The sequence below is a fragment of the Oncorhynchus clarkii genome, chromosome 25 (genome assembly GCF_045791955.1).
Source record: "Oncorhynchus clarkii lewisi isolate Uvic-CL-2024 chromosome 25, UVic_Ocla_1.0, whole genome shotgun sequence".
Taxonomy (NCBI): domain Eukaryota; kingdom Metazoa; phylum Chordata; class Actinopteri; order Salmoniformes; family Salmonidae; genus Oncorhynchus; species Oncorhynchus clarkii.
Window position 1 is genome coordinate 39,175,950 of NC_092171.1, and position 137,500 is coordinate 39,313,449.

Sequence of the window (137,500 nt, forward strand, 5' to 3'; positions counted from 1 at the left end):
AATAAACAAGCTCAACGGGAAAAATCTACATTGCAATTATTTTCCCAGATGTGTTCTATTTATGTTATATCTACCATGGTAACTGCTGCTCACTACTATGGTCACTGCTGCTCACTACCATGGTAACTGCTGCTCACTACCATGGTAACTGCTGCTCACTACTATGGTCACTGCTGCTCACTACTATGGTCACTGCTGCTCACTACCATGGTAACTGCTGCTCACTACCATGGTAACTGCTGCTCACTACCATGGTAACTGCTGCTCACTACCATGGTAACTGCTGCTCACTACTATGGTCACTGCTGCTCACTACCATGGTAACTGCTGCTCACTACCATGGTAACTGCTGCTCACTACTATGGTCACTGCTGCTCACTACTATGGTCACTGCTGCTCACTACCATGGTAACTGCTGCTCACTACCATGGTAACTGCTGCTCACTACCATGGTAACTGCTGCTCACTACCATGGTAACTGCTGCTCACTACCATGGTAACTGCTGCTCACTACTATGGTCACTGCTGCTCACTACTATGGTCACTGCTGCTCACTACTATGGTCACTGCTGCTCACTACTATGATAACTGCTGCTCACTACTATGGTCACTGCTGCTCACTACCATGGTAACTGCTGCTCACTACCATGGTCACTGCTGCTCACTACCATGGTAACTGCTGCTCACTACCATGGTAACTACTGCTCACTGTTATGGTAACTGCTGCTCACTACCGTGGACACTGCTGCTCACTACTATGGTCACTGCTGCTCAATACTATGGTAACTGCTGCTCACTACCATGGTAACTGCTGCTCACTACTATGGTCAATGCTGCTCAATACAATGGTCACTGCTGCTCACTACCATGGTAACTGCTGCTCGCGACCATGGTAACTACTGCTCACTACCATGGTAACTACTGCTCACTACCATGGTAGATGCTGCTCGCTACCATGGTAACTGCTACTCACTTATCCTTCTTCTTTCATCTGCTAGAGGGGAGCCTTGTAATGTGTTATAAATCAGCCCTGGAGGGGAGCCTTGTAAAGTGTTATAAGAAAGAGATTAGAGAGAGAGAGAGAGAGATTAGAGAGAGAGAGAGAGAGTGAGAGAAAGAGAGAGAGATTAGAGAGAGAAGTGATCCACCTTGTGATTTTTCCACCCTGTGGTTTCACTGATTCTTTCCTTCGCTGCTCACATCTGCAGGTTATCAGCAGGACGCACTCGTCCCTTCTCTCTTTCTCTCCTTCCCCTCCCCCTTCACCCTCTTTCTCTCCTTCTCCTCCCCCTTCACCCTCTCTTTCTCTCCTTCCCCTCCCCCTTCACCCTCTCTTTCTCTCCTTCCCCTCCCCCTTCACCCTCTTTCTCTCCTTCCCCTCCCCCTTCACCCTCTTTCTCTCCTTCCCCTCCCCCTTCACCCTCTCTTTCTCTCCTTCTCCTCCCCCTTCACCCTCTCTTTCTCTCCTTCTCCTCCCCCTTCACCCTCTCTTTCTCTCCTTCCCCTCCCCCTTCACCTTCTCTTTCTCTCCTTCTCCTCCCCCTTCACCCTCTCTTTCTCTCCTTCCCCTCCCCCTTCACCCTCTCTTTCTCTCCTTCCCCTCCCCCTTCACCCTCTTTCTCTCCTTCCCCTCCCCCTTCACCCTCTTTCTCTCCTTCCCCTCCCCCTTCACCCTCTCTTTCTCTCCTTCTCCTCCCCCTTCACCCTCTCTTTCTCTCCTTCTCCTCCCCCTTCACCCTCTCTTTCTCTCCTTCTCCTCCCCCTTCACCCTCTCTTTCTCTCCTTCCCCTCCCCCTTCACCTTCTCTTTCTCTCCTTCTCCTCCCCCTTCACCCTCTCTTTCTCTCCTTCCCCTCCCCCTTCACCCTCTATTTCTCTCCTTCTCCTCCCCCTTCACCCTCTCTTTCTCTCCTTCCCCTCCCCCTTCACCTTCTCTTTCTCTCCTTCCCCTCCCACTTCACCCTCTCTTTCTCTCCTTCCCTTCCCCCTTCACCCTCTCTTTCTCTCCTTTCTCCCCCATCCTTCACCCTCTCTTTCTCTCCTTTCTCCTCCATTCTTCACCCTCTCTTTCTCTCCTTCCCTTCCCCCTTCACCCTCTCTTTCTCTCCTTCCCCTCCCCCTTCACCCTCTCTTTCTCTCCTTTCTCCTCCATCCTTCACCCTCTCTTTTTATCCTTCTCCTCCCTCCTTCACCCTCTCTTTCTCTCCTTCCCCTCCCTCCTTCACCCTCTCTTTCTCTCCTTCCCCTCCCCCTTCACCCTCTCTCTTTCTCTCCTTTCTCCTCCCTAGTTCACCATCTCTCTTTATTTTTACTGTGATACTTACACCTCAATGAATGTTAGAGGTGTAGTCATAACATGGGGTTGGGTGGCGGGTGGAGGTGTTTTGGTGGTCACAGGGCCTGGTGCTCTACGGCTACAGTCGAAAACCCCTTCCCATAATCTTGCTTTTCTCCATGTTTCTCTCCCTCTGTCGAAGAGAGAGGTGCATTTCTCCAAAAGCTCTGCTTCACTCAGAGGGATATGCAATTTGTAAAATATTAGTGAACAGAAAAGGTCTACAATGACTGAGGCAAAAAGGTCCACTCTGAGCATCACCTGAGAAGGACATAATAAATGAATTCAGATCTAGGGTAATGGGATGTCTCTCTGGCTGGGAATCGAACAGACCGGGATTCAAACAAAAGGCCATTTGTCTGACGTTGGTGCAGGTCACACTCACAATAAATTATGCAGCTGTCGAACATCAAACATGAATTACCTTTAAAAGTCTGTTGGTGCATTGTGGTTTGCTTGAAGCCTGGCCTCTATCTTTTATTTACATAATAATTATTACATAATAATAATAATAATAATAATAATAATAATAATAATACAAATCAATATAAAAATATGAGAATAACTGAACACAACACTGTTCTACTTTTAACTTGTAGCCTGTGACCTCTCTCTCTCTCTCTCTCTCTCTCTCTCTCTCAGGTAAGGATCTCTGACCTCTGACCCCTGACTAGGTGGTGTCAGGGCAGATTTCCTCCTCTTCGTCTGAAGAGGAGTAAGGATCGGACCAAGATGCGGCGTGGTAAGTGTTCGTCATTTTAATGGAAAAACTGAACACAAAGTGACAACCGTGACGCTAATGAAACACTGTGCTAACAAGCAACGTAACATAGACAATCACCCACAACCCACAATGACAAAACAGGCTACCTAAATATGGTTCCCAATCAGAGACAATGACTAACACCTACCTCTGATTGAGAACCATATCATGCCAAACACAGAAACATCCAAACTAGACATCCAACATAGAATGCCCACTCAGATCACACCCTGACCAAACAAAACATAGAAACATACAAAGCAAACTATGGTCAGGGCGTGACAGTTGGGGTCGTGAGGTCAGGTGAGGGCCTCTATGGGGCGTTAGGGTCCTTGACCCCCCTTTTAAACATTCCACAAGGTAAAGGACAGTAAAAGAAAAGAAAACACTTCCTAGAAATGTTTCATTTGAAATGGTTTGGCATTTGATTAGTGATAGAGAACAATACGTTCCTCTCTATGTTCTCTACTCCTCTCTCTGTTTTCTACTCTAAGTCTTTATCTTTAGTTCTCATCAAATCAGTTACCATCAGATCAATTACTATCAGATCAGTTACTATCAGATCAGTTACCATCAGATCAGTTACCATCAGATCAGTTACTATCAGATCAGTTACCATCAGATCAGTTACCATCAGATCAGTTACTATCAGATCAGTTACTATCAGATCAGTTACCATCAGATCAGTTACCATCAGATCAGTTACCATCAGATCAGTTACTATCAGATCAGTTACCATCAGATCAGTTACCATCAGATCAGTTACTATCAGATCAGTTACCATCAGATCAGTTACCATCAGATCAATTACTATCAGATCAGTTACCATCAGATCAGTTACTATCAGACCAGTTACCACCAGATCAGTTACCATCAGATCAGTTACCATCAGATCAGTTACTATCAGATCAGTTACCATCAGATCAGTTACCATCAGATCAGTTACCATCAGATCAGTTACCATCAGATCAGTTCAAATAAAATAAAATAAACTTTTATTGGTTGTGTACACAGATTTGCAGAAACTATCGCAGGCTCAGCGAAATGCTTGCGTTTCTAGCACCAACAGTACAGTAATCCCCTAGCTAAATGCTTGTGTCTCTGTCTCCAACAGTAATACCTAGCTAAATGCTTGTGTCTCTATCTCCAACAGTAATACCTAGTTAAATGCTTGTGTTTCTAGCTCCAACAGTAATACTTAGTTAAATACTTGTGTTTCTATCTCCAACGGTAATACCTAGCTAAATGCTTGTGTCTCTAGCTCCAACAGTGCAGTAACACCTAGCTAAATGCTTGTGTTTCTAGCTCCAACAGTAATACCTAGCTAAATGCTTGTGTCTCTAGCTCCAACAGTAATACCTAGCTAAATGCTTGTGTCTCTATCTCCAACAGTAATACCTAGCTAAATGCTTGTGTCTCTAGCTCCAACTGTAACGGTTTTCTTGATGCGAAGGAGAGTCGGACCAAAATGCGGCGTGTAGATTGCGATCCATGTTTATTAAACAAACGTAAAACACGAATCAAAATACAAACACTACAAAATAATAAACGTAATGAAAACCGAAACAGCCTAAACTGGTGCAAACTAACACTAAGGACAATCACCCACGACAAACTCAAAGAATATGGCTGCCTAAATATGGTTCCCAATCAGAGACAACGATAAACACCTGCCTCTGATTGAGAACCACTTCAGACAGCCATAGACTTAACTAGAACACCCCACTAGCTACAATCCCCATACATACACACCACATACAAAAACCCATGCCACACCCTGGCCTGACCAAATAAATAAAGATAAACACAAAATACTTTGACCAGGGTGTGACAGAACCCCCCCCCTAAGGTGCGGACTCCCGAACGCACCTCAAAACAATAGGGAGGGTCCGGGTGGGCGTCTGTCCATGGTGGCGGCTCCGGCGCGGGACGTGGACCCCACTCAATCAATGTCTTAGCCCCTTCTCCTCGCGTCCCTGGATAGTCCACCCTCGCCGCCGACCATGGCCTAGTAGTCCTCACCCAGAACCCCACTGGACTGAGGAGCAGATTGGGACTGAGGGGCAGCTCGGGACTGAGGCAGCTCGGGACTGAGGGGAAGCTCAGGAGTGAGAGGAAGCTCAGGAGTGAGAGGAAGCTCAGGAGTGAGAGGAAGCTCAGGCAGGTTGATGAATCTACCAGATCCTGGCTGACTGGCAGATCCTGGTCGACTGGCAGATCTGGAAGATCCTGGTCGACTGGCAGATCTGGAAGATCCTGGTCGACTGGCAGATCTGGAAGAGTCTGGTCGACTGGCAGATCTGGAAGAGTCTGGTCGACTGGCAGATCTGGAAGAGTCTGGTCGACTGGCAGATCTGGAAGAGTCTGGTCGACTGGCAGATCTGGAAGAGTCTGGTCGACTGGCAGATCTGGAAGAGTCTGGTCGACTGGCAGATCTGGAAGAGTCTGGTCGACTGGCAGATCTGGAAGAGTCTGGTCGACTGGCAGATCTGGAAGAGTCTGGTCGACTGGCAGCTCTGGCTGCTCCATGCTGACTGGCTGCTCCATGCTGACTGGCTGCTCTGGCTGCTCCATGCTGACTGGCAGCTCTGGCTGCTCCATGCTGACTGGATGCTCCATGCTGACTGGCAGCTCTGGCTGCTCCATGCTGACTGGCTGCTCCATGCTGACTGGCAGCTCTGGCTGCTCCATGCTGACTGGCTGCTCTGGCTGCTCCATGCTGACTGGCTGCTCCATGCTGACTGGCTGCTCCATGCTGACTGGCGGCCCTGGCTGCTCCATGCTGACTGGCGGCCCTGGCTGCTCCATGCTGACTGGCGGCCCTGGCTGCTCCATGCTAACTGGCGGCTCTGGCGGCTCCTTGCAGACTGGCAGCTCTGGCGGCTCCTTGCAGACTGGCAGCTCTGGCGGCTCCTTGCAGACTGGCAGCTCTGGCGGCTCCTTGCAGACTGGCAGCTTTGGCGGCATCCTGCAGACAGGCAGCTCTGGCGGCTCCTTGCAGACTGGCAGCTCCTTGCAGACTGGCAGCTCCTTGCAGACTGGCAGCTCTATGCTAACTGGCAGCTCTATGCAGACTGGCAGCTCTATGCTAACTGGCAGCTCTATGCTAACTGGCAGCTCTATGCTAACTGGCAGCTCTATGCTAACTGGCAGCTCTATGCTAACTGGCAGTTCTGAACAGGCGGGAGACTCCGGCAGCGCTGTAGAGAAGGAAGGCTCTAACAGCGCTAAACAGGCGGGAGACTCCGACAGCGCTGGAGAGGAGGAGGGCTCCGACAGCGCTGGACAGGCGAGGCGCACTGTAGGCCTGATGCGTGGTGCTGGCACTGGTGGTACTGGGCCGAGGACACGCACAGGAAGCCTGGTGCGGGGAGCTGCTACCGGAGGGCTGGGGTGTGGAGGTGGCACAGGATGGGTTAGACCGTGAAGGCGTACTGGAGATCTTGAGAGCGGTGCTGGCACAGGACGTGCAAGGCTAGGGAGGTGCACAGGAGGCCTGGTACGTGAGACTGGCACCATCTTCACCAGCCGACTAACACGCACCTCAGGACGAGTATGGAGCGCTGACCCAGGTGCCATCAAATCCCCGACACGCTCCGTCGGGCGAATTCCATGTTTAAAACACCAACACAGCAACTCCCTCATTTCTCTCTCCTCCAATTTCCCCATTAACTCCTTCACAGTCTCTGTTTCGCTCACCTCCAATTTCCCCATTAACTCCTTCACAGTCTCTGTTTCGCTCACCTCCAATTTCCCCATTAACTCCTTCACAGTCTCTGTTTCGCTCACCTCCAACACCGGCTCTGGTCTCCTCCTTGGCTCCTCACGATAAACAGGGAGAGTTGGCTCAGGTCTGGCTCCTGACTCTGCCACACTCTCCCTGAGCCCCCCCCCAAGAAATTTTTGGGGCTGACTATGGGGCCTCCGTCCGCGCCGCCTTGCTTGCTTCGCAAACTCCATTCTCCTATATCCTTCCGCGCACTGCTCCATCGAATCCCAGGCGGGCTCCGGCACTCTCCCTGGGTCGACCGCCCACCTGTCTATCTCCTCCCAAGAAGTATAGTCCATACTGTACTCCACTTTGGGCTGTTCTTGCCTGTTGACACGCTGCTTGGTCCGTTGGTGGTGGGTGATTCTGTAACGGTTTTCTTGATGCGAAGGAGAGTCGGACCAAAATGCGGCGTGTAGATTGCGATCCATGTTTATTAAACAAACGTAAAACACGAATCAAAATACAAACACTACAAAATAATAAACGTAATGAAAACCGAAACAGCCTAAACTGGTGCAAACTAACACTAAGGACAATCACCCACGACAAACTCAAAGAATATGGCTGCCTAAATATGGTTCCCAATCAGAGACAACGATAAACACCTGCCTCTGATTGAGAACCACTTCAGACAGCCATAGACTTAACTAGAACACCCCACTAGCTACAATCCCCATACATACACACCACATACAAAAACCCATGCCACACCCTGGCCTGACCAAATAAATAAAGATAAACACAAAATACTTTGACCAGGGTGTGACACCAACAGAAATACCTAGCTAAATGCTTGTGTCTCTAGCTCCAACAGTAATACCTAGCTAAATGCTTGTGTAAGCGTACATGTTCTTTTAATGGAAGAACGAACACTGAACAAAACTAATACAAAACAACAAAATGAACCATGAAGCTGTATGACTAGTGCAAACAGGCAACTAAACATAGAATAACAACCCACAAAATACCCAAGGAATATGGTCCCCAATCAGAGACAACGATAAACAGCTGCCTCTGATTGAGAACCAATCTAGGCAACCATAGACATATAAACCCAAAGACATACACAACCCCTAGACATACAAAAAACCCTAGACAATACCTCGTCACACCCTGACCTAACCAAAATAATAAAGAAAACAAATATAACTAAGGCCAGGGCGTGACAAAATGCTTGTGTTTCTACCTCCCACATCAATACCTAGCTAAATGCTGGTGTTTCTAGCTCCAACAGTGCAGTAATACCAAGCTAAATGCTTGTGTTTCTACCTCCAACATCAATACGTAGCTAAATGCTGGTGTTTCCAGCTCCCTGGAGGATATGCAGTGTTCCCCCGATGATACGTTGGGCTGACCGCACCACCCTCTGGAAAGCCCTGTGGTTGAGGATGGTGCAATTGCCATACCCGGCGGTGATATAGCCCAACAGGATGCTCTCCATGGTGCATCTGTAGAAGTTGGTTAGGGTCTTAAGGGGCCAAGCCAAGTTTCTTCAGCCTCCTGAGGTTACAGAGGTATTGTGGCGCATTCTTCACCATGGTGTCCGAGTGAAGGAACCATTTCAGGTTGTCAACGATGTGCACGCCGAGGAACTTGAAGCTTTTGACCCCCTCCACTGCTGTGTCTTGCAGTCCACGATCAGTTCCTTCGTTTTGTTGATGTTGAGGGAGAGGTTATTTACCTTGCACCACTCCGCCAAGGCTCTCACCTCCTCCCTGTAGGCTTCCTAATCGTTGTTGGTATTTCTGTCTACCGCTGCCATGTCGTCTGCAAACTTGATGATTGAATTGGAGATGTGCGTGGCCATGTAATCATGAGTGAAGGGGGCTGAGCACTTACCCCTGTGAGGGCCCCATGTTGAGGATCAGCGTAGTATAGGTGGTGTTGCCTAACCTCACCACTTCATCAGACCATTGATTAGTGAAAGGGGCGGCAGGTTAGCCTAGTGGTTAGAGCGTTGGACTAGTAACCGGAAGGTTGCAAGTTCAAACCCCTGAGCTGACAAGGTACTTGTCTGTCGTTCTGATCCCTGAACAGGCAATTAACCCACTGTTCCTAGGCCGCCACTGAAAATAAGAATTTGTTCTTAACTGACTTGCCTAGTTAAATAAAGGTAAAATAAAAAGAGAAGTCATTATTTACCATCAGTTCTCATCAGATCATTTACCATCAAATCAGTTACCATCAAATCAGTTCTCATCAAATCTGTTACCATCAGATCAGTTCTCATCAAATCTGTTATCATCAGATCAGTTCTCATCAAATCTGTTACCATCAGATCAGTTCTCATCAAATCTGTTACCATCAGATCATTTACCATCAAATCAGTTACCATCAGATCAGTTCTCATCAAATCTGTTACCATCAGATCAGTTCTCATCAGATCAGTTACCATCAGATCAGTTTTCATCAAATCTGTTACCATCAGATCAGTTCTCATCAAATCTGTTACCATCATATCAGTTCTCATCAGATCAGTTCTCATCAGATCAGTTCTCATCAAATCTGTTACCATCAGATCAGTTATCATCAAATCTGTTACCATCAGATCAGTTATCATCAAATATGTTACCATCAGATCAGTTCTCATCAAATCTGTTACCATCAGATCAGTTATCATCAGATCTGTTACCATCAGATCAGTTATCATCAGATCTGTTACCATCAGATCAGTTATCATGAAATCTGTTACCGTCAGATCATTGCGGTTATGTTTTGCTGACTGTAATATGTGACTAGCATTGTGTATCCCACTCTGCATATGACCTAGGGCTCAACCCAGTGTATATGACCTAGGGCTCAACCCACTCTGTATATGACCTAGGGCTCAACCCAGTGTATATGACCTAGGGCCCAATCCACTCTGTATATGACCTAGGGCTCAACCCACTCTGTATATGACCAAGGGCCCAACCCAGTATATATGACCTAGGGCTCAACCCAGTGTATATGACCTAGGGCTCAACCCACTCTGTATATGACCTAGGACCCAACCCAGTGTATTTGACCTAGGGCCCAACCCAGTATATGACCTAGGGCTCAACCCAGTATATATGACCTAGGGCCCAACCCAGTATATATGACCTAGGGCTCAACCCAGTGTATATGACCAAGGGCCCAACCCAGTGTATATGACCAAGGGCCCAACCCAGTATATATGACCAAGGGCCCAACCCAGTGTATATGACCAAGGGCCCAACCCAGTGGAATGTGAGATGGAGAGAAGTGACACACGTTTAACCGTGTAGCCAGTGTTTAAGAGCCAGATTATAAAACAACGGTTATTCTTCATTACGATTTGTGGGTGGTCTCAGCTCGCGTTTCCGTTCATAACAACTCAACAACAACTAAAACAGAGGGAGGGGGAAATTATGCTGCACAGGAGAGAAGCCTCATGTGTACTAAAATTACCACAGCCCCTTGGCTTTCCCTTTACACACAACCACACACACACACACACACGCACATGCATAAGCACACGCACACACACACACAATGTCCAGTTGATTGCTATCGTCAGCTCTGAAGGAAGAGGCCAGGGACAGTGTTCTAGGGAGGGACAGTGTTCAAGGGAGGGACAGTGTTCAAGGGAGGGACAGTGTTCTAGGGAGGGACAGTGTTCAAGGGAGGGACAGTGTTCAAGGGAGGGACAGTGTTCAAGGGAGGGACAGTGTTCAAGGGAGGGACAGTGTTCCAGGGAGGGACAGTGTTCCAGGGAGGGACAGTGTTCCAGGGAGCGACAGTGTTCCAGGGAGCGACAGTGTTCCAGGGAGCGACAGTGTTCCAGGGAGCAACAGTGTTCCAGGCAGGGACAGTGTTCCAGGGAGGGACAGTATTTCAGGTCCAGTCAGGATTCCGGGGAATGTTTGGCTGCAGCTGCCGGGCGAAGGTCAACTGAGGTCAACGTTATCCCTGGACGTCTGTGTGTGTCCCTGTCCCATCTCTGTAATGGACAACTTGACATATTTGTTTTGGGAATCAGTAATTTGGCACTTCCTTCACTCTCAGCTTTTCATTGAAATCATGTGGGATCATTCCATGAGTATCTTCCTGTTGTTTCCATAGAAATCCATCTCTAGTGTCACTGCGTGTTGTGTGAGTTAGGTTAGGCTAGATTAGGATAGATTAGATTAGGTTAGTTTAGGTTAGGCTACATTAGGTTAGATTAGGTTAGATTAGGCTAGGTTAGTTTAGTTTAGGCTAGATTAGATTAGGTTCAAATAGGTTAGGTTAGGCTAGTATGCTAGATTAGGTTAGGATAGATTATGTTAGGTTAGATTAGGTTAGATTAGGCTAGGTTAGTTTAATTTAGGCTAGATTAGGTCCGGGGTTAGGTTAGGTTAGGCTAGTATACTAGATTAGGTTAGGCTTGATTATGTTAGGTTAGATTAGGTACATTTAGGTTAGTCAGTCTTCTTGAACAGCTGCTGAGTCCATAGTGGTACAATATACTGTGAACATGTTTGGTAAGGTTCTAGTGTTCTATTCAGTCACAGGGAGGTTCTAGTGTTCTATTCAGTCACAGGGAGGTTCTAGTGTTCTAGTCAGTCACAGGGAGGTTCTAGTGTTCTATTCAGTCAAAGGGAGGTTCTAGTGTTCTATTCAGTCACAGGGAGGTTCTAGTGTTCTATTCAGTCACAGGGAGGTTCTAGTGTTCTATTCAGTCACAGGGAGGTTCTAGTGTTCTATTCAGTCACAGGGAGGTTGTAGTGTTGTAGTCAGTCACAGGGATGTTGTAGTGTTCTAGTCAGTCACAGGGAGGTTGTAGTGTTCTAGTCAGTCACAGGGAGGATGTAGTGTTCTAGTCAGTCACAGGGAGGTTGTAGTGTTCTAGTCAGTCACAGGGAGGTTGTAGTGTTCTAGTCAGTCACAGGGAGGTTAATGTGTTCTAGTCAGTCACAGGGAGGTTAATGTGTTCTAGTCAGTCACAGGGAGGTTGTAGTGTTCTAGTCAGTCACAGGGAGGATGTAGTGTTCTAATCAGTCACATTGAGGTTAATGTGTTCTTCTAGTCAGTCACAGGGAGGTTAATGTGTTCTAGTCAGTCACAGGGAGGATGTAGTGTTCTAGTCAGTCACAGGGATGTTGTAGTGTTCTAGTCAGTCACAGGGATGTTGTAGTGTTCTAGTCAGTCACAGGGAGGATGTAGTGTTCTATTCAGTCACAGGGAGGATAATGTGTTCTAGTCAGTCACAGGGAGGATAATGTGTTCTAGTCAGTCACAGGGAGGTTGTAGTGTTCTAGTCAGTCACAGGGAAAATCTAGTGTTCTAGTCAGTCACATTGAGGTTAATGTGTTCTTCTAGTCAGTCACAGGGAGGTTTTAGTGTTCTAGTCAGTCACAGGGATGTTGTAGTGTTCTAGTCAGTCACAGGGAGGTTGTAGTGTTCTAGTCAGTCACAGGGAGGTTGTAGTGTTCTAGTCAGTCACAGGGAGGATGTAGTGTTCTAGTCAGTCACAGGGAGGTTGTAGTGTTCTAGTCAGTCACAGGGAGGATAATGTGTTCTAGTCAGTCACAGGGAGGTTGTAGTGTTCTAGTCAGTCACAGGGAAAATCTAGTGTTCTAGTCAGTCACATTGAGGTTAATGTGTTCTTCTAGTCAGTCACAGGGAGGTTTTAGTGTTCTTGTCAGTCACAGGGATGTTGTAGTGTTCTAGTCAGTCACAGGGAGGTTGTAGTGTTCTAGTCAGTCACAGGGAGGTTGTAGTGTTCTAGTCAGTCACAGGGAGGATGTAGTGTTCTAGTCAGTCACAGGGAGGTTGTAGTGTTCTAGTCAGTCACAGGGAGGTTGTAGTGTTCTAGTCAGTCACAGGGAGAATTTGGTGTTCTAGTCAGTCACAGGGAGGTTAATGTGTTCTAGTCAGTCACAGGGAGGTTAATGTGTTCTAGTCAGTCACAGGGATGTTGTAGTGTTCTAGTCAGTCACAGGGAGGTTGTAGTGTTCTAGTCAGTCACAGGGAGGTTGTAGTGTTCTAGTCAGTCACAGGGAGGATGTAGTGTTCTAGTCAGTCACAGGGATGTTGTAGTGTTCTAGTCAGTCACAGGGAGGTTGTAGTGTTCTAGTCAGTCACAGGGAGGTTGTAGTGTTCTAGTCAGTCACAGGGAGGATGTAGTGTTCTAGTCAGTCACAGGGAGGTTAATGTGTTCTAGTCAGTCACAGGGAGGTTGTAGTGTTCTAGTCAGTCACAGGGAGGATGTAGTGTTCTAGTCAGTCACAGGGAGGTTGTAGTGTTCTAGTCAGTCACAGGGAGGATGTAGTGTTCTAGTCAGTCTCAGGGAGGATGTAGTGTTCTAGTCAGTCACAGGGAGGTTAACTTTTACCTTGATGCTAACTCTGCAAATAGCACTGATTTGAAAAGTCATAGTCAAATCGACCAATAATTGAATAATACTGTTAGCAAAAAAAAAATCATCATTCATTTCCCATCCGTAGAAACTACGAGAACAAAACGGTTCAGAACGTTGGTGAAACATCACGGGAGGGTTGAAAAAAACATTTGGCAATTAGAAATCAAAAAACTGGATGGTTTTCAGAGATAGATATTAAGGGCTGAGGGGAGCTGAAGGATGGGACCAACAACAAAAAACAAATAAAAACAAAATAAATAAAAAAGATATCTAATGTCAAATATACTGTGTCTGTAAAGAAATATATAGTATGTATAAGCAGGAAGTAGAAGTGTTGTTGTCCATTAGTTTAGTCCAATTAGGGGAGGGGTGGGAGGGTTAATGGAAGATTATAAAGCAGGAAGTAGAAGTTTTGTTGTCCATTAGTTTAGTCCAATTAGGGGAGGGGTGGGAGGGTTAAAGGAAGATTATAAAGCAGGAAGTAGAAGTGTTGTTGTCCATTAGTTTAGTCCAATTAGGGGAGGGGTGGGAGGGTTAAAGGAAGATTATAAAGCAGGAAGTAGAAGTGTTGTTGTCCATTAGTTTAGTCCAATTAGGGGAGGGGTGGGAGGGTTAAAGGAAGATTATAAAGCAGGAAGTAGAAGTTTTGTTGTCCATTAGTTTAGTCCAATTAGGGGAGGGGTGGGAGGGTTAAAGGAAGATTATAAAGCAGGAAGTAGAAGTTTTGTTGTCCATTAGTTTAGTCCAATTAGGGGAGGGTGGGAGGGTTAAAGGAAGATTATGAAGCAGGAAGTAGAAGTGTTGTTGTCTATTAGTTTAGTCCAATTAGGGGAGGGTGGGGGGGTTAAAGGAAGATTATAAAGCAGGAAGTAGAAGTGTTGTTGTCCATTAGTTTAGTCCAATTAGGGGAGGGGTGGGAGGGTTAAAGGAAGATTATGAAGCAGGAAGTAGAAGTGTTGTTGTCTATTAGTTTAGTCCAATTAGGGGAGGGGTGGGAGGGTTAAAGGAAGATTATAAAGCAGGAAGTAGAAGTGTTGTTGTCCATTAGTTTAGTCCAATTAGGGGAGGGGTGGGAGGGTTAAAGGAAGATTATAAAGCAGGAAGTAGAAGTGTTGTTGTCCATTAGTTTAGTCCAATTAGGGGAGGGGTGGGAGGGTTAAAGGAAGATTATAAAGCAGGAAGTAGAAGTGTTGTTGTCCATTAGTTTAGTCCAATTAGGGGAGGGGTGGGAGGGTTAAAGGAAGATTATAAAGCAGGAAGTAGAAGTGTTGTTGTCCATTAGTTTAGTCCAATTAGGGGAGGGGTGGGAGGGTTAAAGGAAGATTATAAAGCAGGAAGTAGAAGTGTTGTTGTCCATTAGTTTAGTCCAATTAGGGGAGGGGTGGGAGGGTTAAAGGAAGATTATAAAGCAGGAAGTAGAAGTTTTGTTGTCCATTAGTTTAGTCCAATTAGGGGAGGGGTGGGAGGGTTAAAGGAAGATTATAAAGCAGGAAGTAGAAGTTTTGTTGTCCATTAGTTTAGTCCAATTAGGGGAGGGTGGGAGGGTTAAAGGAAGATTATGAAGCAGGAAGTAGAAGTGTTGTTGTCTATTAGTTTAGTCCAATTAGGGGAGGGTGGGGGGGTTAAAGGAAGATTATAAAGCAGGAAGTAGAAGTGTTGTTGTCCATTAGTTTAGTCCAATTAGGGGAGGGGTGGGAGGGTTAAAGGAAGATTATGAAGCAGGAAGTAGAAGTGTTGTTGTCTATTAGTTTAGTCCAATTAGGGGAGGGGTGGGAGGGTTAAAGGAAGATTATAAAGCAGGAAGTAGAAGTGTTGTTGTCCATTAGTTTAGTCCAATTAGGGGAGGGGTGGGAGGGTTAAAGGAAGATTATAAAGCAGGAAGTAGAAGTGTTGTTGTCCATTAGTTTAGTCCAATTAGGGGAGGGGTGGGAGGGTTAAAGGAAGATTATAAAGCAGGAAGTAGAAGTGTTGTTGTCCATTAGTTTAGTCCAATTAGGGGAGGGGTGGGAGGGTTAAAGGAAGATTATAAAGCAGGAAGTAGAAGTGTTGTTGTCCATTAGTTTAGTCCAATTAGGGGAGGGGTGGGAGGGTTAAAGGAAGATTATAAAGCAGGAAGTAGAAGTGTTGTTGTCCATTAGTTTAGTCCAATTAGGGGAGGGGTGGGAGGGTTAAAGGAAGATTATAAAGCAGGAAGTAGAAGTGTTGTTGTCCATTAGTTTAGTCCAATTAGGGGAGGGGTGGGAGGGTTAAAGGAAGATTATAAAGCAGGAAGTAGAAGTGTTGTTGTCCATTAGTTTAGTCCAATTAGGGGAGGGGTGGGAGGGTTAAAGGAAGATTATAAAGCAGGAAGTAGAAGTGTTGTTGTCCATTAGTTTAGTCCAATTAGGGGAGGGGTGGGAGGGTTAAAGGAAGATTATAAAGCAGGAAGTAGAAGTGTTGTTGTCTATTAGTTTAGTCCAATTAGGGGAGGGGTGGGAGGGTTAAAGGAAGATTATAAAGCAGGAAGTAGAAGTGTTGTTGTCTATTAGTTTAGTCCAATTAGGGGAGGGGTGGGAGGGTTAAAGGAAGATTATAAAGCAGGAAGTAGAAGTGTTGTTGTCCATTAGTTTAGTCCAATTAGGGGAGGGGTGGGAGGGTTAAAGGAAGATTATAAAGCAGGAAGTAGAAGTGTTGTTGTCCATTAGTTTAGTCCAATTAGGGGAGGGGTGGGAGGGTTAAAGGAAGATTATAAAGCAGGAAGTAGAAGTGTTGTTGTCCATTAGTTTAGTCCAATTAGGGGAGGGGTGGGAGGGTTAAAGGAAGATTATAAAGCAGGAAGTAGAAGTGTTGTTGTCCATTAGTTTAGTCCAATTAGGGGAGGGGTGGGAGGGTTAAAGGAAGATTATAAAGCAGGAAGTAGAAGTGTTGTTGTCCATTAGTTTAGTCCAATTAGGGGAGGGGTGGGAGGGTTAAAGGAAGATTATAAAGCAGGAAGTAGAAGTGTTGTTGTCCATTAGTTTAGTCCAATTAGGGGAGGGGTGGGAGGGTTAAAGGAAGATTATAAAGCAGGAAGTAGAAGTGTTGTTGTCCATTAGTTTAGTCCAATTAGGGGAGGGGTGGGAGGGTTAAAGGAAGATTATAAAGCAGGAAGTAGAAGTGTTGTTGTCTATTAGTTTAGTCCAATTAGGGGAGGGGTGGGAGGGTTAAAGGAAGATTATAAAGCAGGAAGTAGAAGTGTTGTTGTCTATTAGTTTAGTCCAATTAGGGGAGGGGTGGGAGGGTTAAAGGAAGATTATAAAGCAGGAAGTAGAAGTGTTGTTGTCCATTAGTTTAGTCCAATTAGGGGAGGGGTGGGAGGGTTAAAGGAAGATTATAAAGCAGGAAGTAGAAGTGTTGTTGTCCATTAGTTTAGTCCAATTAGGGGAGGGGTGGGAGGGTTAAAGGAAGATTATAAAGCAGGAAGTAGAAGTGTTGTTGTCCATTAGTTTAGTCCAATTAGGGGAGGGGTGGGAGGGTTAAAGGAAGATTATAAAGCAGGAAGTAGAAGTGTTGTTGTCCATTAGTTTAGTCCAATTAGGGGAGGGGTGGGAGGGTTAAAGGAAGATTATAAAGCAGGAAGTAGAAGTGTTGTTGTCCATTAGTTTAGTCCAATTAGGGGAGGGGTGGGAGGGTTAAAGGAAGATTATAAAGCAGGAAGTAGAAGTGTTGTTGTCCATTAGTTTAGTCCAATTAGGGGAGGGGTGGGAGGGTTAAAGGAAGATTATAAAGCAGGAAGTAGAAGTGTTGTTGTCCATTAGTTTAGTCCAATTAGGGGAGGGGTGGGAGGGTTAAAGGAAGATTATAAAGCAGGAAGTAGAAGTGTTGTTGTCTATTAGTTTAGTCCAATTAGGGGAGGGGTGGGAGGGTTAAAGGAAGATTATAAAGCAGGAAGTAGAAGTGTTGTTGTCTATTAGTTTAGTCCAATTAGGGGAGGGGTGGGAGGGTTAAAGGAAGATTATAAAGCAGGAAGTAGAAGTGTTGTTGTCCATTAGTTTAGTCCAATTAGGGGAGGGGTGGGAGGGTTAAAGGAAGATTATAAAGCAGGAAGTAGAAGTGTTGTTGTCCATTAGTTTAGTCCAATTAGGGGAGGGGTGGGAGGGTTAAAGGAAGATTATAAAGCAGGAAGTAGAAGTGTTGTTGTCCATTAGTTTAGTCCAATTAGGGGAGGGGTGGGAGGGTTAAAGGAAGATTATAAAGCAGGAAGAAATATTTAAACAAATGAATACATGATGCAGATAATTACATTGATAGAACCCACAAACTATCTGCAAATATTAAAGCTGCTGGTGGTCATGACGATGGCTTTAGTGATGACGATGATGACGATGGTGAACATTTAGAACATTTATAAAATGATGAAAATGAAAGTGCTCTGATGAACTGCATTGAAAACCAGCCAGGAATACTGTGATACTGCACAATGAACTACAGAAATGTATGCTGTGTGTAATGTACTGCTCTAATGTAGTTTTGACCTACTAGACATGTAGGTCACTGCAATCAAAGTTTTTTGCTTAATGTAACCTATGACCTTCCCTGAACCGAACAAGAACACTATTAGTCCTGTCAACCTAAGATGAGTCATCTGGTGTCTGAGGAGGTCATGGCTGAGGAAAGGGGATTTCTGCTGCCTGACCACTTCTCCTAAAGTGGAGGAAGTAGATTTGATAGACTTGAGAATGGTGGGCTTGTTAAAGCGCTGACGTGATGTTGAAATCTATTATTTACAAATATCCTTGGTGATTGTTCCCATGGTACCAAATCAAACAAACACCCTTAACTAGAACCCTGAGACATGCATTGGATTCATGCCGAAACAGAGCTCCCATACGAACCATTTTAGATGGGGAGCATAGTACCTTAGTAAAGCTAGCTGTCACAGGCCATGGCCACTCCATAGTCCCCTGTATAAAACCGTTCAGATGACTTTCACTTGTATCTGTTCCTATGGTAACGATTTGAGTTGGGGTCATGGTGTCCAACTGTGTGGAGAACCACAGGAATACGGTCTAACCGTAAACAACGAATACAAACTCACACGGCCAAGCGAAGGCCTTGGTTATGTAGTATAGAGTACTTAGTAGTAATCTGGTGACCCAACGATCTGGTTATGTTTCCCTGCTCAACAATCAAACTGGTGTCTCCACAGACTTGGCATCCCATCGCACCTTCGTAGAAATAGTTTGAGAATGTGTTTTCCCAGAACTATTCATTTCAGTGTTGGAGAGTACACGCACGCACGCACGCAAGCACGCACGCACGCACACACAGACACACACACACACACACACACACACACAAACACACACACACACACACAAACACACACACACACACACACACACACCAATTACCGCTGGTTGTGGTCGGGTGTGAACTGTGTTTCTGGTGTGAGGCCTGGTTCCAAAATGATGATGTAGTGGATGTATAAAAGAAGGATTGTTCAGATGTGGGCACACCCCTCTGTCCCTCTCTCTCTCTCTCTGCCGGCCTCCCTCTTTTCCTTCTCCCTGTCTCTCTCGCCATCTCTCTCTCTCTACCTGCCTCCCTCTTTTCCCTCTCTCTCTGTCTCTGTTTCTCTACATCGCTCTCTCCCTCCGTCTCTCTCTGTCTACATCGCTCTCTCTCTCTCTCTATTTCTCTCTGCATCGCTCTCTCGCTCTCTCTCTGCCCGCCTCCCTCTTTTCCTTTTCTCTCCATATCTCTCTGCCTCGCTCTCTCACTGTCTCTCCATCTCTCTCTCCCTGCCTCCCTCTCTCTCTTTCTGTCTCTCTCCATCTCTCTACCTCTCTCTCTCTCACTCTCTCTGTCCCTCCATTTCTCTAAATACATCTCTCTCTGCCTCTCTCTTTCATCTCTCTCTCTGCCTCTCTCTCATCTCTCTCTCTCTCTCTTTCCCCTCCCACTCCTGGCTCTCTGGTGCAGATCTTCAGGGAGTAGGGAAACCCAGATGTCAGCAGCCCATGAAAGGGTCTCCTCTCTGGGCAGAGAGAGAGAGAGGAATCAGGGGGTGGGTGGTTTGTGCCTGGTGTTCGTTGGTGGTAGTGGGGATCTGAGGTGGTCACCCTAATTGTATCGTAAACACAGCTATTGTTTTGAGACTTACAAAGTGGGGCAGTGATCGTGCTCCATGTGTGTCTTGTCCCCCCTCGCAGCTGGTGCACGTAAGGGTTGAGGAGAGTGGGTGGGGTGTGGCGGGGGTATTTCCAAAATGGCCTTGGTGAGATTACTAAGGCAACAAACAGCTGAGTGACTGGCAGAAGCCACGTAGGGCTGGTCTCTCACCTTTGATTCTTCATACACAAGACTCAGTGTGTGGTGTGTTTTAGCATTTGTAACTGCTATCAATGTTACAACTTTCTTGTAAATGTATCTCTATATCAATAAGGATAACGCTACATGTGGGTAGCTGTACATCAATTTAAAGTTTCACACGTTACAGAACAGAATAAAAAATAAAGATGGAAACTAGTTAACATTTGGTAGCACTTTATATGTTTATGTTAATAACAACATCAATCTATAAAATACAATAGAGATGTTTCTAATGTATTGCCCTATCCAGTGTGTTCTGTTAGTTTGACATGTTCAGTCATTTAGAAGACTCTCTTATCCCAGAGAGATTTACAGTTAAGTACATTACTCTTAAGATTGCTAGGTGGGATAACCACATATCACAGTCATAGTAAATACCCCCTTTCCTCCATAAAGCAGCTATCAACAGTCAGAGCTAGTCAGGTGGGAAACAAAGTCAAGTGTGAGTGTTAGTTCACAAAAACACTTTTGTTTTAAATGGGGTGGTGGGGGCTGTGGGATTACTTAAGAGGTAGGGTTTCAGATGTTTCGGGAAGATGGGCAGGGACTCTGAGGGAGAAGCTGGTTCTACCTTTGTGATGCCAGGACAGAGAAGCCCTTTGACTGGGCTGAGCGGGAGCTGCCTTTGCGTAGGGGTGGGAGGGCCAAGAGACCAGAGGTGGCAGAAAGCAGTGCTCGGGTTGGGGTGTAGGTTTTGAACATAGCCTTAAGGTAGGGAGGGTCAGTTCCTCTTGCTGATCCGTAGGCAAGCACCATGGTCTTGTAGTGGATGTAAGCGTCGACTGAAAGCCAGTGGAGTGTGCTACGGAGCAGGGTGACATGGGAGAACATGAGAAGGTTGAACACCATGTGGGCTGCAGGGATAAGTTGCAGGGGTTTGATGGCTCAAAGTGGGCTAGCCCAGACAACAGTGAGTTGCAGTAGTCCAGATGGGAGATGACAAGGTATGTAGTCTGTAGTCCTGTCGTTGAGCTGTTCTTGTTTGTTAATGTTCTGTATTAGGTCATTTTTTATGTTCTGTGTGAACCCCAGGAACAGTAGCTACTGCTTTCTCAACAGCAAATGGGGATCCTAATAAATGACCAAAATGTCAAGTGCCTGGATTAGGACAGGTACCACTTCCTGTCTGAGTCGTTCTCTACGGATGTTGTAGAGCATGAACCTGCAGGAGCGAGGCACTGCTTTGATGTTTGCAGAGCACGACAGAGTGTTGTGCAGGGTCATTGCATTCCGTGAGGGGGACACAGTGGAGTTGTCAAATTGTGATGGAGAGGTCTTTGAGTGGGTAAGTCTTCCCCGGGAGGAAGAGCAGCTCCGTTTTGACGAGGTTGAGCTTGAGGTGGTGGGCCAACCTCCAAGCTCAGATATCTGCCAGGCAAGCAAAGATGCGTGTCGCCACCTGCGTGTCAGAAGGGGGTAAGAAGCAAAGTAGTTGCATGTAATTCGTACAGCAATGATAGGAGAGACCATGTGAGGACATGACAAACCTTAGTGACTTGGTGTATAGAGAGAAGAGGAGAGGGCCTAAAACCGAGCCCTGTGGGACACCAGTAGTGAGAGTACGTGATGCAGACACAGATCCTCTCCACGTCACCTGGTAGGAGCGTCCTGCCAGGTAGGATGCAATCCAGGAGATCCAGATAGACAGCTGCCTCTGATTGGGAACCACATCCTGGGAGTTAGTTGGGGAGCTCTGAATGGAGAGGAGATTAGTGAAGAGGAGGACATCCTGTGAGTTAGTTAGGGAGCTCTGAATGGAGAGGAGATTAGTGAAGAGGAAGACATCCTGGGAGTTAGTTAGGGAGCTCTGAATGGAGAGGAGATTAGTGAAGAGGAAGACATCCTGGGAGTTAGTTAGGGTAATCTAAATGGAGAGGAGAGGAGTGAAGAGGAGGACATCCTGGGAGTTAGTTAGGGAGCTCTGAATGGAGAGGAGAGGAGGACATCCTGGGAGTTAGTTAAGTAGCTTTGAATGGAGAGGAGAGGAGGACATCCTGAGAGTTAGTTAAGTAGCTTTGAATGGAGAGGAGAGGAGGACATCCTGGGAGTTAGTTAAGTAGCTTTGAATGGAGAGGAGAGGAGGACATCCTGAGAGTTAGTTAAGTAGCTTTGAATGGAGAGGAGAGGAGGACATCCTGGGAGTTAGTTAAGTAGCTTTGAATGGAGAGGAGAGGAGGACATCCTGGGGAAGTGTTCTGATGACAGGCACAGCTACACAGACAAGAGTACGGAGCAACACTACTTATTACCACATTCCCTCATGAATCGTTATTCAAACGGAAACACACACCATAATCTACAGATTGCAACACACTCCGTAATTAAAAGGGCAACACACTCCGTAATTTATGTTGCCTGCAGTTATGGCAACTGTCTCAATTTGCCTTGGAGGTTGCATTGAGTCGTGCAATTAAACTCCACAAAATGAATGATTGTGGAATTATCTGGATTACACTAATCAGTGGCAACCCGTCAGTTTGTTTTGCATTAATACGTGTCACATATCAGTTTGCAAACAATGTAAAAACTTTTTTTTTTTATAAATAAAGCTGCATACAAACAGGGTCTGTTTTTTGCTTTCTTGAGTAAGGCAGCTCCAAAACGCAGGTGTTTCAGCCTAGCTCAGTGCTTTCTGTGGTGGTGGAGGGAAGAGGAGGATACCAACGGAAAATACAGAGCGTAGGGATTGGTAATGTTCTCTAGTTTTGTGTTCTTTCACTCATGGGGACAGTACATCACTGCCAAATCTAAGGGTAGAGCTCGAAAATTGAAGCCCCTTGGGTGCTGCCATAGAGTTACATTAGAAGTGCCCATCCAAGAAGGTTCAAGGTCATTGACCACAGAAAAAATTACATCAAATCATGTTATATCTATAGTAGCTTTGATTGGACTGTCAACATACACTACCGTTCAAAAGTTTGTTGTCACTTAGAAATGCCCTGGTGTTTGAAAGAAAAGCAAATGTTTTGTCCATTAAAATAACATCAAATTGATCAGAAATACAGTGTAGACATTGTTAATGTTGTAAATGACTATTGTAGCTGGAAATGGCAGATGTTTTATGGAATATTTACATAGGCGTACAGAGGCCCATTATCAGCAACCATCATTCCTGAGGTCCAATGGCATGTTGTGTTAGCTACTACCAGTTCATCATTATAAAAGGCTAAGTGATCATTAGAAAACCATTTTGCAATTGTGTTAGCACAGCTGAAAACTGTTGTTCTGATTAAAGAAGCAATAAAATAGACCTTTTTTTTTAGACTAGTTGGGTATCTGGAGCATCAACATTTGTGGGTTTGATTACAGGCTCAAAATGGCCAGAAACAAAGCACTTTCTTCTAAAACTCGTCAGTCTATTCTTGTTCTGAGAAATGAAGGCTATTCCATGTGAGAATAAAATTTTTTAAAAAATAAGATATTGTACAACGCTGTGTACTACTGTCAATCCAGCATGCCTTCTGCCGCTTCAAAATAAATGGACACTCAGAACTGGGAAATCTCAGACTTCAGTGAGTTCAAGACAACTGGGAACTACAAAAATAACGAGCTCTGACTGGGAAAACAAGATTTGAACTGTCATCCAACTCAGAATTCCAAGTCGGGAACTCGGGCCTCCTTCAAGAGCTCCGACCTGAAGATCACTAACGTCATGATTCAAACTTGTTTTTTTTCCCGAGTTCCCAGTTGTCTTGAAAGCACCATAAATCCAAAGAATGGCAGACTTTGATCACAAAGTTTGATGACAAAATTTGCCCACGAAGGACTGCCACGCCACCTTCCTGTTCAAGTGAGCACAGAACAAGTGGCCCATGTGCCTCACCCTAATAATTGTGTATATAATTTAGCCTACTGTTCTGACTTGGTGCAGCCTATAGCCTGTTTTAGAGAAATGGCATCATTGAATATTGTAAGAGCTTTCATTGTCTGCTTATTTGCCCCCTGTAATGATCCTACGGTTCTGACTTGGTGTACAGGGAGAACGCTGTAAGAACGGCCCATGTTCTGAATTCTGTCGCTGTACATTTCAGAAGTACTGAACAAATAGTTATATTGACTACGTCCGTCCTAGCTCGGCTCATTAATGTCTTAATATAAATTATGGATTGCCTCTTATCCGCTTGTCGTCCCCTTATCGTCCCCACATTTCTAAGCAAGTCAGCCATATCTGCTTTTTTTTTTAGGTAGTAAATGAGGCTGAATTAACTGTTGCGCTGCCAGACAAGGCTCCCCTGATAGCCAGGTGTAACAGAGATAAGGTGTTGGAACAGCTGTTGAATTAACTGTTATGCTGCCAGACAAGGCTCCTCTGATAGCCAGGTGTAACAGTGGTAAGGTGTTGGAACAGCTGTTGAATTAACTGTTATGCTGCCAGACAAGGCTCCTCTGATAGCCAGGTGTAACAGAGGTAAGGTGTTGGAACTGTTGTTGGGACTCTGATGTTTTTTTGTTGAGTTGTGTAGTGGCTTTGTTGGCATGCATCACTCTTTTTTTTTTGGGGGGGGGGGGGGGGGGGTATATTGCTTGCTTCATATTTGTCAGCCCAAAGGTTCTAACCAGACTTGTGGAGGTCTCCATTTTTTTCCCCTGAGGTCTTGGCTGATTTCTTCAGATTTTCCCATGATGTCAAGCAAAGAGGCACTGAGTTTGAAGGTAGGCCTTCAAATACATCCACAGGTACACCTCCAATTGACTCAAATGATGTCAATCAGGCAATCAGAAGCTTCCAAAGCCATGACATACTTCTCTAGAATTTTCCAAGCTGTTTAAAGGCACAGTCAATTTAGTGTTTGTAAACTTCTGACCCACTGGAATTGTCATATAGGGAATTTCATAAGTGAAATAATCTGTCTATAAACAATTGTTGGAAAAATGACTTGTGTCATACACAAAGTAGATGTCCTAACCGACTTGCCAAAAACTATATTTTTGTTAACAAGAGATTTGTGGAGCGGTTGAAAAACAAGTTTTAATGACTCCATCCTAAGTGCATGTAAACCCCAGACTTCAACTGTACATTATGTCCAGAAAGTAGGATTGCAACTTGAAAGTAAGTGTATCTAATCAACTTCCCAGTCTCTTATCCACAGAGACGTTTTCAAAGACATCCCTAGTTAAACACACCTAACTCCTCAGTTATTTTTCAAGAACACTCATCCGTTTGTCCAAGAGCAGATACTGTATACCGGTGCTGCGGTCAGATAAGTGACAGTAAATATAGACGATGTTCTCATTCGGGAGTTGAATTAGCCCAAGTTGTTCCCAGGCACTGATCTAATGTCAATGTAGAGTTTCCGCTGACCTGAATTTGGGGAGTTTAAGCTGGTCCTAGATCTGTGCAAAATGTGCGTAAGTGCTGGATATGTAGCCTAGGGAGGGGTCGGGCAACGCACTAAAGGAGGGAGGGAAGAAGGAGAGAGAAGGGGAACTTGGGCAGGGGGAGCATAGTCATTCCAATCCTGCTGCGCTTGAAACTCCAGCTACCTTCTTTGCTTCGCAATAACTTTACTAAATTACTAAAAGCGTAAACCTTTTCTCGGAAACTGTAGCTTATTTGAACGTCGGGAAAAACAACAGCAGGCTCACAGATCCGCCTCGGAGTGTCTTGGCACATTTACAAGAATTATAGTGAATAGCAGCTGCTTTTGGACATCGTTGAAATCAATATAAGTGCTATCATTCAGAGGACTATAGTATCGATGTTGAGGTGAAGACAGGTTGGAGATACTGTCTCACATCCCGCTATAGCCTAACTATGGGTCGATAGTATGGACTTACCCGACTCTGGAGAGGGACAGTGCATCACGGCTGATCGGAATTTACTTCTCCGCTATTCGTGTGGAATAAAAGTTAATTAACAAACGGGAGGATTATTTACGAGTTTTCACTTAAAAGTTAGTTTTTGTTGTTTCGTGTGGAGGGATGGCGGGACCAGTTATGTTTCTTTTCCTGTGGGTGTTGACTTGGTTCGGGGAAATTCGGGGTGCTTCGTACCCGCAGCGGTATAATCTCTACTCCGGACAGACCCAGGCGCTGCCACAGAACGGCGTCCGGGCGGCAAGCAGACACAGGTATTAAACAAGCACTCACCTCACTCACTCTGATGTCAAACGGTATACCAAACAGCTGGGAGAAGCTGATGCATTGAATATGTCAAAGCTGATTACTCAGGGAAGGATCCCAACTTGGTGAAAGGAGCAGGCGTGGGTCTCATTTGGAGTGCAGGTGTAACACGATGAAGGAAATCAGTGTTAAAAAAAACAATAGTTTGTGTTTAAATGACCCCAAACCCTTATTTCTCTAAGAAACTGGGCTATTATATGTTTTACTGCTAAGGTGTTCCTTTCTTTTCTCTCCCATGTTGTCTACACTATAAACACCAAAGAGAGTCCGCTGGAGTAGTCTCTGTCCCTCTGTCTTTCTCTCTCAATTCAAGGGGCTTTATTGTCATGGGAGACATGTTTACATTGCCAATGCAAGTTACATTTATAATAAAACAAAAGTGAAAGAAACAATGAAAAATTAACAGTGAACATTACACTCTCAAAAGTTCCAAAAGACTAAAGACATTTCAAATGTCATATTATGTCTATATACATTGTTGTAATGATGTGCAAATAGTTAAAGTACAAAAGGGAAATTAAATAAATGTAAAAATAGGTTTTTATTTACAATGGTGTGTGTTCTTCACTGGTTGCCCTTTTCTTGTGGCAACAGGTCACAAATCTTGCTACTGTGATGTCACACTGGTATTTCACACTATATATATATATATATATATCTCTCATTTGGATTTGTTTTCAAATTCTTTGTGGGTCTGTGGAATCTAATGCAAATATGTCTCTCTATGGTCATACATTTGTCAGGAGGTTAGGACGTGCAGTTCAGTTTCCACCTAATTTTGTGTGCATTGTGCACATTGCCTGTCTTCTCTTGAGAGACAGATCTGTCTACGGCAGCCTTTCTCAATAGCAAGGCTTTGCTCACTGAGTCAGTACATAGTCAAAGTTCTCTTAATTTTGTGTCAGTCTCAGCTTGGCAACTGTGTTATTACCTACCCTTACCACCAGGGGATGGCCCGTCAGGAAGTCCAGGATCCAGTTGCAGAGGGAGGTGTTGAGTCCCAAGGTCCTTAGCTTAGTGATGATCTTTGAGGGCACTATGGTGTTGAGCTGTAGTCAATGAATAGCATTCTCACTTAGGTGTTCCTTTTGTCCAGGTGGGAAAGGGTAGTGTGGAGTTCATTAGAGATTGCATCATCTGTTGGGACGGTATGCAAATTGGAGTGGGTCTAGGGTTTCTGGGATAATGGTGGTGTTGTGAGCTATGACCAGCCTTTCAAAGCACTTCATGACTACAGACGTGAGTGCTATGGGTCAGTAGTCTTTTAGGAAGCTTACCTTGGTGTTCTTGGGTACATGGACTATAGTGGTATGCTTGAAAGTTGTTGGTATTACATACTTGGTCAGGGACAGGTTAAAAATGTCAGTGAAGACACTTGCCAGTTGGTCTGCACATGTTTGGAGCACACGTCCTGGTAATCCATCTGGCCCTGTGGCCTTGTGAATGTTGACCTGCTTAAAGGTCTTACTCACATCGGCTACGGAGAGCTTGCATGCTTCAGTGTTTGCCTCAAAGTGCGCATAGAAGTTAATTAGCTCGTCTGGTAGGCTCGTGTCACTGGGCTTCCAGTTTGCAAGCCCAGTGTTGTAGCATTCAATCTTAGTCCCTTATTGGGGCGGCAGGGTAGCCTAGTGGTTAGAGCGTTGGACTAGTAACCGGAAGGTTGCAAGTTCAAACCCCCGAGCTGACAAGGTACAAATCTTGTGAGGGAGAGCTTTGTAATCATCTCTGTGTGTGGAGTAAAGTTTTTTTTGTGGTTTTTTTTCCACCTCTGGTTGGACATCAAATCAAATCAAATCAAATGTATTTATATAGCCCTTCGTACATCAGCTGATATCTCAAAGTGCTGTACAGAAACCCAGCCTAAAACCCCAAACAGCAAGCAATGCAGGTGTAGAAGCACGGTGGCTAGGAAAAACTCCCTAGAAAGGCCAAAACCTAGGAAGAAACCTAGAAAGGAACCAGGCTATGTGGGGTGGCCAGTCCTCTTCTGGCTGTGCCGGGTGGAGATTATAACAAAACATGGTCAAGATGTTCAAATGTTCATAAATGACCAGCATGGTCGAATAATAATAAGGCAGAATAGTTGAAACTGGAGCAGCAGCACAGTCAGGTGGACTGGGGACAGCAAGGAGTGATCATGTCAGGTATTCCTGGGGCATGGTCCTATTTCTCCAAGCAGGACATGTAACCTGCTTGGAGAAATTGGGTAAAACGGATTAAAGTCCCCGGCCACTAGGAGCGCCGCCTCTGGATGAGCATTTTCCTGTTTGCTAATGGCCCTATACAGCTTGTTGAAGGCTATTCTCACTGAGTCTGTACATACTCAAAGTTTTCCTTAAGTTTGGGTCAGTCAGAGTGGTCAGGTATTCTGCCACGGTGTACTCTCTGTTTAGGGCCAAATAGCATTCTAGTTTAAGCTGTTTTTTGTGTGTTTTTTTTCCAACGTGTCTAGTAATTTTCTTTCTGTTCTCATGATCATGATCATCATCTCAATCTCTTCACTCAAAGACTCAATCATGGACACTCTTACTGACAGTTGTGGCTGCTTTGCGTGATGTGTTGTCTCTACCTTCTTGCCCTTTGTGCTGTTGTCTGTGCCCAATAATGTTTGTACCATGTTGTGTCGCTACCATGCTGTGTTGCTGCCTTGCTATGTTGTTGTCTTAGGTCTCTCTTTATGTAGTGGTGTGTTGTATCTCTTGTCGTGATGTGTTTTGTCCTATGTTTACATTTTTTTTTTTGTATTTAATTTAATAAAAATAAATACCTTGATTAGGGGACTCTTCTCCAGGTTCATCTCTCTGTAGGTGATGGCTTTGGTATGGACTGTCTGTGTGTCTGTCTGTCTGTCTGTCTGTCTAACTTGCAGAGAGTGAGACTAAATGTAACACAGATGAGCGGTCCTTCCCTCATCCAAATGTTCCATGAAAACAGCGTCTCCCCTCCCACTCACTGAGGGGGCTTACAGGAGCTCTAGGGAGGAATCATAGTGTCTAGTAACACCAGTGAATCACACACTCACGCACACAAAGACACTCTCACACACACACGCACGCACGCACGCACACACACACACACACACACACACACACACAAATACGTCCTCTCCTTTGCTGTCCCCACTCCCTCTCCTGCTCTCTTTATCCCTTTCTCTCTCCCTCTCTATCCCTTTCAATTCAATTCAAGGGCTTTATTGGCATGGGAAACATATGTTAACATTGCCAAAGCAAGTAAACTATATAATTAACAAAAGGGATGGAGAGGGAGAGCGAAAGGGGTCTCACTAGCACGCACACACACCCACGTACGCACCCACACACACACCCACGTACGCACCCACACACACACACACCCACGTACGCATCCACGCACACACACATCCACGCATGCACACACACACACCGACACACAGATATGTCTAGGTTATTGCCAGTTTAGTGTTGGGTGTGGTGAAGCGTAAGGACGAGAAGGGAGTTCCTCCCAGCCATGACGTACTGTAGGAGTTCCTCCCAGCCATGACGTACTGTAGGAGTTCCTCCCAGCCATGACGTACTGTAGGAGTTCCTCCCAGCCATGACGTACTGTAGGAGTTCCTCCCAGCCATGACGTACAGTAGGAGTTCCTCCCAGCCATGACGTACTGTAGGGGTTCCTCCTAGCCATGACGTACAGTAGGAGTTCCTCCCAGCCATGACGTACTGTAGGAGTTCCTCCCAGCCATGACGTACAGTAGGAGTTCCTCCCAGCCATGACGTACTGTAGGAGTTCCTCCCAGCCATGACGTACTGTAGGAGTTCCTCCCAGCCATGACGTACTTTAGGAGTTCCTCCCAGCCATGACGTACTGTAGGAGTTCCTCCCAGCCATGACGTACAGTAGGAGTTCCTCCCAGCCATGACGTACTGTAGGAGTTCCTCCCAGCCATGACGTACAGTAGGAGTTCCTCCCAGCCATGACGTACTGTAGGAGTTCCTCCCAGCCATGACGTACTGAATGAGTTCCTCCCAGCCATGAAGTACTTTAGGAGTTCCTCCCAGCCATGACGTACTGTAGGAGTTCCTCCCAGCCATGACGTACTGTAGGAGTTCCTCCCAGCCATGACGTACTGTAGGAGTTCCTCCCAGCCATGACGTACTGTAGGAGTTCCTCCCAGCCATGACGTACAGTAGGAGTTCCTCCCAGCCATGACGTACTGTAGGGGTTCCTCCTAGCCATGACGTACAGTAGGAGTTCCTCCCAGCCATGACGTACTGTAGGAGTTCCTCCCAGCCATGACGTACAGTAGGAGTTCCTCCCAGCCATGACGTACTGTAGGAGTTCCTCCCAGCCATGACGTACTGTAGGAGTTCCTCCCAGCCATGACGTACTTTAGGAGTTCCTCCCAGCCATGACGTACTGTAGGAGTTCCTCCCAGCCATGACGTACAGTAGGAGTTCCTCCCAGCCATGACGTACTGTAGGAGTTCCTCCCAGCCATGACGTACAGTAGGAGTTCCTCCCAGCCATGACGTACTGTAGGAGTTCCTCCCAGCCATGACGTACTGAATGAGTTCCTCCCAGCCATGAAGTACTTTAGGAGTTCCTCCCAGCCATGACGTACTGTAGGAGTTCCTCCCAGCCATGACGTACTGTAGGAGTTCCTCCCAGCCATGACGTACTGTAGGAGTTCCTCCCAGCCATGACGTACAGTAGGAGTTCCTCCCAGCCATGACGTATTGTAGGAGTTCCTCCCATCCATGACGTACAGTAGGAGTTCCTCCCAGCCATGACGTACTGTAGGAGTTCCTCCCAGCCATGACGTACTGAATGAGTTCCTCCCAGCCATGAAGTACTTTAGGAGTTCCTCCCAGCCATGACGTACTGTAGGAGTTCCTCCCAGCCATGACGTACTGTAGGAGTTCCTCCCAGCCATGACGTACTGTAGGAGTTCCTCCCAGCCATGACGTACTGTAGGAGTTCCTCCCAGCCATGACGTACTGTAGGAGTTCCTCCCAGCCATGACGTACTGTAGGAGTTCCTCCCAGCCATGACGTACTGTAGGGGTTCCTCCCAGCCATGACGTACAGTAGGGGTTCCTCCCAGCCATGACGTACTGTAGGGGTTCCTCCCAGCCATGACGTACTGTAGGAGTTCCTCCCAGCCATGACGTACTGTAGGAGTTCCTCCCAACCATGACGTACTGTAGGAGTTCCTCCCAGCCATGACGTACAGTAGGAGTTCCTCCCAGCCATGACGTACTGTAGGAGTTCCTCCCAGCCATGACGTACTGTAGGAGTTCCTCCCAGCCATGACGTACTGTAGGAGTTCCTCCCAGCCATGACGTACTGTAGGAGTTCCTCCCAGCCATGACGTACTGTAGGAGTTCCTCCCAGCCATGACGTACTGTAGGAGTTCCTCCCAGCCATGACGTACTGTAGGAGTTCATCCCAGCCATGACGTACTGTAGGAGTTCCTCCCAGCCATGACGTACTGTAGGGGTTCCTCCCAGCCATGACGTACTGTAGGAGTTCCTCCCAGCCATGACGTACAGTAGGAGTTCCTCCCAGCCATGACGTACTGTAGGAGTTCCTCCCAGCCATGACGTACTGTAGGAGTTCCCCCGTCATCAGTAGGAGTTCCTCCCAGCCATGACGTACAGTAGGAGTTCCTCCCAGCCATGACGTACTGTAGGAGTTCCTCCCAGCCATGACGTACTGTAGGAGTTCCTCCCAGCCATGACGTACTGTAGGAGTTCCTCCCAGCCATGACGTACTGTAGGAGTTCCTCCCAGCCATGACGTACTGTAGGAGTTCCTCCCAGCCATGACGTACTGTAGGAGTTCCTCCCAGCCATGACGTACTGTAGGAGTTCCTCCCAGCCATGACGTACTGTAGGAGTTCCTCCCAGCCATGACGTACTGTAGGAGTTCATCCCAGCCATGACGTACTGTAGGAGTTCCTCCCAGCCATGACGTACTGTAGGGGTTCCTCCCAGCCATGACGTACTGTAGGGGTTCCTCCCAGCCATGACGTACAGTAGGAGTTCCTCCCAGCCATGACGTACTGTAGGAGTTCCTCCCAGCCATGACGTACTGTAGGAGTTCCCCCGTCATCAGTAGGAGTTCCTCCCAGCCATGACGTACAGTAGGAGTTCCTCCCAGCCATGACGTACTGTAGGAGTTCCTCCCAGCCATGACGTACTGTAGGAGTTCCTCCCAGCCATGACGTACTGTAGGAGTTCCTCCCAGCCATGACGTACTGTAGGAGTTCCTCCCAGCCATGACGTACTGTAGGAGTTCCTCCCAGCCATGACGTACTGTAGGAGTTCATCCCAGCCATGACGTACTGTAGGAGTTCCTCCCAGCCATGACGTACTGTAGGGGTTCCTCCCAGCCATGACGTACTGTAGGGGTTCCTCCCAGCCATGACGTACAGTAGGAGTTCCTCCCAGCCATGACGTACTGTAGGAGTTCCTCCCAGCCATGACGTACTGTAGGAGTTCCCCCGTCATCAGTAGGAGTTCCTCCCAGCCATGACGTACAGTAGGAGTTCCTCCCAGCCATGACGTACTGTAGGAGTTCCTCCCAGCCATGACGTACTGTAGGAGTTCCTCCCAGCCATGACGTACTGTAGGAGTTCCTCCCAGCCATGACGTACTGTAGGAGTTCCTCCCAGCCATGACGTACAGTAGGAGTTCCCCCGTCATCAGTAGGAGTTCCTCCCAGCCATGACGTACTGTAGGAGTTCCTCCCAGCCATGACGTACTGTAGGAATTCCTCCCAGCCATGACGTACTGTAGGAGTTCCTCCCAGGCATGACGTACTGTAGGAGTTCCTCCCAGCCATGACGTACTGTAGGAGTTCCCCCGTCATCAGTAGGAGTTCCTCCCAGCCATGACGTACAGTAGGAGTTCCTCCCAGCCATGACGTACTGTAGGAGTTCCTCCCAGCCATGACGTACTGTAGGAGTTCCTCCCAGCCATGACGTACTGTAGGAGTTCCTCCCAGCCATGACGTACTGTAGGAGTTCATCCCAGCCATGACGTACTGTAGGAGTTCCTCCCAGCCATGACGTACTGTAGGGGTTCCTCCCAGCCATGACGTACTGTAGGGGTTCCTCCCAGCCATGACGTACAGTAGGAGTTCCTCCCAGCCATGACGTACTGTAGGAGTTCCTCCCAGCCATGACGTACTGTAGGAGTTCCCCCGTCATCAGTAGGAGTTCCTCCCAGCCATGACGTATAGTAGGAGTTCCTCCCAGCCATGACGTACTGTAGGAGTTCCTCCCAGCCATGACGTACTGTAGGAGTTCCTCCCAGCCATGACGTACTGTAGGAGTTCCTCCCAGCCATGACGTACTGTAGGAGTTCCTCCCAGCCATGACGTACAGTAGGAGTTCCCCCGTCATCAGTAGGAGTTCCTCCCAGCCATGACGTACTGTAGGAGTTCCTCCCAGCCATGACGTACTGTAGGAATTCCTCCCAGCCATGACGTACTGTAGGAGTTCCTCCCAGGCATGACGTACTGTAGGAGTTCCTCCCAGCCATGACGTACTGTAGGAGTTCCCCCGTCATCAGTAGGAGTTCCTCCCAGCCATGACGTACAGTAGGAGTTCCTCCCAGCCATGACGTACTGTAGGAGTTCCTCCCAGCCATGACGTACTGTAGGAGTTCCTCCCAGCCATGACGTACTGTAGGAGTTCCTCCCAGCCATGACGTACAGTAGGAGTTCCCCCGTCATCAGTAGGATTTCCTCCCAGCCATGACGTACTGTAGGAGTTCCTCCCAGCCATGACGTACTGTAGGAATTCCTCCCAGCCATGACGTACTGTAGGAGTTCCTCCCAGGCATGACGTACTGTAGGAGTTCCTCCCAGCCATGACGTACTGTAGGAGTTCCCCCGTCATCAGTAGGAGTTCCTCCCAGTCATGACGTACAGTAGGAGTTCCTCCCAGCCATGACGTACTGTAGGAGTTCCTCCCAGCCATGACGTACTGTAGGAGTTCCTCCCAGCCATGACGTACTGTAGGGGTTCCGACGTCATCAGTAGGGGTTCCCCCGTCATCAGTAGGGGTTCCCGTCATCTGTAGGGGTTCCCACGTCATCTGTAGGGGTTCCCCCGTCATCTGTAGGGTTTCCCCCGTCATCTGTAGGGGTTCCCCCGTCATCTGTAGGAGTTCCCCCCGTCATCAGTAGGAGTTCCCCCCGTCATCAGTAGGGGTTCCCCCGTCATCAGTAGGAGTTCCCCCCCGTCATCAGTAGGAGTTCCCCCCCCCCCCCGTCATCAGTAGGAGTTCCCCCCCCCCCCGTCATCAGTAGGGGTTCCCCCCGTCATCAGTAGGGGTTCGAGAGCTTCAAGCTCCTTGGCATCCACATCACTAAGGACTTAACATGGTCCACACACTATACACCAGCACCCCCCCCCCCCCCCCCCCCACAGGAGGCTGAAAATAATTAACATGGGTCCCCAGATCCTCATTAAGTTCTACAGCTGCACCATCGAGAGCATCTTGACTGGCTGCATCACCGCTTGGTATGGCAATTGCACCGCCCTTGAATGCAAAGCGCTATAAAGGGTGATGCAGACAGCCCAGTACATCACTGGGACTAAGCTCCCTGCCATCCAGGATCTCTATGTCAGGGAAGAGCCTGGAAAAAGACTCCAGCCACGCAAGCTATATACTGGTCACTCGGCTACTGTCCGGCAAAAGCTACTGAAGCATTGGCTCTCGGATCAACAGGCACCGAGACACTTCTACCCCCGAGCCAGACTTCTATATGGTCAATTAAATCCTCTTAAGGATCGGCCCTTTAAAAACAAAATTGCCTAAAATTACATACCCAAATCTAACTGCCTGTAGCTCAGGCCCTGAAGCCTGTATTTTCTTGATACCATTTGAAAGGAAACACTTTGAAGTTTATGGACATGTGAAAGGAATGTAGGAGAATATAACACAATAGATCTGGTAAAAGATAATACAAAGAAAAAAAACTGTTTTTTCAATTGTTTTTGTACCATCTTTGAAATGCAAGAGAGAGGTCATAATGTATTATTCGAGCCCAGGTGCAATTTAGATTTTGGCCACCAAATGGCAGAAGTGTATGTGCGAAGTTTTAGACTGATCCAACGAATGATTGCATTTCTGTTCAAAATGAATAGGCGACACTCTTAGATTTGTTTTTATCTGGATATAACCAAAAAGAGTTATATTGCTTGCTTCATATATGGCAGCCAAAAGGTTCTATATAGAACCTTTTTGTCAGGTTCTTTGATCAGAACCCCCAGGGGTTCGTCTTCACTGAACCAAAATTGGTTCCATATAGAACTCTTCAGGTCCGATTATAGAGTTCTATGTTGAACCAATTTTGGTTCTGTTATAGAACCTTTAGGGCTGCCATATATGAAGCAAGCATTTAACCCTGTTTGGTTCTATCCAGAACCTTTTTTTCTAAGAGTGTATCAGGAACTTAATAGAGGTATATAAATGGAAATATTTGGAAGTCAGTATTATTGTGTCCTCTATAATGATTTAGGCCTAGTGGTCTATGCTACTTGTTTATGGATTATTTTATTTCTTTAGGAATTTGATTTTAACCTCTTATCATGGAACCCAATGGTCCTTCAGATGAGGACATACAGTTGTAGTCGAAACGTTACATACACCTTAGCCAAGTACATTTAAACTCAGTTTTTCACAATTCCTGACATTTAATCCTAGTAAATAATCCCTGTTTTAGGTCAGTTAGGATCACCACTTTATTTTAAGAATGTGAAATGTCAGAATAATAGTAGAGAGAATGATTTATTTCAGCTTTTATTTCTTTCATCACATTCCCAGTGCGTCAGAAGTTTACATGCACTCAATTAGTATTTGGTAGCATTGCCTTTAAATTGTTTAACTTGGGTCAAACGCTACAGGAACCCTTCAACAAGCTTTCCACAACAAGTTGGGTTAATCTTGGCCCGTTCCTACTGACAGAGCTGGTGTAACTGTATCAGGTTTGTAGGCCTCCTTGCTCACACGCTTTTTCAGTTCTGCCCACACATTTTCTATAGGAATAGTGACCGGGTGGCCACTTTTACAATAATATAAAATGAATAATAGTAATAATAATCGCCATTTAGCAGATGCTTTCATCCAAAGCAACTTACTGTCATGCGTGCATATACATTTTACAAAAGGGTGGTCCCAATAATCAAGCCAAAAACTCTGGGGGGAACCCCTACAGACGATGGGGGAACCCCTACAGACGATGGGGGAACCGCTACAGACGATGGGGGAACTCCCTACAGACGACGAGGGAGCTCCTACAGTACGTCATGGCTGGAAGGAACCCCTGCAGACGACGGGGGAACCCCTACAGACGACGGGGGAACTCCTACAGACGACGGGGGAACCCCTACAGACGACGGTGGAACTCCTACAGACGGTGGAACTCCTACAGACGACGGGGGAACCCCTACAGACGACGGTGGAACTCCTACAGACGGGGGAGCTCCTACAGACGACGGTGGAACTCCTACAGACGACGGTGGAACCCCTGCAGACGACGGGGGAACCCCTACAGACGACGGGGGAACCCCTACAGACGACGGTGGAACTCCTACAGACGACGGTGGAACTCCTACAGACGACGGTGGAACCCCTACAGACGGAGGAACCCCTACAGACGGTGGAACTCCTACAGACAACAGAGGAACTACTACAGACTTTTTAAGGAGATTTATTTATCCCGCTGTGCTACATGTTGTTTTTCTGTCTTCTGAATGACTGACTAGTCGATGGGGTTTGACACGTGATGCATGCATCAAATATGTATTTTAAAGGAAAGCCAGAAACCATAATCACATTTATCAAAGAATGCAGCACTCGCATGGAATGGGGATTTTTATACTCGGGGCCTCTGAAAGAAGAACTTCTCAATGCCCTCTGCTCAACTCTCATGCTCTGCTCTGCCAAAATATTTTTGCTATCAAAACAGCTTTCTTCTCAACTGTGTGCATTCATCTCTTGATAATGATGAAGTTAAAGTCTTGTAACTCTCACAGAAGGTTTTATTTTCCGTCCACTTTACAAACTGTAAATGAACACTTAACATTTCCCAAGAACTGAAGTGTTTTTCCAAAAATATCAATCAATGCACTAAGATTACGTACTTTGAAGAAATAACAAAATAATTAATTGAAAATGCTGTGAACTGGGATTAGGTATGAACAACACCAGTCCAGATCCTACCCTGCTGCTGACAGGGTTCTAAATGTTACGAATGGTCAGACACAGTGGCTTGAGGGCATGGTTACTAATGGTCAGACACAGTGAGCCGAGGGCCTGGTTACTAATGGTCACACACAGTGAGCCGAGGGCATGCCTGGTCCAGAGCTTTATACGGGGTTGCCAGTCGTGGTGGGATACAGGTCAGAGGTCAAGGGACAAGGGTCTAAACACCCCTGTGTCCTGTAAAATGATGACCTTCACTTGGACCCAGTACTTGGAGGACAGGATCAGCTAACCCTTCCCTAATACTAACCTTAACCACTAGTGGGAGAAAGACAAACCTTAACCACTAGGGCTAGAAAGACTAACCTTAACCACTAGGGCTAGAAAGACTAACCTTAACCACCAGTGGGAGAGACTAACCTTAACCACTAGTGGAAGAAATACTAACCTGACTATAGAAGTGCGTCTAGGTTCATTTGGTTTGGAGCAAAGGGTGCCTACCACCGTGAAGGTTGTAGTGTCTGCTGGTTTTCATCTTTTATTTCTAATCTGAAACTGATTAGCGAATACCTGGACAACATGTTGAGTCTCAAGTAGATCAATAACATTCTCTGGAGACAGGGTTACCAAACAAGACTGTGACTCATGAGGGCTGAAGTTGGCCACCCCTGATTTACCAACATAATACCAACCGTATTGAGACCTGGCAAAATAAATGGGTGTGAAAAGGCAAGAGGTCACCAAAAACAACAATTTAGACAGTTATTGGACTTATTTGATCTTAGGCCAAGATAAACATAACAATGTCTTTGTTTGGGTTGTGTGTTCTTATAGGAGTTGGCAAAAGGTTTATCTCCCCCCTGGCCGTTGTCTAATGTCAGATGGAGTCACACCTACACAACACTCATCCTTCAATCTATCTGTTTTGTCGGATGTGGAATAACATTTTAATATTCCAGAGCATCCACCGTTCAAAAATGAAAACATAGTTCTGTACTTTTTATATCCCTGCGCTGTCGCATGACTCTGCTTGAAAAAGGCAGAATAACTAGCTAAATTGTTACAAACATTGTGACAGGGATTTAATTGTTTTTAATTGTGAGAAAATACAAACAAAGGTGGTGGCTTTCTCTGCAAAAATGATGTGCAAGGATGTCGGTTGCTACTGCCAGCTTACTGTTGTAGCTATCTTACTGACATAGCTAGCTCTACCTTTACTAATCATTCCGTAGATCAGCATGTTTCTCCACGATCGCTAAACTTACTTTGTATCATTGTGTCAGCTGATCAGTCAGCTGACTTGGGAGGCTACTGTAATGACTCTGGCAGAACAGCTGCTTCATTAAAACTCATAATAATGTAAGCAACAACTACAGTTGCTTCCTAGCTAGCTTTTGTGTTGGAAACCATCAACATTATGTGTGTGCAGCACTAAGTAGGTGGCTGATTGGTTAGCAGCATCATTTCAGTGACTAGCTCAGAAGCAAGCTAATGTTTTTATGCTAGCATTCGTGTCCATTGTCAAACTTCAGAAACACCGCTCATTGAAGCACACACTCCTTAGCGAAATGTGAGGTGGTGCTACAAAGACTTCTCAAACCAAAACACATCAACATTACGTAAAGATGTATTGTTTTAACGTTGATTTAATTCAGCCTGTTTTGAGAATGAAATGGGGTTCATTAGGCGACGGCACCTAGATAATATTTTCAAACGTTAGACAGCACAATGTAGCCAAATTACTTTCAAAGCTATCCCATTACTCTTTTGTGAGATCATTGCAGGGGGAATCGACACGTTGTCTGACATAAGACAATGACCCCCCAGCTAGACTTACACCATCTAAGCTGCTTCGCTAACACCTTTCAACACTGGCACTGATGAATGGTTCAATACGTCAGTGTCTCTCAGGCTTCTCATGCCCCTTCTGTCTCGGGTTCTCCGAGTTCTCTTCGGAATGTTTTGCTCTGTCATGGAAGAGGCCTGTGTAATTCTGGTCAGTCTCATTCCAGATGATGTGGTTGTTGGACAGCTCAGTTTCCCTGTGTGTGTTTGTGTGTATTTCCCTCAGTAGACCACAGACTAAGCCATTATCTCTCTCTCTCTCTCTCTCTCTCTCTCTCTTGCAGTGCATGCTGGGAGTTTGAGTGAGTGACTTGATTATTTTCTTTCAATTTTATTTTCTATGGTGGAGGGTTAATACACTTTGTTTTAGCTGTATCCACAGGTTTTTTTTTTCAAAGTTAGGGTGGAAGAGGACAGAGTAAGTTTCCTGGGGTTTGGAAGGTGTGGTGTGTGCGATGGCTTCTCAGCCTAGCGCGAAGGAGAAGCTGTCGATACGACATGGATTCAGGTGTGTTCCTGAGAATGGAGTTGAGGAGGTAGGAGCTGAATTTATATATTCTGCTTCTAGAATGAACAAAGCTGTGGTTGTGTTTATGAAAAGAGCAAATTTGTTTGGTAGGCTAATTGCTAGTGGAATATTTGTAAGGAGTGTGTTGGTGCCAATTTCACCTCTCTCTATCCCTTCGACCATGGTGGTAGTCACAAATTTGCCTCAGTTTATTACGGATGATCAAATCAGGAAAGAGCCGAGTTGTTTTGGTAAGTTTGCTAGCGGTTTTCGTGTACTGTCAGCAGGCTTTCAGGCAGATGCCGTTAATCCTGTTGTTTCGTTCCGGAGGCAAGTGTTTGTTTCTGAATAACAATGAGCAACAGCTAAATGTGCATTTTAAAGTGAGGCATGGGGAGGGGCTCTATGCCGGGTTTGCCAGCACAAATAGTCTACGATGTTTTGCGTGTGGGATTTGGGGCATAAGAGTTTTGCACGTCCACAAAGGCCGTAGACAACGTGAGGGCACAAGCACCAGTGGGGGTAATCGAAGTCTACGTGCATGGGGCAATGAGATGCAGAGGCTGGGCCTAGTCATGCCAGGGATGGTGGTGTAGTTGAGGCTGGGCCTAGTCAGGTTATGGAGGGTGGTGTAGATGAGGCTGGGTCTAGTCATGCTATGGATGGTGGTGTAGATGAGGCTGGGCCTAGTCATGCTATGGATGGTGGTGTAGATGAGGCTGGGTCTAGTCAGTTTATGCTAGTGGATGAGGAGAGTATAGTGGGGAAGTGTAAGAGACTGAAGGGGAGGAGGAGGGTGTCAAGCAGAAATGGAAAAAGGGGGAGAAGAAAGGAGGTGGGAGGGGAGAGGCTGGGGTGGGCAAAGGCACCATGGAACCTTTGCCTGGTGCTGGGGGGGGGGTGGCCTGACCAGAGTGGAAGGGCAGGTGGTCAAGATGGGAGATAGAGATGAGGAGGAAAGGGAGTCTGAGGAAGAGGATGATGAGGGTTTTTTTTCAGACTCCTCTTCATTGAGTCCGGAGCTGACAGCCAGTCAAGCAGAGGGGTCAAAGTACACGTTCAGGGAACTGACAAGGTTCTTGAATGACACCAAGGGGAAAATGTTTTATCTTGAGGGCTTTATTTCTGATCTGAGAAAGTTTGTAAGACTAGTACAACATGCTATAAAAAATGAGGGGCATGGTGTCCTCACCCAGGAAATGGTTTAGTTTGAGGAAGTGGGTCACAACAGTGCTTAAGGGTCGATCTCTAGACACTGTTTAGATGTATAGTTTATTTCTGGCACTGGGGCTTTTTGAGCTTTGCTATTGGTCTCTTCCTTTGCTGGCTTTTCTCCCACTTCTTATGGAGACTCTTCGGGTAGGCTCGCTCAATATAAATGGCGCCAGAGATGCGGGAAAGAGGAGTGAGTTGGGTGAATATGTAAAACAAAAATGTACAGGTGTTGTTTCTGCAGGAGACGCATAGTGATGTGGTGAATTAAGTCGATTGGGGGCTCTGGTGGAAAGGGGCAATTGTTTTGAGCCATGGGACACATTTTAGGTCAAGGGTGGTTGTCCTTTTTGTACTGGGTCTGTCTGTAAAAATGTGTTCCTCAAAGGAGGTGTGAAGGAGTAGGCTGCTTGCAGAAATTAACAACATGGGCTTTATCTTTTAGAAATGTGTGTGCACCTAACACAGGGAGAGAGAGGGGGGGTTATATTTGGGTGTCTTAGACAGGAACTTTCACAGGTAGCGCCTGAGGAGACGCTGGTGGTCGGCAGGAACTGGAACTGTACAATGGATTTTTACGAAAGACAGAAATGGGGAAGAGCCTCATTCAGTGTCAGTGGGAGTGTTAAGGGACATCATTAATCAGTTCGACCTAGTGACTGTTTGGAGAACTAAAGATACCAACACAATACAGTATACATGGGTGAAGGTTTTTGGGCTAGGGTGAGTGCAGCCCGACTTGATAGTTTTTGCATGTCCAGGAATCGGAGCGATAGGCTGTTGGGCGCTACCGTTCTCCTGGTGAAGTTTTCGGATCACAACAACCATGACTCGGCTATCTATTTCACCAGGGCCCCGGCAGGCATCCTATTGTAATTTTAATGTGAAATTACAAGATGCCACTTTTTGCTCAGGTTTCCAGACCTTTTGGGAAAGGTGGTGGCAGGGAAGAGAGGAGTATGAGTCTCTGAGTCAATGGTGGGATGTGGGAAAAGTCCAAATCCGGCTTTTCTGTCAACAGTATACAGCTCTCTCATCCTCAGAGGCTAGTAGAATATTGGGGGATCTAGAGTGTAGTATTAGTGAGATGGAGGTAGAGATGGTGGGGCAAGGCAATGTAGGCCTCCAGGCTAATTTAGCTGAATTACATAGGGACCTGGGTAGTTTTTTCCAGGTTAAAGCAAATGGAGCACATGTAAGAGCTAGGTTCTCCATGCTCAGGGAGATGGACGCTCCCAGCTCTTTCTTCTTTGGTTTGGATAGACAGAGTGGGGAAGCCAAGGGTATGCAATGTCTACGGCTGTCTGATAGGCAGGTGACCTCTGTGGGAGAGATGCGGGAGCGGACTGTGGAGTTTTATACTGTGTTGTATAGGGCAGAAATGTGTGATCCTATGTGTGCTCAGGTCTTGTTCGCAGAACTCCCTAAGGTCTCTCTGGCACAGAGGGATGAAATGGACATTCCTCTGTTGTCCCATGAACTGGCAGAGGCCGTAACACAGATGTCCCCCAGTCGTGCACCGGGGGTCGATGGACTCCCAGTGGAGTTTTGAAAGATATTCTGGGGAATAATTGGACTGGACTTCTTTTGCATGTTGCGTGAATGCGTTGGGGTAGGAGTTGCCAATGAGTTGCCGTCGGGTGGCTCTGACTCTCCTGCCCAAAAAAGGGGACTTTTGTGAACTTAAGAACTGGAGGCCTGTGGCATTTCTCTGTGCGGACTACAAGATATTTGCCAAGGTCCTCTCTAACAGACTGAAGTCCCATCTGGACTCGATACTACATAATGACCAAACATATTGTGTTCCAGGATGCTCAATCACGGACAACTTGTTATTAATCAGGGACATGTTGGACTTGTCGAGAGGTTCTAATGTGAACTTTGGACTGGTCTCTTTAGATCAAGAGAAGGTGTTTGATAGAGTGGACCATGAGTATCTGTTTAATGTGATGTTTGGGAAGAGTTTTTTTTTTTACCTGTGTGAAGCTGTTGTATGCTGGGGCGTCATGTATGGTCAAGGTGGGAGGGGGGCTCAGTAAGCCAGTCCGGGTGAGATCGGGCATTAGACAAGGATGCCCTCTATCGGGGCAGTTATATACACTAGCCATTGAGCCTTTTTTGGGCCTGTTACGCAGGAGACTGTAGGGAGTGTGCTGGACAGGCATGGGTGTGGTGACAGGCATTGCAATGTCAGCATATGCAGATGACATTTCTGTGATGGGCAGGATATGCAGGCAGTAGAGACCAGTCTGAAGGTGTATGAGGGAGCTTCGTAAACTAAGGTAAACTGGGGCAAGAGTAAAGCTCTGTTATGTGGGGCATCGGGGGATAGTACCCCTCTGCTTCCAGGGGGTTTGCAGTGGGGTTGTGAAGGGCTTAAAGTGTTGGGCGTGTCATATAGAGGGAGGGTGCTGATCATCAACAACCTGGTGGAATCTTCTCTGTGGCATAAACTGGCTGTCCTCAAACCCCCCTGCTCGCAGACCTGCAATGCAAGCTGGTGGACTTTTTCTGGCCGGGCCAATACTGGCTGAGGGCGGCAGTGTTGTAAATGACCGTTCACAAAGGAGGATAGGGCCTGGTGGAACTGGAGAGCAGGGTGGCTGCGTTCCGACTAAAGGCTGCACAGAACTGGTGTGTTGGGGGGCTGTCTGTATAAGTGGGGAAGATGTTTCAGGATATCTGGTGTGTTGGGGGGCTGTCTGTATAGCTGGGGAAGATGTTTCAGGAGATCTGGTGTGGTGGGGGGTTGTCTGTATAGCTGGGGAAGATGTTTCAGGAGATCTGGTGTGGTGGGGGGGTTGTCTGTATAGCTGGGGAAGATGTTTCAGGAGATCTGGTGTGTTGGGGGGTTGTCTGTATAGCTGGGGAAGATGTTTCAGGAGATCTGGTGTGTTGGGGGGCTGTCTGTATAGCTGGGGAAGATGTTTCAGGAGATCTGGTGTGGTGGGGGGGTTGTCTGTATAGCTGGGGAAGATGTTTCAGGAGATCTGGTGTGGTGGGGGGGTTGTCTGTATAGCTGGGGAAGATGTTTCAGGAGATCTGGTGTGGTGGGGGGTTGTCTGTATAGCTGGGGGAGATGTTTCAGGAGATCTGGTGTGGTGGGGGGGTTGTCTGTATAGCTGGGGGAGATGTTTCAGGAGATCTGGTGTGTTGGGGGGGTTGTCTGTATAGCTGGGGAAGATGTTTCAGGAGATCTGGTGTGTTGGGGGGTTGTCTGTATAGCTGGGGAAGATGTTTCAGGAGATCTGGTGTGTTGGGGGGTTGTCTGTATAGCTGGGGAAGATGTTTCAGGAGATCTGGTGTGTTGGGGGGGGTTGTCTGTATAGCTGGGGAAGATGTTTCAGGATATCTGGTGTGTTGGGGGGCTGTCTGTATAGCCGGGGAAGATGTTTCAGGAGATCTGGTGTGGTGGGGGGGGGGGTTGTCTGTATAGCTGGGGAAGATGTTTCAGGAGATCTGGTGTGGTGGGGGGGGGTTGTCTGTATAGCTGGGGAAGATGTTTCAGGAGATCTGGTGTGGTGGGGGGGGTTGTCTGTATAGCTGGGGAAGATGTTTCAGGAGATCTGGTGTGGTGGGGGGGTTGTCTGTATAGCTGGGGAAGATGTTTCAGGAGATCTGGTGTGGTGGGGGGGTTGTCTGTATAGCTGGGGAAGATGTTTCAGGAGATCTGGTGTAGTGGGGGGTTTGTCTGTATAGCTGGGGAAGATGTTTCAGGAGATCTGGTGTGGTGGGGGGGGGGGGTTGTCTGTATAGCTGGGGAAGATGTTTCAGGAGATCTGGTGTGGTGGGGGGGGGGGGGGGTTGTCTGTATAGCTGGGGAAGATGTTTCAGGAGATCTGGTGTGGTGGGGGGGGGTTGTCTGTATAGCTGGGGAAGATGTTTCAGGATATCTGGTGTGGTGTGGTGGGGGGTTGTCTGTATAGCTGGGGAAGATGTTTCAGGATATCTGGTGTGGTGTGGTGGGGGTTGTCTTTATAGCTGGGGAAGATGTTTAAGGAGATCTGGTGTGTTGGGGGGCTGTCTGTATAGCTGGGGAAGATGTTTCAGGAGATCTGGTGTGGTGGGGGGGTTGTCTGTATAGCTGGGGAAGATGTTTCAGGAGATCTGGTGTGGTGGGGGGGTTGTCTGTATAGCTGGGGAAGATGTTTCAGGAGATCTGGTGTGTTGGGGGGTTGTCTGTATAGCTGGGGAAGATGTTTCAGGAGATCTGGTGTGTTGGGGGGCTGTCTGTATAGCTGGGGAAGATGTTTCAGGAGATCTGGTGTGGTGGGGGGTTGTCTGTATAGCTGGGGAAGATGTTTCAGGAGATCTGGTGTGGTGGGGGGGTTGTCTGTATAGCTGGGGGAGATATTTCAGGAGATCTGGTGTGTTGGGGGGTTGTCTGTATAGCTGGGGAAGATGTTTCAGGAGATCTGGTGTGGTGGGGGGGTTGTCTGTATAGCTGGGGAATATGTTTCAGGAGATCTGGTGTTGTGTGGGGGTTGTCTGTATAGCTGGGGAAGATGTTTCAGGAGATCTGGTGTGGTGGGGGGGTTGTCTGTATAGCTGGGGAAGATGTTTCAGGAGATCTGGCGTGGTGGGGGGGTTGTCTGTATAGCTGGGGAAGATGTTTCAGGAGATCTGGTGTGGTCGGGGGGTTGTCTGTATAGCTGGGGAAGATGTTTCAGGAGATCTGGTGTGTTGGGGGGTTGTCTGTATAGCTGGGGAAGATGTTTCAGGAGATCTGGTGTGTTGGGGGGTTGTCTGTATAGCTGGGGAAAATGTTTCAGGAGATCTGGTGTGGTGGGTTGTCTGTATAGTTTGGGAAGATGTTTCAGGAGATCTGGTGTGGTGGGGGGGGGGGTTGTCTGTATAGCTGGGGAAGATGTTTCAGGAGATCTGGTGTGGTGGGGGGGTTGTCTGTATAGCTGGGGAAGATGTTTCAGGAGATCTGGTGTGGTGGGGGGGTTGTCTGTATAGCTGGGGAAGATGTTTCAGGAGATCTGGTGTTGTGGGGGGTTGTCTGTATAGCTGGGGAAGATGTTTCAGGAGATCTGGTGTGGTGGGGGGCTTGTCTGTATAGCTGGGGAAGATGTTTCAAGAGATCTGGTGTGTTGGGGGGTTGTCTGTATAGCTGGGGAAGATGTTTCAGGTGATCTGGTGTGGTGGGGGGGTTGTCTGTATAGCTGGGGAAGATGTTTCAGGAGATCTGGTGTGGTGGGGGGGTTGTCTGTATAGCTGGGGGAGATATTTCAGGAGATCTGGTGTGTTTGGGGGTTGTCTGTATAGCTGGGGAAGTTATTTCAGGAGATCTGGTGTGTTGGGGTGCTGTCTGTATAGCTGGGGAAGATGTTTCAGGAGATCTGGTGTGGTGGGGGGGTTGTCTGTATAGCTGGGGAATATGTTTCAGGAGATCTGGTGTTGTGTGGGGGTTGTCTGTATAGCTGGGGAAGATGTTTCAGGAGATCTGGTGTGGTGGGGGGGTTGTCTGTATAGCTGGGGAAGATGTTTCAGGAGATCTGGCGTGGTGGGGGGGTTGTCTGTATAGCTGGGGAAGATGTTTCAGGAGATCTGGTGTGGTCGGGGGGTTGTCTGTATAGCTGGGGAAGATGTTTCAGGAGATCTGGTGTGTTGGGGGGTTGTCTGTATAGCTGGGGAAGATGTTTCAGGAGATCTGGTGTGTTGGGGGGTTGTCTGTATAGCTGGGGAAAATGTTTCAGGAGATCTGGTGTGGTGGGGGGGGGGTTGTCTGTATAGTTTGGGAAGATGTTTCAGGAGATCTGGTGTGGTGGGGGGGGGGTTGTCTGTATAGCTGGGGAAGATGTTTCAGGAGATCTGGTGTGGTGGGGGGGTTGTCTGTATAGCTGGGGAAGATGTTTCAGGAGATCTGGTGTGGTGGGGGGGTTGTCTGTATAGCTGGGGAAGATGTTTCAGGAGATCTGGTGTGGTGGGGGGTTGTCTGTATAGCTGGGGAAGATGTTTCAGGAGATCTGGTGTGGTGGGGGGCTTGTCTGTATAGCTGGGGAAGATGTTTCAAGAGATCTGGTGTGGTGGGGGGTTGTCTGTATAGCTGGGGAAGATGTTTCAGGAGATCTGGTGTGGTGGGGGGGTTGTCTGTATAGCTGGGGAAGATGTTTCAGGAGATCTGGTGTGGTGGGGGGGGTTGTCTGTATAGCTGGGGAAGATGTTTCAGGAGATCTGGTGTGGTGGGGGGTTGTCTGTATAGCTGGGGAAGATGTTTCAGGAGATCTGGTGTGGTGGGGGGGTTGTCTGTATAGCTGGGGAAGATGTTTCAGGAGATCTGGTGTGTTGGGGGGTTGTCTGTATAGCTGGGGAAGATGTTTCAGGAGATCTGGTTTGTTGGGGGGGGTTGTCTGTATAGCTGGGGAATATGTTTCAGGAGATCTGGTGTGTTGGGGGGTTGTCTGTATAGCTGGGGAAGATGTTTCAGGAGATCTGGTGTGTTGGGGTGCTGTCTGTATAGCTGGGGAAGATGTTTCAGGAGATCTGGTGTGGTGTGGGGGTTGTCTGTATAGCTGGGGAAGATGTTTCAGGAGATCTGGTGTGGTGGGGGGGTTGTCTGTATAGTTGGGGAAGATGTTTCAGGAGATCTGGTGTGGTGGGGGGGGGGGGTTGTCTGTATAGCTGGGGAAGATGTTTCAGGAGATCTGGTGTGGTGTGTTGGGGGGTTGTCTGTATAGCTGGGGAAGATGTTTCAGGATATCTGGTGTGGTGTGGTGGGGGGGTTGTCTGTATAGCTGGGGAAGATGTTTCAGGAGATCTGGTGTGGTGTGGTGGGGGGGTTGTCTGTATAGCTGGGGAAGATGTTTCAGGAGATCTGGTGTGGTGTGGTGGGGGGGTTGTCTGTATAGCTGGGGAAGATGTTTCAGGAGATCTGGTGTGGTGTGGTGTTGGGGTTGTCTGTATAGCTGGGGAAGATGTTTCAGGAGATCTGGTGTGGTAGGGGGGTTGTCTGTATAGCTGGGGAAGATGTTTCAGGAGATCTGGTGTGGTGGGGGGGTTGTCTGTATAGCTGGGGAAGATGTTTCAGGAGATCTGGTGTGGTGGGGGGTTGTCTGTATAGCTGGGGAAGATGTTTCAGGAGATCTGGTGTGGTGGGGGGGTTGTCTGTATAGCTGGGGAAGATGTTTCAGGAGATCTGGTGTGTTGGGGGGTTGTCTGTATAGCTGGGGAAGATGTTTCAGGAGATCTGGTGTGTTTGGGGGGTTGTCTGTATAGCTGGTGAATATGTTTTAGGAGATCTGGTGTGTTGGGGGGTTGTCTGTATAGCTGGGGAAGATGTTTCAGGAGATCTGGTGTGTTGGGGTGCTGTCTGTATAGCTGGGGAAGATGTTTCAGGAGATCTGGTGTGGTGGGGGGTTGTCTGTATATCTGGGGAAGATGTTTCAGGAGATCTGGTGTGGTGTGGGGGTTGTCTGTATAGCTGGGGAAGATGTTTCAGGAGATCTGGTGTGGTGGGGGGGTTGTCTGTATAGCTGGGGAAGATGTTTCAGGAGATCTGGTGTGGTGGGGGGGGGTTGTCTGTATAGTTGGGGAAGATGTTTCAGGAGATCTGGTGTGGTGGGGGGGGGGTGTCTGTATAGCTGGGGAAGATGTTTTAGGAGATCTGGTGTGGTGTGTTGGGGGGTTGTCTGTATAGCTGGGGAAGATGTTTCAGGATATCTGGTGTGGTGTGGTGGGGGGGTTGTCTGTATAGCTGGGGAAGATGTTTCAGGAGATCTGGTGTGGTGTGGTGGGGGGGTTGTCTGTATAGCTGGGGAAGATGTTTCAGGAGATGTGGTGTCGTGGGGGGGTTGTCTGTATAGCTGGGGAAGATGTTTCAGGAGATCTGGTGTGGTGTGGTGGGGGGGTTGTCTGTATAGCTGGTTGAAGATGTTTCAGGAGATCTGGTGTGGTGTGGTGGGGGGGTTGTCTGTATAGCTGGGGAAGATGTTTCAGGAGAACTGGTGTGTTGGGGGGTTGTCTGTATAGCTGGGGAAGATGTTTCAGGAGATCTGGTGTGGTGGGGGAGGGGGTTGTCTGTATAGCTGGGGATGATGTTTCAGGAGATCTGGTGTGGTGGGGGGGTTGTCTGTATAGCTGGGGAAGATGTTTCAGGATAGCTGGTGTGGTGTGGTGGGGGTTGTCTGTATAGCTGGGGAAGATGTTTCAGGAGATCTGGTGTGGTGGGGGGGTTGTCTGTATAGCTGGGGAAGATGTTTCAGGATATCTGGTGTGGTGTGGTGGGGGTTGTCTGTATAGCTGGGGAAGATGTTTCAGAAGATCTGGTGTGGTGGGGGGTTGTCTGTATAGCTGGGGAAGATGTTTCAGGAGATCTGGTGTGGTGGGGGGTTGTCTGTATAGCTGGGGAAGATGTTTCAGGATATCTGGTGTGGTGTGGTGGGGGGGTTGTCTGTATAGCTGGGGAAGATGTTTCAGGAGATCTGGTGTGGTGGGGGGTTGTCTGTATAGCTGGGGAAGATGTTTCAGGAGATCTGGTGTGGTGGGGGGTTGTCTGTATAGCTGGGGAAGATGTTTCAGGAGATCTGGTGTGTTGGGGAGGGGGGTTGTCTGTATAGCTGGGGAAGATGTTTCAGGAGATCTGGTGTGTTGGGGAGGGGGGTTGTCTGTATAGCTGGGGAAGATGTTTTGGATATACAGTTTTTGAAGTGGTGAGTTTTTTTTTGTGGTTATTGTGATGTTTGTGGTGTTTTGTATTGTGTGACGGAGGGAAAGGTGAGTATGGTACATGTATGGTACAGGGAAAGGTGAGTATGGTACATGTATGGTACTGGGAAAGGTGAGTATGGTACATGTATGCAGGACAGGATATATTTTGGTGTTTTATTTTAAGGGGGTAGTGAGGTTTTAATGAAATGAGAATGTTTCATTAAAGAAAGACAAAGTCTCACTCACTCACACACACACACTGACTGTCTTAATGTGCTGGACCCCAGGAAGAGTAGCTGCTGCTTTGGCAGGAACTAATGGGTATCCTTAATAAACACACAAACACAGCGGGAGAGGGAGCTCACTGTCTTTGTCAGTGTGTTTTGTATTGTGCTATCAGTCGTGTTTATGTACTGATTCCATGGTACAGGGTGTATGAGTTGATATATAAAACGACGCAAGAGTCAAGACTTTGTGCTTTTCAGCTAAAATTATTGTACGGAATTATTGTCACCAACAAAATGTTGAATATTGGGGCATACAGTCATCGCAGCTCTGCAGATTTTGTTGTGAGGATACAGAATCAATACACCGTTTGTTTTGGTATTGCCCTCCGGTAGCTTGTTTCTGGTTTCAGGAATGGCTGAAAATGCATAACATACATCTAAAATTGACCCTCGAAATAACATTGTTGAAATACCAGGTCAGTCAATTACTAATACTCTTAGTAAAGGTATTTATCATCAACTCGCTGTCTGTGGATTCTATTCGAAAGGAAATAAATAAGTAATATTTGTGTTGCATTTTGTTAGTTTAGTGTGTATTCAGGCCCTGATGGCAGGGGTAGGAGCTTCCGAAAGACCCAAGGTTATTACAGTCCATCAGTGTTAGGGTACTGCTTATTGTGTTCCCACTATGTGTTGTATCCTCTTTATTATATAGCAGATTTTTTAGTGCATTTAGTATCGTTCAGTGACTTTTAGTGCATAGAAGAAGTTATTCTCAGTTAAGTATCCATATTGATAGCATTGTTTTCATGACTGTCTTCCTTCTCTCGCTCTCTCTCTCTCCCCCTATCACCTCACTCTGAGTTGTTTCCTCAGAGAGGAATTATTACACCCGCAAGGCACCAATGATGTATATAAAACATGCTGCTACCTCTCATCTCACACGGTGATAAGGCAGCAGGACAACGACTTCACATTCCTCTGTGGAGAACAGGCTTTGGTGGACCACCCAGGGAACTCTGACACATGCTTCACATGGGCTATTTAGGCATTTATCGCCACCGTATTGGGAAAGGTCTACCAAAATCGCTCTCTCAAATTCACTCCAAGTCTCTCTCAATCTCTCTGTCTTTAATATAATCTCCCTCTCTCTTGAATGTGGCAGTTATCTTGGTGCCATGCTGAAGACTTGGCTGCTACTCTAAAGTGGTTTCAGCTGTAATGATCGTTAGTGGGTCCAGCTGTAATGATAGTTAGTGGTTTCAGCTGTAGTGAAAGCTAGTGGTTTCAGCTGTAGTAATAGTTAGTGGTTTCAGCTGTAGTGATAGTTAGTGGGTCCAGCTGTAGTGATAGTTAGTGGGTCCAGCTGTAATGATAGTTAGTGGTTTCAGCTGTAGTGAAAGCTAGTGTTTTCAGCTGTAGTGATAGCTAGTGGTTTCAGCTGTAGTGATAGCTAGTGGTTTCAGCTGTAGTGATAGCTAGTGGTTTCAGCTGTAATGATAATTAGTGGTTCCAGCTGTAATGATAGTTAGTGGTTCAAGCTGTAGTGATAGTTAGTGGTTTAAGCTGTAGTGATAGTTAGTGGTTCAAGCTGTAGTGATAGTTAGTGGTTCCAGCTGTAATGAGAGTTAGTGGTTCAAGCTGTAGTGAGAGTTAGTGGTTTAAGCTGTAATGAGAGTTAGTGGTTCCAGCTGTACTGATAGTTAGTGGTTCCAGCTGTACTGATAGTTAGTGGTTCCAGCTGTAGTGATAGTTAGTGGTTCAAACTGTAGTGATAGTTAGTGGTTCAAGCTGTAGTGATAGTTAGTGGTTCAAGCTGTAATGAGAGTTAGTGGTTCCAGCTGTAATGATAGTTAGTGGTTCCAGCTGTAGTGAGAGTTAGTGGTTCCAACTGTAGTGGTAGTTAGTGGTTCAAGCATAGCCACGGGAAGTAGTGTGATAATTTGTATGCTTCCAATAAAAACAAAGACAATTATGTTCCATTATTGATAGAAAATGAGGTCGGGCAGAAAGAAAAACATGTTCCAATAATTATAAATGGGCCCTGTTCTGCATGGAGAGCATTCTGCTCTGTTTTATAAGCAGTGTGCTCATGATATGCTCTTACAGTGCCTTGCAAAAATATTCACTCCCCTTGGCGTGTTTCCTATTTTGTTACATTATAACCTGTATTTTAAATGGATTTTTGGATTTCATGTAATGGACAGACACAAAATAGTCCAAATTGGTGAAGTGAAATTAAAAAAAATAACTTTTTTCAAAAAAAGAAAAGGAAAAGTTGTGCGTGAGTATGTATTCATCCCCTTTGCTATGAAGCCCCTCCCCGTTGCTATGAAGCCCCTCCCCTTTACTATGAAGCCCCTCCCCTTTGCTATGAAGCCCCTCCCCTTTGCTATGAAGCCTCTCCCCTTTGCTATGAAGCCCCTAAAATAAAATCTGGTGCAACCAATTACCTTCAGAAGTCACATAATTAATTAAATAAACTCCACCTGTGAGCAAGTAATCTGTCAAATAATCTGTCACATTTTCTCAGTATATATACACCTGTTCTGAAAGGCCCCAGAGTCTGCAACACCACTAAGCACGGGGCACCACCAAGCAAGCGGCATCATGAAGACCAAGGAGCTCTCCAAATAGGTCAGGGGCAAAGTTGTGGAGCAGTACAGATCAGGGTTGGGTTGTAAAAAAATATCCAGAACTTTGAACATCCCACAGAGCACCATTAAATCCATGATTAAAAAAATGGAACGAAAGTGGCACCACAACAAACCTGCCAAGAGAGGGACGCCCACCAAACTCATGGACCAGGCAAGGAGGGCATTAATCAGAGAGATCCACAGCGGAGGTTGGAGTATCTGTCCATAGGACCACTTTAAGCCGTACACTCCACAGAGCTGGGCTTTACGGAAGAGTGGCCAGAAAAAAGCTATTGCTTAAAGAAAAAATAAGCAAAAACATTTGGTGTTTGCCAAAAGGCATGTGGGAGACTCCCTAAACATATGGAGAAGGTACTCTGGTCAGATGAGACAAAAATGTAGTTTTTTGGCCATCAAGAAAAACGCTGTGTTTGGTACAAACCGAACACCTCTCATCACACAGAGAAAACCATCCCCACAACAAAGCATGGTGGTGGCAGCATCATGCTGTGGGGATGTTTTTCGTCAGCAGGGACTGGGAAACTGGTAAGAATTGAAGGAATGATGGATGGCGCTAAATACAGGGAAATTCTTGAGGGAAACCTGTTTCAGTCTTCCAGAGATTTGGGACGGAGGTTCACCTTCCAGCAGGACAATGACCCTAAGCATACTGCTAAAGCAACACTCAAGTGGTTTAAGGGGAACATTTTAAATGTCTTGGAATGGCCTAGTCAAAGCCCAGACCTCAATTCAATTGAGAATCTGTGGTATGACTTAAATATTGTTGTACACCAGCAGGAACCCATCCAAGCTTATAGAGACATACACCAAGAGATTTGCAGCTGTATTTGCTTCAAAAGGTGTCTCTACAAAGTATTGACATTGGGGGGGGGGGGGGGGGGGGGGGGGGGGTGAATAGTTCTGCACGCTCAAGTTTTTATTTCTTGTTTCTTTCACAAGGAAACATATTTTGGATCTTCAAAGTGGTAGGCATGTTGTGTAAATCAAATGATACAAAGCCCCAAAAATCTATTTAAATTCTAGGTTGTAGACCACGTGTAAGCACGCGCACACTAACCTCCCAGTGCATTTGAGATGCTGCAGAAGTTTGGCCTCATCAGCCACCATCGACTTTCCTGTTCATGGATTAACAAGCTTTCCGTTTGCAGTTAGACTCACATTCCGGTACATTCCGTATCGTAAAAGACTGCCTCTGGACACCCTGAGGTATATCCTCTACCAGCTGACACTGTTTAAGTGTTACGGTCCAGAAAGTCTGTGTCACAAACAACCGTGTTTACCTAAAGGGACCGGAGATGGAATTGTTTAAGGTAGGGCTTCCCAAACCTCTAAGAGGTGACCCACCTAAAACATAAACACATTAAAGCTAATGTTTCTATCCACAGAACCATGATACAGTAGTACTTGACCGTGCCCCACCAGTATGTCCTGACCCAGTATGTCCTGAACCAGTATTTCCTGACCTAGTATGATCCAATATCTCCTGACCCAGTATCTCCTGACCCAGTATCTCCTGACCCAGTATGCCCTGACCCAGTATGACCCAGTATGTCCTGACCTAGTATGTCCTGACCTAGTATGTCCTAACCTATTCTGACCCAGTATGTCCTGACCTAGTATGACCCAGTATGCCCTGACCCAGTATTTCCTAGTATTTCCTGACCCAGTATGTCCTGACCTAGTATTTCCTAGTATATCCTAACCCCCGTATGTCCTGACCCAGTATGCCCTGAACCAGTATGCCCTGAACCAGTATTTCCTGACCCAGTATGTCCTGACCTATTATGTCCTGACCCAGTATGCCCTGACCCAGTATGTCCTGAACCAGTATTTCCTGACCTAGTATGACCCAGTATGCCCTGACCCAGTATGCCCTGACCCAGTATGCCCTGACCTAGTGTGACCCATTATGCCCTAACCCAGTATGCCCTGACCTAGTGTGACCCAGTATGTCCTGACCCAGTATGTCCTGACCCAGTATCCCCTGATCCAGTATGTCCTGACCCAGTATGCCCAGACCTAGTATGACCCAGTATGCCCTGACCTAGTATGACCCAGTATGCCCTGACCCAGTATGAACCAGTATGTCCTGACCTAGTATGACCCAGTTTTTCCTGACCCAGTATGCCCTGACCCAGTATGTCCTGACCCAGTATGTCCTGACCCAGTATGTCCTGACCTAGTATGTCCTAACCCAGTATGTCCTGATCTAGTATGACCCAGAATGTCCTGACCCAGTATGCCCTGACCCAGTATGTCCTGACCTAGTATGACCTAGTATTTCCTGACCCAGTATGTCCTGACCTAGTATTTCCTGACCCAGTATGTCCTGACCTAGTTTTTCCTAACCCAGTATGTCCTGACCTAATATTTCCTGACCTTGTTTGACCCAGTATGTCCTGACCCGGTATGTCCTGATCTAGTATGACCCAGTATGCCCTGACCTAGTATTTCCTGACCCAGTATGTCCTGACCTAGTATTTCCTGACCCAGTATGTCCTGACCTAGTATTTCCTAACCTAGTATGTCCTGACCTAATATTTCCTTACCTAGTTTGACCCAGTATGTCCTGACCCGGTATGTCCTGATCTAGTATGACCCAGTATGCCCTGACCCAGTATGTCCTGATCTAGTATGAGCCAGTATGCCCTGACCCAGTATGCCCTGACCCAGTATGCCCTGACCCAGTATGCCCTGATCTATTATGACCCAGTATGTCCTGACCCAGTATGACCCAGTATGCCCTGACCCAGTATGTCCTGATCTAGTATGACCAACTATGCCCTGACCCAGTATGTCCTGACCCAGTATGTCCTGACCTAATATTTCCTGACCTAGTTTGACCCAGTATGCCCTGACCCAGTATGTCCTGATCTAGTATGACCCAGTATGCCCTGACCCAGTATGTCCTGATCTAGTATGCCCTGACCCAGTATGCCCTGACCCAGTATGCCCTGACCCAGTATGCCCTGACCCAGTATGTCCTGATCTAGTATGACCCAGTATGCCCTGACCCAGTATGTCCTGATCTAGTATGACCCAGTATGCCCTGACCCTGTATGCCCTGACCCTGTATTTCCTGACCCAGTATGCCCTGACCCAGTATGCCCTGACCCAGTATGCCCTGACCCAGTATGCCCAAACCCCTGGTTTGGGGTCTAGAGTTTGGGGTTGGTTGTGACCAGAGAACTGAAGATTTGTGTCCCTGGCACGAGTTAGATACATCTGTCCTGTTTCTCCTCAAATCTCTCTCTTACTCCCCTTCTCTCTTCCCCCTCTCTCCCCCTCTCTCTTCCCCCCTTCTCTCTTCCCCCCTCTCTCTTCCCCCCTCTCTCTTCCCCCCTCTCTCTTCTCCCCCTCTCTCCCCCTCTCTCTTCTACCCCCCCCCCTCTTCCCCCCCTCTCCCCCGCTCTCTTTCTCCCCCTCTCTCTTCCCCCTCTCCCCCTCTCCTTAGTGTAGTGTTTGTCCTCAGCCGATCTCTTCCCCTAGCTGACAGAGGTCCTGTTTAGAGAAGAAACAGATGCCACAGAAGGAGAATGTGACAGGCCCTCTCCCTTCCCCCTTCTCTCCCTTATCTCTCACTCTCTCTCTCCCCCCTTCTCTCCCGCTATCTTTCACTCTCTCTCTGCAATATTTCGCTCTGTCTCTCTCATCAGTCTGTCTCCCTTACCCTCTCACTTGGAGATGTCCCCCCTGGATCTGCTGTTGTGGAATTATTTCCCATGCATCTGTCCCTCCCTCCCTCTCTTTTCTCCCGCTTTCTTTCTCTTTTCTCTCGCTTTCTTTCTCTCGCTTTCTTTCTTTCTTTCTCTCTCTCTCTCTCTCTCTCTCTCTCTCTCTCTCTCTCTCTCTCTCATTTCTCTCTTTCTCCTTTTGCTCTCATTTCTCTCTTTCTCCTGTCTCTGGCATACATTTGGGGACAGCTGATAAGAGAACAACAACAGTCTTATCTATAGATCAGCATGTGAAATCAAATTGGACGAACACGCCCCAACGTGTCCCAATATTGTTGTGCTGATAAGAGCGTGGGGTCCTGTGCCCAGCTGGTAATGATGTTTGTCCGTGCCGGGACGGTTCAGAGCCCTCTGTGTGTATTGGCCAGAGCTCAGTTGTGCCAAATTCTGCAACTGGAAGTCTGTCCCCTTTTTGCCTGTTTATTTATTTTTCACGTTTGGCATTTATTTGTTTTTCAGATAGCCACATGGTCAACTGTTCATTGTTTAGCAGCACTTTTAGCACTGATTAATAAAGGATTGTCTTTTCACTGCTGACAGTACAATTATATTATTGTCCTCCATTCTCTCTCCATTTTACATTTCTTTAATAAATGAACTGAATCCACATCAGCATTGTAGTGTTGGAAGGTGTGCCAGATGTGTTGTGTGGCTGTGGATGGTGCAGAGAGAATTACAGAGCAACCAGGCAGTAAAGTTGTTCTGCCCTGGGGCTGCTTTTCTTTACTAGCCTAGACTACCTCCCAGTACGTAACGTAGGCTAGCAGATGACTGCCTGGAGAACAGACTTCCCACGTCTGTCTGTCTGTCTGTCTGTCTGTCTGTCTGTCTGTCTGTCTGTCTGTCTGTCTGTCTGTCTGTCTGTCTGTCTGTCTGTCTGTCTGTCTGTCTGTCTGTCTGTCTGTCTGTCTGTCTGTCTGTCTGTCTGTCTGTCTGTCTGTCTGTCTGTCTGTCTGTCTGTCTGTCTGTCTGTCTGTCTGTCTGTCTGTCTGTCTGTCTGTCTGTCTGTCTGTCTGTCTGTCTGTCTGTCTGTCTGTCTGTCTGTCTGTCTGTCTGTCTGTCTGTCTGTCTGTCTGTCTGTCTGTCTGTCTGTCTGTCTGTCTGTCTGTCTGTCTGTCTGTCTGTCTGTCTGTCTGTCTGTCTGTCTGTCTGTCTGTCTGTCTGTCTGTCTGTCTGTCTGTCTGTCTGTCTGTCTGTCTGTCTGTCTGTCTGTCTGTCTGTCTGTCTGTCTGTCTGTCTGTCTGTCTGTCTGTCTGTCTGTCTGTCTGTCTGTCTGTCTGTCTGTCTGTCTGTCTGTCTGTCTGTCTGTCTGTCTGTCTGTCTGTCTGTCTGTCTGTCTGTCTGTCTGTCTGTCTGTCTGTCTGTCTGTCTGTCTGTCTGTCTGTCTGTCTGTCTGTCTGTCTGTCTGTCTGTCTGTCTGTCTGTCTGTCTGTCTGTCTGTCTGTCTGTCTGTCTGTCTGTCTGTCTGTCTTTCTTTCTTTCTTATAATACACAGAACTTTCATGTCAAGAATACCCTACCCAATCACACAAAGAGCTTAATGTCAAGAATACCCTACCCAATCACATAAAGAGCTTAATGTCAAGAATACCCTACCCAATCACATAAAGAGCTTAATGTCAAGAATACCCTACCCAATCACATAAAGAGCTTAATGTCAATAATACCCTACCCAATCACATGCAGAGCCCAATGTCAAGAATACCCTACCCAATCACATGCAGAGCCCAATGTCAAGAATACCCTACCCAATCACATGCGGAGATTAATGTCAAGAATATACCCTATCCAATCACATGCAGAGCTTCCATATGAATCATGTGATGGTGACCATGGGGGACTGATGTAAAGAGGACTTTTGTTCCTTGGTTAGGATTCTGCTCGCAGTTTAAAACATTAAACAGGGATTTCACCAAACTATTTAAGGCTTAGATTCTCCACAACATGCACTAAACATGTTGCCCTTGTTGAGACACTGCCAGAGATGTTGATATAGGCATTCAGTCTGCTTCCTTACAAGTAGTGCACTATAGTAGGGTATCATGTGAGATGGGCCCCTAGGTCTTCCTCCAGGGTGGATGACTCAGGATTACCAGGACAAATTGGAAGATAACCTGGCTGGCTAACGGCTGTGTAATCAGGGAGGAGTTAAAGGCACATTACGTTTATTCTGTGGTGTGTGTGTGTGTGTCTGGTAATGGCACATTATGGTTAGTCTGTGGTATACTGATTTCCCTCCCTCCCTGACTTAATTGTACCCTTCTCCTCTAAGCACTGCTCCGATACAGAGGGAACAAGCCTGCTGTAAATGGTGTGTGTGTGTGTGCATCTGTGTCACAGACAAGTTGGCCAGACATTTAACCACTTGAACTGGAAGTAAGATTACCTGTGAAAGATTAACTCCCTATTTCATGACTGTGTTTATAATGACCTCCCTAGTCCATAACAGTGTTTATAATGACCTCCCTAGTCCATGACTGTGTTTATAATGACCTCCCTAGTCCATAACTGTGTTTATAATGACCTCCCTAGTCCATAACTGTGTTTATAATGACCTCCCTAGTCCATAACTGTGTTTATAATGACCTCCCTAGTCCATAACTGTGTTTATAATGACCTCCCTAGTCCATAACGGTGTTTATAATGACCTCCCTAGTCCATAACGGTGTTTATAATGACCTCCCTAGTCCATAACGGTGTTTATAATGACCTCCCTAGTCCATAACAGTGTTTATAACTGAAAGATGACCTCCCTAGTCCATAACTGTGTTTATAATGACCTCCCTAGTCCATAACGGTGTTTATAATGACCTCCCTAGTCCATGACTGTGTTTATAATGACCTCCCTAGTCCATGACTGTGTTTATAATGACCTCCCTAGTCCATAACGGTGTTTATAATGACCTCCCTAGTCCATAACTGTGTTTATAATGACCTCCCTAGTCCATAACAGTGTTTATAACTGAAATATGTCCTCCCTATTCCATGACTCTGTCTGTAACATCTGGTTATTTTACAACAACGTACTGTATTGTGAAGAGGCTGCACATTATACTACGTTTTTACTTGAGGTGCGGTCGTACAATTACATCAAATTGTATTGGTCACATACACATGGTTAGCATATGTTAATGCGAAATGCTTGTGCTTCTAGTTCCGATTAGTGCAGTAATATCAAACAAGTAATCTAACGATTCCACAACAACTATCTAATACACAAGTGTAAAGGAATGAATGATAATATATAAATACACTGCTCAAAAAAATAAAGGGAACAACACAGTGTAACTCCAAGTCAATCACACTTCTGTGAAATCCAACTGTCCACTTAGGAAGCAAAACTGATTGAGAACAAATGTCACATGCTGTTGTGCAAATGGAATAGACAACAGGTGGAAATTATAGGCAATTAGCAATAAAGGAGTGGTTCTGCAGGTGGTGACCACAGACCACTTCTCAGTTCCTATGCTTCCTGGCTAATGTTTTGGTCACTTTTGAAAGCTGGCGGTGCTTTCACTCTAGTGGTAGCATGAGACGGAGTCTACAACCCACACAAGTGGCTCAGGTAGTTCAGCTCATCCAGGATGGCACATCAATGCGAGCTGTGGCAAGAAGGTTTGCTGTGTCTGTCAGCGTAGTGTCCAGAGCATGGAGGCGCTACCAGGAGACAGGCCAGTACATCAGGAGACGTGGAGGAGGCCGTAGGAAGGCAACAACCCAGCAGCAGGACCGCTACCTCGGCCTTTGTGCGAGGAGCAGCAGGAAGAGCACTGCCAGATCCCTGCAAAATGACCTACAGCAGGTCACAAATGTGCATGTGTCTGCTCAAACGGTCAGAAACAGACTCCACGAGGGTGGTATGAGGGCCCGACGTCCACAGGTGGGGGTTGTGCTTACAGCCCAACACCGTGCAGGACGTTTGGCATTTGCCAGAGAACACCAAGATTGGCAAATTCGCCACTGGCGCCCTGTGCTCTTCACAGATGAAAGCAGGTTCACACTGAGCACATGTGACAGACGTGACAGTCTGGAGACGCCGTGGAGAACGTTCTGCTGCCTGCAACATCCTCCAGCATGACCGGTTTGGCGGTGGGTCAGTCATGGTGTAGGGTGGCATTTCTTTGGGGGGACGCACAGCCCTCCATGTGCTCACCAGAGGTAGCCTGACTGCCATTAGGTACCAAGATGATATCCTCAGACCCCTTGTGAGACCATATGCTGGTGCGGTTGGCCCTGGGTTCCTCCTAATGCAAGACAATGCTAGACCTCATGTGGCTGGAGTGTGTCAGCAGTTCCTGCAAGAGGAAGGAATTGATGCTATGGACTGGCCTGCCTGTTCTCCAGACCTGAATCCAATTGAGCACATCTGGGACATCATGTCTCGCTCCATCCACCACCGCCACGTTGCACCACAGACTGTCCAGGAGTTGGCGGATGCTTTAGTCCAGGTCTGGGAGGAGATCCCTCAGGAGACCATCCGCCACCTCATCAGGAGCATGCCCAGGCATTGTAGGGAGGTCATACAGGCACGTGGAGGCCACACACACTACTGTGCCTCATTTTGACTGGTTTTAAGGACATTACATCAAAGTTGGATCAGCCTGTAGTGTGGTTTTCCACTTTAATTTTGAGTGTGACTCCAAATCCAGACCTCCATGGGTTGATACATTTGATTTCCATTGATCATTTTTGTGTGATTTTGTTGTCAGCACGTTCAACTATGTAAAGAAAAAAGTATTTAATAAGAATATTTCATTCATTCAGATCTAGGATGTGTTATTTTAGTGTTCCCTTTATTTTTCTGAACAGTGTATATGGATGAGCAATGACAGAGCGACATAGGCAAATGTAATATATGTCTGTGTGGTGGTAGTCTCTCTGTGCTAGTGATGGCTGTTTAACAATCTGATGGCCTTGATATGGAAGCTATTTTTTAGTCTCTCTGTCCCTGCTTTGATGCACCTGTACTGACCTCGCCTTCTGGATGGTAGTGGGTTTTGAACAGGCAGTGCCTCGGGTGGTTGTTGTCTTTGATGATCTTTTTGCCTTCCTGTGACATCGGGTGCTGTACGTGTCCTGAAGGGAAAGTAGTTTCACACCGGTGATACGTTGTGCAGATCGTACCACTCTCTGGAGAGCCCTGCGGTTGTGGGCGGTACAATTGCCGTACCAGGCAGTGATACAGTCCGACAGGATGCTCTCAATTGTGCATCTGTTGATGTTTCTGGGGGTTTTAGGTGACAAGCTACATTTCTTCATGTAGCGCCGCCTTCACCACACTGTCTGTGTGGATGGACTATTTCAATTTGTCTGTGATGTGTACGCCGAGGAACTTGAAACTTTCCACCTTCTCCACTGCTGTCCCATCGATATGGATAGGTGGGTGCTCCCTCTGCTGTTTCCTGAAGTCCACGATCATCTCCTTTGTTTTATTGCCGTTGAGTAAGAGGTTGTTGGGCACACTCCGAGTGCCCTCACCTCCTCCCTATAAGCTGTCTCATCATTGTTGGTGATCAAGCCTACTACTGTTGTGACATCTGCAAACTTGATGATTGAGTTGGAGGCGTGCATGGCCACGCAGTCAGTGAACAGGGATTACAAGAGGGGGAGGAGCACGCACCCTTGTGGATCCCTAGTGTTGAGGATCAGCGAAGTGGAGATGTAGTTTCCTGTCTTCACCACCTGGGGGTGGCCCGTCAGGAAGTCCAGGACCCAATTGCACAGGGCAGGGTTGAGACCCAGGGCCTCAAGCTTACTGATGAGCTTGGAGGGTATCATGGTGTTGGATGCTGAGCTATAGTCAATGAACAGCATTCTTACATAGGTATTCCTCTTGTCCAGATGAGATAGGGTAGTGTGCCGTGTTATGGCGATTGCGCACCATCTGTGGACCTATTGGGGTGGTATGCAAATTGCAGGATGACCGGTAAGGTGGAGGTGATATGATCCTTGACTAGTCTCTGAAAGCACTTCATGATGACAGAAGTGAGGGCTATGGGGCGATTGTCACTCAGTTCAGTTACCTTTGCATTCTGCGGTACAGGAACAATGGTGGCCATCTTGAAGCATGTGGGGACAGCAGACTGGGATAGGGAGAGATTGAATATGTCCGTAAACACACAAGCCAGCTGGTCTGCGCATGCTTTAAGGACGCGGATAGGGATGCCTTGCAAGGGTTAACACGTTTTAATGTCGTACTCGCGTCGGCCATGGGAGGGGAGGGGGCAGTCCTTGGTAGCGGGCCGTGTCAGTGGCACTGTATTATCAATGCGAGCAAAGAAGGTGTTTAGTTTGTCTGGAAGCGTGACGTTGGTGTCCATGACGTGGCTGGTTTTCTTTTTGTAGTCCGTGATTGTCTGTAGACCCTGCCACATACATGTCGTGTCTGAGCCATTGAATTGCGTCTCAACTTTGTCCCTTTACCGGCATTTCACTTGTTTAATTGCCTTGCAGAGGAAATATCTACACTATTTGTGATTTTTATATATATTTTTTTTCTCCCCAATTTCATGGTATCAAATTATTAGTAGTTACTGTCTTGTCTCGTCACTACAATTCCCGTACGGGAGAGACAAAGGTCAAAAGCCATGCGTCCTCCGAAACACAACCCAACCAAGCCGCACTACTTCTTAACACAGCGCGCATCCAACCCGGAAGCGAGCCGCACCAATGTGTCGGAGGAAACACAGTGCACCTGACGACCTTGGTTAGCATGCACTGCACCCGTCCCGCCACAGGAGTCGCTGGTGCGCGATGAGACAAACCCTCCCTTACACGGACAACGCTAGGCCAATTGTGCATCGCCCCACGGACCTCCTGGTCGCGGCCAGCTGCGACAGAGCCTGGGCGCGAACCCAGAGTCTCTGGTGGCACAGCTAGCGCTTCGATGCAGTGCCCTAGATCACTGCGCCACCCAGAAGGCCTACACTGTTTGTATTTGACCAAACTCCTAATCATCTTTCCGTGTTTAAATGTGGTGGTTCGCGTTTTCAGTTTTGCACGAATGCCGCTATCTATCCACAGTTTCTGGTTAGGGTACCTTTTAATAGTCACAGTGGGAACAACATTTCCTATGCACTTCCTTATAAACTCACTAACTGAATCAGCATATAAACCTATATTATTCTCTGAGGCTACCCGGAACACATCATCAATCATAATGTATTACAATGCCACAAAATGAGGGGTGGACAATTTGGTGACTGGCTACATCTGCAAAAGAAGAACCCTACACTGGTCACTTGTGATGTTGAAGAATATCTTGGACATCTTGGCATACAACGCTTATGTCATCTGGATGGCGTTGAACCCAGACTGGAACAGAGCGAAGCGCCAAAGGAGACGGCTCTTTCTCGAGGAGCTGGGCAAGGCATTGGTAAGACCTCAAATCCAGAGAAGGAAGGACCCCAGCTTCTACAGCCATCATGCAGAGGATTTAGGAGGATGATAGTTCCCCATCTGCCCGACCCACAGAACCAACAACTCAAATACCAGAAGTAAGTGTGAGTGATGTTGCATGTGTGTGTGTGTCTGACTCTCCTACCTTGGCCTGCTGTAACTATCTATGTGAGTGAGTGAGTGAGATGTTAGTAAAATTCCTGAACTAAGTGTTTTAATCATTCTAGATCACAGCCAGTAACAACAAGAAGAAGAGCTGCGATGTGTGTGGACCCAAGAAGGACAGGAAGACACAGAAAACATGCATCAAGTGCAAGAAATACATTTGCAACACACACACACACACACAGTAAAACTCTGTCCCTCATGTTGTGTGCAGACCAGCCTTAATTTGTGTTCAATGGGGCTCATTTATAACTTCCATAAAATACTGTATGACAAATTTGTCCTTCCAATTTGTTCAGTTCAAAGCAATAAACATCAATAGTGATAAACTTTTTTTTCATTTATATTTGTTCAAGATAAATACTCATGGCATTGTATTCCATTTTAGTTGACAAAAATCACATTTTATCCCCAAAAATGAATAGAGCTTTTATTGATAAATGTGATCTAGCAGAGGTAAATGGCAAATATTAAACATGTAAACTGTCTGTGTCAACCATGTAAACTGTCTATATTAACCATGTATACTGTCTATATTAACCATGCATGCTGTCTATATTGCTTGTAATTGATATAAGCCATCATCTAAGTATTACGTTTGTTTTTTACCTAGGTTTTTATGGCTGTATCATTTTAAAAACCCAGTAATGTTGTGGGTTCATCAGACATGCGAACATTGAGCGAATAACAAAAACATGAACACCACACAAGGGTTAAGAAAGTGGGAGGATGAATGGTCAGACCATGTGTGTGGATGTGCGTGTGGCTGGTTAACCACATGAAAGACCGCAGGCTAACCACATGAAAACCCCCAGACCAATTAAAGTCCTTGTTAAGGCATTCCTCCTTATGAAAGATCCTATAGAAGGAGAGTTGTTCTAATGAAACTGTATTACTGCAGGGGAATCTGACAACTGAATGGCTTCTGTTGTTCTCAGCCTCTCTGTGACCGTGTGGGAGTGTCAAGAGTGTGAATTTACAAAGAGAATGATGGAAAAGAAGTGAGAGGAAGGACTCACATCATTGACCAACTCTGAATCAGTTTCTTTTAACAGACGATCAGAGAGTTTTACATGTGATGTATAGGTTCAAGGCAACAAGTGGCGAGAGGGAGGAGAAACGGTTTGTAGGAAGGCGTGTGTGTGAGGTTCTTTATCGCTGGCGGCGAGAGAGATGAACAGTTTGGAAAAATAAAAAGTCAAACACAAGGATAATTGCTGCTACAAAAGCATATATAAACACTCTTAGAATTTATTTTTAGGTTAATAAATGCTTTGGCCAAAGCAATGGAAATGAATTTGAGATCTTGGATCAACATTTCTGAATAGTCCAAATATATTCCAGTGTTTGTCAATATGATCCCATTTCCTGTAAGGGTTTCCCAGATCTTTGGGCAACTTGTATTTTTAAAATAGTTTTATTTATACAGGTTTTTCTCATTGAGATAAAATCTATGTTTCAAGAGAGATCTGGTCCAATAGCAGCATGTGGAACAAAGTTTCAGACAAAACAACTTACATACACTAACACGACATTAAACAAAACTAGGGGGGGGGTTAATATGGAACACAGTGTGTAGTTCTCTGTATTCTAGTTCTAGAAGCTATGGTTGCACCATCTAGGCTAAAGGTTGCAGCTGCTCTTAAGATTTCAATCTTAAGATGTCACAACTTTCTGTACCAAACAATGCATTCTGGTATTGTTCAGTGGTTCTGTAATTTTTTTATTTTACTAGGCAAGTCAGTTAATAAGAACAAATTCTTATTTACAATGACGGCCTAGGTTAACTGATTTTGTACCTTGTCAGCTCGGGGATTTGAACTTGCAACCTCTCGGTTACTAGTCCAATGCTCTAACCACTAGGCTACCCTGCCTCCCCAGGGTAATAGATGGTGGATCAGTTTTGTTTGAAATCCTAACCTTCTCCAGTATCGGCTGGTTCCCTGCAGCCATTTGACCAATTAGTTGGTACAGTAGACGCTGTTGGCTTTCCTCTGTGTGTAAAGAACAGGACCGTAGAACAGATTAGTTTCCTGGTGAAATTTGGGAGTGGCAGCCTTTATTATTTATTTATTTAACCTTTATTTAACCTTTATTTAACCTTTATTTAACTAGGCAAGTCAGTTAAGAACAAATTCTTATTTTCAATGACGGCTTACCAAAAGGCAAAAGGCCTCTTGAGGGGATGGGGGGGGGGCGTGGATTAAAAATAAAAAAATATACATCAATTTAGATGGATGCACACATGCAAAAGCTGTCCAGCAACGACGAGAAGACTGGTCTCGACGAGAAGACTGGTCTCGGCGAGAAGACTGGTCTCGGCGAGAAGACTGGTCTCGACGAGAAGACTGGTCTCGACGAGAAGACTGGTCTCGACGAGAAGACTGGTCTCGGCGAGAAGACTGGTCTCGGCGAGAAGACTGGTCTTGGCACTAGTTTAAAAATTGGGATCGTACTTCGTAACTCTCTTGCGTTGTCTGTTTTTAAAGAAAGGACTATCCAGCCAGCGAACCCAGTTGATTGGTGTTTATTCTGACGATAGACACAAGGAAGCACATTAGATGTGCAGGACAACAGCTTGTTGATGGCTGTAGATTCCTGATTCGTCTGTTAGCATGGAAACAACTGTGGATTAGCAGGGGGAGGTAATGTGAACATTATAAATAGAGCCTGCTAGCTAACTCACTCTTACAGCGAGAACATACAAAAGCACATCCCAGAATGCCCCCCAACATTTAACAGGCAACATACAGTGTATATATACATCAGGACATGTACTTAGTGAACTTCAAAACGCGACCTACCGCTTGCATGTCAATATCTTATTGACATCTGACTTAAACCAACCAATTAGAAAACATAAACATCAAATACACATTTCTGCAGTGTCTAGTGGAAACATAACCAATCCTGTTACACACATACATCACAAGCATGTAGAAAGATGCTTGTGATTGACACACACACACACAAACGCGCACACACACTCAACCCCCACACACACACCACCACACACATGCACATGTAACACAGTCTCCATATTGTTTAGCGTTGTCTGTCTGATAGGTTGCGTGTGAGGAGCAGACAGAGGAAGCTGTTTTCACTGAGAGCCCATTAGAGAACACAGCCTGCAGGCAGCATGCAGCAAGTTAAGATGGCGAGACTATGACTAGATGGAGAGATGAGATCAGATAACAGGGACTTTGTCCAGTTCTTTACATTAGGATGGTGAATGTACTCTAGATGAGCTATAGCCATCATATGATGCTGCGGTTAACATGTTTTAGCTACATTAGTAAATTAGTGTTGGGGCCATGTTGACATGCTGTGCGTGTGATGACAGCTTTATTGCAGGGTTTTGATTAGGTGATCCCCTAATCAACTCGAAGGAACGCACGCACGCACGGGCACACACACACACACACACACACTGGGAACGTCCATAAACCTAGCCATTGAGTATCACTATGCCTGAACCACAGCAGATAGCTCAGAGCCACACAGATTAGTGGAATTACAGTCCCCAGGGTTGGCCTTAAATCAAGACATCATATATCGTTGCCTGCAGTTTCGTCTGAAGTTGGATGAGTTGGAGCTGGGACACGTTGGTCCGCTCTCATTCAATAAACTATTTTCTATTCTATTCAGTTCTATTCCATTCTATTCCATTCAGTTATATTCTATTGTATTATATTCAGTTCTATTCTATTCAGTTCTATTATATTCAGTTCTATTCTATTGTATTATATTCAGTTCTATTCTATTCAGTTCTATTATATTCAGTTCTATTCTATTCAGTTCTATTATATTCAGTTATATTCTATTGTATTATATTCAGTTCTATTCTATTCAGTTCTATTATATTCAGTTATATATTAAATTCTATTCAGTTCTATTCTATAATATTCAGTTATATTCTATTCAGTTCTATTATATTCATTTATATTCTATTTAATTCAGTTATATGCTATTCAGTAATATTCTATTCAGTTATATTCTATTCTATTCAGTTATATTCTATTATATTCAGTTATATTCTATTCTATTCAGTTATATTATATATTATTCAGTTCTATTCTTTTCAGTTATAGTCTATTCAGTTATATTAAATTAAGTTATATTCTATTCTATTCTATTCTATTCCGTTCTATTCTATTCCGTTCTATTCTATTTAGTTATATTCTATTTTATTCAGTTCTATTCTATTCAGTTCTATTCTATTTTATTATGTCATATTCTATTCTATTCAGTTCTATTCGTTTTTATTCAGTTCTATTATATTCTATTCAGTTCTATTCTATTCAGTTCTATTATTTTCAGTTCTATTCTTTTCAGTTATAGTCTATTTAGTTATATTCTATTCAGTTATATTCAGTTATATTATATTATATTCTATTCAGTTCTATTCTATTTTATTCAGTTCTATTATATTCTATTCAGTTATATTCTATTCAGTTCTATTCTCTTCAGTTATAGTCTATTCAGTTATATTCTGTTGTATTCTATTCAGTTCTATTCTATTCAGTTCTATTCTATTTCGTTCTAGTCTATTCAGTTATATTCGATTTAGTTATATTCAGTTCTATTATATTCTATTCTATTCAGTTCTATTCTATTCAGTTATATTCTATTTTATTCAGTTCTATTCTATTCAGTTCTATTCTATTCAGTTATAGTATTTTCAGTTATATTCTATTGTATTCTATTCAGTTATATTCTATTCAGTTATTTTCTATTTCGTCTAGTCCATTCAGTTATATTCTATTCAGTTCTATTTTATTCTATTCAGTTCTATTCTTTTCTATTCAGTTCTATTCTATTCCATTCTAGTCTATTCAGTTATATTCTATTCAGTTCTATTATATTCAGTTCTATTCCATTCTATTCAGTTCTATTCTATTCAGTTCTAATCCATTCTATTCAGTTCTATTCTATTCAGTTCTAATCCATTCTATTCTATTCCGTGAATTATATTCCGTTATATTCTATTCAGTTCTATTCTATTTTATTGTGTTATATTATATTCTATTCAGTTCTATTCTTTTCAGTTATAGTCTATGTAGTTATATTCTATTGTATTCTATTCAGTTATATTCTATTCAGTTATATTCTATTTTAATTCAGTTCTATTCTGTTCAGTTATATTCTATTGTATTCTATTCAGTTCTATTATATTCTATTTTATTCAGTTCTAGTCTATTCAGTTCTATTCTATTCAGTTCTATTTTATTCAGTTCTATTCTATTTCATCCTAGTCTATTCAGTTCTATTCTATTATATTCAGTTCTATTATTTTCTATTCAGTTCTATTCTATTCAGTTCTATTCAATTCTATTCTTTTCAGTTATATTCCATTCTATTCAGTTCTATTCTATTTTATTATATTCAGTTCTATTCAGTTCTATTATATTATATTCGGTTCTATTCCATTCTATTCAGTTATATTCTATTCCGTTCTATTCTATTGTTTTATATTCAGTTATATTCTATTCAGTTATATTCAGTTCTATTCAGTTATTTTCTATTCTATTCAGTTCTATTATATTCAGTTCTATTCAGTTCTATTATATTATATTAGGTTCTATTCCATTCTATTCAGTTCTATTCTATTCCGTTCTATTCTATTGTTTTATATTTAGTTATATTCTATTCAGTTATATTCTATAGTGTTATATTCAGTTTTATTCAGTTATTTTCTATTTTATTCAGTTCTATTTTATTCAGTTCTGTTCTATTGATTTAATTTCTCTTGTATTTGGTTCCTTTCTATAAGTCCATATAGCTGATATATGATGTACTGAGTGAGACTTGTGGGATGTGCATACAGCACTGCTTTCCAATCTGATCCTCTCTCCTCTATCCTCTCCTCTTCCTGAGGACTAAGGGTCTCTCCAGAGCAGAGTTAGGCTGGGGAGGATGGGACAGATGTTTGGGAAGGAGAAGGCACAAACAGGAAGGATAGAACTCGGTGGCCAGGAAGTGGATGGTGCCAATGGTCACGGAGAAACAAAAAACAAACACAGCAAATCTGGTTGTTATTTGAGATCCCTTGTGTGTGCTGCACTGCAAAGCTCATTGTTTGAATAACGATATGTAATGTACTATAGACGGTCATTTTCAGGATCCTGGTGTGGTTAATGGGGGATATCTCCAGTGTTTTACATGTCTAGCTATAGGATCCCCGTGTGTTTAATGGGGGGTAATTGGGAGGTAATTGGTGGCCAGGGAGGTGCAGGCCGGGGCTGTATTGCCAGATGGATTATGGGAAATTATGAGTGTTCAGTGTTGTCAGTGTCTGGGGGGAGAATGACCTGACTGTGTTTGAAACAGGGTGACTGGCAGGAGATGGGAGAAGGACCTGACTGTGTTTGAAACAGGGTGACTGACAGGAGAGGGGAGAATGACCTGACTGTGTTTGAAACAGGGTGACTGACAGGAGAGGGGAGAATGACCTGACTGTGTTTGAAACAGGGGGTGCGGATTGATGGTCAATGGCATGACTGTGTTGTGTGGGGGTGGGTAGCTGTGTGGGTGTATAGCCATGTAAGAGGGCTAATGTCTGTGGTGTGCACAGTACTAATCCACGCATTCATTCATTTTCTGCATTGTTTTGCTGCAGGTGCTGATTGCATTTCACACATAATTGCTCTTGTACGTACCACCAACTAACTTGTAATGCTTCTGTTATTCTGGGTATATTTTGTAATCTGTAAGTAGCTTGCCCTCTCCCTACTATCACTCCCCCCTCTCTCTCTCTCTTTCCCCCTCCCTCCCTTGCTCCTCTCTCACCCCCCACCTCTCTCTCCCCCCCTCCCTCTCTCTCACTCTCTCTCTCTCCCCTCACCTCTCTCTCTCTGCCCCCTCTATCTCTCTCTCTGCACTCTCTCTCCTCTTCCCTCACCCTCTCCCTCCTCCATCTCTCTCGCTCTCTCTCCCAACCTCTATCTCTTTCTCCCCCTCCCTCATTCTCCCTCCCCTCTCTCTCTCTCTCTCTCAATTCAATCCAATTCAAGGGGCTTTAATGGCATGGGAAACATATGTTAACATTGCCAAAACAGGTGAAGTAGATAATAAACAAAATAGAAATAAACAATAAAAATGAACAGTAAACATTACATTTCAAATGTCATTTTGTACAGTTGAAGTTTTTCAACCACTCCACAAATTACTTGTTAACAAACTATGGTTTTGACATAAACAAGACGTTTTTCCAAAAATTGTTAACAGACACATTATTTCGCTTATATTTCACTGTATCACAATTCCAGTGGGTCAGAAGTTTACATACACTAAGTTGACTGTGCCTTTAAACAGCTTGGAAAATTCCAGAAAATTATCTCATGGCTTTAGAAACTTCTGATAGGCTAATTGGCATAATTTGAGTCGATTGGAGGTGTACCTGTGGATGTATTTCAAGGCCTACCTTCAAACTCAGTGCCTTTTTGCTTGACATCATGGGAAAATCTAAATAAATCAGCCAAGACCTAAGAAAATTAATTGTAGACCTCCACAAGTCTGGTTCATCATACCGCTCAGGAAGGAGACACGTTCTGTCACCTAGAGATGAACATACTTTTTTGCATATAGTGCAAATAATTCACAGCACAACATCAAAGGACCTTGTGAAGATGCTGGAGTAAACAGGTACAAATGTTTCTAAATCCACAGTAAAACGAGTCCTATATTGACATAACCTGAAAGGCAGCTCAGCAAGGAAGAAGCCACTGCTCCAAAACCGCATAAAAATAGGTTGTGTTTAGAGGGAAAGGGAGGAGGCAAACTCTTTTTTTCCTCTAAACATAACGATGGTCATTATGGCCAAACAGTTCTATTTTTGTTTCATCAGACCAGAGGACATTTCTCCAAAAAGTATGATCATGTGCAGTTGCAAACCGTAGTCTGGCTTTTTATGGCGGTTTTGGAGCAGTGGCTTCTTCCTTGCTGAGCGGCCTTTCAGGTTATGTCGATATAGGGCTCGTTTTACTGTGGATTTAGAAACATTTGTACCTGTTTCCTCCAGCATCTTCACAAGGTCCTTTGCTGTTGTTCTGGGATTGATTTGCACTTTTCGCACCAGTTTAAGTATAGCCAATTGGAATTTGTTGTCTGTATATTTCATAATTTCATTGAAGAAACCATGAACACTTATAATTTCATTGAAGATATCATCAACACCACAGGCCTTTTTGGGATGAAGGTTGTTTTTTTTGTCCTGTAGCTCATTCAATGTAATTGGAGAATCCACTGGGTTCTAGTAGTCTTTTATAGTTGATTCTAAGATTTGTATTTGATCATGTACATGTTTTTGTTTTTTGTTCTTTGTTATAGAGCCAAAAACATTGGAGAAGTGGTTTACCCAAATATCTCCATTTTGGATAGATAATTATTTGTGTTGTTGTTTGTTTCGTTTTTTTCCATTTTTCCCAGAAGTGGTTGGATTCTTCAATTACATTGAGCTGATTTCTGTCATGCTGTTCCTTCTTTTTCCGTAGGGTATTTCTGTATTGTTTTAGTGATTCACCATAGTGAAGGTGTAGACTCAGGTTTTCTGGGTCTCTATGTTTTTGGTTGGACAGGTTTCTCAATTTCTTTCTTATGTTTTTGCATTCTTCATCAACCATTTGTCATTGTTGTTCATTTTCTTCAGTTTTCTATTAGATTTTTTTTTATTTGATAGGGAAGCTGAGAGGTCAAATATACTGTTTAGATTTTTACACCTTCACTATTACAGTGGAACGTTTTGTCCAGGAAGTTGTCTAAAATGAATTTAATTTGTTGTTGCCTAATTGTTTTTTTGGTAGGTTTCCACACTACTTTCCTTCCATCTATTGCATTTCTTAATATTACTCAGTTCCTTTGGCTTTGATGCCTCATGATTGAGTATTGCTCTGTTCAAGTAGACTGTGATTTTCCTGTGATCTGATAGTGGTGTCAGTGGGCTGACTGTGAACGCTCTGAGAGACTCTGGGTAGAGGTCAGTGATAAAGTAGTCTACAGTACTACTGCCAAGAGATGAGCTATAGGTGTACCTACCATAGGACTCCCCTCGAAGCTTACCATTGACTATGTACATTCCCAGCATGCGACAGAGCTGCAGGAGTCGTGACTCGTTTATGTTGGTTATGTTGTCATAGTTGTGCCTAGGGGGGCATATGGGGGAGGGAATGCTGTCACCTCCAGGCAGGTGTTTGCCGAGGGTGTCAGATTATTGTCTGGTTCTGGCATTTAGGTCGCCACAGACTAGTACATGTCCCTGGGTCTGGAAATGTTTGATTTCCCCCTCCAGGATGGAGAAGCTGTCTTCAATAAAGTATGGGGATTCTAGTGGGGGGATATACAGTAGATAGCACACAGGAGGATATTTTTCACTCTTAAGATAATTTCCTTTTGAATTTCTAGCCAAATGTAAAATTTTCCTGTTTTGATTAATCTAATAGAGTGAGTTAGGTCTGCTCTATACCAAATTAGCATACCCCTGAGTTTCTTCCCTGTTTCACACCTGGTAGTTCGGTGGATGGGACTACCAGCTCTCTGTAACCTAGAGGGAAACAAGTGGGTCTATCTCCTCTATACCATGTTTCTTGTAGGATGACAATGTCTGTATTTCTGATTTCTTTGATGAAGTCAATGTTCCTGCTCTTTAGGCCAAAGGCAGATGACCTCAGGCCTTGGATTTTCCAGGATGAGATAGTGAAGGATTTGTGTTCCTTAAAGTGTCCAGTTGTCCATTGTGTGATTTGGCCTAAGGCCAGTAATTGTGAGCAGAATATGATGAGCATCTGGTACATGCCATTAGCTTGGGCTAGTGTAAGAGTGGGGGTTGGGCCTTTTTTCCTTTTTTCCTGGTTCCGGGCGAAGGTGTGCACTGCTGCCTTGTAGAGGTGGACCTGGTCATAGAGGCTGTTCTAGTCCAGGGTGGACCTGGTTAAAGAGGCTGTTCAAGCCCAGGGTGGAGTGGTGGGCACTGCTGCCTTGTTGAGGTGGACCTGATCATAGAGGCTGTTCAAGTCCAGGGTGGACCTGGTCATAGAGGCTGTTCAAGTCCAGGGTGGACCTGGTCATAGAGGCTGTTCAAGTCCAGGGTGGACCTGGTTAAAGAGGCTGTTCAAGTCCAAGGTGGAGTGGTGGGCACTGCTGCCTTGTAGAGGTGGACCTGGTCATAGAGGCTGTTCAAGTCCAGGGTGGAGTGGTGGGCACTGCTGCCTTGTAGAGGTGGACCTGGTCATAGAGGCTGTTCAAGTCCAGGGTAGAGTGGTGGGCACTACTGCCTTGTAGAGGAGGACCTGGTCATAGAGGCTGTTCAAGTCCAGGGTGGACCTGGTCATAGAGGCTGTTCAAGTCCAGGGTGGAGTGGTGGGCACTGCTGCTTTGTATAGGTGGACCTGGTCATAAAGTCCAGGGTGGAGTGGTGGGCACTTCTGCCTTGTATAGGTGCACCTGGTCATAGAGGCTGTTCTAGTCCAGGGTGGAGTGGTGGGCACTGCTGCCTTGTAGAGGTGGACCTGGTCATAGAGGCTGTTCTAGTCCAGGGTGGAGTGGTGGGCACTGCTGCCTTGTAGAGGTGGACCTGGTCATAGAGGCTGTTCAAGTCCAGGGTGGAGTGGTGGGCACTGCTGCCTTGTAGAGGTGGACCTGGTCATAGAGGCTGTTCTAGTCCAGGGTGGAGTGGTGGGCACTGCTGCCTTGTAGAGGTGGACCTGGTCATAGAGGCTGTTCTAGTCCAGGGTGGAGTGGTGGGCACTGCTGCCTTGTAGAGGTGGACCTGGTCATAGAGGCTGTTCAAGTCCAGGGTTGAGTGGTGTGCACTGTTGCCTTGTATAGGTGGACCTGGTCCCAGAGGCTGTTCAAGTCCAGGGTGGAGTGGTGGGCACTGCTGCCTTGTAGAGGAGGACCTGGTCATAGAGGTTGTTCAAGTCCAGGGTGGACCTGGTCCTAGAGGCTGTTCAAGTCCAGGGTGGAGTGGTGGGCACTGCTGCCTTGTAGAGGTGGACCTGGTCCTAGAGGCTGTTCAAGTCCAGGGTGGAGTGGTGGGCACTTCTGCCTTGTAGAGGTGGACCTGGTCATAGAGGCTGTTCAAGTCCAGGGTGGAGTGGTGGACCAGGTAAACATTTGGTTTTGAGGCACAGTCACAGGAAATACTTGTGTTTACACGCTGTATAGTAGCAGGGTGGAAGTATTTTCCTGGTAGCAGGGTGGAAGTATTTTCGTGGTAGCAGGGTGGAAGTCTTTTCCTGGTAGCAGGGTGGATATAACCACTTGTGCATTGGGGAAAGTAGAAGAAGCTTTTTTCAATCACTCCTGTGAGTGCTGTGGCCACCCTTTCCTACTGTGTTCTCAGGTCGTTTGTGCCTGTGTGTATTATTATGTGGCTGGGTGACTCTAGGTGGTCCTCAGACAGAAGGTCTAGGGATTGCTGGGTGTTTGGACACCAGAGTTTAGACACAGTGCGTTTGGGAAAAATGTTTTTTTCTTGTATATATTTCCCATTTGAGTCCATAAGTAGCACAATCTGTGTCTTGTGTATGTTCCCCTGGGCTTGGGGTTCTTCATGTCTCTGTCCCGCTGTGATGTCAAGGCTATGGTCAGGGTCTGGGGTGGACTGTTCTGCTGTGTTGTTGAGACATTTGTCTTCTTGGCTTTTGGAAAGAAAATATAGCTTCAGACTGAAAATTATTCACTCAGTTCCAGGCTGGATGGTGTTTTCAGGTTTATGTTGTTTTCCAGAGAATTTGCTGTATAGCTTTGGAATAATGATCTTTGGCAGTTGTAAGCCTTCCAGGTGATTCCGTAATTTCTTCCAAAATCAGGTTGTAGGTTTTGAGTTTTTATTTGGAGTGAAGGTTATGTTGTAGAGGGCAGTATCCTGTATATGTCCCTGTTTTTCTAAATCTATCTTTTTTTAAGAAGATGCTGAAAAATACAGGCGCTCATCTGCTCATGACCTCAACTCTCTCTTGACTCTCTCCCGCTCTCTCTCTCTCTCTGTCTCTCTCTCCCCTCCCCCTCCGTCACTCTCTCTCCCCTCTCTCTCGTTCTCCTAACCTCTCTCTCTTTCTCCCATCCCTCACTTTCTTCCACGCTCCCCACTCTCTCTCCCTGCCTCTCTCTCCCCTCCCTCCCTCACCACCCCTCCCTCCAACCCCTTCCCCTCTCTCCTCCAACTCTCTCTCTTCCCTACCCCTCTCTCTCTCCCCCAACTCTTTCCCTCTCTACTCCCATTTCTCTCTCTCTCTCTCTCTCTCTCTCTCTCTCTCACCCTCCTCTCTCTTGCCCCTTCCCCTCCCTCACCCCCTCCTTCCAACCCCTTCCCCTCTCTCCCCCACCTCTCTCTCTCTCCCCCACCTCTTTCCCTCTCTCTCTCTCTCTCTCTCTCTCTCTCTCTCTCTCTCTCTCTCTCTCTCTCTCTTTCTCTCTCTCTCTCTCTCACCCTGTCTCTCTGACAGTAAGTTCTACGGGGCATTTGCCAGACCTACTCACTCAGCGCTGTCTGTTAAATTTATTCTGGAGAGCTTTAGAGAAAGATGTGATGGAAAAAGAGGAGTGGGCGAACAGTCTCAGGACAGAGATTTGGCCGTAAAACAGCACATTTTTAAAACATAATGGAATGCATTCTTTCTGATACACTCTTGCTGCCCCATCTCTTTGCTAGTACACTAGTAGAGAATGAGACAAATCATGTGTGTAACAAACATTTACAATGGAAGCATCTGTGAAAGTTGTCATACTGATAACAAAGCACATGACAGAATTATTATGCCAAGTTTTCAAATTACCAGTTGTTTCTTTGGTAAGATATATATATATAAAGTGATCTGTGCATTTGAACAACAGTATAAATATTCCTATTTCATTTTGGCATGTAAACAGAATCACCACTGCTGCCCATGTGTTTTAGAACGAGGCAAGAACAGTGCAGCCAGCTGAAAAGTGCATTGGACGGTGACACAACATAAGCACAAGGAAAATGCACAGATGCGACAAGTTGAAAACATATTATCTCAACTGGGGATAGATAGCTCAACTGGGGATAGATAGCTCAACTGGGGATAGATAGCTCAACTGGGGATAGATAGCTCAACTGGGGATAGATAGCTCAACTGGGGATAGATAGCTCAACTGGGGATAGATAGCTAGCATAACGTCACAAGGATGATGAGTTCTCCAGTAACTTTTTTTTTTTGCAAACCAAAATCCCTGACTTTCAATCTTTGTCATTCTCCTTCTTCTTCTTCTTCTTCTTCTTCTTCTTCTTCTTCTTCTTCTTCTTCTTCTTCTTCTTCTTCTTCTTCTTCTTCTTCTTTTTCTTATTATTATTCGGAACACTATTCATCTTACACCGTTTAAGGTAGAAACACCTTTCAAACCTTTAAACGTGTAGACTGGTCGGGAATAGTGTGCTTCCATACAACTTTTTGATATATTTTATACATTTTAAACTACACTGAATGAAAATATAAACACAAGGACATCAGTCAATTGAAATAAATTCATTAGGCCTGTCATGTCTTTGGCTATGCCGGATTAAGTGATATGACATGCTGATCTATAAAATAATTTCTCCGTAATTAATATTACCTGATTGAGCTAATCATGCAAATGTAATTAACTAGAGAGTCGGGCACCACAAAATAATATTTATAGATCTGTTATCTTCCGAATAAACTCTTAAAGACCTAGTAATATTTTACATCAATATCAGTCAATATTAATCGTCATCTTAATTCAGTCTCATCTGAAAGTTGTAAATTCTTGGTTATCTGCACGAACCCTGGCTAACAAGATGAACCAGCAATACAAAATTGGGTTTAATAATTTATTTACTAAATACCTAACTAATCACACAGAATTACACATACACATAATATACACATACACATATACACATACACATAATTAAATCATAACTTGATTACAAATTACATCATAAAGGAAAACGATATGACAGCTTGTTACACAAAAGAAAAGGGGCTGGGTTTGAGTGAAAGAGCGGGAAGACTGAGGAACAAAGGGCGAATCTGTGCTATCGTAAATACAGTATCTTATGCATTCTAAATTACCGCCCATTTGGAAAAGGAAAATGCAATAAATATTTACTCTGAGTTGCGCTTCGGTAGGTTGGTGGTAGATGGAAGGCAGTGTTGCCCAACCTAGTCCTTTGTCCTTTGAAGAATGTCTCTGCTGGTAAATTGAATACGTTGTAGTAACGTCGTTGTGTGGTAGACGGCATACTCTGTCTGTTCCTTCCTAACCCTCGTTTGCAGCGGCTGTTGCTAACTAAACGACTAGGAGGTATCACTTCTGTAGTGAATATGAGTTCAAAGTTCATACCATTCGCAAGCAAAGCTCATGCTGATGTTGGCTTCGTTCTGTAGTTATTATCTGAACCATTCTGACATCGGACCGTCGTCCTCACGTCCTCGGAACAGGAGGTTATATTGTCATCAAGGGCTTATATAGGAAGGGAGAGGATGGCGTGTTTGAAAAGTTTTATAGCCCAAGTCCCTTTACAGGGGCGGGCCACCGAATGAAAACCCAAATCTCACATTTTAGAGGCTAAAATCACATTTCATCCCATCACGAATAATTTCATATTCAAACATTTAAATTGAACAACAATTCCATGTGAATCCGATAACTCTGATGTGTAGACTTTCCACTGTATAGTTTATGTCATCTTATCATTGATGAGAATGTCTCAGATGACCACCAAACTGACATCATATTCATTAAGTACCACCGCATATGTTCAATTGGTCGGATTACCAGAATATAGTTCATTTCCCCCCACCTTCTGATGTTCCCAGAATCTCTATGATAACCAAGGGTTTTGCAAATGTAACATCAGTAGGGTAGAGAGAGGAAAGGGGGGAAAGAGGTATTTATGACTGTCATTAACCTACCCCCAGGCCAACGTCATGACAGGCCCTAATCTATGGATTTCACATGACTGGGAAAACAGAAATTAATCTTGTTGTTTACAGATACCTTTAAAAAAAGATAGAGGGGTGGATCAGAAAACCAGTCAGAATCTGGTGTGACCACCATTTGCCTCATGAAGCGCGACACATCTACTTCGCGTAGAGTTGATCAGGATGTTGAATGTTTCCTGTGGAATGTTGTCCCACTCCTCTTCAAAAGATGTGCGAAGTTGCTGGATATTGGCAGGAACTAGAACATGCTGTCTTACACGTCAATCCAGAGCTTCCCGAACATGTGAAGCCGGATGTGATGGTCCTGGGCTGGCGTAATTACATATGGTCTGCGTTTGTGAGACTGGTTGGACGTACTGCCAAATTCTCAAAAAAACATTGGATGCAGCTTACAGTATGGTAGAGAAATTAACATTAAATTCTCTGGCAACAGCTCTGGTGCAGTCAGCATGCCAACTGTATTCTCCCTCACAACTTCAGACATCTGTGGCATTGTGTTGTGTGACAAAACTGCACGTGTAAGAGTGCCCTTTTAAGGTCCCCAGCACAAGGTGCACCTGTGCAATGATCATTCTGTTTAATCAGCTTCTTGATATGCCACACCTACCAGGTCAATGGATTATATTGTCAAAGGAGAAATGCTCACTAACTGGAATGTAAACAAATTTGTGCACAGCATTTGAGAGAAATAAGCTTTTTGTGCATATGGAAAATGTTTGGGATCTTTTATTTCAGCTCATGGAACCAACATGTTTATATTTTTATTCAGTGTATTAAGCTTTTGGTTCTTATTTTTTGTCCTTCATCCACTTTCAAGGGATTTCCTCAGCATTCTCAAGATCCCATTGTGACATCCTCACTCACAACATTCTATTCTATTCACTCTAAACAATGCACTTTTTTGACACAAATCAGCTACTTTGACCGCTTTCCCAACAATTTACAGAAAGGTACAACATATGCAATCTTCCTCTGCTGTTCAAAATGAAAAATCAGAACATCATCATCTGGTACCGATCAAATGTTACAGCTGTTTAAGGTATATAGTCTATCAAAGTAATCAGATCAGATATTAAAATATATTTACTGTTGACTATATTTCACCACTTCACTTAAGTAAAAGGTTTTCAACTTCTTCCTCAAACATACTTTCAAAGAGCTGTCGCAAGTCACACAATTTTTATTCATGGGAAATGTACATGTAGTTACAGTTGAAATTGGCATGCAAGCTAGTTAACTACTGGTAGCTAGCTAGCGCGGCCCACTAGCTTGTCCCACTAGCAAGGATCTTACACAGGAGAAGCTAAAACTGTGATGCGAATTGGGCACAGCCACAGAGCCATGATTGTTTGTCCTACCAGATCTAGGAGAAGGTTATAGATGGTGGATCCCTCAGTCCTTCAAATGTTGATGGTTGTAGATATCCAGTTCAGGCCACAGGCTTCCATTGACAGTCATAATTATTTATTCACAAGTTCATTGCAATTTGCTATTGCTGTTAAGCCATCTGTTTAGTACCTGATAGAGCAGTCCCAGAAGACCCGGGCGTTCATATTAATGCTCACAAAGGTCCAAAATCATCTGATGAAATCCTAATGTCCTAATGGATAAGCTACCACTGTACCTGAGAGTGTGTTTTTGTGTGTGTGTGTGTGTGTGTGTGTGTCTATGTGTATGTGTGTGTGTGTGTGTGTGTGTGTGTGTGTGTGTGTGTGTGTGTGTGTGTGTGTGTGTGTGTGTGTGTCTGTCTGCCTGCATCTGCCACACTGTTCTTCAACAATGAGGCCCCTCAGGCGTGTGTGCTTAGTCCCCTCCTGATCTCCCTGTTCAACTATGACTGCGTGGCCAAGCACGACTCCAACACCATCATTAAGTTTGCTGATGACACAACAGTGGTAGGCCTGATCACCAAAAACAGACAACCTATAGGGAGGAGGTCAGAGACCTGGCAGTGTGGTGCCAGGACAATGACCTCTCCCTCAATGTGAGCAAGACTAAGGAGCTGATTGTGGACTATAGGAAAAGGAGGGCCGAACAGGCCCCCATTAACATTGACGGGGCTTAAGTGGAGCGGATCGAGAGTTTCAAGTTCCTTGGTATCCACACCACCAACAAACTAGCATGGTCCTAACACACCAAGACAGTTGTGAAGAGGACATGACAACACCTTTTCCCCCTCAGGAGACTGAAAAGATGAGGCATGGGTCCCCAGATCCTCAAAAAGTTATACAGCTGCACCATCAAGAGTATCCGGACCTGTTGCATCACCGCCTGGTATGGCAACTGCTCAGGATCTGACCGTAAGGCGCTACAGAGGGTAGTGCGTACGGCCCAGTACAAGGCCAAGCTTCCTGCCATCCAGGACCTACAGTTGAAGTCAGAAGATTACATACACTTAGGTTGGAGTCATTAAAACTTGTTTTTCAACCACTCCACAAATTTCTTGTTAACAAATTGTAGTTTTGACACAAGTATTTATTCCAACAATTGTTTACAGACAGATTATTTAACTTATAATTCACTGTATCACAATTCCAGTGGGTCAGAAATTTACAAACACTACGTTGACTGTGCCTTTAAAGAGCTTGGAAAATTCCAGAAAAGTATGTCATGGCTTTAGAAGCTTCTGATAGGCTAATTGACATAATTTGAGGCAATTGGAGGTGTACCTGTGGATGTATTTCAAGGCCTACCTACAAACTCAGTGCCTCTTTGCTTGACATCATGGGAAAATCAAAATAAATCAGCCAAGACCTCAGAAAAAACGTCTGGTTCATCCTTGGGAGCAATTTCCAAACCCCTGAAGGTACCAAGTTCATCTGTACAAACAATAGTACGCAAGTACAAACACCATGGGACCATGCAGCTGTCATACTGCTCAGGAAGCAGACACAGTCTGTCTCCTAGAGATGAATGTACTTTGGTGCAAAAAGTGAAAATCAATCCCAGGACAACAGCAAAGGACCTTGTGAAGATGCTGGAGGAAACAGGTACCAAGTCTATGTATCCACAGTAAAACGAGTCCTATATTGACATAACCTGAAAGGACGCTCAGCAAAGAAGAAGCCACTGCTACAAAACCACCATATAAAAGACAGACAACAACTGCACATGGGTACAAACATCTTACTTTTTGGAGAAATGTCCTCTGGTCTGATGAAACAAAAATAGAACTGTTTGGCCATAATGACCATCATTATGTTTGGAGGAAAAAGGGGGAGAATTGCAAGCTGACGAACACCATTCCAACCGTGAAGCATGGGGGTGGCAGCATCATGTCGTGGGCGCGCTTTGCTGCAGGAGGGGCTGTAGCACTTCTCAAAATAGATGGCATCACGAGGAATAACTATTATGTGGATATATTGAAGCAACATCTCAAGACATCAGTCAGGAAGTTAAAGCTTGGTTGCAAATGGGTCTTCCAAATGGACAATGACCCCAAGCATACTTCCAAAGTTGTGGCAAAATGGCTTAAGGACAACAAAGTCAAGGTATTGGAGTGGCCATCACAAAGCCCTGACCTCAATCCTATAGACAATTTGTGGACAGAACTTAAAAAGTGTGTGAGAGCAAGGAGGCATACATACCTGATTCAGTTACACCAGCTCAGTCAAGAGGATTGGGCCAAAATTCACTAACATTTTTGTGGGAAGCTTGTGGAAGGCAACCCGAAACGTTTGACCCAAGTTAAACAATTTAAAGTCAATGCTACCAAATACTAATTGAGTGTATGCACACTTCTGACCCACTGGAAATAAAAGCTAAAATAAATCATTCTCTCTACTATTATTCTGACATTTCACATTCTTAAAATAAAGTGGTGATCCTAACTGACCTAAAATAGGGAATTTTTAAATGTCAGGAATTGTGAAAAACTGAGTTTAAATGTAGTTGGCTAAGGTGTATGTAAACTTCCGACTTCAACTGTATATGATAGGCGGTGTCAGATGAAGGCCCAAAAAATTGTCAACGGTTCCAGTCACCCAAGTCATAGACTGTTCTCTCTGCTACCACACGGCATGCGGTACGGCACCGCCAAGTCTCGGACCAAAAGGCCCCTTAACAGCTTCTGCCCCCAAGCCATAAGACTGCTGAACAATTAATCAAATGGCCACCCAGACTATTTGCATTTGATTATCTATGCATAGCCACTTTACAAATTACCTCGACTAACCCCCGCACATTGACTCGGTACCGGTACCACCTGTATACAATCTCGTTATTCTTATGTCATTTTCTTGTGTTTCTTTTCAATACATTTTTTTTTTCACTTTAATTTATTTGGTAAATATTTTGTTAACTTTTTCTTGAACTGCGTTGTTGACTAAGGGCTTGTAAGTAAGCGTTTCACGGTAAGGTCTACACTTGTTGTATTCAGCATTTCACGGTAAGGTCTACACTTGTTGTATTCAGCATTTCACGGTAAGGTCTACACTTGTTGTATTCAGCATTTCACGATAAGGTCTACACTTGTTGTATTCAGCATTTCACGGTAAGGTCTACACTTGTTGTATTCAGCATTTCACGGTAAGGTCTACACTTGTTGTATTCAGCATTTCACGGTAAGGTCTACACTTGTTGTATTCAGCATTTCACGGTAAGGTCTACACTTGTTGTATTCAGCATTTCACGGTAAGGTCTACACTTGTTGTATTCAGCATTTCACGGTAAGGTCTACACTTGTTGTATTCAGCATTTCACGGTAAGGTCTACACTTGTTGTATTCAGCATTTCACGGTAAGGTCTACACTTGTTGTATTCGGCATTTCACGGTAAGGTCTATACTTGTTGTATTCGGCGCACATGACAAATACATTTTGATATATTTTTTATTTAGTTGCATATGTGCTTCCATTCTTGCTCAAAAGGCATATGTGTGCACATGTGTGTGTGTGTGTCATAGGAACTTGACATAGCTCTGGCATAGGACTCCACGGTCTGTGCCAGATGTATGGGTCTGCAGCTGTGGGGAAATAGCAGAGGTGGGACCACTATTATTCAAGTCACAAGGTCTGAGTCTCATGTAGAATGGGTCCAAGACACAAGGTCTGAGTCTCACGTAGAATGGGTCCAAGACACAAGGTCTGAGTCTCATGTAGAATGGGTCCAAGACACAAGGTCTGAGTCTCACGTAGAATGGGTCCAAGTCACAAGGTCTGAGTCTCACGTAGAATGGGTCCAAGTCACAAGGTCTGAGTCTCACGTAGAATGGGTCCAAGTCACAAGGTCTGAGTCTCACGTAGAATGGGTCCAAGTCACAAGGTCTGAGTCTCACGTAGAATGGGTCCAAGTCACAAGGTCTGAGTCTCACGTAGAATGGGTCCAAGTCACAAGGTCTGAGTCTCACGTACAATGGGTCCAAGACACAAGGTCTGAGTCTCACGTAGAATGGGTCCAAGACTCAAGTCCATGTCGCGCATTCTAAGAGCATGTCAAGTCGACTCTCAAGTCAAGTAAAAATCTCTACATGTAGATTGACCAAATATACATTGGGTAACAGCCCAATAGAAATTACCTGTGTATCAGGCTCAACCGGTCCTATCTGAATGGACACACGTAGAGAAACCAAATGGAACAGGAGCTCAAACTGATAGGCCTACATAATATAAGCACTTGGCCCTCGGGACCATACAATTACTCAATTGGCATTTACAACCGATAAATTGGTTCTACAATGTAAAAGGCAATTTCCAAATCCATTGTTACATTGATACATTTGTCTTAATCCGACTATTTCAACAGCATGCATGCATGGAACAATCATTTTCTCTTATTCAATGTTCTGACTACAAAGCGTTACGCGCACAGGCCACATGGTCTTAATTCAATGCTCCACTGAGGCTTTACACGCTCCTATTATGCACAACAAAAAAATGACCGAGACATAGGACACAGACACATGGAACTCATAACCCGGGTAAAAAAAAAAATACATTTAATTAAAAAAACACAACTTCTACCTCATGAGTCTTGTGAATGTTCTATAAACGCTGTGCTCACTCAGAGCAGGGTAATAAATTGTTTGGCTAAATGAAAGTGTATTGTAGTCTTATCAGACATGAAACAGAAATGTCTAGGTGTTGCAAGAAATGGTACGGGGATGGAATGGTGAAAATCGCTGTCGATTATTGTCGTATTAGATAGAAGGTACATTTACAGCATGGGGCCTATGCATTTAAACGTGTGAAACCAACAGCAAACGTTTCAACAAGAGAGAAAAAAAGCACTCCAATTGTTAAATACCAGTAGGCCTATGATAGTAATTCTTGCCCCATTTCTGGTGAATTTGCAAAGAAAACAATTAATATTCTTGATCACCAAACATTTATTTATTATGGCAATCCTCTCTTCCTACAATTTGACATATGTGTTGCACCCGATCCTTTAGCTGTACAGCAAATCAGCAATCTGTTCTCTAGCTCACCCGACCTGTGTTGATTGACAGTTTGCTTGTCCAATCAGAGTGCAGAGTGTGCATTTCACTAGACAATCTTATGCATTTTTTTTCTTTTTACAAGGGACGATGCTGCGGCTACAGTCTCTGGCCTCCTGTAGAAAAATCTGCGTCGACTCTGTGAAACAAAATGAGTGACGAAACATTACCAAACCTGTCCAAATAAATTCAAGTCATCAGTCTCAAGTCAAAGTCGAATCCCGAGATTTGAGGCTGCAAGTTCAAATCAAGTTATCTATTTTCTATCAAGTCGAGTCTCAAGCCATAAAATGTGTGACTGGAATCAGATTGGGGTCCAAGTCATGTGACTTGAGTCCACAATTCTGGGAAATGGGTCAAAGGTCATTGCTGATGTAAGGCTGCAGCCCTGGCCTTGAGGCTGCAAGCGAGGTGGGGACAAAGCGATCATAGTGCCTCTGCGGTTCTGGGTCATACAGATAGGAAATGAGGGGCATTTGAAATCAGAGCTTGGCGCTATACAATAGCTGGCCATTGCAGACCACACGGATCAGACCACACGGAGCAGACCACACACAGGTCTAACCCCAGTCTGAAAACCAATCCCTATGCTTTTTTAGATGAGTAGATTAGTACTTAGTATAACTGAACAAAGGTCATATTTGTAAGAAATATGGTGGAAGCTTGACTAAGTTCTGCGAAAAACCATGTGGAACCTACATCGTGTAGCTCACATCTTTCCCACTCTATCAGATCTACAGACACAGGAGGAGTTGAGACATGGGGTTGTTTTGGACTGAGCAATAGACATGTTGCTCACACAGAGACACAAAGCACAGTCTGGGAATGTGTTTGGGAATCTGTTCATGAATCTGCACGATGCCAAAGTTGGTCAATTAAAGAAAGGCACAGTTTATCATGCTATTGTTTTGACATTAGAAAGGGTTGTTGTCGTTAGAGCCAAGATGGCTGCCACCACTGGGGCAGTTTCACAAGATGAGTTTCACAAGATGATTAACACCGATTGTTGTGACACTGAGTCAAGCATACTCTGCCACACAGTACGCATCCAGTGGTCTGAGAGAGAGCATGCCGTGGTGCAGAGAAAGACAAGCAGGGAAAAAAGACAGAAAGATAGAGATAGAGGGGTGGTTTTGGGAGGATATTACATCATTGCCAAGTGTTTATCATTTTAAAATAAGGCTTGTTACACTCCAAACCCTTTTGTCCAGGGAAACCCATAAGAACAGCATAGAAGAATGCTGCTGCTTGCAGAAAAAGTCCATCAAGAGCCATGCCGGATGGTTAGGCCTGGTTCCAACCCTCTGTGTCTCTGTGCAGCTGCTTATCCGTTCAAACACAGGACACAGGTCAGATGTGGGGAGAAACAGGACTTCTCACTGGTACTAGAAAGCAGTGAGCTCAAGCTTCAGGCTTGGACGAATACCAGGTCGAATACAGTATAGACCTGGCCTGGTTAGTTTGGTAAGCTGACAAATGTATAGACCACAGCCTATATTCTGATGGAGGGCTACAGTGTCAGGTCAGCCACAGACAGCTGATCCTCCTCTCCTATCCTCTCCTCTCCTGTTCTCTCCTCTCATCCCCTCTCCTCCACTCCTCTACTCTCCTCCTTTCCCATCCTATTCTCCTCTCCTATCCTCTCCTCCTATCTCCTATCCTCTCCTATTCTATCCCTTTCTCTCTTCTTCTCCTCCCCAAAAACAGGGGTGAAACCTGAGATGCTGTATTTGTCAGGAGGGAGTTAATGGTGTGATGTTGGCTTCCTGAGATTGGTCTGGTGTTCTAGTGTCCCAGTGTCTTCTAGTGTCCAGTGTCTTCTAGTGGCCCAGTGTCTGCTAGTGTCCCAGTGTCTTCTAGTGTCCCAGTGTGTTCTAGTGTCCCAGTGTCTTCTAGTGTCCCAGTGTCTTCTAGTGTCCCAGTGTCTTCTATTGTCCCAGTGTCTTCTAGTGTCCCAGTGTCTTCTAGTGTCCCAGTGTGTTATAGTGTCCCAGTGTCTTCTAGTGTCCCAGTGTGTTATAGTGTCCCAGTGTCCCAGTGTCTTCTAGTGTCCCAGTGTCTTCTAGTGTCGCAGTGTCCCAGTGTCTTCTAGTGTCCCAGTGTGTTATAGTGTCCCAGTGTGTTATAGTGTCCCAGTGTCTTCTAGTGTCCCAGTGTCTTCTAGTGTCCCAGTGTCCCAGTGTCTTCTAGTGTCCCAGTGTCCCAGTGTCTTCTAGTGTCCCAGTGTGTTATAGTGTCCCAGTGTCTTCTAGTGTCCCAGTGTCTTCTAGTGTCCCAGTGTCTTCTAGTGTCCCAGTGTGTTATAGTGTCCCAGTGTGTTATAGTGTCCCAGTGTCTTCTAGTGTCCCAGTGTCCCAGTGTCTTCTAGTGTCCCAGTGTGTTATAGTGTCCCAGTGTCTTCTAGTGTCCCGATGTATGCTAGTGTCCCAGTGTCTTCTAGTGTCCAAGTGTGTTATAGTGTCCCAGTGTGTTATAGTGTCCCAGTGTCCCAGTGTCTTCTAGTGTCCCAGTGTCTTCTAGTGTCGCAGTGTCCCAGTGTCTTCTAGTGTCCCAGTGTGTTATAGTGTCCCAGTGTCTTCTAGTGTCCCAGTGTCTTCTAGTGTCCCAGTGTCCCAGTGTCTTCTAGTGTCCCAGTGTGTTATAGTGTCCCAGTGTGTTATAGTGTCCCAGTGTCTTCTAGTGTCCCAGTGTCTTCTAGTGTCCCAGTGTGTTATAGTGTCCCAGTGTGTTATAGTGTCCCAGTGTCTTCTAGTGTCCCAGTGTCTTCTAGTGTCCCGGTGTCTTCTAGTGTCCAAGTGTCTTCTAGTGTCCCAGTGTGTTATAGTGTCCCAGTGTCTTCTGGTGTCCCAGTGTGTTATAGTGTCCCAGTGTGTTATAGTGTCCCAGTGTGTTATAGTGTCCCAGTGTCTTCTAGTATCCCAGTGTGTTCTAGTGTCCCAGTGTCTTCTAGTATCCCAGTGTCTTCTAGTATCCCAGTGTCTTCTAGTATCCCAGTGTCTTCTAGTATCCCAGTGTGTTCTAGTGTCCCAGTATCTTCTAGTGTCCCAGTGTCTTCTAGTATCCCAGTGTCTTCTAGTATGCCAGTGTCTTCTAGTGTCCCAGTGTCTTCTAGTATCCCAGTGTCTTCGAGTATCCCAGTGTGTTCTAGTATCCCAGTGTCTTCTAGTGTCCCAGTGTCTTCTAGTATCCCAGTGTCTTCTAGTATCCCAGTGTCTTCTAGTGTCCCGGTGTGTTATAGTGTCCCAGTGTGTTCTAGTATCCCAGTGTCTTCTAGTATCCCAGTGTCTTCTAGTATTCCAGTGTCTTCTATTGTCCCAGTGTGTTATAGTGTCCCAGTGTGTTATAGTGTCCCAGTGTGTTATAGTGTCCAAGTGTGTTATAGTGTCGCAGTGTGTTATAGTGTCCCAGTGTATTCTAGTGTCCCAGTGTGTTATAGTGTCCCAGTGTGGTATAGTGTCCCAGTGTATTATAGTGTCCCAGTGTGTTCTAGTGTCCCAGTGTCTTCTAGTGTCCCAGTGTCTTCTAGTGTCCCAGTGTGTTATTGTGTCCCAGTGTCTTCTAGTGTCCCAGTGTGTTATAGTGTCCCAGTGTCTTCTAGTGTCCCAGTGTCTTCTAGTGTCCCAGTGTCTTCTAGTGTCCCAGTGTCTTCTAGTGTCCCAGTGTGTTATAGTGTCCCAGTGTCTTCTAGTTTCCCAGTGTCTTCTAGTGTCCCAGTGTGTTATAGTGTCCCAGTGTCTTCTAGTGTCCCAGTGTCTTCTAGTGTCCCAGTGTGTTATAGTGTCCCAGTGTCCTCTAGTGTCCCAGTGTGTCATAGTGTCCCAGTGTCTTCTAGTGTTCTATTGTTTATATAAAGATATGGAAAGAGGTGGTTACAATGGGCTCAGTCTCCCCATTGAATGTCTGAGCATTTTTGTTTGGTTCAGAACAGATCCTAGTGTGTTCCTGGTGTTGTGTTCTCTGGCATTGTTCCGTCCCGGTGTTCCGTCCCGGTGTTCCATCCCAGTGTTCCATCCCAGTCTACTATCCTCATGTTCCATCCTGGTGTTACATCCCAGTGTTCCATCCCAGTGTTCCATCTCAGTGTTCCATCCCAGTCTACTATCCTCATGTTCCATCCCGGCGTTCCATCCAGGCCTTCCATCCAGGTGTTCCATCCCGGCGTTCCATCCCGTTCTTACATCCCATTCTTCCATCCCAGTGTTCTATCAGTGTGAAGCTCTGCTAGATGCATGTGTCTGAGCGCCCAGTGTGACACCTGAGTTGGTTCACTCTGCAGGGGACAGTGACTGCAGCAAACTGACTACACACGACTACACAGCTCATTTCTCTGTTGCACCCAGTTTTTTGCAATGCCATAACCAGCCCTGGGGCTGCTATGGAAAGTAGTGCATTTTGGGATGCATTGCTTTTCTACTGCAGTGCAATATGTCCCCCTCTGCACAGAGCTGCAACCCCTACGTTAGTTATGACAGGAGATGTTAGCTCTCTTTTGTTGTGAGAGGAACCAGTACTTGATATCCTGGTCAAATATTAGAGTGCAATACTGTATTTGCCTTTCCATGTATTCCTGCATATGACAATGCCATGAACATGACTCATCCTGCAGTCATAACTGGAGTTTTACACCCAATCTCTGGTGTTTTTCGGCTTGCAAACTTCCCCCTTTTTCCTCCAAACATAACGATGGTCATTATGGCCAAACAGTTCTATTTTTGTTTCATCAGACCAGAGCACATTTCTCCAAAAAGTACGATCTTTGTCCCCATGTGCAGTTGCAAACTGTAGTCTGGCTTTTTTATGGCGGTTTTGGAGCAGTGGCTTCATTCTTGCTCAGCGGCCTTTCAGGTTATGTCGATATAGGACTCGTTTTACTGTGGGTATATAGATACTTTTGGACCTGTTTCCTCCAGCATCTTCACAAGGTCCTTTGCTGTTGTTCTGGGATTGATTTGCACTTTTCGCACCAAAGTACGTTCATCTCTAGGAGACAGAACGCGTCTCCTTCCTGAGTGGAATGACGGCTGCATGGTCCCATGGTGTTTATACTTGCATACTATTGTTTGTGCAGATGAACGTGGTACCTTCAGGCGTTTGAAAATTGCTCCCAAGGATGACCAGACTTGTGGAGGTCTACAATCTTTTGCTGATTTCTTTCGATTTTCCCATGATGTCAAGCAAAGAGGAACTGAGTTTGTAGGTAGGCCTTGAAATACATCCACAGGTACACCTCCAATTGACTCAAATGATGTCAATTAGCCATCAGAAGCTTCTAACGCCATGAAATCATTTTTGGGAATTTTCCAAGCTGTTTAAAGGCAAAGTCAACCTAGTGTATGTAAACTTCTGATCCACGGAAATTGTTATACAGTGAATTAAGTGAAATAATCTGTCTCTAAATTTTTTGGGGAAAAATTACTTGTGTCATGCACAAAGTAGATGTCCTAACCGACTTGCCAAAACTATAGTTTAACAAGACATTTGTGGAGTGGTTGAAAATGAGTTTTAATGACTCCAACCTAAGTGTATGTAAACTTCCGGCTTCAACTCTATATGACTGACCCTCAAACCTCCCTCTCCATCTCCCTCCCTGTAGAAACTGGTGTGTGAATGTATATGACTGACCCTCTCTGTTTCTCTCCCTCCCTGTAGAAACTGGTGTGCGTATGTAGTGAAGAAGACAGTGAGCTGTGTGGTGGAGGATGGAGTGGAGACCTACGTGAAGCCTGACTACCACCCCTGCTCCTGGGGCACGCAGTGTTCCCGTATGGTGACGTGAGTATTCTTCTATCATACATACACACACATATACTCACACACATATTTTCACACACACAAACACACATGCAATATTGCGTATACTAACACACATATACACAGACACACACACACATATACACACACACGTACGTATACTCACACACACACACATATACACACACACACACACGTATACTCACACACACATATACACACACATATACACACACACACATACACACACACATACACACACACACGCACGTATACTCACATACACACACACACACACACATACTCACACACACACATACACACACATATATACACACACACGTATACTCACACACACACACACACACACATATACACACACACACACACATATACACACGCACGTATACTCACACACACATTTAACTCCAGCTAGTGAAGCTTAAGCCAACACCTTTACACAACACACACACACACACACACACACAGCTCCATTCCAGTCATCACAACCAGAACAACACACTGCTGACACACCACGCCTACTATTTTTCCATTCTCACTCTTCGTTGAGAGAGAACGTAACCTAGTTTGTCATGCTGCTTATGGAACGAACTGAACGGGGAGACAGACATGTAAGAGAGCGAGACAGAGAGAGGGAGAGAAAGAGAGAGACAGACTAAGAGAGAGACAGAGAGAGAGAGAGAGAGAGAGAGAGAGAGAGAGAGAGAGAGAGAGAGAGAGAGAGAGAGAGAGAGAGAGAGAGAGAGAGAGAGAGAGAGAGAGAGAGAGAGAGAGAGAGAGAGAGAGAGAGAGAGAGAGAGAGAGAGAGAGAGAGAGAGAGAGAGAGAGAGAGAGAGAGAGAGAGAGAGAGAGAGAGAGAGAGAGAGAGAGAGAGAGAGAGAGAGAGAGAGAGAGAGAGAGAGAGAGAGAGAGAGAGAGAGAGAGAGAGCGCATAGAACTTAGAACACTATCCAACCAAAAGCACAGAGACCCAAATAATGGTGAATTATGCCTTCATTACTGTGAGACTTTAAAACTCAGAACCAAAAAAGCACAGTACAACAGCAAGCAGCTGACACTAATTGATGAGTCCATAAACACAAACAACTTCTGGCAAAATTGGAGAAAAAAAATAAATAATCGAAACAAGAGATAATTAGCGAAGTTAAATGGTGACATATTGATAACCCATTTTAAACACTCTTCAACACCGTTCAAACTGACACAAACGCAGAACAACGACAAATTCAGGAGAAGTTGAATGGATTAGAAAAAGCTATAAGGGACAATCAAAATCTATTGGACTCCCCAATTACTGACCAGGAGCTCTTTAAGAAACTTCAGGCCCTCAATTTAAAAAAGCATGCGGACTTGATGGCATACTAAATGAGATGCTCAAATTTACTAGCGCAAAATTTAAATTAGCTATATTAACTGTTTAATTTGATCCTTAGTGTAGGTTATTTCCCTGACATCTGGAATCAAGGACTCATGACCCCAATCTTTAAGAACGGAGACAAATTTGACCCTAACAATTACAAAGGCATTTGTGTGAACAGTAACCTCGGGAAGGTTTTCTGTATTATTATAAATGTAAGAGTTCTAAACTTCCTTAACTTCTTTGGGATAGGGGGCGGTATTTTGACTTCTGGATGAAAAGCGTTCCCAAAGTAAACTGCTTGCTTCTCAGGCCCAGAAGCTAGGATATGCATACAATTGGTCGATTTGGAAGGAAAACACTCTAAAGTTTCTAAAACTGTTAAAATAATGTATGTGAGTATAACAGAACTGATATGGCAGGCGAAACCCCTGAGTTTTTATGTATTTAAAGAAGAAGTTTATCGAACAAAAGGACCATTTGTAATGTAACTGGGACCTTTTGGAGTGCCAACAGAAGAAGATCTTCAAAGGTAAGGCATTTTTTATATCGCTATTTCTGACTTTCGCGTCACAACTCCCTGGTTGAAAATTATTTGTTATGCATTTGTGAGCTGGGCGCCGTCCTCAGATAATCGCATGGTTTGCTTTCGCCGTAAAGCCTTTTTGAAATCTGACATGGCGCCTGGATTAACAACAAGTTAAGCTTTAATTTTATGTATTACGGTAGCATCCGCAAGAAGTTTAAGGACAATGGCTTGAGTAATTGGATTTAGACCAAAACATCACACGACTGATCATATTTACACCCTACACACCCTGATAGATAAACATGTCCACCAAAATAATCCCAAAATATACGCTTGCTTTATCGACTTCCAAAAAGCATTTGATTATATTTGGCATACAGGACTGTTCTACAAAGTTATTGAAAGTGGTGTAGGGGATAAAACATATGACATAATTAAACCAATGTTCAGTTGAAGTCGGAAGTTTACATAGACTTAGGTTGGAGTCATTAAAACTTGTTTTTCAACCACTCCACAAATTTCTTGTTAACAAACTGTAGTTTTGGCAAGTCGGTTAGGACATCTACTTTGTGCATAACACAAGTAATTTTTCCAACAATTGTTTACAGACAGATCATTTCACTTCTAATTCATTGTATCACAATTCCAGTGGGTCAGAAGTTAACATACACTAAGTTGACTGTGGCTTTAAACAGCTTGGAAAAATCCAGAAAATTATGTCATGGCTTTAGAAGCTTCTGATAGGCTAATTGACATCATTTGAGTCAATTGGAGGTGTACCTGTGGATGTATTTCAAGGCCTACCTTCAAACTCAGTGCATCTTTGCTTGACATCATGGGAAAATCGAAAGAAATCAGCCAAGACATCAGAAAAAACATTGTAGATCTCCACAAGTCTGGTTCATCCTTGTGAGCAATTTTCAAATGCCTGAAGGTACCACGTTCATCTGTACAAACAATAGTATGCAAGTATAAACACCATAGGACCACGCAGCCATCATACCGCTCAGGAAAGAGACACGTTCTGTCTCCTAGAGATGAACGTACTTTGGTGCAAATCTTTGGTGTAAAAAAAAGTGCAAATCAATCCCAGAACAACAGCAAAGGACCTTGTGAAGATGCTGGAGAAAACCTGTACAAATATCTATATCCACAGTAAAACGAGTCCTATATTGACATGACCTGAAAGGCTGCTCAGCAAGGAAGAAGCCACTGCTCCAAAACCTCCATAAAAAAGCCAGACTACAGTTTGCAACTGTACATGGGGACAAAGATCGTACTTTTTGGAGAAATGTCCTCTTGTCTGATGAAACTGTTTGGCCATAATGACTATCGTTATGTTTGGAGGAAAAAGGGGGAGGCTTTCAAGCCGAAAACCACCATCCCACCCGTGAAGCATGGGGGTGGCAGCATCATGATGTGGGGGTGTTTTGCTGCATGAGGGACTGGTGCACTTCACAAAATAGATGGCATCATGATGCAGGAAAATTATGTGGATATATTGAAGCAACATCTCAATACATTAGTCAGGAAGTTAAAGCTTGGTTGCAAATTGGTCTTCCAAATGGACAATGACCCCATGCATACTTCCAAAGTTGTGGCAAAATGCTTAAGGGCAAAAAAATCAAGGAATTGGAGTGGCCATCACAAAGCCCTGACCTGAAAAAGTGTGTGCGAGCAAGGAGGCCTACAAACGTGACTCAGTTACACCAGCTTTGTCAGGAGGAATGGGCCAAAATTCACCCAACTTATTGTGGGAAGCTTGTGGAAGGCTACCCAAAACATTTGCCCCAAATCAAACAATTTAAAGGCAATGTTACCAAATACTAATTGAGTGTGTTTAAACTTCTGACCGACTGGGAACGTGATGAAAGGAATAAAAGCTCAAATACATAAATCATTCTCTTTACTATTATTTGGGCATTTCACATTCTTCAAATAAAGTGTGTGATCCTAACTGACCTAAGACAGGGAATTTTTACTGTCATTAAATGTCAGGAATTGTGAAAATCTGAGTTTAAATATATTTGGCTAAGGTGTATGTAAACTTCCAACTTTAACTGTATACTGGCAGTACGTGCAGCATTAAAATTGGCAAGAAACTAACAGAATACTTTAACCAGGGGCAGGGCCTTTGCCAGGGTTGCAATCTGAGCCCTGCACTCTTCAATTTTTACATCAATGAGTTGGCCGCTATTCTAGAAAAATCCTCATCCCCTGGTGTTAGTCTCCACAATTCAGAGGTTAAATGCCTACTCTTCACAGATTACCTATGCCTGCTGTCACCCACAGCACATGGCCTACAGCAGAGCCTGGACATGCTGGAGCAGTACTGCCAGACCTGGGCCCTGGCAGTAAACCCCAAAAATACTACAATAATGATTTTTCCAGAGAATCTCCAGATCTCAGGGAATTACACCAAAGTTCTCAATTGGTACAAATTATATAGAGCACTGCACACACTACATTTACCTATTTTCAAAAATAAGCTCAACCGGACACCTTAATGATGCAGTGAAGGAACTGAGAGAGAGAAAGCACGCAGGCCATCTAGCCATTAAAAAAAATAAAAATAAAAATTAACATACCATTAAAATGTGTCTAAAACTATTTGAATGTGTCATTGAACCCATTGCACTTTATGGCAGCGAGGTGTGGGGTCCACCTACAAAACAAGTTTTCACCAAATGGGACAAACACCTCATTGAAACCCTGCATGCAGAGTTCTGTAAGATTCTCCTACATGTCCAGAGGAAAACTACAAACAATGCATGCAGGGCAGAATTAGGCCAATATCCACAAATAATAAAAACTCAAAAAAAGATAAATGAAGTTTTGGAAACATCTAAAATACAGTGACCCCCTCTCATATCATTACCAAGCCCTGCAATGCCAAGAGCTGAGCAAAGAAAGAGTCCCCTCATCCAGCTGGTCCTGGGGCTGAGTTCACAAACCTGTTCTACTAACACACTGAAGCCTCAGTCCCCTCATCCAGCTGGTCCTGGGGCTGAGTTCACAAACCTGTTCTACTAACACACTGAAGCCTCAGTCCCCTCATCCAGCAGGTCCTGGGGCTGAGTTCACAAACCTGTTCTTTTAACACACTGAAGCCTCAGTCCCCTCATCCAGCTGGTCCTGGGGCTGAGTTCACAAACCTGTTCTTTTAACATACTGAAGCCTCAGTCCCCTCATCCAGCTGGTCCTGGGGCTGAGTTCACAAACCTGTTCTTTTAACATACTGAAGCCTCAGTCCCCTCATCCAGCTGGTCCTGGGGCTGAGTTCACAAACCTGTTCTTTTAACATACTGAAGCCTCAGTCCCCTCATCCAGCTGGTCCTGGGGCTGAGTTCACAAACCTGTTCTTTTAACATACTGAAGCCTCAGGACCAGAACATCCAATTTCAACACAATCAAAACAAAATTACATTGCTTATTGGGAAACACAAGCACAAACACAAAGCAAGACGCAGTGTTATCTGGCCCTAAATAGACAGTACACTGTGGCTAAATATTTGATCATGGTTACTGATCAAAACCTTAGAAAAACCTTGACAAAGTACAGACTCAGTGAGCACAGCCTTGCCATTGAGAAGGGTAGACACAGGAAAACCTGGCTCCCTGTAGAGGAAACCACTGCACAACAGCAGAACCTGAGACAGAGCTGCATTTCCTGACAAAATGTAAAAAATATAAAACAATTAGAGAGTGTCATTTCCCCAAATTTGAAACCCTTATTCAACGTTTCAAAGACCTCTCTGATGAGAGTAGGCTACCCGTCCTGTTGGGGGAGAACACAGAGAGCTGTGGGTTGGCAGCGCACTACATTGCTGCCTGCCATAAGTTGAGGGACAGTGTCTGACAAACCAATCAACCTGCACATGTCCTCTACTGTATGCTTATTGTTATAGTTCAATGTATGGTTATTTTGACCCTTGGTTATTGTTGTTACTGTTGTCCTGTTGACAATTTTTATTCTTATTATCTTAATATTGTAAATATCCAAAATAAGCTTTGGCAATATGTATATTGTTACGTCATGCCAATATAGTGAATTGAATTGAGAGAGAGAGAGAGAGAGAGAGAGAGAGAGAGAGAGAGAGAGAGAGAGAGAGAGAGAGAGAGAGAGAGAGAGAGAGAGAGAGAGAGAGAGAGAGAGAGAGAGAGAGAGAGAGAGAGAGAGAGAGAGAGAGAGAGAGAGAGAGAGAGAGAGAGAGAGAGAGAGAGAGAGAGAGAGACAGATGTGACAACACACTAAATGTAACAAATATTCCTGCGAAATCAGGACCTTTCTGACTAATCTGAAACCCATACTATATATCTCTCTCTCTCTCTCTGTCTCCTCTCTCTTTCTCCTCTCTCTCTCTTTCTCTCTCTCTCCTCTATCTCTCTGTCTCTAACTCTCGCTCTCTCTCTGTCTCTGTCTCTCTCTCTGTCTCTGTCTCTCTTCTCTCTCTCTCTCTCTCTGTTTCTCTTTCTCTAATCTCTCTCTCTCTCCCTCTGTCTCTTGCTCATCTCTCTCCCGCGCTCTCTGTCTCTCTCGCTGTCTCTCTCTCTGTCTCTCTCGCTGTCTCTCTTTCTTTCTCTCTCTCTCTATCTCTTGCTCATCTCTCTCCCACACTCTCTGTCTCTCTCTCTGTCTCCCTTTCTCTCTCTCTCTCTGTCTCTGTCTCTCTTTCTCTCTCTCTCTCTCTGTCTCTTGCTCTGTCTCCATCTCGCTCTTGCGCTCTCGCTCTGTATCTGCCTCTCTCTCTTTCTGTCAATTCAATTCAAGGGCTTTATTGGCATGGGAAACATGTGTTAACATTGCCAAAGCAAGTGAGGTAGACAACATACAAAGTGAAAATATAAAGTGAAAAACAACACAAATTAACAGTAAACATTACACATACAGAGGTTTCAAAACAGTAAAGACATTACAAATGTCATATTATATATATATATATATATATACAGTGTTTTAACAATGTACAAATGGTTAAAGGACACAAGATAAAATAAATAAGCATAAATATGGGTTGTATTTACAATGGTGTGTGTTCTTCACTGGTTGCCCTTTTCTCGTGGCAACAGGTCACAAATCTTGCTGCTGTGATGGCACACTGGAATTTCACCCAGTAGATATGGGAGTTTTTCAAATTTGTCTGTCTCTCTGTCTCTCTCTCTGTCTGAGTGTGTGCAGAGCGTGTGTTTGTTTGTCTGTTCTAAATGTTTGACAATCAGGATCTCATTTTGGGTTTTGGCTTCCACGCTCCATTGCGGCATACAGTACATTTGCTACAGCCTGAGGACTTCATTCAGAGATTTGCATACAGAGTATTCTCATCCATCAGAGGGGGGAGGGGTGTCCTATGAACTATGGCTAGCTAACCAATTAAAACACAGCCTGAGTTTCGATGAGGTTAATGTAAATATTGAGAAAGTGAGGTAGAGAAAGAGAGAGACAGACGTGACGACTCACTAAATAACAATTACATATTTGTTACAAGTAACAAATATTCCTGCGAAATCAGGACCTTTCTGACTAATCTGAAACCAATACTATATCCCTTTCTCTCTCTCTCTCTCTGTCTCTATCTCTCTCTGTCTCTAACTCTCTATCTCTCTCTGTCTCTAACTCTCGCTTTCTCTCTTTCTCTGTCTCTCTCTGTCTCTCTCTGTCTCTCTCTGTCTCTCTGTCTCTCTCTGTCTCTCTGTCTCTCTCTGTCTCTCTCTCTCTCTCTGTCTCTCTGTCTCTCTGTCTCTGTCTCTCTCTGTCTCTCTGTCTCTCTCTCTCTCTCTGTCTCTCTGTCTCTCTCTCTGTCTCTTTCTCTGTCTCTCTCTGTCTCTGTCTCTCTCATTCTCTCTGTCTCTCTCGCTCTCTGTCTCTCGCTCTCTGTCTCTCTCGCTCTCTGTCTCTCTCTCTGTCTCTCTCTGTCTCTCTCGTTCTGTCTCTCTCTCGTTCTCTGTCTCTCTGTCTCTCTCACTCTCTACTTCACAACTGGGAAGCAGATGGCTGTGTATGAGCCTGAATAATACAGTACATACACAGGAAATAAAACAATTCATGCCTGTTCATGTGCAGGGGTATTCATTGTGAAACATTTCTTCTTTTTTAAAAGGGTTTCCTCTGAACGCAGTCCAAGCTAAATTTGGAGACTGTCTGTTTGTTTGTTTGACTGTTCTAATTGTTTGACAATCAGGATCTCATTTTGAGGTTTGGCTTCCACACTCCATTGCAGCATACAGTATATTTGCTACAGCCTGAGGTCGATGAGGTTAATGTTAAAACTGGGCCACTTGACTTGTGTATTGCGTGTGTTCTTACAGTAATTCAATATTTTAGACAGTTATCACAGATGTGTACAATGAAGTGCAGTGCTCCTTTAGATGACATGATTGGGTAAAAGGAGATTGCGTTGCATGCCTACCATGCCTAAGTCAAATCAAATCAAATTTTATTTTATAAGTCTTCTACAGTAGAGAGTGACTATAAGGACACAAGGCGAGACCTAGATGCAGACATGGGAGGCAGATGGTTTGAGTCTTGATATTTATTAAACAATCCAAAAGGGGTAGGCAAGAGAATGGTTGTGGCAAAATGTCAAAACCAGATCAGAGTCCAGGAGGTACAGAGTGGCAGGCAAGCTCGAGGTCAAGGCAGGCAGAATGGTCAGGCAGGCGGGTACGGAGTCCAGAAAACAGGCAAAGGTCAAAAAACCGGGAGGACTATCAAAAGAGAATAGAAGCAAAAACGCTGGTTGATCTGAAAGGCACACAAGATGAACTGGTACAGAGAGACAGGAAACACAGGGATAAATACACTGGTACAGAGAGACAGGAAACACAGGGATAAATACACTGGTACAGAGAGACAGGAAACACAGGGATAAATACACTGGTACAGAGAGACAGGAAACACAGGGATAAATACATTGGTACAGCGAGACAGGAAACACAGGGATAAATACACTGGTACAGAGAGACAGGAAACACAGGGATAAATACACTGGTACAGAGAGACAGGAAACACAGGGATAAATACACTGGTACAGAGAGACAGGAAACACAGGGATAAATACATTGGTACAGCGAGACAGGAAACACAGGGATAAATACACTGGTACAGAGAGACAGGAAACACAGGGATAAATACACTGGTACAGAGAGACAGGAAACACAGGGATAAATACACTGGTACAGAGAGACAGGAAACACAGGGATAAATACACTGGTACAGAGAGACAGGGAACACAGGGATAAATACACTGGTACAGAGAGACAGGAAACACAGGGATAAATACACTGGTACAGATAGACAGGAAACACAGGGATAAATACACTGGTACAGAGCGACAGGAAACACAGGGATAAATACACTGGTACAGAGAGACAGGAAACACAGGGATAAATACACTGGTACAGAGAGACAGGAAACACAGGGATAAATACACTGGTACAGAGAGACAGGAAACACAGGGATAAATACACTGGCACAGAGAGACAGGAAACACAAGGATAAATACACTGGCCCAGAGAGACAGGAAACACAGGGATAAATGCACTGGGGAAAATAAGCGACACCTGGAGGGGGTGGAGACAATCACAAGGACAGGTGAGACAGATCAGGGCGTGACAGATGTTTCTGATACTGAGTTATACACTCGAGCGGAGAAGGAGATTGATTGCAAACATGTTGAGGTCTGAATAGTTTCCCCAGTAAATGATTTAATTAACCTTGGTATTGAGTGAGGATTAGAGTTACATCAAACTGCCACTCAGGGCAGAAACCAGCCTCCGATGTTCATGCCTCCGAGCCTGGGAACGATGTGAAAATCTCAAATGAAATGCAAATGTAATTAGGGAGAAAATGCTTGTTACTTGGCTTTGTGGCCTGTAGTGAGTGCGTTTTGGATTGAGACACATAAACATTCTCCATAAAGGTCTTTGGCTGAGAGTGCAGTTTCATGAGTTCAGGCCAACAGAATAGCCAACAGGCCCATTGAAACTCACTGGTAGGAACTCCAGTTTAACTTGGAAATAGATAGATATTAATAAATAAACTAAATGTGTGAAGTGGTAGAAAAACCCAGCGTGTTAAAATGAGGATGAATGTTGAATTCTGCCAACGGCTAGTGGTGTTATTGTCACGGTCTTCCTCCTCTTCATCTGAAGAGGAGAGGCGAGAAGGATCAGAGGACCAAAACGCGGCGTGGTATGTGTTCATAGTGAATATTTAATAAAAGAAAGAACTGAACACTGGATACAAAAAACAATAAACAAATAAAGACCGTGAAGCTATCATAAGGACTGTGCTGACACAAGCCACTAACATAGACAATCACCCACAAACAAACAGTGAAACCCAGGCTACCTAAGTATGATTCTCAATCAGAGACAACTAATGACACCTGCCTCTGATTGAGAACCATACTAGGCCGAAACATAGAAATGCCCCAAAACATAGAAAAACAAACATAGACTGCCCACCCAACTCACGCCCTGACCATACTAAATAAATACAAAACAAAGGAAATAAAGGTCAGAACGTGACAGTTATAGATGACATTTACGCCATTTAGCAGACACTCTTATCCAGAGCTACTTACCGTAGTGAGTCATTTAGCAGACACTCTTATCCAGAGCTACTTACCGTAGTGAGTCATTTAGCAGACACTCTTATCCAGAGATACTTACCGTAGTGAGTCATTTAGCAGACACTCCTATCCAGAGCTACTTACCGTAGTGAGTCATTTAGCAGACACTCCTATCCAGAGCTACTTACCGTAGTGAGTCATTTAGCAGACACTCTTATCCAGAGCTACTTACCGTAGTGAGTCATTTAGCAGACACTCTTATCCAGAGCTACTTACCGTAGTGAGTCATTTAGCAGACACTACTATCCAGAGCTACTTACCGTAGTGAGTCATTTAGCAGACACTCTTATCCAGAGCTACTTACCGTAGTGAGTCATTTAGCAGACACTCTTATCCAGAGCTACTTACCGTAGTGAGTCATTTAGCAGACACTCCTATCCAGAGCTACTTACCGTAGTGAGTCATTTAGCAGACACTCTTATCCAGAGCTACTTACCGTAGTGAGTCATTTAGCAGACACTCTTATCCAGAGCTACTTACCGTAGTGAGTCATTTAGCAGACACTCTTATCCAGAGCTACTTACCGTAGTGAGTCATTTAGCAGACACTCTTATCCAGAGCTACTTACCGTAGTGAGTATACACATTCTCGTACCGGTCTCTCGTGGGAATCAAACCCACAACCCTGGCGTTGCTCTACCAACTGAGCCACATGGGACTATTACAATTTTTTTTACAAAACTTTGGTCAGTGTGTCAGGGGCCAAAGGCAGATGTACAGTAAATTGAAAATTACCACCCGTGACCAATTATAATTGCGTACTGTCAATAACATTTACATTTAGTTAACTCTCTTAGTCTTATCCACTGCGACCAACAAAAAGTGTATTCAACTAAGATAGGTGAGACAACCTCATTGTAAATCACTTCACTTCATTGTCGTCGTCGTCTCTGATTCTCAACAGGTATCGAACGTATATGAAGCCGCGGTACAAGGTGGCCTACAAGATGGTGACGGACATGGAGTGGAAGTGTTGCCATGGTTACACCGGAGATGACTGTAGCGAAGGGCCGAGCGGCGGGTCGGGGACCCAGATCGCTACAGCCAGACCCAAACCGTCCCGACCGGGACAGACCGGAACCGACACAGGTCACAGAGGACAGAATGGGGGAGACGGTGGGTGGATGTTTATGTCCCTGCTCTCCCTCTTCCTCTTCCTCCTCTTCAGTCCTTGTCTTCTCCATGTTTCATGGGAGCTCTCATCCTCTTATAATATAAGTATAATAATATTCTGTTTGTGTTCCAGGGCGAGGCGACAGCGACAAGACGCGGCAGCTGGAGGACAAGATCCAGAGCCTAAACAAGGACCTCCAGGACCTGCAGTCCACGCTGAGGGGCATGAACGAAAGCTTCCAGGAGGAGATGCGCAAACCGGGCTTCAGTGGTGGTAGCACCAAGGCCCCAGCGGATGCGGCCCAGCCGGAGATTAAGGACACCATCCACAGCATCCAGACCAAACTAGACCAGCTGGACAACCGGACACAGGCTCACGACAAGACCTTGGTCAGCATCAACAACCACCTGGTCAACGGGAATGGCAGCGGTGGGAATGATCTTGGCGCTGGCACTGGCGACTCCTCTGGAGGCACCGGTGGGATTAGCAGCAGGAAGCTCAACACGCTGAAAGAGGAGATCCTGAGGGAGCTGGAGAGAAGGGTGTCTCTGTCCTGCTCCTCCTGCCAGTCAGGGGTGGAGGACCTACGGAGACAGCAGCAGGAGGACAGGGAGCGGATCCGTGCGCTGGAGAAGCAGCTGAACGCTGTGGATGGACGATATCGCCAGAGCCTGGACGGCCTGCGCCGCGAGGTGACACGCTCCCAGGGCTGCTGCGATTCTGTCACCGACCTCAAGGACAGGGTCACAGATGCTGAAAGGAAGATAAGCTCCATATCAGAGAACTATGATGTCATCCAGAACCGCCTGGATAAGGAGCTGGGCAGTGGCGGTGGTAGTAATGTAGGTGGAGGTTTCCCAGGAGGTGGAGGTGGCTTTGTCCATGGAGGTGGTGGTTTTGGCCTTGGAGGTGGCAGCGAGTTACCCAGGGTGATAGAGGACAGGCTGGATGGTCATCTGAGGGACCTTGAGAGGTGGGTGAAGAGCACAATGCAGCACACAAAGGAGACAGAGAAAGACCTGAAGGACTACTTCAACCGTGAGCTGGGTGACCTCCGGACCGTGTTCCTGGACCGTTTCGACGACCAGGGATACCGCATCGGCGACATAGAGCTAGACGTGGGCATTGTAAAGGACCTCGTGTCGGACCACGACAAGAATGTGACCCGCCTGGCGAACTCCACGGCACTACTAGACAAGAGTCTGACTGACTGTGGCTGTGGAGGAACAGGAGGAGGAGGAGGAGTTGGAGGAGGTGGAAGAGAAGATGGAGGAGGAAGTAGAGGAACCGGAGGAACAGGGGGAATGGGAGGGAGAGGATCTGAAGGTGGGGCAGGGGAAGGAGGAAGGGGAGATACAGGAGGAACAGGAACTGAAGGAAGGAGAGATGGAGGAAGTGGAGGAACAGGGGGAACCGGAGGAGGATGGGGAGGAGCTGGAGGGGATGGAGGAAATGATTACGACGGAGACTCTGTGAAGTCTATCACCTGGAGGGTGGTGGCCAATGAGGACGAGATCCGACGCTTTGACACGCGGATCAAGGACCTGTCCATCTCGGGCGACTCACTCATGGACAAGGTGCTGGATCTCAGCCACGACATCCGCAAGATCAAAGCCCTGACCGGAGACAATGGAGAGCACTTCAACCGCATCGTCACAGAAATTGAGACGCTCGGGCGCGGCATGGATGACTGCGACGTCTGTGGAAGAGTGGAAGACGAGTTCAAGAAGCTGAAGAACCATACCCTGAACCGCTGGGAGAAGGACATCAACGCCATCCGGAACCGGGTGGATTCCAACCATAGCTTTTGCTCCACCCTACAGGAAGAGGTGGGGAAACTCCGGGAGGTGGTAGGGAAGTGTAGCGACCAGTGTAAGATCCACCTGGAGACCCCAACAACAGGAGGTGGCACTGGAGAACGAGGCCTGGATGAACCTGATAAGCCCCTGGACGGCCACAGTGTGATCGGAGGCACGTCCAACAACGGCCACCTCAAGTCCCTGCAGGGCGAGCTGTCCGAGGTCATCCTGACCTTTAGCTCCATCAACGACACGCTGAGGGGCCTGGAGCACACAGTGCAGAAACATGGCAGTGTCATCACGGACCTGGGCAACACCAAGGACAAGATCATCTCTGAGCTGGACAAGATACAGCAGGAGGTGACTGAGCACATTGAGAAGAGCCGCGACCGCCTCGACGGGGTGGATCGCGACGTGCGACGCTTCGAGAGAACCCTAGTGGTGGAGGTGGGCGACTGCAAGCGATCTGGCGACGGCCTGGAGAAGAGGCTGTTCAAGATGGAGGGCGTGTGCGGACGGCTGGACGGCGTCTCCGACTCGCTCCAGAGAATCAAGGAGGGGCTGACCAAGCACATGTCGGGCCTGTGGAACTGTGTGAACGGTCTGAACGCCACGGTCATCTCCCATGGAGGGATCATTGAGAGCATCCAGACCACTCAGCTGGACGGGATCCACGGGAAGATCAAGAACCTCAACTCGTCCGTCAGTCACATCCTCACGGAGTTCCAGAATCTTTCGGAACAGGACCTGACCGGTGAGTGTGTTGACTTGACACTCAAGACAGCACATTCAGTGGGTATAAGGACACAATGAACACGGGTGCATATGTAAAGTCTCAAGTAACACATTTGCACACAAGTGTCAACATACAGAACGGTGTTAGCTACAATAAACACAGAGGCCCCATCAAACAACACCAAGAAACAGACTGATGATTACAAAAACATTCATAATCCACTAATTAAAACTAACAATGTCTATTTGTGTAATATGTGAGTCTCACGTTAAATGGTGGCCTGCTCTATTAGTGTGTCTGTCTGTTATGCAGTCTTTCATAACACTCCTCGAGGCTTCTCGGGTTACACACGTCTCAGTGTTCAAATAATCTGATGCTTCTGTGTCTGGAACAATGTATTATAATGTCGTAATATGTCATTCAGTGACATATCTGAATGAGAAAACTCCTCCACTGTATCGTTACAGTGGTTTTGTCTGGAATGGTTTCTATGTTCCCTAACAGGCCGTCTTTGGGTCAACTTTGATTATTTAAGTTAAATAATAATGGCAATTATTAAAGTTACTTCAAATGCCTTAAATAACTTTAATAAATACGTAATATTTAAATTATAACGTGTATTGATTATTCAACTTTTTTAAATGTTAATTAAAAAAAAGGAATATTACGGTATTAATATTGTTGTCATTGCCTCCCACCACCCTAGGCCTGCCTGGTCCTCCAGGTCCCTCTGGGGAGAGAGGGTTCCAAGGGCTGCCTGGCGCTAAGGGGCCCCAAGGCAGGGACGGACCCCCGGGCAGGCAGGGAGAGAACGGGCCCAGAGGATCACCAGGTTAACAGGAACCATACAAGCCCTTTATAAATCAGTCTTTATGCCTCGGGAAATTTGTTTTTATATGTTGATGTTTGACTGAATGGTTTGAGTCAGGCTAACTTGTCTCTTCCTCTCTTTTTTTCACTGCAGGCCTCAAAGGTGAACAAGGTATGTTGATGTTTCATTATTAGCATTTGAGTCTGACATGTTAGCAATGTGCTAATGCACTCAACAGTGCTGTGTGTTACATGTCATTACATAACATGAGTATTGCTGAGGGTCATTAACAGTCAGGGTGAATTGAGTTCAGTTTGAGTGTGTGTGGGGATCACTGTATAGGTCAGAGGTAAGCATTGGGCCAATGAGAACGTGAATCCTCAGAGGCAGCCAGGAAATGTGCACATAATGCTTTCTGGGTCAGCTTGAGGGTTACTTGTGGTGATTGTGAGATACATAGTGTGGCTATTAGAGTGTGTGTGTGTGTGTGTGTGTGTGTGTGTGTGTGTGTGTGTGTGTGTGTGTGTGTGTGTGTGTGTGTGTCTATCTGTGTGTGGCATGCGTGGATGTGTGTGTCCCTTTTTGTGTGTGTGTGTTTTAATGTGTAGAGTTGTTGACCCCTTTTTGTTTTACATAACCGCTCTGAAACATTCCCATCATGAAGGCAACTGCATCTGAAATATACTGAACAAAAATGCTGCAAGAACACAACATGTAAAGTGTTGGTCCCATGTTTCATGAGATTAAATAAAAGATCCCTGAAATTTTCAATACGCACAAAACTCTCTCAAATTTTGTCAACAAATTTGATTGCATCCATGTTAGTGAGCATTTCTCATTTGCCAAGATAATCCAACCACCTGACAGATGTGGCATATCAAGAAGCTGATTAAACAGCATGATCATTACACAGGTGCACCTTGTGCTGGGGATAACGATGACCACTGGAATTCACAGATGAATCCCGGTTTCAACTGTACCGAGCAGATGGCAGACAGCGTGTATGGAGTTGTGTGGGCGAGCGGCTTGCTAATGTCAAAGTTGTGAGCAGTGGCAGTGGGGTTATGGTATGGGCAGGCATAAACTACAGATAATGAACACTACTGCGTTTTATTGATGGCAATTTGAGTGCACAGAGATACCGTGACGATATCCTAATGCCCATTGTCGTGTCATTCATCTGCCGCCATCACCTCATGTTTCAGCGTAATGTATGGTCGGTCGCATGTCGCAAGGATCTATACACTATTCCTGGAAGCTGAAAATGTCCAAGTTCTTCCGTTGGCCTGCATAGTCACCAGACATGTCACCCATTGAGCATGTTCGGGATGCTCTGGATCGATGTGTACGACATTGTGTTCCAGTTCTCTCAAATATCCAGCATTTTTGCACAGCTATTAAAGAGGAGTTTGAAAACATTCCACAGGCCACAATGAACAGCTTGATCAACTCGATGCGAAAGAGATGTGTCGCGTTGTGTTTGCATGAGGCAAATGCTGGTCACACCAGATACTGACTGGTTTTTAGTTTTCTGAGCCATTGCTATTTAAGGTATCTTCTTTTTAAAGTCTCTCTCTTGCCATGTTTGTTGTTTACTTTGCCATGTTGTCTGTAATGAACTGTGAACATGGATTTCCTCATGTCAGAACAATGAAATATCATATATAGTTGATAATAACCGTGCTCTTTCTGAGATGTTGTTGTAACTTTGCCCTCAGGTATGCCAGGTGCCGATGCCAACGTCCCCAAGCTGTCCTTCTCTGCCGCTCTCACCTACCCCATGCTTAGTGCTGGCACCATCGTCTTCGACAAGATCTTTGTCAACGAGGGAGAGTTCTATGACCCGCGGACTGGTACTGAATAGATAGGACTTGTAATGTTTTTTGTTGCACATAACTGCCTTCATTTGGCTGGACCCCAAGAAGAGTATCTGCTGCCTTTGCAGGAACTAATAGGAATGCATTATAACCCCAGGAAGAGTAGCTGCTGCCTTGGCAGGAACTAATAGGAATGCATTATAACCCCAGGAGGAGTAGCTGCTGCCTTGGCAGGAACTAATAGGAATGCATTATAACCCCAGGAAGAGTAGCTGCTGCCTTGGCAGGAACTATTGGGGAGCCATAATAATCCTCAGGAAGAGTAGCTGCTGCCTTTGCAGGAACTAATAGGAATGCATTATAACCCCAGGAAGAGTAGCTGCTGCCTTGGCAGGAACTAATAGGAATGCATTATAACCCCAGGAAGAGTAGCTGCTGCTTTGGCAGGAACTAATGGGGAGCCATAATAATCCCCAGGAAGAGTAGCTGCTGCTTTGGCAGGAACTAATGGGGACCCATAATAATCCCCAGGAAGAGTAGCTGCTGCCTTGGCAGGAACTAATGGGGAGCCATAATAATCCCCAGGAAGAGTAGCTGCTGCCTTGGCAGGAACTAATGGGGAGCCATAATAATCCCCAGGAAGAGTAGCTGCTGCCTTGGCAGGAACTAATGGGGAGCCATAATAATCCCCAGGAAGAGTAGCTGCTGCCTTGGCAGGAACTAATGGCGATCTATAATAAACACCAGGAAGAGTAGCTGCTGCCTTGGCAGGAACAAATGGAGATCCATAAAAAACACCAGGAAGAGTAGCTGCTGCCTTGGCAGGAACTAATGGAGATCCATAATAAATACAAATACTGTGAGTTCAATCTACATGTGAAGGGTATTTATAGCAGTTAGTTACATCATTATTTTAGTTAATGTACAATGAGCCAACTGTCAAACCAAGCCATAAACCTAAACAGGGAACTGTTTGCTACATTGCTGTGTACAACATCAGTGAGTATGCTAAGCTAATGCTAACCTCACTATCTCTGTCTCTGTGTTGCCCAGGCATCTTCACGGCGCCCGTTGATGGCCGCTACTTCTTCAGCGCAATCCTGACTGGCCACAAGAACGAGAAGATTGAGGCGGTGCTGTCCAAGTCCAACTACGGTATGGCCCGTGTGGACTCCGGGGGATACCAGCCAGAGGGACTGGAGAACAAGCCGGTAGCCGAGGCCAAGATCACCCCGGGCTCCCTGGCTGTGTTCAACATCATCCTGCCCCTCCAGGCCGGAGACACAGTCTGCGTTGACTTGGTCATGGGCAAGCTGGCCCACTCTGTAGAGCCTCTCACCATCTTCAGTGGAATGCTGCTGTATGAACATATGTAAGCCAAAACCCCCTGGGTTGTCCATCTGGAACATAAGAGAGGGAGAGGAAGGAAGAAACGGAAGAAGGACGAGAGAAGAAGAAAGTTAGAGAAGAGAGGGTCTGGGGTTGGTCCCCATTCTGGACTGTTTAGACTCACAGTTTGAATTGACAACCGCTTTTCAAAGCAAAACGACAGGGTCCAGAGATGGAATGACTTTATATCAACTCGCGAAACACGGGAACGAACGACAACTAGGAGACGACTACAACGACAGAAAAGTGTTGTGTTTCTCCCTCTGTGTGTCATTCCTGGCCCTCTGATGTTGTGAGACCTGATGAACTGCTTGAACAAACACAGGATGTACTATAAACTAAGTAGCAGACTGAGAGACTTCGCCCTTCATTTTTTTTTTTACCTAGCTCGTCCAGTATTTGGAGAAGTGTTTTTCACACCAAATGTGTTGCTACTACTGCAGGATTTTTCTATGGTTATTCTTATTAATATGTCCTTGTTTCTATATTACTCACTCCAGGTATGGGGCTCAGCGTACAGTAGTCCTCAGTGCACCACTGCCGACCATAAGGTCTGCTTGACATCCCACCTTTGCTGCAAAGTGTTTCCCTGCCAAAGAACCAGACCCACTGTCAAGGTCTGAGGTTAACCGGAAGTTAGGAATAGGGGAGAGAACCTGGAATGAGAAATTCCTTGCTTGATTTTCTATAGCTGATTTCTATGGTGATGAATTCACGTTTTGTGATTTTAATGTTATCGTGCACCTTTTGCCTCCTTGTCTCTCCGTTCTGTAATGCCTTTGGCCTGGCAATCCAAAGCTTGGCCTTGTTGACGATATTGCTACAGCTTAAGTGTGTTATACTGGTGGTTCCCAAAGACTTTTATGTGCCCTACGTGACCTTGCCAAATGTGCCATCTGTGACCTAGCTAAATGTGCCGTCCGTGACCTAGCTAAATGTGCTGTCCGTGACCTAGCTAAATGTGCCGTCCATGACCTAAAGCCTTCAGACATGTCTTGCCATGCTCCAGACAAATGAAAACATGTTCATACCTCAGACCCAGCCTTAACCACAACCAAGTAGGAATTTACCTCAACCAAGCAGAAGGAAACTCTGCCCTGTACCCCAGTACAGAAGGAAGCCCTGCCTTATACCCCAGTACAGAAGGAAGCCCTGCCTTATACCCCAGTACAGAAGGAAACTCTGCCTTATACCCCAGTACAGAAGGAAACTCTGCCTTATACCCCAGTACAGAAGGAAGCCCTGCCTTATACCCCAGTACAGAAGGAAGCCCTGCCTTATTCCCCAGTACAGAAGGAAGCCCTGCCTTATACCCCAGTACAGAAGGAAGCCCGGCCTTATACCCCAGTACAGAAGGAAGCCCTGCCTTATACCCCAGTACAGAATGACCACATGGCCTATAGATCCTTTATTACATCATTAGTGGGAATCAGATGATGTGACTCAACAATCTTCAACCTAACACAGAGTCACACCCCAAAGTGTGAGAAAGTCAGTCTGAAAGCCTCAGTGACCAGTCAGGAGGGAGTATCACCCCTCCCCCCGAACCCGAACCCCCCCATTTCTCCCTTAGTCACACGATGTGTTGAACGGCTGCCAAGGGCCACAAGGAGTGAGCGGATCATAAACAGAGCGATGTGCTCTCTCTCTCTAAGAGGCCCCGGTGGACGTCATTAATCGAGGCACAGTGAAGTGTTTACACAGGACGATAAATAAGAAGCTCTCTCTGACAGCAGGGGATGATTACTTGGTCATGTCTGTCGGCCCCCCAATGGCCCAATGATGCAGAGGAATAGTTACAGGCCTTCTAATGGCCCATTGATACAGAGGACTAGGTTCTCTAATGGCCCAGTGATACAGACCGGGCCAGATGCAACAATGAGGATCTTTCAGACCAAGGAAGATGTAACAATGAGGATCTTTCAGACCGGGGCAAATGCAACAATGAGGATCTTTCAGGCCGGGGCAAATGCAACAATGAGGATCTTTCAGACCGGGGCAGATGCAACAATGAGGATCTTTCAAACCGGGGCAGATGCAACAATGAGGATCTTTCAGACCGGGGCAGATGCAACAATGAGGGTCTTTCAGAGCAGGGCAGGTGCAGCAATGAGGATCTTTCAGAGCAGGGCAGCTGCAGCAATGAGGATCTTTCAGACTGGGGCAGCTGCAACAATGAGGATCTTTCAGAGCAGGGCAGCTGCAGCAATGAGGATCTTTCAGAGCAGGGCAGAGAAAATAAAAGCAAGAAAAGCAGGTTTAATTATAACTGAAACATGATGTCAGTCAACTAATTTCTTTCGTTAAAAGACAGGTGCTGCTGATAACACTGCCATCGTCATCAAGGATGTTGGAATTATTTTGGTATGAACGTGCAAAAGTAACCTACTTTTTTAAGTGATTTGTTTGACAATAAGATGAAAACATCATGACTGATTGTGGTCATGCTACATTTAAAGTAAATTTTTACAGTTAAATTACATGTCTTTACTATAAAACCCATAGGAGGGGGGGATGGTGGGGGAAGCTCAGACTGACCTCTGCCTGGGTCCTCCAAATCACTAAGCCCGCCCCTGTACAGAGGAATATTTTACAGGCCCTCTGATGGCCTATGTGATACAGAGGAATATTTTACAGGCCCTCTGATGGCCTATGTGATACAGAGGAATAGTTACAGGCCCTCTGATGGCCTATGTGATACAGAGGAATAGTTACAGGCCCTCTGATGGCCTATGTGATACAGAGGAATAGTTACAGGCCCTCTGATGGCCTATGTGATACTCCGCACCTAGTGTTTTCCCAACCCAGTCCTAGGTTCCCCCTTAACCGTTTCACATATTTGATCTATTCCAACACTAGCTCACCATAACAGGATCAGGATGGTGCTTTCCAGTGCTGCATTAGACTGTGTGTTATTTACTAGGAAAATGGATTCAGTTTACAGAACAGCAAATGGATACCAACATATTTGGCAGAGAGGTACACCATTGCAATCAAATACATGGAGTTGTATTCAAATTCTATCACTATTCTATCACTATTTGAAAGACGCTGCATTTAGTTGAGAAGCTGCTATCTTGCTACTCTTGTGCCTTTTGAGTATTTCTCCACTTGGTCCTATCTGACCTCTGTGTTTGTTATTGCTAAAGGAATTCCAAAGGTTTACTCAATCTATGAAGTCACCAACAACTGGTCATTCCACATGCCAACCAAAGCAACGCTATGTATTATAGGTGCAGTTCCTCTTTGTTTTCTGCAGCTCCTCCTCCCTACAGTCTAACCTTTTTCCTTGAATGTGTGATTTGGTCGACACGTGTAGCTCAAATAAAGGTATTTAATTTTACAGCCATGTCCTCTACGTAGGAGTTTGTTTTGGATTCTACTCTAGCTGCTCAGAGGGTTAGGACTCTAATCTATCTGCTCAGAGGGTTAGGACTCTAATCTATCTGCTCAGAGGGTTAGGACTCTAATCTTTCTGCTCAGAGGGTTAGGACTCTAATCTAGCTGCTCAGAGGGTTAGGATTTTAATCTAGCAGCTCAGAGGATTAGGACTCTAATCTAGCTGCTCAGGGGATTAGGACTCTAATCTAGCTGCTCAGAGGGTTAGGACTCTAATCTAGCTGCACAGAGGATTAGGACTCTAATCTAGCTGCTCAGAGGGTTAAGATTCTAATCTAGCAGCTCAGAGGATTATGACTCTAATCTAGCTGCACAGAGGGTTAGGATTCTAATCTAGCAGCTCAGAGGATTATGACTCTAATCTAGCTGCTCAGAGGGTTAGGACTCTAATCTAGCTGCTCAGAGGGTTAAGATTCTAATCCAGAAGGGAAAGGAGATGGTGATGATGTCATGTTTTGAGATATCATCTGTCAGCGCAGTTTGTAGCTTTAGCAGACTTCCCGGGTTCAGTGCTCTTGTGTGATTGCTTAAATGTATATAGGCAGTGATCCAAATGCTGTGATTTATTAATAAATACAGTATATTGTATGGAATCAAGTATTTCCATAAGTGGACCACTATTCCTGTTGATTTACTGAAACCATTTGGAACTTTAGTCAAAGAATATAGAAATGGTTTGATTCATTTTTATTCCTGCACATTAATAAACATGACATTGTGCTTCCCCCTCGACCCGCGCTGTAAAGGCTGAGAAAGCGTCAAGCCACGTCATTTTCTTTTCCAGCCTGCAAGCCAAAAAGAGAAAGTCATGCTGGGAGATCTGCCTGTGAGTTCATGGAAAGAATAACATCTCACATCTGTCCATCAACGGAAACATAGAGATCAAATTTTCAGACGAACAAAGTCCCTTTTCCCCATTTAGTTTCTCCTGAACTGAGCTGGAATGGGACTTTAACAGCCCTGGTTGTCTAAACCAGGCTTTCCCAACACTCTCCTCGCTCCCCCAGACGTTTCACATTTTAGTTTTAACCCTAAACTGGCACAGCTGATTCAATTAGTCAGGAAATCATTAAGCCTTTGACTAATCAAATCAGGTGTTCCAGTAAAAAATATGAAACTTCTGGGGGGGCCGGAGGAGAGGGTTATGGGTAGGGTAACCCTGGTCTAGACTTCCAGGGGGGCTGGAGGAGAGGGTTATGGGTAGGGTAACCCTGGTCTAGACTTCCAGGGGGGCTGGAGGAGAGGGTTATGGGTAGGGTAACCCTGGTCTAGACTTCCAGGGGGGCTGGAGGAGAGGGTTATGGGTAGGGTAACCCTGGTCTAGACTTCCAGGGGGGCTGGAGGAGAGGGTTATGGGTAGGGTAACCCTGGTCTAGACTTCCAGGGGGGCTGGAGGAGAGGGTTATGGGTAGGGTAACCCTGGTCTAGACTTCCAGGGGGGCTGGAGGAGAGGGTTATGGGTAGGGTAACCCTGGTCTAGACTTCCAGGGGGGCTGGAGGAGAGGGTTATGGGTAGGGTAACCCTGGTCTAGACTTCCAGGGGGGCTGGAGGAGAGGGTTATGGGTAGGGTAACCCTGGTCTAGACTTCCAGGGGGGCTGGAGGAGAGGGTTATGGGTAGGGTAACCCTGGTCTAGATGTCCAGGGGGGCTGGAGGAGAGGGTTATGGGTAGGGTAACCCTGGTCTAGACTTCCAGGGGGGCTGGAGGAGAGGGTTATGGGTAGGGTAACCCTGGTCTAGACTTCCAGGGGGGCTGGAGGAGAGGGTTATGGGTAGGGTAACCCTGGTCTAGACTTCCAGGGGGGCTGGAGGAGAGGGTTATGGGTAGGGTAACCCTGGTCTAGACTTCCAGGGGGGCTGGAGGAGAGGGTTATGGGTAGGGTAACCCTGGTCTAGACTTCCAGGGGGGCTGGAGGAGAGGGTTATGGGTAGGGTAACCCTGGTCTAGACTTCCAGGGGGGCTGGAGGAGAGGGTTATGGGTAGGGTAACCCTGGTCTAGACTTCCAGGGGGGCTGGAGGAGAGGGTTATGGGTAGGGTAACCCTGGTCTAGACTTCCAGGGGGGCTGGAGGAGAGGGTTATGGGTAGGGTAACCCTGGTCTAGATGTCCAGGGGGGCTGGAGGAGAGGGTTATGGGTAGGGTAACCCTGGTCTAGACTTCCAGGGGGGCTGGAGGAGAGGGTTATGGGTAGGGTAACCCTGGTCTAGACTTCCAGGGGGGCTGGAGGAGAGGGTTATGGGTAGGGTAACCCTTGTCTAGAGAGATCTCCACGAAACACACTCGTTCACCCTTTAAGTTTTTTCTTCATTAGGATTTCCACTGTCCGTCTGTGGAATGAACCCAGATCCTTCCCTCTGAAGCCTGGTGCTCAGATGCCGGATTATCTCCTCTGGTTGGAATGGGGAGACCTGAATGGGCCTTAGAGTTGACATTATGTTATGATGTACATGAAGTGTGACTGTGTTCTGCCCTGGGTGTGTGAGCGGGTGGGGGGGTTTGGGGCTGGAATCTGTACACACCAGCTGTGTGTGGCCGGGACAGGGTGGGATACTGACATATTTCCTGTTTATCTTTCATTTTTACACACACACCCACAAACACACAGTTTTGTATTGCTATCCTTGTGGGGACAAAATAATTGATTCCCATCCAAAATCCTATTTTCCCTAACCCTAAATCTAACCTTAACCTAACCGTTACCCTAATCTTAACCTTAACCCCTAACCCTGAATCTAAAACTATACCTAACCCTAAACTTAAACCCTAACCCTAAACTTAAACCGTAATTGTAGCCCTAAACCTAACCCTTAAAACAATATTTTTCCTCGCAAAATGTCCCCACTTGTCCAAATGTTCCAAACATTGTGACTTTGAATTCTGTAAAGTGAGTGAAATAATTATTGTTGTCTATCAACAATGACAAGCCACCTGGGTCTGACAGCTTGGATGGAAAATTACTGAGGATGATAGAGAACAATATTGCCACTCCTATTTGCTATCTCATCAATCTAAGCCTACAGGAAAGCGTGTGCCCTCAGGCCTGGAGGGAATCAAAGTCATTCAGCTACCCAAGGATAGCAAATCACCCTTTACTGACTCAAATACCTGGCCAATCAGCCTGTTACCAATCCTTAGTAAACTGTTGGATAAAATGGTGTTTGACCTGATACAATGCTATTTCACAGTACACAAATTAACAACAGGTTTTCAGCACGCTTCTAAGGAAGGGCATTGGACGTGTATGGCACAATCAAAAGACTAATGATTGGCTGAGAGAAATTGTTGATAAATGATAAACCTTTTTTGTTTGACTTCAGTGCAGCTTTCGACATTATCGATCATAACCTGCTGCTGGAAAACGTATGTGTTATGGCTTTACATCCTCCTGCTTTATTGTGGATTGAGAGTTACCCGTTTAACAGAACACAGAGGGTGTTCTTTAATTGGAGCCTCTCCTACATAATCCAAGTAGAGTCAGAGGCATTCCCCAGGGCAGCTGTCTATCTTCACTAATGACCTTCCACTGGCTCGGAGTAAAGCCTGTGTGTCTATGGACGCTGATGACTCAACACTATACACCTTAGCTACCACAGCAAGATAAATCACAGCAACACTTAACAAAGAGCTGCAGTCAGTTTCAGAATGGCTGTCAAGAAATGAGTTAATCCTGAATACTAAAAAAAAACTAAAAGCATAATATTTGGGACAAATCATTCACTAAACCCTAAACCTGAACTAAATATTGTAATGAATAAATTGAGCAAGATGACGAGACTAAACTGCTTTGTGTAACCCTGGATTCTAAACTGTCATGGTCAAAACATGTTAATGCAACAGTAGCTAAAATGGGGGAGAGGTCTGTCCGTAGTAAAGCGCAGCTCTGCCTTCTTAACATCAACAAGGGCAGGTCTTAGATTTGTTGCACATGGACTACTGTCCAGTTATGTGGTCAGATGCCACAAAGAGGGACTTACAACTGGCCCAGAACAGGGCAGCATGGCTGGCCCTTAAATGTACATAAAGAGCTAACATGAGTAATATCCATGTCAACACTATATGCACTTCATCACTACTTGTATTTGTGAGACATGTTAACATGTTGAATGCACTGAGCTGTCTCTTTAAACTACTGGCACACAGCTTGGACACCCATTCATACCCCACAATAAATGCCACAAGAGAGCTCTTCACATTCCCCAAGTCCAGAACAGACTATGTAGAGGCGCAGAGTACTACATAGAGCCATGACTACATGGAACTATCTTCCATGTTAAGTAACAGATTACAAGCAGTAAAGTCAGATTTAAAAACAGATACAAATACACCTTATGGAACAGCGGGAACTCTGAAGAGACACAGGCATAGACACATGATAAGATCTGCACCATACAGAGTAGCGACCTGAAGGCACACACTTAATGTGCTGTGAAATGTAATGTTTTTAGTTCCTGGACCCCAGGAAGAGTAGCTGCTGCCTTGGCAGGAACTAATGGCGATCTATAATAAACCCCAGGAAGAGTAGCTGCTGCCTTGGCAGGAACTAATGGGGATCCATAATAAACCCCAGGAAGAGTAGCTGCTGCCTTGGCAGGAACTAATGGGGATCCATAATAAACCCCAGGAAGAGTAGCTGCTGCCTTGGCAGGAACTAATGGGGATCCATAATAAACCCCATGAAGAGTAGCTGCTGCCTTGGCAGGAACTAATGGGGATCCATAATAATCCCCAGGAAGAGTAGCTGCTGTCTTGGCAGGAACTAATGGGGATCCATAATAATCCCCAGGAAGAGTAGCTGCTGTCTTGGCAGGAACTAATGGGGATCTATAATAAACCCCAGGAAGAGTAGCTGCTGCCTTGGCAGGAACTAATGGGGATCCATAATAAACCCCAGGAAGAGTAGCTGCTGCCTTGGCAGGAACTAATGGGGATCTATAATAAACCCCAGGAAGAGTAGCTGCTGCCTTGGCAGGAACTAATGGGCGATCCATGATAAATACAATTGAATACAGTTAAAATTGTAAATGTCGCACATCATTGTCCATTTTTGTCACCCTGAGAGGAGAGGTTGCTTCAGGACAGGTACAGGACTGGTACAGGAGGTAGCAGGGTTTTATAACATTATCAGGTTTGGTAAATCCCTCTCCAATGCCAGCAATGACAGAAGCAGGATTCAAAAATGATTCATGTTTAATGTTATACAAATCATAGAATGCATAGTTATTTCTTATACTGTGATTGCTCCACCCCTAAATGCAAACTATGAATCTTGAACACGTTGTCTTATAAAAGCCCATGTGGGCTAGGCATTCTGAAGATGCTCGACACGTGTAGTAACATGAATCAAAATCCATCTCCAATCCTGTACAGAATGCTGAACATGTTTTGGGAATTAAATGACGTCATAGAACATTCCTACAGAACATTGTCTGTCTCGATGTTGTTTGGGAACATTCTCCATGGGTGTTATGGGGTAATATTCCTGTTATAATTGAGGGTGTGGTACCACATCACCATAGTGAAAGAGCTGGTACAGAGGCTCCCTGGTCTTCTCCGTCTCCACGGATACGGTGATCCTGTGTTGCTGTGGCAACATGCTTTTAGACAGCTCCACCTACTGGATCGTCTTCACCTTCTCCTCAGCATTATCACAGTGTTTTATCTAACAAGACAAGTCAGTTAAGAACAAATTCTTATTTACAATGACGGCCTACCAAAAAGTAAAAGGCCTCCTGCGAAGACGGGGGCTGGGATTAAAAATAAAAAGAACTGGGACCTCTCCAGCTTGCTGTTAACACACATCACAACAAGAGAGACAACACAACTACATAAAGAGAGACCTAAAACAACAGAGCATGGCAACAACACAACATGACAACAACATTGATAGCAACATGGTAGCAACACAACATGACAACAACATTGATAGCAACATGGTAGCAACACCACATGACAACAACATTGATAGCAACATGGTAGCAACACAACATGACAACAACATTGATAGCAACACCACATGACAACAACATTGATAGCAACATGGCAGCAACACAACATGACAACAACATTGACAGCAACATGGTAGCAACACCACATGACAACAACACTGATAGCAACATGGCATCAACACAACATGACAACAACATTGATAGCAACATGGCAGCAACACAACATGACAACAACATTGATAGCAACATGGCAGCGGCACAACATGGCAGCAGCACAACATGGTAGCAGCACAAAATATGGTACAAATATTATTGGTAACAGGCAACAGCACAAAGGGCAAGAAGGTAGAGACAACAATACATCTCGCGAAGCAGCCACAACTGTCAGTAAGAGTGTCCATGATTGAGTCTTTGAATGAAGAGATAAAACTGTCCAGTTTGAGTGTTTTTTGCAGCTCGTTCCAGTCGCTAGTTGCAGCGAACTGAAAAGAGGAGCGACCCAGGGATGTGTGCTTTGGGGACCTTTAACAGAATGTGACTGGCAGAACGGGTGTTGTATGTGGAGGATGAGGGCTGCAGTAGATATCTCAGATAGGGGGGAGTGAGGCCTAAGAGGGTTTTATAAATAAGCATCAACCAGTGGGTCTGGTCAACCAGTGGGTCAAGGTATACAGAGATGACCAGTGTACAGAGGAGTATAGAGTGCAGTGATGTGTCCTATAAGGAGCATTGGTGGACAATCTGATGGCCCAATGGTAAAGAACATCTAGCCCCTTGAGAGCATCATTACCTGTCGATCTATGAATTATGTCTCCGTAATCTAACATGGGTAGGATGGTCATCTGAATCAGTGTTAGTTTGGCAGCTGGGGTGAAAGAGGAGAGATTACGATGGAGGAAACCTAGTCTAGATTTAACTTTAGCCTGTAGGTTTGATATGTACTGAAAGGAGGACAGTGTTCTGTCTAGCCATAGTACTTGTATGAGGTGACTACCTCAAGCTCTAAACCCTCAGGAGGTAGTAATCACACCGGTGGGGAGAGGGGCATTCTTCTTACCAAACCACATGACCTTTGATTTGGAGATGTTCAGAACAAGGTTTACAAGGTTAACAAGCATGTTATAAACATGACCAGAAATCAATTAGTTTAAGTGTTATAAACTATACATGATACAAAATGGTTGATCATGATTAAATCTAGAGGAGTGTTCAATAATGTGAATGTTAACCTCTGCGTGAGCTCATTTCCCAGTGATCCATTTGTACAGACTGAGAACTACCTGGAAGTAGTCTGCTTCTGACACCTCAGGCAGGTTTCTGAGAGAGAGAGAGAGGGAGAGAGAGGAGAGGAGGGAGAGAGGAGGAGGGTGAGGGAGGAGAGGAGGGAGAGAGGAGAAGGGTGAGGGAGGAAGGGGGGGGAAAGGGGAGGGAGAGGGAGGAGAGGGGAGAGAGGGAGGAGAGGGGAGAAAGGGAGGGAGGAGAGGGGAGAGAGGGAGGGAGGAGAGGGGAGAGAGGAGGAGGGTGGAGAGAGGAGGAGGGTGGAGAGAGGAGGAGGGTGGAGAGAGGAGGAGGGTGGAGAGAGGAGGAGGGTGGAGAGAGGAGGAGGGTGGAGAGAGGAGGAGGGTGGAGAGAGGGAGAGAGGAGGAGGGTGGAGAGAGGGAGAGATGAGGAGGGTGGAGAGAGGGAGAGAGGAGGTGGGTGGAGAGAGGGAGAGAGGAGGAGGGTGGAGAGAGGGAGAGAGGAGGAGGGTGGAGAGAGGGAGAGAGGAGGAGGGTGGAGAGAGGGAGAGAGGAGGAGGGTGGAGAGAGGGCGAGAGGAGGAGGGTGGAGAGAGGGAGAGAGGAGGAGGGTGGAGAGAGGGAGAGAGGAGGAGGGTGGAGAGAGGGAGAGAGGAGGAGGGTGGAGATAGGAGGAGAGGAGAGAGAGAGGAGGAGGGTGGAGATAGGAGGAGAGGAGAGAGAGAGGAGAAGGGTGGAGAGAGGGAGAGAGGAGAAGGGTGGAGAGAGGGAGAGAGGAGGAGGGTGGAGAGAGGAGGAGGGTGGAGAGAGGAGGAGGGTGGAGAGAGGAGGAGGGTGGAGAGAGGAGGAGGGTGGAGAGAGGAGGAGGGTGGAGAGAGGAGGAGGGTGGAGAGAGGAGGAGAGGAGGAGTGTGAGACTTAGTTCCTTTTTTAAACACTACTGCAGTGGAGCAGCCACCACTTATTTGACCCAAACACAGCGGCATCACAGGATCCAGCGCCAGATCCTCCGTCACGTGTGTTTTACGTGTCAGAGAGAAGGACCTTGAAGGACACACCACCCTCCCTCTGCCAGACAATGGCCAAAATGTCCATCCCACGGCACGAGAAGCTGAGCGAGCAGGCAGGCAGGCAGGCAGGCGACAGCCCTCAATGAACACAATGATAATGATAATACATGCATATTAATATCATAAATATTGAAAATAATAACAACGATACACAGTGTGTGGGTACATTTGTTGCAGACTGAGAGGGATGGGTTTCCACCTAGTGGTAGAGACGAGGATAGCAGCACTAAAGAGCCCAAGTGGAGAAGCGAGTGAGTGAGTGAGTGAGTGAGTGAGTGAGTGAAGGATTTCAGGAGAGGAACTGAATTGAACTCAAAGAGCAAACACCTAGACACAGACAGACACCTACACACAGGCACAGACACACACCTAGACACAGACACACACCTAGACAGACACAAACACACACACAGACACACACCTAGACAGACAAACACGCACACCTAGACATACACACACCTAGACACACACACACCTTGACACAGACATATAGCTAGACACACACACACACCTAGACACACACACACACCTAAACACAGACATATAGCTAGACACACACACACACCTAGACACACACACACACCTAGACACACCTAGACACACACACACACACACACACACCTAGACACACACACCTAGACACAGACAGACACCTAGACACAGACACACATACAAACTGATGGTGCAGTTGCCCATGGTCGCATTGGTTATAATCCTAGACGTAGGGAAGGAGCATTGAGCGTGATAGAAGAGAGATGTCAATCTAGTACTTCTAAAAGTAATCTAGTACGAAGCTGTCGTTCTCTGCAAACATCAAAGCAGTGCCTCACTCCTGCAGGTTCATGCTCTACAACATCTGTAGAGAACGACTCTACCTCACACAGGAAGAGGTTCAGGTTCTAATCATCTCATGTCTAGACTACTGCAACTCGCTGTTGGCTGGGCTCCCACTTTGTACCATCAAAACCCCTGAAACCTATCCAGAATGCTGCAGTCCGTCTGATGTTCAACCTTCCCATGTTCTCCCATGTCACCCCGCTCCTCCACACACTCCACTGGCTTCCAGTCGAAGCTTACGTCAGCTACAAAGACCATGGTATTTGCCTAAGGAGCAGCAAGAGGAACTTCCCCCTCCTTACCTTTAAGCTATGCTCAAACAATACACCCCAACCCGACTGGGACTCCCTTATGCCACCTCTGGCCTCTTGGCCCTCTGTCAGCCCAGTGTAAGCTCTTCTCTGTCATGGTACCCCAATGGTGGATCCAGCTTCCACCTGAAGCTAGGACAGCAGAGTCCCTGTCCCATCTTCCGAAAACATCTGAAACCCTTAAAAGTAATTACACATTTTTAGTTGATTCAAATAACTGTTATTAGGTAACTGACTCCATAGCCTTCTTAGTTTACTAAACTTAAACAAATTTAGCTCCAACTTGAGAAAAATTCTGTCAATATAAAATGATATGTTTGCTCAACTTGTCTCATATGTTCATTCAACTAGAAATTATTATTTCTTCACTAAAAAAAGTATTTGGAACTGGTTAAAAACACACTGTGCTTTTGACGTACAACATTTATACAGTAATTATAATTCAAACTGGTCATCATCTGGGATTTGAACTCAATCTCTTGGCTCAGGGCAGTCCAATCTTCCAGCTACACCACCATGTCTGTACGTGTCAATGACTGATTTCACCTGTATTGCTACACTTTCACTTCTACACTTTTCACTTCAAATAACCTACTGTTTTATTTATCATAATAATTAAAGAGTAACATTTAAAAAAATAGTAATATGCCCGACCAACATTAGAAAACAATACAGAAAACCCCTCAAATTGCTTAAATAAGTACATTAAAACCCTGATGACAGAATAATCAGATGAACTGATCACTTACATGGCCATGGTGGTGTAGCAGGAACATCAGAATGCCGTGAACCAAAAGGTTGTGAGTTTGAATCCCAGGTGAGGAGGATATGTTGAATAATAATTACTGCACGATGTCGCCAACGTTTGTCGAATACGTTGATAACTGAAGCACCGTGTGTAACTAGTTCCCGAAGCCTTTTTTTAAAAACACAAATCATTTCTAGTTGAATGAACATATAAGTTGAGCCAGCACATCATTTAAATTGACAGAATATTTTGAGTGAAGTTTGAATAAACTAAAAACGGCTGGGGAACCAGTTACATAATACCTGTTTTCGTGGGGTGATGGAAAATATTGTTGTGGGTAAAGAGACAGCCTTGAAAATGTTCAACTTGTCTTTGGTGTCATAAATAATCCTTGGTTTCTGCATTTGCTTGGTAAAGACATGAGGGTGGGCGACACGACCCTCTCCTTAGGACCATCTGGCAGAACGCCCAGAATATGTTCTATAAATTAAGATAGGAGACGGTGCCAGACACGTGCAGAAACCAACCTTATGAACCATGTGTTACGACTTCAAGGAGTAGTGGGTGCGGAGTCAGGCGCAGAGAGCAGAGGGTAAAGGACCACTGTATTTATTCCGGAGAAAAGTAGGTCACGTGGGCCGGTCACGCCAATACAATGACCGGCCCAAAAACAGGACACAAACATTCCGGAGAAATACAGAAACTATCACATCCACAAAACGAACAGATGAACAAGCCCGCACAAAAGCCGTTTAAATAGCCCACAATCACAACCTAAACACAAAACAGGTGCAACTAATCAGACACAACTAAATGAAACAGAAAAGGGGATCGGTGGCAGCTAGTAGGCCGGCGACGTCGACCGCCGAGCGCCGCCCGAACAGGAAGAGGCACCATCTTCGGCGGGATTCGTGACACCATGTCTATTTAACTTGTCTATCTACAGTGCATTCAGAAAGTATTCAGACCCTTTGACTTTTTCCACATTTTGTTACGTTACAGCCTTATTCTAAAATGGATTAAATAGTTTTTTTTCCCCTCATCAATCTACACACAATACCCCATAATGACATCACAATACCCCATAATGACATCACAATACCCCATAATGACATCACAATATCCCATAATGACATCACACTACCCCATCCTGACAAAGTAAAAACAAGTTTTTAGAATTTTCTGCAAACTTACTTACTAAAAAAACTGAAATATTACATTTACATAAGTGTTCAGACCCTTTACTCAGTACTTTGTTAAAGCACCTTTGGCAGCGATTACAGGCTTGAATCTTTTTGGGTATGATGCTACAAGCTTGGCACACCTGTATTTGGGGAGCTTCTCCCACTCTTCTCTGCAGATCCTTTCAAGATCTGTCCGTTTGGATAGGTAGTGTCGCTGCACAGCTGTTTTCAGGTCTCTGCAGAGATGTTCAATCGGGTTCAAGTCCGGGCTCTGGCTTGGCCACTCGAGGGCATTCAGAGTCTTGTCCCGAAGCCACTCCTGTGTTGTCTTGGCTGTGTGCTTAGTGTCGTTGTCCTGTTGAAAGGTGAACCTTCGCCCCAGTCTGAGGTCCTGAGCGCTCTAGAGCAGATTTTCTTCAGGGATCTCTCTGTACATTGCTCCGTTAATCTTTCCCTCGATCCTGACTAAATCAAATCAAATCAAATCAAATCAAATTTATTTATATAGCCCTTCGTACATCAGCTGATATCTCAAAGTGCTGTACAGAAACCCAGCCTAAAACCCCAAACAGCAAGCAATGCAGGTGTAGAAGCACGGTGGCTAGGAAAAACTCCCTAGAAAGGCCAAAACCTAGGAAGAAACCTAGAGAGGAACCAGGCTATGTGGTGTGGCCAGTCCTCTTCTGGCTGTGCCGGGTGGAGATTATAACAGAACATGACCAAGATGTTCAAATGTTCATAAATGACCAGCATGGTCGAATAATAATAAGGCAGAACAGTTTAAACTGGAGCAGCAGCATGGTCAGGTGGACTGGGGACAGCAAGGAGTCATCATGTCAGGTATTCCTGGGGCATGGTCCTAGGGCTCAGGTCCTCCGAGAGAGAGAAAGAAAGAGAGAATTAGAGAGAGCATATGTGGGATGGCCAGTCCTCTTTTGGCTGTGCCGGGTGGAGATTATAACAGAACATGGCCAAGATGTTCAAATGTTCATAAATGACCAGCATGGTCGAATAATAATAAGGCAGAACAGTTGAAACTGGAGCAGCAGCACGGCCAGGTGGACTGGGGACAGCAAGGAGTCATCATGTCAGGTAGTCCTGGGGCATGGTCCTAGGGCTCAGGTCCTCCGAGAGAGAGAAAGAAAGAGAGAAGGAGAGAATTAGAGAACGCACACTTAGATTCACACAGGACACTGAATAGGACAGGAGAAGTACTCCAGATATAACAAACTGACCCTAGCCCCCCGACACATAAACTACTGCAGCATAAATACTGGAGGCTGAGACAGGATGGGTCAGGAGACACTGTGGCCCCATCCGAGGACACCCCCGGACAGGGCCAAACAGGAAGGATATAACCCCACCCACTTTGCCAAAGCACAGCCCCCACACCACTAGAGGTGGTGCTAATAAAAAATACATAAAAAAAAATAAAAAATAAAAAATAAAATTAAAAAGGGCCACGGCTTTTGTGGGGCGATGGGTAACGATGCTTCGTGGGTGACTGTTGTTGATGTATGCAGAGGATCCCTGGTTTGCGTCCGGGTAGAGGCGAGGGGACGGATTAAAGTTATACTGTTACACTATACCAGTTTATTAATATGTATTTGTCCCACTCAGTTTCACACACGCGACTTCCCAAAACCTTGTCTCGACTGACCCCCTACTTTGACAACAACTAGCTCATGCTACCTGTGTTGGTTGACAGTTTGCTGCTCCATTCAGAGAGCCTTGTGCATTTCACTGGCCAATCTGTTGCACGTTTCTTTGTGCAATCCACTGTCTCTGGCTGTGTGGAGAGTGTCAAAACATTACAAAACCTGGCCAGATAGTTTCAAGTCATCAATCTCAAGCAAAGTTGAGGCCCACGTCTTAAGGCTATAAGTCTCAAGTTATTTTATTTGCTATCAAGTCGAGTCTCAGGTCATCAAATTTGTGACTGAGTCAGACTTGAGTCCAAGTCATTTGACTCGAGTCCACACCTCTGGCTAGCAAACCATCTAATATTAGCAAGCTAGCTTGCTTAAGTGACTTCGCTAACAAGGACACAATCAGATAGCAAACTAGCCAACTTAACAGCATACAGTATATCATAATTTAGCTAGCTAGCAACGGTCAAGTTCATGTTTCTAGCTAGCTAGCTAACATTCTCAAGCCATTGAACATTAGCAATGTCCGGGGAATCCAGGGGGGGGGGGGATACATATTACAACCTATGTGTTGTGATAATTGGGTTGTTTGCTCTATAACCTGTTAGTTAATTTGCCTCGCCACTGTGATATACTGTATAGGCCTAAGACAACATCTGTTCGGTGAAGTCCACAAAGCATTTTGCATGTAACAAACAGTTACATGACCTACAGCAAGTTGATGTTTCCGACATTTTCATACTACTAAACAACTATTGATTTAGAACCATGGGGAGTTACAGTAAGTCACAATGAAGGGAAATCTTAATGCTACAGCATTCCGTATTAGAGGTCGACCAATTATGATTTTTCAACGCCGATACCGATGCAGATTATTGGAGGACCAAAAAAAGCCGATATCGATTAATCTGACAATTTTTATACATATATATTTGTAATAAATTACAATTACAACAATACTGAATGAACAATGAACACTTTTATTTTTATTTTATTAATATAATACATAAATAAAATACATTTAGTCTCAAATAAATGATGAAACTGATTCAATTTGGTTTAAATAATGCAAAAACAGTGTTGGAGAAAAAAGTAAAAGTGCAATATGTGCCATGTAAAAAAGCTAACGTTTAAGTTCCTTGCTCAGAACATGAGAACACATGAATGCTGGTGCTTCCTTTTAACATGAGTCTTCAATATTCCCAGGTAAGAAGTTTTATTTTGTAGTTATAGGAATTATAGGACAATTTCTCTCTATACCATTTGGACGTTCTTATAGGCACTTTAGTATTGCCAGTCAATCTCGGGACAGCGCTGTGCATCCCAGCATTGCTAAGAGCTGCTGTTTGAATGAATGCTTATGAGCCTGCTGCTGCCTACCACCGCTCAGTCAGACTGCTCTATCACATATCAAATCATGTACTTAATTATAATATAATAAACACACAGAAATACGAGCCTTTGGTTTATTAATATGGTTCTGTATTTTATCTAACGGGTGGCAACCCTAAGTCTAAATATTACTGTTACATTGCACAACCTTCAATGTTATGTCATAATTATGTAAAATTCTGGCAAATTAATTACGGTCTTTGTTTAAGAATAAATGGCGTTTCAACAGATCGCTTCGACCCAGGCGGCCCAAACTGCTGCATATACCTTAACTCTGCTTGAACTGAACGCAAGAGAAGTGACACAATTTACCTAGTTGATATTGCCTGCTAACATGAATTTCTTTTAACTACATATGCAAGTTTTAAAAAATATACTTGTGTATTGATTTTAATAAAAGCATTGATGTTCATGGTTAGGTACATTATTGCAACGATTGTGCTTTTTTCGCCAAAATAGCTTTTGTTAAATTATCAAGTTGAAGTAGGCTGTGATTGTCACGCCCTGGTCGAAGTATTTTGTGTTTATCTTCATTTATTTGGTCAGGCCAGGGTGTGGCATGGGTTTTTGTATGTGGTGTGTTTTGTCCTGGGGTTTTGTTAGGTATTGGGTTTGTGGTTTAGTGGGGTTCTCTAGCAAAGTCTATGGCTGTCTGAATTGGTTCTCAATCAGAGGCAGGTGATTATCGTTGTCTCTGATTGGGAGCCATATTTAGTCAGTCATATTATTTGAGTGTTTCGTGGGTGATTGTTCATGTTACTGTGTTCGTTTGCACAAGATAGGCTGTTTCGGTTTTCACGTTATGTTTATTGTTTTTGTATAGTTCGTGTTTTTGTCTTCATTAAATATGTATGAACAAACCACGCTGCATTTTGGTCCGATCCTTGTTACACCTCCTCCTCCGAGGAAGAGATAGAAGAAAGCCGTTACAGAATCACCCACCACAACTGGACCAAGCGGCGTGGTAACAGGCAACAACAGCAGCAGGAGTTGCGTAATAAGGATTTCTGGACATGGGAGGAAATCCTCGACGGGAGAGGACCCTGGGCTAAACCAGGGGAGTGTAGCCGGCCAAAGGTGCAGCAGGAGAAAAAGCCCGGGAGTCAGCCCCAAAAATGTATTGGGGGGGGGGGCTAACACGGAGTATGGCTACGCCAGGTAGGAGACCTGGGCAGACTCCCTGTGCTTACCGGGGGCTAGAGAGACCAGGCAGGCACCGTGTTATGCTGTGGTGCGCACGGTGTCTCCAGTGCGGGTGCATAGCCCGGTGCTCCGCTTATGGCCGGGCTAGAGTGAGCATCGAGCCAAGTGCCATGAAGCCGGCTCTACGCATCTGGTCTCCAATGCGTCTCCTTGGGCCGGCTTACATGGCACCAGCCTTGCGCTCGGTGTCTCCGGTTCGCCTGCATAGCCCAGTGCGGGCTATTCCACCTCGCTGCACTGGCAGGGCGACCGTGAGCATTCAACCAGGTAAGGTTGAGCAGGCTCGGTGCTCAAGAGCTCCAGTGCGCCTGCACGGTCCGGTTTTTCCAGTACCACCTCCACACCCCAGCCCTCCGGTAGCAGCTCCCCGCACCAGGCTTCCTGTGCGTGTCCTCGGCCCAGTACCACCAGTGCCAGCACCACGCATCAGGCCTACAGTGCGCCTCGCCTGTCCAGCGCTGCCAGAGCCTTCCTCCTCTTCAGCGCTGCCGGAGTCTCCCGCCTGTTTAGCGCTGCCAGAGCCTTCCGCCTCTACAGCGCTGCCGGAGTCTCCCGCCTGTTCAGAACTGCCAGTCTGTAAGGAGCTGCCAGTCTGCAAGGAGCTGCCAGTCTGCATAGAGCCGCCAGTGTGCATAGAGCTGCCAGTGTGCATGGAGCTGCCAGTCTGCATGGAGCTGCCAGTCTGCAAGGAGCTGCCAGTCTGCAAGGAGCTGCCAGTCTGCAAGGAGCTGCCAGTCTGCAAGGAGCTGCCAGTCTGCAAGGAGCTGCCAGTCCGCAAGGAGCTGCCAGTCCGCAAGAAGCTGCCAGTCTGCAAGGAGCCGCCAGAGATGCCAGTCTGCAGGATGCCGCCAAAGCTGCCAGTCTGCAAGGAGCCGCCAGAGCTGCCAATCTGCATGGAGCCGCCAGAGCTGCCAGTCAGCATGGAGCAGCCAGAGCCGCCAGTCAGCATGGAGCAGCCAGAGCCGCCAGTCAGCATGGAGCAGCCAGGGCCGCCAGTCTGCATGGAGCAGCCAGGGCCGCCAGTCTGCATGGAGCAGCCAGAGCAGCCAGTCTGCATGGAGCAGCCAGAGCAGCCAGTCTGCATGGAGCAGCCAGAGCAGCCAGTCTGCATGGAGCAGCCAGAGCAGCCAGTCAGCATGGAGCAGCCAGAGCTGCCAGTCAGCATAGAGCAGCCAGTCAGCATGGAGCAGCCAGAACTGCCAGACTCTTCCAGATCTGCCAGTCAACCAGACTCTTCCAGATCTGCCAGTCAACCAGACTCTTCCAGATCTGCCAATCAACCAGACTCTTCCAGATCTGCCAGTCAACCAGACTCTTCCAGATCTGCCAGTCAGCCGGGATCTGCCAGAACTGCCAGTCCGCCAGTCGGCCAGGATCTGCCAGATCCGCCAGTCAGCCAGGATCCGCCAGTCAGCCAGGATCTGCCAGTCAGCCAGGATCTGCCAGTCAGCCAGGATCTGCCAGAACCACCAGCCAGCCAGGATCTGCCGGATCCAACTACCTGCCTGAGCTTTTTCTCAGTGCTGAGCTTCCTTTCAGTGCTGAGCTTCTTCTCAGTGCCGAGCTTCTTCTCAATGCCGAGCTTCTTCTCAGTGCCGAGCTTCTTCTCAGTGCCGAGCTTCTTCTCAGTGCCGAGCTTCTTCTCAGTGCCGAGTTACCCCTCAGTCCCGAGCTACCCCTCAGTCCCGAGCTACCCCTCAGTCCCGAGCTACCCCTCAGTCCCGAGCTACCCCTCAGTCCCGAGCTGTCCCTCAGTCCAGTGGGGTTCTGGGTGAGGACTACTAGGCCATGGTCGGCGGCGAGGGTGGACTATCCAGGGACGCGAGAAGGAGGGACTAAGACATTGATAGAGTGGGGTCCACGTCCCGCGCCGGAGCCGCCACCATGGACAGACGCCCACCCGGACCCTCCCTATTGTTTTGATGTGCGTCCGGGAGTCCGCACCTTAGGGGGGGGGGGGGTTCTGTCACGCCCTGGTCGAGGTATTTTGTGTTTATCTTAATTTATTTGGTCAGGCCAGGGTGTGGCATGGGTTTTTGCATGTGGTGTGTTTTGTCCAGGGGTTTTGTTAGGTATTGGGTTTGTGGTTTAGTGGGGTTCTCTAGCAAAGTCTATGGCTGTCTGAATTGGTTCTCAATCAGAGGCAGGTGATTATCGTTGTCTCTGATTGGGAGCCATATTTAGTCAGTCATATTCTTTGAGTGTTTCGTGGGTGATTGTTCATGTCACTGTGTTCGTTTGCACAAGATAGGCTGTTTCGGTTTTCACGTTATGTTTATTGTTTTTGTGTAGTTCGTGTTTTTGTCTTCATTAAAGATGTATCGAACAAACCACGCTGCATTTTGGTCCGATCCTTGTTACACCTCCTCGTCCGAGGAAGAGATAGAAGAAAGCCGTTACAGTGATTCAATGATAAATTAAATTAATTGATTATATGCAATGCAGAACAAGCTAGTTAACCAAGTAATATCATCAACAATGTGTAGTTAACTAGTGATTATGTGAAGATTGATTGTTTTTTAATTAGATACGTTTAATGCCAGCTAGCAATTTACCTTGCTCCTTGCAGCCACAAGGTCCTTTTGATGCTGCACTCACGTAACAGGTGGTCAGCCTGCCGTAACAGGTGGTCAGCCTGCCGTAACAGGCGCCTGCGCCGTAACAGCCGGTCAGCCTGCGCCGTAACAGCCGGTCAGCCTGCGCCGTAACAGGCGGTCAGCCTGCCACACAGTCTCCTCGTATATCGCAATTTAATCGGGACATAATCTGCATCCAAAAAGGCTGATTACCGATTGTTATGAAAATTTGAAATCATCACTAATTAATCGACCTCTATTCAGTATATTTTGACTCTACTGTTTAGCAAAAACAAATGCAGTAAGCAACAAATATCAGCATATTAGGCTCATTCTAATGAGAATGCACATGAAACGTGCTGTAGCCTACACATATCCTACATAAACTACTTGGACTGGTGCCCAGTGGACCTGCAGTCTAAGTACAATGTAGGTACACTGCTATAGTGTAGGCCTGTACAAACACAGCTTCCAGCTGCCCCCTGGCGGCCATTCTAAATATTTCTTTAGACAGTCAAGTCCTCCTGCTACGGAATTATTTAACTTCGGTGATGAAAGGGGTCGAATTAAGACCCGACATCTGTAGCCATAATTATTTTATGAAGCCAGCATGACATATCGTTACTGACATACAGTACACATATGCCAAATTGTATTCGCAGTTCAAGAAGGCAGAAATACGACCATAGATTCATACTGGCTGTATTTCTGCCTGCTTGAACGGAAATAGCTCAGATACACATGAAAACATGAAATGCCCCAATGAATCTATAGAACATCACTCAGCGATGAAAAAAACAACAACAACAACATCTTCAACAAAATGGGTCAATCTTTCCTTTATATGATAGATGACACAGTACTCAGTTGCTGATACTGTACAATACCACATAGTTCCCATATTGCTTGTTTTATTCAGTAGATGAAAAGATGAGGATTCCGATCTTTCATGCTGTTCCTTTACAATTCCTGTTTCATTGCATTCAGTCATACATTCAGCTTATAACTGACACTGTACTTGTCCATCGTTTCAGTAAAGAGAAATACTAACAAGCTAAACAAATATATCTCCAGGCCCGGGGTTCATTGGCAATATGTGTACCCCCCCCCCCCCCCCCCCCCCCCCCCACACACTTCTCTCATGTCCTTATACAACCTGTCCTCTCCCTCTCGCTGTGAGCACCACCTGTTTCTCTCACACACACACACACACACACACATATACACACACACACACACACATATACACACACACATATATATACACACACGCACATATATACACACACACATATATACACACACACACACACTTCCAATAGTGTTCCACGCTGGGGCCACCCATACATAAAATGTACACACGCATGACTGTAATTCTCTTTAGATAAAAGTGTCTGCTAAATGGCATATATTACACTGAATCAGTCACGGTATTATTTCCCAGTCAGACCAGGAGGGGGCAGAATGTGGTTGCCAGGAAAGATCACCTCTCCTGCCAGGAGAGGAAGGTTACATCCCAAATGGCTCCTTACTCCCTTCAAATGACCGATAGGGCTATGGTCAAAAGTAGTGTACCACTTGGAAAAAAGTGTACCACTTGGAGCATTGGATGCAGCCGAAATGTCAGTACCACTCGAGAGTGCAGGGAAAACAATGGGAGTCTGCTTGGCATGCGAACTCATCTCAGTGTGTGAAAGGGCACTGTTTGAAGGTAGACTGAATGGTACTCATTCTCCTCACATGAACCTTCTAATCAGAGTTTTATGTTGTGCTGGTTTGTGTCTTTGTTCTTGGCCACAAGGCCGCTTGTATGATGTTCGACTCATCATGATTCTTTACCTCTCAGAACACTTCACGGGTTCAAAAACAAGTAGAAGAGAGAGAGAGAGAGAGAGAGAGAGAGATACTGTAGATGGCAGGATGAAAACAGAGGGACAAAGAGAGATGGAGGGAACAGAGGAATTGAGATAGAGGGACAAAGAGAGAAAGAGAGGGAGGAAAAGAGAGAGAGTAGGAGAGTTAGTCAGGGATAATGGCGGTAGCAGTAGAGGAGAGGGACAGGGGCCCGGCTGGGTCCATTCCTTGAATTCATAGCATGTAGCATTGACGGACTGGGACCAGAAATTGGCCCTAACATTTCTAACACACCGTCCCATCTTTTTTCATTGAAGCCCCCATTTTTAGCCAAATAATGATCATTTTGCACTAAGCCCACAATTTAGACAGGCACAATTGGCTTAAAATGAGCCCATCTGGTATTTGCACGAATTGCCCTTTATTTAGCCAGTCCATTTCTGACTATGAGCACTGAACATATCCCCTCTGCACCTGTTAGGAGATTATGCTCTCTGTCTCTCTACCCTGAGGGACTATCAGCTCTCTGCTGACTGGACAGAGACAGGAGGAGAGGACACTCACCATAGGTCTATTACACATTCCCTAAATAACGAGACGATCTTACCAACATTCTTATCTTGTATTAAGACAATGGTGTTAAATATACTTTCAGTTTTAGAGTTGATTTCCTGAAACAGTTTACTCTCACCATCAACTTCTGATAATGCCCTACTTACAGTTTTGATTATTATTTAAGCAATAAGGCCAGAAGAGTTGTGGTATATGGCCAATATACCACGGCTAATGGCTGTTCTTAGGGATGACGCAACACGGAGTGCCCTTAGCTGTGGTATATTGGCCATATATCACAAACCCTTGAGGAGCCCTATTGCTATTATAAACCTGTTAGCAACGTCATTAGAGCAATACAAATAAATGATTTTGTCATGCCTGTGGTATACGGTCTGATATAGCACGTCTGTCAGCCAATCAACATTCAAGGCTCGAACCACCCAGTTTATAAACTGTATTATAGAATAGAGCTAAATCTCCTGGTCACCAGCCTGTCTATTCTAATCACAGGAACCCATCTTAGGTTTGATGTGATCACACACCGCAGCCCATGCACCTGCTCACCTCGCTCGGGTGACAGCATAAGTCATTTCCTGTGATATGAATCATGGAGAGAGGTAGAGGTGTGGGGGATTCTAATTAAAATATCTAATCTCTCTCTCTCTCCATCTCACGCTCTCTCTCACACTTTATTTCTCCCCCCTCCCTCTCTAGGCCATCACTCTTTATACTCCCCCCTCGCTCTCTAGGCCATCACTCTTTATACTCCCCCCTCTCTCTCTAGGCTATCACTCTCTCCACCTCCTCTCTTCACATTGAAAATGGATGTGATTTATATATTTCTGTGTCCTTGCTCATGATGCCAATGTGTTGGTGTGTTTAATGTATGTGAATGTACAGTTGAAGTTGTGAAGTTTACATACACCTTAGCCAAATACATTTAAATTTTTTCACAATTCCTGACATTTAATCCTCGTAACAATTCCCTGTCTTAGGTCAGTTAGGATCACCAGTTTTTTTTAAGAATGTGAAATGTCAGAATAATTGCAGAGAGAATGATTTATTTCAGCTTTTATTTCTTTCATCACATTCCCAGTGGGTCAGAAGTGTACATGCACTCAATTAGTATTTGGTAGCATTGCCTTTAAATTGTTTAACTTCGGTCAAACATTTCAGGTAGCCTTCCACAAGTTTCCCACAATAAGTTGGGTAAATGTTGTCCCATTCCTCCTGACAGAGCTGGTGTAACTGAGTCAGGCTTGTAAGCCTCCTAGCTCACACACACTTTTTCAGTTCTGCCCACAAATGTTCTATGGGATTGAGGTCAGGGCTTTGTGATGGTCTCTCCAATACCTTGACTTTGTTGTCCTTAAGCCATTTTGCCACAACTTTGGAACTATTCTTGGAGTCATTGTCCATTTGGAAGACCCATTTGTGACCAAGCTTTATCTTCCCGATTGATGTCTTGAGATGTTGCTTCAAAATATGCATGTCATTTTCCTGCCTCATGATGCCATCTATTTTGTGAAGTGCACCAGTTCTTCCTGCAGCAAAGCACCCCCACAACATGATGCTGCCACCCCCATGCTTCACTGTTGGGATGGTGTTCTTCAGCTTGCAAGCCTCCCCCTTTGGTGGTCATGGTGGTCATTATGACCAAACAGTTCTATTTTTGTTTCATCAGACCAGGTCATTTCTCCAAAAAGTATGATCTTTGTCCCCATGTGCAGTTGCAAACCGTAGTCTGACTTTTTTATGGCGGTTTTGGAGCAGTGGCTTCTTCCTTGCTGTGCGGCCTTTCAGGGTATACCGATATAGGACTCGTTTTACTGTGGATATAGATACTTTCATACCTCTTTCCTCCAGCATCTTCACAAGGTCCTTTGCTGTTGTTCTGGGATTGATTTGCACTTTTTGCACCAAAGTACCTTCATCTTCTAGGCGACAGAACGCGTCTCCTTCCTGAGCGGTGTGAAGGCTGTGTGGTCCCATGGTGTTTATGTGTGTGTGTTCATGTGCGTGTGTGTATTCATGTGTTTGTGTGTTCATGTACTGTGTGTGTGTGTGTGTGTGTGTGTGTGTGTGTGTGTGTGTGTGTGTTCTTGTGTGTGTGTGTGTGTGTGTGTGTGTGTGTGTTTGCATCTGTGTGTACGCTCTCCAAGTGCCACTGTGGGCATTCCTACTGGGATTGGATGCCCGTCTCCTGGAGGAGGGCAATCTTAACGTAACAGATTCACACCTCAATACAGGGGGTTCATTCAGTATCAGGATATTGTTGTCACGGTGTAGTACAGAGTAGTACATCTCTATTACTGTGTATCACCCCAGGGTATAGATGTGTGTGGAGGAGCTAACCAAACCATATGCCGTTCACAAGCAATATACAGTATATTTCACCATTGGCCCAATGGCCAATCGTTGTAGAGATTGTATTAAGTGTGTCAGGGTGTATTGACACATTTGTTTGAAATGTAAATGCTATAACACTATAATACTATAATGATATAATGTTATAACACTATAACGCAATAACGCTATAATGCTATAATGCTATAGTGCTATAACACTATAATACTATAATGATATAATGTTATAACACTATAACGCAATAACGCTATAAAGCTATAATGCTATAATACTATAACGCTATAATGCTATAACGCTATAATGCTATAATGCTATAATGCTATAATTCTATAACACCATAATTCTATAACACCATAATTCCATAACGCTTTAACACTAAAATGCTATAACACTGTAGTGCCATAACGCTATAATTCTATAACACTATAATTCTATTACGCTACAATGCTATAATGCTATAATGCTATAGTGCTATAATGCTATAATTCTATAATGCTATAATGCTATAACGCTATAATGCTATAACGCTATAATGCTATAGTGCTATAATTCTATAACTTTTCTAATAATAGCATAATGCTATAACGCTATGATGTTATAACGCTATAGTGCTATAATGCTATAATTCCATAACCCTCCTAATAATAGCATAATGTTATAACGCTATAATGCAATAATGCTATAACGCTATAATGGTATAATTCTAACTGGGTGATGGATTGGTTTACCAGACATATGACTCTTCAGTCTAACTGGGTGGTGGATTGGTTTGCCAGACATATGACTCTTCAGTCTAACTGGGTGGTGGTTAGGTTCACCAGCCATATGACTCTTCAGTCTAACTGGGTGGTGGTTAGGTTCACCAGCCATATGACTCTTCAGTCTAACTGGGTGGTGGATTGGTTTACCAGACATATGACTCTTCAGTCTAACTGGGTGGAGGATTGGTTCACCCGCAATATGACTCTTCAGTCTAACTGGGTGGATTGGTTCACCCGCAATATGACTCTTCAGTCTAACTGGGTGGATAGGTTCACCAGCCATATGACTCTTCAGTCTAACTGGGTGGGGGATTGGTTCACCAGCCATATGACTCTTCAGTCTAACTAGGCGGTGTCACACTCTGATCTGTTTCACCTGTCATTGTGCTTGTCTCCACTCCCCTCCAGGTGTCACCCATCTTCCCCATTATCCCCTGTGTATTTACACGTGATCTCTGTCTGTCTGTTGTCAGTTCATCTTGTTTGTCAAGCTTACCAGCGTTTGTCCTGTCAGCTCCTGTCTTTTCCCAATCTCTCTTTTTCTCGCCCTCCTGGTTTTTGACCCTTGCCTGTCCTGACCCTGAACCCACCCGCCTGATCACTCTGCCTGACCCTGAACCCACCCGCCTGATAACTCTGCCTGACCCTGAACCCACCCACCTGATCACTCTGCCTGACCCTGAACCCACCCGCCTGATCACTCTGCCTGACCCTGAGCCCACCCGCCTGATCACTCTGCCTGACCCTGAACCCACCCGCCTGATCACTCTGCCTGACCCTGAGCCCACCCGCCTGATCACTCTGCCTGACCCTGAGCCCACCCGCCTGATCACTCGGCCTGACCCTGAGCCCACCCGCCTGATCACTCTGCCTGACCCTGAACCCACCCGCCTGATCACTCTGCCTGACACTGAACCCACCCGCCTGATCACTCTGCCTGACCCTGAACCCACCCACCTGATCACTCTGCCTGACCCTGAACCCACCCACCTGATCACTCTGCCTGACCCTGAACCCACCCACCTGATCACTCTGCCTGACCCTGAACCCACCCACCGGATCACTCTGCCTGACCCTGAACCCACCCACCTGATCACTCTGCCTGACCCTGAACCCACCCGCCTGATCACTCTACCTGATCACTCTGCCTGACCCTGAGCCCACCCACCTGATCACTCTGCCTGACCCTGAACCCACCCACCTGATCACTCTGCCTGACCCTGAACCCACCCGCCTGATCACTCTGCCTGACCCTGAACCCACCCGCCTGATCACTCTGCCTGACCCTGAGCCCACCCTCCTGATCACTCTGCCTGACCCTGAACCCACCCACCTGATCACTCTGCCTGACCCTGAACCCACACACCTGATCACTCTGCCTGACGCTGAACCCACCCGCCTGATCACTCTGCCTGACCCTGAACACACCCTACTGATCACTCTGCCTGACCCTGAGCCCACCCACCTGATCACTCTGCCTGACCCTGAACCCACCCGCCTGATCACTCTGCCTGACCCTGAGCCCGCCTGCCTGATCACTCTGCCTGACCCTGAGCCCGCCTGCCTGATCACTCTGCCTGACCCTGAGCCCACCCGCCTGATCACTCTGCCTGACCCTGAGCCTGCCCACCTGATCGCTCTGCCTGACCCTGAACCCACCCGCCTGATCACTCTGCCTGACCCTGAGCCCACCCGCCTGATAACTCTGCCTGACCCTGAGCCCGCCTGCCGTGCTGTACCTTTGTCTCTATTGCTATATTAAACATTGTTATTTCAACACGGATTGCATCTGGGTCTTATCATGATAGGGGGAGGGTTGGTTCACCAGC

At 45.5% G+C, this 137,500-nt stretch overlaps 1 protein-coding gene across 1 annotated transcript; it reads left to right on the forward strand.

Annotated features, from left to right (window-relative positions):
• The first annotated feature begins 24,994 nt into the window (after positions 1-24,994).
• LOC139383386 (EMILIN-1-A-like) lies at positions 24,995-111,932 on the forward strand. The gene is made up of 9 exons (XM_071127911.1): positions 24,995-25,619; positions 90,277-90,399; positions 101,822-102,033; positions 102,164-104,584; positions 105,273-105,398; positions 105,531-105,548; positions 107,096-107,230; positions 108,248-111,179; positions 111,301-111,932. Exons 1-8 carry the CDS (start codon positions 25,471-25,473, stop codon positions 108,568-108,570), a joined length of 3,507 nt encoding a protein of 1,168 aa, XP_070984012.1. The 5' UTR covers positions 24,995-25,470; the 3' UTR covers positions 108,571-111,179; positions 111,301-111,932.
• Positions 111,933-137,500: the final 25,568 nt, after the last annotated feature.

What these genes read in the sequence shown, in the direction of transcription:
- LOC139383386 (XM_071127911.1), top strand. Translation starts at nt 25,471, where the DNA reads ATGGCGGGACCAGTTATGTTTCTTTTCCTGTGGGTGTTGACTTGGTTC. An exon ending in CAGTGTTCCCGTATGGTGAC is followed by an intron (nt 90,400 to 101,821) that starts GTGAGTATTCTT and finishes GATTCTCAACAG; the next exon opens with GTATCGAACGTATATGAAGC. An exon ending in AGGACAGAATGGGGGAGACG is followed by an intron (nt 102,034 to 102,163) that starts GTGGGTGGATGT and finishes TTTGTGTTCCAG; the next exon opens with GGCGAGGCGACAGCGACAAG.